The sequence below is a fragment of the Salmo salar genome, chromosome ssa03 (genome assembly GCF_905237065.1).
Source record: "Salmo salar chromosome ssa03, Ssal_v3.1, whole genome shotgun sequence".
Lineage (NCBI taxonomy): Eukaryota > Metazoa > Chordata > Actinopteri > Salmoniformes > Salmonidae > Salmo > Salmo salar.
The window spans coordinates 35,405,014-35,549,192 of NC_059444.1; the positions used below are offsets into that span (position 1 = coordinate 35,405,014).

At 44.6% G+C, this 144,179-nt stretch overlaps 1 protein-coding gene across 1 annotated transcript; it reads right to left on the bottom strand.

The window, feature by feature from the left end:
* Nucleotides 1–21,591: 21,591 nt before the first annotated feature.
* On the bottom strand, nucleotides 21,592–96,297 carry c8b (complement component 8, beta polypeptide). The gene is made up of 25 exons (XM_014191741.2): nucleotides 96,007–96,297; nucleotides 56,856–57,860; nucleotides 47,069–47,208; nucleotides 45,599–45,697; nucleotides 40,820–40,951; nucleotides 40,382–40,501; nucleotides 39,596–39,634; nucleotides 38,509–38,574; nucleotides 37,381–37,449; nucleotides 34,789–34,836; nucleotides 33,237–34,053; nucleotides 32,702–32,829; nucleotides 31,940–32,002; nucleotides 28,327–28,556; nucleotides 27,441–27,588; nucleotides 26,915–27,068; nucleotides 26,467–26,608; nucleotides 26,200–26,332; nucleotides 24,867–25,064; nucleotides 24,362–24,602; nucleotides 24,072–24,200; nucleotides 23,743–23,906; nucleotides 22,145–22,298; nucleotides 21,937–22,005; nucleotides 21,592–21,799 (listed from the first exon to the last, which is right to left on the bottom strand). The coding sequence occupies exons 2-25, from the start codon at nucleotides 56,944–56,946 to the stop codon at nucleotides 21,645–21,647; spliced, it is 3,729 nt and encodes a 1,242-aa protein (XP_014047216.2). The 5' UTR covers nucleotides 56,947–57,860; nucleotides 96,007–96,297; the 3' UTR covers nucleotides 21,592–21,644.
* Between the last annotated feature and the right edge of the window lie 47,882 nt (nucleotides 96,298–144,179).

Consider the following 144,179-nt stretch of genomic DNA (forward strand, 5'->3'; position numbering starts at 1 on the left):
TGACTAGAAGGGGTGGCCAAAACATTGGGACATGGCACTCCTTTTATTTTATTTTTCTACATAATCCAATATGGCCACCAAAACAGAATCAGGTTTTGGAAAGGTGATATTACTGTTGGATTTTTGTTGCCATATATAATAAAACAAATATTGTGTATTTGTAAGTAGTGGACCAGCCTTTTACAATATTCCATGATATTTCATAAGCAACCAGCCTAAAGTGGCAGAAATGTCCTGGAAACACCAGAAATCAATCTGTAAGCTAAACCACTCAAATTGTGTTGAACTACTACATGAATCACCCCAACAAATGTATTTAAAAAGGTTAAAAACACCATGTTATCAAGCTTACAAATTGTCAACACACCCTAGGAGTTACATTATGTAGCTCATTTATTGAGAACATGGGTAATTTACTCTGAATATGACCTACAATTTATGTAATATCATCTTGATATGAAACCATTATGCTGATTTGGAAAGGTGATATTACTGTTTATGTTTGTTGCCATATATAATACATATATAGTATATTTGTGAGTAGTGGACCAGTCTTCAACAATATGCCATGATATTTCATAAGCAACCTGCCTGAAGTGGCAAAAACGTCCTGCTTGAAGTGGCAGAATTGGCCAGGAAACACCAGAAATCTACCTGTAAACCACTCGAATGACCTTACAAACATGGTATCAAGCTTAAAAATTGCCAACACATACTAGGAGTTACATTATGTAGCTAATTTATTGAGATCATGGGCAACAATAGTCAACATATAATATTTATTGTAGCTAGCTACCCAGCTAACAAAAGGAAGTCCTGAGGGAAAATGGTAAGGGACCAACAGGGAAAGTTGCGCCAAGATGTCCCCTATTAGTTGGGAAGCTAGCTGGGAAATTCCAACCATTTTGTAAATACCAATACTAGCCTACATTACATAGCTAGCTATCTAGCTAGCAACTAACCAAAAATTCACCCAATGGAAAATGTTGCTAGTTCCAACCTGTGGGAAATAAGCTTTTAATACCCAAAGTAGATCAACCTGCTGGGCTAGCTGGCAATCTAAACAAAACATTTTCTCCACTCCTGGCCATAACCCTGTGATGGCTTTCAACAAACCACTGTTTGCTCTTGCAAAGTTTGGTGGACTGCACATAGAGATGGGTCTAAGGCACACAATAGGAGAGCTTGTGGATGCCTCAGATTGGACAGCTGCCTTGTGTGATGCTGGGGTGACAACGTCAGGGACAGCAGACTCATTCTTGAAGTTAGCACACTTGACTAAAACCAGGGAAAGTCATCAAGTTACTTTGCCTTCATTGTCAAAACTCCTTTAAGATGCTTGGCTGTTGGAGTCCACATGCACTTCTTTTGTTACATGGAAAGTTTCAAGTTTTAATGTCACATGCACAAGGACAGTGAAATGTTTCTTGTGAGCTCTAAACCCAACATTGCAAAGCTTACATTTCCTTCTCATTTAACTTCTCAAAGTATTGCCATACAGGACTTTGCTGCTGTTGCTTGACTTTCTCTGCAATTTTTTCAAAGTTAATGACGATGAGGTAGTGGGGGAGAGTCGACTCCAAAATAATTGATTCCTCGACTCCTTGCACGTCGACTTCCGGTGTCGACTTCCATTTCTGAGTGTCAAGATTTAATTCCGCAAGCAATCGACTCCTAAGATTCAGTATTTTTGTAACGGAGACTGATTATTTGCCTACTTCCGAGAACACAAACAATCATCTGTCATAGGGAGCTAGCGAGGGACGGAGAGAGAGGGGAGGGGCACAATATAGGCAGGTCATCCACCAGGCAGGCAGAGTCAGAATCGTGCACTGTATCTCATAATGGAATGCTCTATCTTGCAATTTCTTGGCTTGCAATGTCTCGCAACTTCAGTAAAGCAGGGCCTATCATAAATCAATAGGCTAAGATATTCTACACGCAACAGACTGAAGACTGAACACACACTCGCATTATTAGTGAAGAGAAAGAGCAGGAGAGATAGCGTGAGGAAGAGAGAGGAGTGGGCAGGCAGAAAGAATGTCTTTCTATCTGTTTCTCTCAATGTCTTGTCTTGTATGCTTTGCAAATTCACCAAAGCAGCCTAAAGTTCACCCCTTCCTCTCTAGTTTTATTAAAATTACTTAGGCCGAACTCTATGTGCAGTCCATCAATTACTATATACCGTCTATTACCGTCTTGTTAAGCAATAACAAGGAAAATAATGTTTTCTGGATAATTGTACTGTTTTTAAAATTTTGTGGGGGAAAAGGGATTTTTCGGTTCTGGATTTTTCTTAACGTTAAGGATCCCAACTTCGTTTAAACGTTTGAATGTTTAAACATTCACACCCCTAGTGGAAAGGAACACATCCATCCATCAGAACATTAACACCAGGCCCCCAGGGTCCGATCTGGAGCGTAAAGTCATGAGCTCTGCTGAGCTCTGCTGGTCGGCTACTGCGTAGCAACCTAGTGGTGCCAAAAGCCCTGGTCTGCCCTAGAAAGACTATGTAAATTACAATAACCAGAACGTCCCCCGCCCCCCCAAAAAAAATTGGACGGTCATTTTGGGCTCTAAAATGTGTTTATTATGATCAAGTTCAATCCCCACTGTGAATACTTTTAAAGTTCACTACAAATTGAGATACTTAATTAAATAGTGATCCATTCTGACTACAACAGTTGTCATCACACAGGACCACGTGCTGACACAGACCAATCACGGGCCGGCAGGCTAGGAGGAGGATCGCGCCCTCATGTACTCTCTTTGCACGTGCACCAAAGGGGGTGTAGTGTGTTATCCAGATGAGAGCACGAAGTCAACGAGCCTGTGGTTGACTCGCTCAGGCAGGATGCAAACGACTACATTGACCATCATTCTATGCTCCTGATTCCTGCATACAAGAAAAAACTAAAGTAGGAAGCACCAGTTACTCGGTCAATAAAAAAGGGGTCAGATGAAGCAGATGCTAAGCTACAGGACTGTTTTGCTAGCACAGACTGGAATATGTTCCGGGATTCTTCCGATATAATTGAGGAGTACACCACATCAGTCAATGGCTTCATCAATAAGTGCATCGATGACGTCATCCCCACAGTGACTGTACGTTCATACCTCAACCAGAAGCCATGGATTACAGGCAACATCCACACTGAGCTAAAGGGTAGAGCTGCCGTTTTCAAGGAGCGGAACTCTAACCTGGAAGCTTAAAGAAATCCCGCTATGCCCTCCAACGAACCATCAAACAGGCAAAGCATCAATACAGGACTAAGATTGAATCGTACTACCCCTGGCTCCGACGCTCGTCGGGTGTGGCAGGGCTTGCAAACTATTACAGACTACAATGGGAAGCACAGCCGCGAGCTGCCCAGTGACGAGTTTACCAGATGAGCTAAATTACTTCTATGCTCGCTTCGAGGCAAATAACACTGAAACATGCGTGAGAGCATCAGCTGTTCCGGACGACTGTGTGATCGCGCTCTCCTTAACCGATGTGAGTAAGACCTTTAAACAGGTCAACATTCACATTCACCGCAGGGCCAGACAGATTACCAGGACGTGTACTCCGAGCATTTGTTGACCAACTGGCAAGTGTCTTCATTGACAGTTTTCAACCTCTCCCTGTCTGAGTCTGTAATACCAACATGTTTCAAGCAGACCACCATAGTCCCTGTGCCCAAGAACACTAAGGTAACCTGCCTAAATGATTAACAACCCGTAGCACTCATGTCTGAAGCCATGAAGTTGCTTGAAAGGCTGGTCATGGCTCACATCAACACCATTATCCCAGAAACCCTAGACCCACTCCAATTTGCATACTGCACCATCAGATCCACAGATGATGCAATCTCTATTGCACTCCACACTGCTCTTTGACACCTGGAGAAAAGGAACACCTATGTGAAAATGCTATTCATTGACTACAGCTCAGCGTTCAACACCATAGTGCCCTCAAAGCTCATCACTAAGCACCTCCCTCTGCAACTGGATCCTGGACTTCCTGACGGGCCGCCCCCAGGTGGTAAGGGTAGGTAACAACACATCCGCCACGCTGATCCTCAACAAGGGGCCCCTCAGGGGTGAGTGTTCAGTCCACTCCTGTACTCCCTGTTCACCCAGGCACCATCATTAAGTTTGCTGATGGCACAATAGTAGTAGGCCTGATCACCGACAACGATGAGACTGCCTATAGGGAGGACGTCAGAGACCTGGCCATATGGTTCCAGGACAACACCCTCTCCCTCAACGTGATCAAGACAAAGGAGATGATTGTGGAATACAGGAAAAGGAGGACTGAGCACAAGGCAAGGCACTACAGAGGGTAGTGTGTACGGCCCAGTACATCACTGGGGCCAAGCTTCTTGCCATCCAGGACCTATAGGAATATGTGGATGACGTCAGGGATATCACTATCTACTAGTTTTAATGTCTAGTATTAACACTAAAACCGTTGGGCCTTGAGGAACCCCCCTTCAAGCTAATGAGCAGTCATTCTGACTGCAATATTCTAACAGTGTAATAAATACATTTCATATATGCTATCGCAAAAATAATAATTTGTTTGTGTTTATTAAGGTCTTATGTAACATTAGAATACGAATAAAAAAAATATATTTCAAATAACACAATAGCATTTTCATTAGTTTATGTTACTATAGGCTAAGTAAAAAGTAAACATAAAATAAATACAAATGTAATACATTTTATTCGTGGAGTGCCTTTGTTATAACTATGAAACAGAAAGCATATGTGTTGGAACGTGAAAACAGCTTCTTATACAGCGACAAAATAAAATACCCCAACCACGCAGACGCACCGTCAGCAAGACGCGTGTCGGATGTTGTTTTTTGCTTGATATGTAGGGCCTGCTCTCTCAGGGATACGTTATGTGATGATAATCGGCCCATAGCATTGTCACCGGCTTGATTATTCAAACAGTGCCATCCCTTCCACTCTCCTGTCTCACAGCGCACTGGCGCAGTGAGCACCGTAATTTTTGCTCTCAGGCCTCTGAAGTGTAGGCTCAGGCTGAGGCTCAGAATCAGAAGAATAGTCATCAGAGATGTCAAGATTCATTTGTACCCCACCATCTGAATCATTTTCATTCAGATTTTGTAGCAACGCTAATACAGCGCATCCATTTGTCTTGGTCTTCTTGCCATTGTAAATTATGCACACTCAATGTGCACTCCAAGTAGGCCAGAGTAGACTGATAAAACTGCTTGGATTCGGTGGACTGATATACAATATTGAGATTATAATTAAAATAGATCTATACAATAGAATGGCCCGCCCTGTTCTTCATTGACCATTAATGATTACATAATTATGCATCGTTCACTTCTCCTTGCTCATCAACTAACCCATTAGGGTTTGGGTTTTTCCACATTTTGTTACATTACAGCATTATTCAAAAATGTATTCAAATGTTTTCCCCCCCTCATCAATCTACACACAATACGCCATAATGACAAAGCAAAAATAGGATTTTATAAAAAAAATCCAAATCTATTTCAAATAAAAAACGGAAAAATAGACATTAACATAAGTATTCAGACCATTTACTCAGTACTTTGTTGAAGCATCTTTGGCAGTGATTACAGCCTCAAGTCTTCTTGGGTATGACGCTACAAGCTTGGCACACCTGTATTTGGGGAGTTTCTCCCATTCTTCTCTGCAGATCCTCTCAAGCTCTGTCAGGTTGGATGGGGAGCATAGTAGTACAGCTGTTTCAGGTCTCTCCAGAGATGTTCGATATGGTTCTAGTCCAGGCTCTGGCTGGGCCACTCAAGGACATTCAGAGACTTGTTCCGAAGCCACTCCTGCGTTGTCTTGGCTGTGTGCTTAAGGTCGTTGTCCTTTTGTAAGGTGAACCTTCGCCCCAGTCTGAGGTCCTGAGCGCCCTGGAGCAGGTTTTCGTCAAGGATCTCTCTGTACTTTGCTCCATTCATCTTTCTCTCGATCCTGACTTGTCTCCCAGTCCCTGCTGCTGAAAAACATCCCCACAGCATGATGCTGCCACCACCATGCTTCATCGTTGTGACAGTGCCAGGTTTCCTCCAGACGTGACGCTTGGCATTCAGGCCAATGAGTTCAATCTTGATTTCATCAGACCAGAGAATCTTGTTTCTCATGGTCTGGGAGTCATTTAGGTGCCTTTTAACAAACTTCAAGCGGGCTGTCATGTGCGTTTTACTGAGGAGTAGCTTCTGTCTGGCCACTGTACCACGAAGGCCTGATTGGTGGAGTGCTATGGTTGTCCTTCTGGAAGGTTCTCCTATCTCCACAGAGGAACTCTGGAGCTCTGTCAGAGTGACCAGTCACCTCCCTGACGAAGGCACTTCTCTTCCGATTGCTCAGTTTGGCCAGGCAGCCAGCTCTAGGAAGAGTGTTGGTGGTTCCAACCTTCTTCCATTTAAGAATGATGGAGGACACTGTGTTCTTGGATACCTTCAATTATGCAGACATTTTTTGGTAGCCTGCCCCAGATCTGTGCCTAGACACAATCCTGTCTCGGAGCTCTACGGACAATTCCAATTCCATGGTTTGGTTTTTGCTCTGACATATACTGTCAACTGTGGGACCTTGTATAGACAGGTGTGTGTGCCTTTCCAAATCATGTCCAATCAATTGAGTTTACCACAGGTGATACACCAATCAAGTTGAAGAAACATCTCAAGAATTATCAATGGAAACAATATGCAGCTGACTGTTGAGTTACATAGCAAAATGTCTGAATAGTTATCTAAATAAGGTATTTCTGTTTTTTTTTTTTTTTACATTTGCAAATATGTCTAGAAACCTATTTTCACTTTGTCATTATACGGGTGTTTTGTGTAGATTGATGAGGTAAACAATTATTTAATACATTTTAAAATAAGGCTGTAACGTAACTAAATGTGGAAAAAGTCAAGGGGTCTGAATACTTTCCGAATGCACTGTATATGGGAAATTAGTTTCAGTATTGTTTAGGTTTTGTTTTGAGCCAATTATTGAAGTGATTATCAACCATGCACCTTCAATTATCAGGAGAAGGAAGGGAGCATGGCCTACTGTCAGGAGAAGGAGGGGTACTGGGGAAAACCATACAAAAAATGACATGCCCCCTAAAACTGATTATAACCCCAGTTCTGTTTGTGATATTAAGATTCTAACAACGACAATGTGTTATATAGACTTATTTAGGAAAAGCATGACTTTAAAAATGGTAGAGGAATACATTTGTTAATTCATGAGCAGTCCAAATGAATACTTTAGTGGTTCTTGTGTTAAGATACATATTGTACCACTGCTTAAAAATGCTAAAGCATTAATTGTACACTTTTCTGCTACCTTTACATTGCCAGGAAGTTCCGAGATGGAACGTTTTTTTTTTCTCATTATAGAAACCCATGTCCTCCAGCTCCAGTCATTGACCATTCCTTGCCTACCCACCAAGTTTCCACATTTGGCAAATATTGGAAGTTCTCTGACTTTCTCGGAAATCCTAATAACTAACAGGAGCTTTTCAAATATTGACACGGAAGGTGAGTGCGCCAATGAATTTGAAGATGGAAAAGAGATCTATGCTACAATTGCTGAGTCTGTGATTTCAAAGGGCTCTCTGACATCAATGCCGGAATGTGACCATGAAGAGGCAGACACAAGAGTATGCCTTCACCTTAAAGATGCCCTTCAAAAGGGTGCACAAGCCATTATCATTCGACCAATGGATATAGACATCATTGTCCTCATTGCTGTTCTGTTCTTAAATCTAACTAAGGATTATCCAACCATAAAGCTGTGGGTTGCTTTTGGTATGGGTAACAATTACTAGATTTGCATCAACATCATCTACGAGAAGCTTCGAATGCTCAAGAGTTAGGCTTTGTCAGGGTTCCACACATTCACAGGTTGTGATACAACCTCACAGTTTCATAGAAAGGGCAAAAAGACAGCTTAGAGTGTATGGAAGTCATTTCCATAGGTGTCTAATGCCTTCGTTTCCATGACAGCTGAACCAATTCAATCCCTCGATCTGGATTCGTCTACTTACACATTGCTTGAGAGATACACCTACAGTTGAAGTCGGAAGTTTACATACACTTAGGTTGGAGTCATTAAAACTCGTTTTTTAACCACTCCACAGATTTCTTGTTAACAAACTATAGTTTTGGCAAGTCGGTTAGAACATCTACTTTGTGCATGACACAAGTGATTTTTCCAACAATTGTTCACAGACAGATTATTTCACTTATAATTCACTGTATCACAATTCCAGTGGGTCAGAAGTTTACATACACTAAGTCGACTGTGCCTTTAAACAGCTTGGAAAATTCCAGAAAATGATGTCATGGCTTTAGAAGCTTCTGATAGGCTAATTGACATCATTTGAGTCAATTGGAGGTGTACCTGTGGATTATTTCAAGGCCTACCTTCAAACTCAGTGCCTCTTTGTTTGACATCGTGGGAAAATCAAAAGAAATCAGCCAAAACCTCAGAAAATAAATTGTAGACCGTCACAAGTCTGGTTCATCCTTGGGAGCAATTTCCAAATGCCTGAAGGAACCACGTTCATCTGTACAAACAATAGTATGTACAAACACCATGGGACCACGCAGCCATCATACCGCTCAGGAAGGAGACGTGTTCTGTCTCCTAGAGATGAACGTACTTTGGTGCGAAAAGTGCAAATAAATCTCAGAACAACAGCAAAGGACCTTGTGAAGATGCTGGAGGAAACAGGTACAAAAGTATCTATATCCACAATAAAACAAGTCCTATATCGACATAACCTGAAAGGCCGCTCAGCAAGGAGGAAGCCACTGCTCCAAAACTGCCATAAAAAAGCCAGACTACGGTTTGCAACTGCACATGGGGACAAAGATCATACTTTTTGGCGAAATGTCCTCTGGTCTGATGAAACAAAAATAGAACTGTTTGGCCATAATAACCATCGTTATGTTTGGAGGAAAAGGGGGAGGCTTGCAAGCCAAAGAACACTATCCCAACCGTGAAGCACAGGGGTGGCAGCATCATGTTGTGGGGTGCTTTGCTGCAGGAGGGACTGGTGCACTTCACAAAATATATGGCATCATGAGGCAGGAAAAGTAGGTGGATATATTGAAGAAACATCTCAAGACATCAGTCCAGAAGTTAAAGCTTGGATGCAAATGGACAATGACCCCAAGCATACTTACAAAGTTGTGGCAAAATGGCTTAAGGACAACAACGTCAAGGTATTGGAGTGGCCATCACAAAGCCCTGACCTCAAGCCTATAGACAATTTGTGGGCAGAACTGAAAAAATGTGTGCGAGCAAGTAGGCCTACAAACCTGACTCAATTACACCAGCTCTGTCAGGAGAAATGGGCCAAAATTCACCCAACTTATTGTGGGAAGCTTGTGGAAGGCTACCCAAAACGTTTGACCCAAGTTAAACAATTTAAAGGCAATGCTACCAAGTACTAATTGAGCGTATGTAAACTTTTGACCCACTGGGAATATGATGAAAGAAACAAAAGCTGAAATAATTCATTCTCTCTACTATTATTCTGACATTTCACATTCTTATAATAAAGTGGTGATACTAACTGACCTAAGACAGGGCATTTTTACTTGGATTAAATGTCAGGAATTGTGGAAAACTGAGTTTAAATGTATTTGGCTAAGTTGTATGTAAACTTCCGACTTCAACTGTATGTTCTCTATGACAAGACAACCAGCCTAGATTGTGTTAATGGTCTGAAGGAGCTCTTCTCCAAGAGGTCATTCTCTGCAACATTCAAACCGAACAGTGTACCAAACAAGCATTTGGTCACCTTCACCAGAAAGATTTGGATGGGCTAAAACAGTTGATTCCTGGACACATTTGTGGACACTCTTCCCAGAGGCTGACAAAGTGAGGTGTGGCTGCAAAAGTAGCCACTTTGTTGTCGGAAGTGTTGATGCAAGGATGCTGGATTGTCATGCATTGCATTATGACATTGTGCTGGCACATGTGAACAAGGGTCCTAAGTCTTTCATTTTCTCCCCTATCACAACGTATGGAATACATTTGATGTATTTTTACTTGATTTCATGTTTTTTTATTTATGTAGAAAATTTACATTTATATGACGATGGATTCATTACATCTCCATTGGCGGCCATTTTGAATTCTGCTTCCTGGTTAATTTTGAAATGAGCACCCTTTCTAGGATGTTTCCATATCATCTGAGAAATGTTTGTACCAAATTGCATGCTTTTTTATCTGTTGCAATACAGTTTTCATGGTCAAAATACCGGCTATTATGGCAGCCATTTAAAATTTTGCAGTAACTCACTTCCTGTTCAATTTTGAAATGGGAACTTCTTCTGGGATGTTTTCATATCACCTGAGGAATGTTTATACCAAATGTCATGCTTGTAACTGCTTCGTAAAGGGTATGTTTTTTTCCTAAAACCCTTGACTACTACCTGCTATAGCCCATTACCCCTGCCAAGTCAGAAACAACCCTGTAGCCACTGTAGCTATCCAACAAAGTTTGGTTTCTTCAGCTGGCTGAGAGCAGCTGCCCTAATCTATCATCTTTACATTCAGTACAGCCATTGTTACTGTGACAGTTGCATCCTTTTAACCGCATTGACAGATGCAAAATTATTCCCATGGATACATTGGGAGAAGTCGGTCTTTAGGTTTCATATTTCATTTGGCATGTTTTGTGATAGAGTAATAATGTTATCACGTGAACAATGGTGCCCCCTACTGAAAAAGTACGCTAATGCACTGTAATAGACTAGAACTACTGTATGACTCAAAATGTTATGCTATACAGAAAGATATGTGTATTGAACATCAAAAACAGGAAATAACAGATATTTTCAACAACAAAGAAGAGCCAAAAAATTATTACCCGTACTTGACCAAGACATCATACACAAAACAATGAAAAGTGCAGACTTGAGTAAGCCTACCTACTTAACCATTTCCATTCAGTACAGTGCAAAGATGATCAATGAAAAGAAACATGCATCATTTACATTTTTCATAGTCATAAAGGAATCAAGAAAAACAAAAACAATTTCTCGAACAGCCTAGAATACATGGGCGGACAATGATTTGGAGGCCCCTGGCAGAGGCCAGGCAGAGGTCAGGCAGAGGCCGTTTTTTATTTTCACTTCAAAAAGTAGATTACCTTCAGATGTTCATCCCAAATAATTCCAGCAGTTGCACTGGAGAACGCATCCGAGAGGGCGGTAAGTTTCTCCCATTCTTCTCTACAGATCCTCTCAAGCCTCTGTCAGGTTGGATGGGGAGCGTTGCTGCACAGCTATTTTCAGGTCTGTCCAGAGATGTTTGATCGGGTTCAAGAGCAGGCTCTGGCTGGGTCAATCAAGGACATTCAGAGACTTGTCCCGAAGCCACTCCTGCATTGTCTTGGCTGTGTGCTTAGGGTTGTTGTCCTGTTGGAAGGTTAACCTTCACCCCAGTCTGAGGTCTTGAGTGCTCTGGAGCAGGTTACCATCAAGGATCTCTCCTTACTTTGCTCCGTTCATCTTTCCCACAATTTTGACTAGTCTTCCAGTCCCTGCCGCTGAAAAACATCCCCACAGCATGATGCTGCCACCTCCATGCTTCACTGTAGGGATGGTGCCAGGTTTCTTCCTGTCGTGACACTTGGCATTCAGGCCAAAGAGTTCAATCTTGGTTTCATCAGTCCAGAAAATCTTGGGTCAGTGTCCAACGGCCTGGGCTGGGCAGAGGGATTCTGACTAGTGGCCTGACACTGGGCTTGGTGAGGCAGATGGGGATCCAGGGGCAGCTCAGGTAAGTAGCATTCCCGTGTCTCACAGAGCCTTGAGGGCTTGAAGAGTAAGGCCATTAGGGTTGGAGGTCGAGGAGGTGCAGCAAAGTGTTCCACAGGCTCATTCCTTGCACAATGGGGCACAGTTGAGGTGTACGGCCTTAGGCAGTTGTAGTGGATTACTTGGGTCTCGGTAGTCTGGTCCAGCAGGTACTTGATCCTGTAGGTTACACCAGGATCCTCTTCTGTAGATCCAAGGCACTCAGTGTGGTGAAAGCATGTGACGTGCTGTCATAGGGTTGTTAAGCCACACAAGGTCTCCTGGTTTGTAGGGGATGTGCCTGACATTTCTGTCGTAGTTGTGTTTTTGTTGTGAGTGAACATGTTCTCTGTTCTGTGCAGCAGATCCAAGGGCAGACTGGAGCTTGTGGGTAAATTGACCTACATAATCTGCTGGTGTTCCAGGTGTGGAGGCTGTCATTCTCACTTCTCGACCATGTGTCAAAAAGAAGGGGCTGAAACCAATTGTAGAGTGAGTGCTGCTGTTGTAGGCCAGGGCAACTTGGTTGAGTGACTCGTCCACTCACCAGGCTGTTGGGGCAGTGTCTTGGCCAGCTGATTGATAAGTGTCCTATTAAATCTTTCCACCACCCCATCACATTGTGGCTATTAGGGGCTGGTCCTGGGGCCTCATTTATAAAACGGGCTTACGATCAATTTTGATCTTAAGTATGACTTACGCAGAAAAGTAGGTATTTATAAAACCTTACTTTGACGTGGAAATGATCTTCTCTCTACACTACACAAAATCTAGACTTGACGTAAGTGATTTTCCTGCTGGTTATGTAGGGGTATTGCAGTTTGGGATGCACATGCATCCAAGGCTGTGGTGAACTTTGCATTAGCTTTATGAACTATTTGTTAGGAATTATCAATTAAAGGTGTGAGGAATTAATTGCCAGACAAGGTGTTTTGAATTAAAAACAGGATACAATGTTCTATAAATAGTGTGTCAAATTAGAAAAAAAGTAACCATGGCTGTTCTTGCGTTATTGGAAGACATTGAAAACCATGCTTTTGGAAGGGAGAGAGTTTTCAGAGACCGGAAGGACTTTTTTTGTGCATGATGATCCATGGCTTATAAATCGCTATCGTCTCCCAATAAATGTTCTGTTAGATTAATGTGCGGATTTAGCCCCTAATCTGGAAAGGAAGACACGCTGTAATCATGCCGTACCCGTATCTGTCCAAGTACTTTCCACTCTGGGTTTCCTCGCTACTGGGACATTCCAGAGGGAAATGAGGGACAGGTCGGGTATATCAGAGCCATCATTCAGCTGCATCCTGCCACAAGTGATCGAGGCGATTCTACATGTATTGTCCACGAGATACATTAGTTTCCCATTTACAGCCGACGACCAGGCGCGCGTCAAAGCCGAGTTTGTCTGCTCATTTAATTTCCCAGGGGTCATGGGTGCAGCTGACTGCACGCATATTGCCATATGCGCACCGTCTGTAGATGAACATGTACATGTTAACAGGAAGAATTTCCATTCACTGCATGTTCAGATCATCTGCGATGACCGTATGCAACTACTCAATTACTCATTCATTCTGCACCACAGCAGAGTAGACCTGCATCTAAAAGCTGGTAAGGATGGAGGTGGGTGGCTTCTCTGTGAGTTATTTTTTTCAGTGTATAATACGTGCAAAATAATGTAACACAACGATTTTACCCTATTAGGTGACCGGGGCTATCCACTGAAAATGTGGCTTCTCACTCCCTTTGCCGATCCCCAAACAGCAGAGAAAATGCGCTTGGCAGAACAAGGTCGGTTGTGGTGAAGGGCAGGTGTCGTCAATTTTAAGGTAATTTGAGATTTATAGATCACAAATGGCCTTCTAAAAACCGCTTAAGAAAGGTTTTTTATGCTCAGTATGTTTTATGAATCGAACGAAAGCACACTGTCGGAAATGATCTTACAACTAAATGTAAGTATAAATCTAAGAACATTTTTATAAATGAGGCCCCATGTCTTTTTAACTCCCAGCAACTGGCAAAGACTCGGACAATGTCAGCCTTGAACTGACGTTCTTGGTCAGTGTGCAATGTCTCTAGTATGCCGTGTTCCTTGACAAAGTTCTCGAAAAGACCCTTGGCCACAGTTGTAGTGCGCTGGTCTTTCATGGCGTTGAGGTTGATGTACTTAGAAAAGTAATCCTGTACCACAAGCACATATCTGTTGCCTTGGCTGGTGATCGGCAGTTCCAGAATGACAGCCGCAACTTTCTGAAATGGCTTGGTTGCTACCACTGTCTTCATAGGTGCTTTCAGGTGTAGTGTAGGAGCCCTCCTGGTGTCACATGGGATGCACTGCTTACACCATTCCCGTATGTCATGCAACATGAAAGGCCAGTAGGGAGTTGGTGAGCATGTTGCAAGACCTTGTCAGCTGACAGATGGCCTGCCAAAGGGTTACAGTGAAGGAGTTGGAGTACATCTTCCAGTATGGACTGAGGCACAATGACCTGATAGATGACTGACTTTGAGGCAGGGTGGTAGATTTTTCAGCAGAGCTGACCATCGTTGAATATCAGTCTATGGAATTCGTGTCAGAGTGCTTTCTATGCTGGCCTGCGATGATTCATCTGCCAATGAGGCGGTTTCTGACCTTTTGTTCTCCAACTGATAACTTCAGCCAGGATGGTGTCCTGCTGCTGCTCTTCCCATAGGTCGTGTCCCGTATTGGAGATTTTGTGGACAAAGATAGAGGAAGCTTCCACCTGAGGTGTATCCGGTACTTGGCGGTACTCTGGAGAGGCAGGACGGTACTGGCGGTTGTTCAGGTGAGTAGTAGGCTTGTGATGGATGTTGAGCTTGACGGCTGGTGAGAAGCCACATACTCCTCTTGCAGAATTATTGGATGGGATGGAGGTCCTGTTGGCCTAGAAGCCCAAACGTGTGTAAGGTTCTGTTTTTCCCCCTGTAGCTGGCGTACCTCATTCATCAGGCCATTCACAGTGAGCGTCAGCAGTTCCAGAGCATGAAGAAACTTCTCATCCGTGTCATTAGAATGAACCATAGCAACCTGATCTGGGGCCGGTGCCACTGATGGGTTCTCAGCATGTAGTTGGAGAGCTGCACGTGCTCTTTCACAACGACTTGCAACGAGCAGGGCCTCTGATCCATTTTCATGAATTTTCACCTGCAAGGTAAGGTCCAATCCGGCCACAAAGCAGCAAAACTTCTCCCCTTCTTGTGCTTTGTGGTCATAGTCTGGGAAGGCCTCCAGAACCAGACAAGTGATGTCAGCACTGTACACATCCAAGCTCTCACCAGGCTTCCTAGGGCGAGCATTCACAAATGTCTGAAAGAATGGAAGAGTGCCTGGGGCCAAAGACTTCCTTCCATTTGGTCTTGACAACAGTGTAGGTCTTCTGAACAATTGGTGAAAGGCTGTCCCAGTAAAGGAATGCTGCATCAGCTAAGCGTGTGGGTAATACTGATGCTAGCACAGGGTCCAAATCCACATCTGGCAGATTGTACATAGTTTGTACAGCCACTTCAAGGCGACGAGACCAGCTAGCGACGAGACCATCTCCCTGAAAAGCTGGTGGTAGGTTAATTTTCAGGGGCCCTGAGAAGTGTTGTGGGGCTACAGAGTCATTAGCATTGTCCAAAGGTCCAGCTCTATTAGCATTGGCCCAAGATTCAGGATCATTGTTAGCATTGTTCAAAGATTCTGTTTCAGAGTCAGACATGCTGTTCCAAGAAATTAGCAAAAAGTTGCAAAAGTGATTTTGTTTGGGGGGGTGGTTTTGTGTTTTTGATGGTTATTTTTCCATGGACATTGTGGATACCTTCACCAGCTAGCACTAAGATAAAGTACTCTTCTGGACAGCTGGTAAGAGATAGCTATTTGCTTTTTCTGAGAGATTTTGAGGATGACTGGAGTTTTTGTCACTTTTGCCACATTCCAATAAATACCATCGGTGTAAAGTACTTAAGTAAAAATACTTGAAAGTACTACTTAAGTAGTTTTTTGGGATATCTGTACTTTACTTGACTATTTATATTTTTGACAACTTTTACTTTTACTTCACTACATTCCTGAAGAAAATGATGTACTTTTTACTCCATACATTTTCCCAGACACCCAAAAGTAAAGTACTTGTTGCATTTTGAATGCTTAGCAGGACAGGACAATTATCTAATTCACACACTTATCAAGAAAACATCCCTGGTCATCCCTACTGCCTCTGATCTGGTGGACTCACTAAACACAAGCTTCGTTTGTAAATTATGTCTGAGTGTTGGAGCGTGCCCCTGGCTATCTGTAAAAAAATAAATAATAATATCAGAACTCCTCAAATAAAAAAAAATAAAAAAATGGTCACATGCGCCGAATACAACAGTTGTCGACCTTACCTTGAAATGCTTACTTACAAGCCCTTAACCAAGAATGCAGTTCAAGAAATAGAGTTAATAAAATATTTACAAAATAAACTAAAGTAAAAAAAATCGAATCAATCTAAAAGTAATACAATACATAACAATAACGAGGCTATATACAGGGGGTACCGGTACCGAGTCAATGTGCGGGGCTACAGGTTGGTTGAGGTAATTTGTAAAGTGACTATGCATGGGGGGGCAATGTAAATAGTCCGGGTGGCCATTTGATTCAGCTGTCTTATGGCTTGGGGGTAGAAGCTGTTAAGGAGCCTTTTGGTCCTCGACTTGGCGCTCCGGCACGTAAGGAATTTGAAAGGATTTATACTTTTACTTTTGATACTTAAGTACATTTTAGCAATTATATTTACCTTGATACCTAAGTATATTTAAAAGCAAAAACTTTTTGACTTTTACTCAAGTAGGATTTTCTTGGATGACTTTCACTTTTACTTGAGTTTCTATCAAGGTATCTTTACTTTTACTCAAGTATGAAAATTGTGTACTTTTTTCACCACTGATAAATATTGAGGGTGTGATTCTGGTGACATGACGATCTATGCTTGACTGCCGTTTGACTGCCGCAGATACATAATAATCTCATCATGTAAACTAAACAACCCGCACAGTATACCCACACTGTATCTGCGAGCTATTGGCTAGAGGGCAGGTCTCAAGACCAGAGAAGGCACATTTGCTATTTATCGCAACAGTTTTTGTGCCAAAACTATCAGTAGAGTTGAAAATGCATTGGAAACACATTGAACTTTAGATTTTTATTCGGTATATCAAAATTTAAGCGAAAAAGTACATTTTGTGTGCAGTACCTCATCACACACTGATTTTTTATCCGCAACAAGTCCATTCGGTGGAAACATACAATTGATGGGAAAATGCACATATTTTCTTCATTCTAGAATATTTGCTTGAAATTTTGCTGCCAATTGGATGGAAACCTAGGGTGGGGGCTCATCTTTGTATCTGCGCCATTATAGCATCTGTGACAGCATGGGCAGCACCATTGACGATATCTCGATGGTGCTTCTTCACAGTTGGCTGATCCTCCCCCTGATGACCTGTTTGGACATGACTCCAACCGGGTCATCAGGAGGGATCAGCCAATGAAGTTGGAAGTCCCAGCCAGTTGACTACATAAAATGTGTTGTCACTAGTTACCACAGCTAAAGATTGAAATGTGTCTATTTCATAATAAAAAAAAAATATATATTTAAAACAGCGGTCGGACATCTTGGACGCAGTCACCAGTTCTTATTATACATGTGGTTTGCATACGCCGTTTCATGGTTGCCTCCATCTTGCTAGTTACGGTTTTACTTCGACTACTCCACCTGCGCACTATTAATGAGCAGGGGCGCAAGGAACAATGGCATTACAAGCATGAGCAGCAGGAGGCTTTTGGGCATTCTGCCAGTGTTGCAGGGGAAGTGGCTCTGCTTGGCTGCAACTAGTTGTGGGTGGGGGAAAAATCTGTTTTTGCACTACCACTACCATCTGTTTTTGAACTACCACCAGTGGGGAGGGGAAATCTGCAGGCACCACAGTGACCACAACCGCAAGAAACATGAAAAGTAATGTTATGCGTGCAGCTGTATGCAAGTAACTTGTTGAGGACCAGGGGTTGAATCCAGTTCAGTGAACAGAACCGAAAACATTAAATAACAGTTATGAAAGTGATCCATACTGTTCCTGAACAGAACCGTTATTTCAAAGGCATTGGGAACCTGTTAATAACGTTATTTTACATTCCAGGCATTTATTTCTAGTCCCACAAAAAAAAACGCAACCAAGAGCCTATGCAAAGCCCTCACTCTGTCACTCAGAAACGTATTCCAGTGTCTGTCTGTGTAACAGTGTAGGTTCCGTCCCTCTCTTCACCCCAACCTGGGCTCGAACCAGGGACCCTTGCACACATCAACAACTGACACCCACGAAGCATCGTTACCCATCGCGCCACAAAAGCCGCGGCCCTTGCAACGCAAGGGGAACAACCACTTCAGGTCGCAGAGCGAGTGACGTCACTGATTGAAATGCTATTAGCGCGCACCACCGCTAACTAACTAGCCATTTCACATCCGTTACATCTGCAAGCTGGAAATCTTTGCCTGTACGTGTTTAGGGTACCTGCCCCTCCCCCCTCCGAAGCATAGGCTACTGTACTGACATTACAAGGGTGATTCAGAAGATGGGGAGAGAGATTTTGAATTAGCTAGAGAAGAATGGATTAACATTTTTAATGCTAGATAAGGATTCTATAGGCCTAGTTATCACGTTTCACGTTGGATTTATTAACTACAAAAAGGTAAGACGTGTTTTTAATTTTAGTGCCGCTCTGCACACACAAGCTTGTTAGCTAGCTAGCTCAAGCTTGTTAGCTAAAAGGACATTCAAAGTTCTTCAATTGAAGCCGCTTCTCCTAGGTATAATTCTGTTGACCTAATTCAGAAAATGCATGTCATAACAAGATGCCCAGAGCTTCAAGCCTCCTCCTCAATCCTCTATTGCTATCTCCCCACTTAGGGCGAGCATTCGCAAAATTAAAGTCGCATCTTGCGCCATAGGCTACACTAATCTGTCCATCACGCATGTAAAAAACTAGCTTGCTTGCTCTTTCCGAACTGATTGGTGAAGGAATTTAATGAGATAAATGTAAAAAACTGTTGATTTCACAGGTAAACAACAGATGAAGACTAACAGTGAAATGCTAACTTACAGGCCCTTCCCAACAATGCAGAGATAAAGAAATAGAAAAGTAAAACACGTCATCAAAGTAATAATAAATACACAATGAGTAATGATAACTTTTAGTTTCTATGTAAGTCACCAACCTCAAGCCAAGCGTACAATCTGTTGAGTCGTATGTCTCCAAATGTTTCATGTGGTTTTCATGTGGGTTTGTGTGTGTGTGTGTCTGTGTGTGACGCTGCTTGTCCTTCTTGGCCTTCTCCAGCTCCTCATACTGCTTGATGTGGTAGATGAGTGTGAAGAAGTCATGCAAGTCAATGATCAGGGGCTCTGCCTGCTAGGGAGGGAGGGAGGGAGGGATGTGAAGGAAGGGGAGCACACACCTTCATCATCTTCCAGATGAGACACACGTAGTTCACAAACACTTGTGTCGCAATCCCAACTGTGGTGTTCCTCCTTCCCAGAGGCGTAGTCGAAGGCCCGGTGGTAGTCAAAGGCCTGGGTATCCTTGGTGATATAGGAGATCTCATCCACCGAGTGGTGATGCAGCAGAACCTGAACACACAGGGAGGAAGTGACATAAGTTAGCGTTAGGAAGTGATGTAGTAGATCTGAGAAACAGGGAAGAGGAAGTGACAGGTCAGGACGAGGAAATGGACCATACAAAATGGAGGGGGCTTGGAGACCCATGTTGGATACTGTAGGGTTAAGGTCCTGATTTTATAGTTTAGTTAGATCCGGGAGTTTTTTCAGCCATGTGACTTGTCTAGGAAAATTCCTGGCTCTACTCTATACATTTCTATGAATTTCATGAATTCCTGAAATACTGTTTTGTTTCAAAATGAGGGAGTGAACTGGGAGTTCTGGGAGGCAAGCAGATTTCGATGACCAGTCTGATGGGACAAGTGTTCAACGCTCCTACCCATCCCTGGAGTTGGCCGCGGCACTCAGGGGTAAGCAGAGGTCAGGGGTCATCAACAGTCATGATAAGTGGGAACAACAGGATGCATCTGACACACACAGACACACAGAATAAAAGTGGTTATTGTTTGTGCTGCACAGACATACACACACACACTGAAGAGAGCCTCAGGAAAGGTGGGTGTAACAGAGTGCTGTTATTTGTAGTTACTTATATCCGCCATCAGATGACAGTAAGTGCCACACCTTACTACAGTAACTATGCTTGGGTTAGTACACTACATGATCAAACGTATGTGGACACCTGCTTGTCGAACATCTCATTCCAAAATCATGGGCATTAATATGGAGTTGGTCCCCCCTTTGCTGCTTTAACAGCCTCCACTCTTCTGGGAAGGCTTTCCACTAGCTGTTGGAACATTGCTGCAGGGACTTGCTTCCGTTCAGCCACAAGAGCATTAGTAAGGTCGGGCACGGCTGTTGGGCGATTAAGCCTGGCTCGCAGTCGGCGTTCCAATTCATCCCAAAGGTGTTCGATGGGGTTGAGGTCAGAGCTCTGTGTAGGCCAGTCAAGTTCTTCCACACCAATCTCAACAAACCATTTATGTATGGACCTAGCTGAAACAGGAAAGGGCCTTCCCCAAGCTGCTGCTACTAAGTTGGAAGCACAGAATCGTCTAGAATGTTATTATATACTGTAGCTTTAAGATTTCCCTTCACTGGAACTAAGGGGCCTATCCTGAAACATGAAAATCAGCCCTAGACCATAATTCCTCGTCCACCAAACTGTACAGTTGGCACTACGCATTGGGGCAGATAGCGTTCTCCTGGCATAAGCCAGAACCAGTTTTGTCCGTCGGACTGCCAGATGGTGAAGCATGATTCATCACTCCAGAAAACGCATTTCCACTGCTCCAGAGTCCAATGGTTGCGAGCTTTACAGCACTTCAACAGACACTTGGGATTGTACATGGTGATCTTAGGCTTGTGTGTGTGCGGCTGTTCGGCCATGGAAACCCATTTCATGAAGCTCCCGACGAATAGTTATTGTGCTGACGTTTCTTACAGAGGCAGTTTGGAACTCGGTAGTGAGTGTTGCAACCAAGTTCAGACGATTTTTACGCACTTCAGCACTCGGCGGTCCCTTTCTGTGAGCTTGTGTGTCCTACCACTTCGCTGCTGAGCCGTTGTTGCTACTAGACGTTTCCACTTCACAATAACAGTACTTACAGTTGACCGGGGAAGCTCTAGCAGGCCAAAAATTTGAAGAACTGACTTGTTGGAATGGTGGCATCCTATGACAGTGCCACATTGAAAGTCACTGAGCTCTTCAGTAAGGACATTCTACTGGAGTTGCTGGTGCGCGTGGTCTTCCTGTCAGTCAGGAAATAAGACACGCAGACGGTGATGTAATAACCCCCGGCCAGACAGGGGCTCCGTCTGCCTTGGCTCCTCCTCTCAGAACCAACGCTGCTGATGTCATAAGAAAGACGGGACACAATAGGTTTCAACACTACAGCAGGAAGTGGGAGTCAATACCAATGATGTATGTTTAAGGGGTAAAGAATGATACCAAATCTGTCTTCTGATCTGATGAGAAAGACGAAAATGTTTGTGTTTAGAAAGAAAAACAAAATCATTCTCTGTTATGCTTGATCACCTCAGTTTTTCTCAATTGGCTTACACACATTTGTGTAATAGATCATTTTGGTCATAAGAGAGTCAAGAATGCAAACATATCACAGGCACATTTCCAAGGGTGACATGAATTATCTTTATTTCAATCAAGATTCCGGGACAATATCAGAAACAATCAGTAGTTTCCATCTGGAGTCCTCTGCAGGCTATGCCTCCGCTGCTAGGTGCAGGGTTGTTACACTGACGGCTCCGTGTCTTAGACCGCTCCGTGCAGGGTGACCACGAACCCCAGCAGCTCCAGCTGCCGTCTATGCCTATATCTATTTGGGACAAAGGCCAAAAGGTTAAACCTCCCCAAAAGCATGGAAATGGCAATATTGTGGAATTTAAATAGAGATGTCAAAGCTACAGGTGAAGGCTTTATCGTGTAGGTTTGTGTTTTTATTAAGAGAATGACCTGGTCGTTGGGTGATCTCACAACCCAGTCCACTGTAGCCAGATGGACACACACACTCACACCTGGTGCCTGAGGGGGGAGAGGAAGACATAATCCTCATCATCACTATCATCATCATTATCATCTTTCATAGTTTCATAAATCTACAAAGTATAGCTGGATCGGGGAGGAAGTCCTTTAAGCTGGGGGCTGGAGGGAGGGTGTTTACCTTTGAGAACAGCCAGTCCGTTGTTGTGGCAGGGGGCACAGCGGCAAGAGCTGCTCTCCTCCAGGTATTCAGCCAGGGCTCTCCTCAGGTTCTTTTTCAGGGAGTTAGCGCTGGAGAAGTCTCTGGCGGTCACCAGTTCATATAGTGGCCGCGTCTGTCACACAGACAACAACAACAATACTTTAACATCATCACAACCAGCTCAGGGCTGGAGTCTGACAGACTGGTAGAGGACACCTATAGAGGAACCTTTGGGAAATGTGAATGACAGAGAGTGAGAGAGAGTGAGAGAGAGTGAGAGAGTGAGAGAGAGAGAGAGAGAGAGAGAGAGAGAGAGAGAGAGAGAGAGAGAGAGATGAAGAGAGAGAGAGAGATGAAGAGAGATAGGGAAGGAGATGAAGAGTAAAATAGGGAGTGAGATAAATAGAAAGGACAAGTCCCAGCTTACTAAAGAGAAGTGAAAGAGAATAGAACAAAAATACTAAATTGTACTATAGAATACTACAGTACTTTCTATAGAATTCTGTAGAAAACTATACTACACACTGTAGTATACCTCAATCATGTGTAGTACTTAATATATCTTTTTGTAGTATATTGTACTATACTAAATACTACATTATACTACAGATTGCAAAAACAAAACAGTAAATACTACAGTATTGTCCGCAAAACACTATAGTACGCAAAAACACAACAGTAAATACTATAGTAATGTCTGCAAAAACACTACAGTAATTACTGTAGTATATACTACACTAGAGTATCACATTTGCATATACCCTGTCCATAACCCTCCCCATAACCCAACTTGTGCCACCCGTAAGTGAAAAACGAAGTATAGACAATATACTGTGTTCCCTACAGGTTATAAAAAAAGAGTAGAAGCTCTGAACTATCCATTTAGACCTCAGTTCTACCTACCTACTTACCTATCTATCTACTTACAAGTTATGGAACATTTTCTCTTTCAGTATTTTGTCCAGTACTTTTCTTTAAGTAAAAACCCCCCACAGTTTTGCCAAAGATTTACATTTTAGTCATCTATCAGATGCTCTTATCCAGAGCAACTTACAGTAGTGAATGCATACATTTCATAAAAATTTTTTTAATACTGGCCCCCCATGGGAATCGAACCCACAACCCTGGCGTTGCACACACCATTCTGGCGTTGCAAACACCATGCTCTAAACACTACAGTAGATACTACTGTACAGTATAAACCCTACAATAAATACTACTGTACAGTATAAACACTACAGTAAATACTATAGCACATACAAAAAAAAATTCTACAGTATTTACAGTATACTATAGTAAACTGTAAAAACTACAGTATACTACAGTCATGTCTGCAACACTGCAGTAAATACTACAGCATTAAATGTAGTGTTTTTGCAGACTTTAGACTAAAGTCTGAAAAAACGCTTCAGTGAATACTACAGTAAAGTCTTCAAAAACACTACAGTGAATACTATAGTATTTAACCATAGTAAACTATAGTATTTTTCATGTGGGTGTAGAATGAGAGGGAGTGTATACCAAAGAGACCGAGATAAATGGCGAGAACAGAGAACGGAGAGAGAGAGTATTCCCACCACGCTGCGGATGAAGTCAGGGTTGTAATGCACGGCTTCTCCCCACAGTCTCATCAGTTGTGGCGTGGGCAGCTTCTTGGCAGCCAGCCAGGTGATGGACTCACTGTCACCCCCTCGAACCACCGCGACAAAGTCCTCCACCATGCTGCCTTTCACTGTGTCCTCTAGAGGAGCGGGGGGGGAGGGGGGGGAGGCGGGGGAGAGAGGAGACGGCGCGGAGAGAGAGGAGGATAGAGACAGTTAAAGAGAAGTTGGAAATGGCTATTTGTTCTACAGTACGAGACAGAAAGAGAGACCCGTGTTGCCGGTGATCTAGATCCACTCCTCACCTCCCATTTCATTGAGCAGACCATCACAACCACCTCCCTCGACCCCCACAGTCACATACACTCCCTTGATGTTGGCCCCCACCTTCAGACCTATCTGCAAACAGTTCTTGTAGGCTTCCAGAGAATAATCTAAAATGGGAGTGGAGATAGAGGAGAGTATTACTACTGCCATTGTGATATGGTACTTTATTTCAATTGTCCATGGGTAGCTGCTGTGAAGTGAAATGTCACCCTAAGGCCCCGTAGTGCACTAGCCTCTTTGCATGGAATAGCAAAGCATCATCAGTCACCTGTCTTCTCCAGCTTTTCCTTGTCCAGGATGACCGTGTACTCGTAGTCTCCTCCCAGGGTAGCCTCTGTGATGTAATGGGTGCCATAGTCTCTGTAGATCTGTCTGTACTCCCCGTAGTTGTAGGACTGGGGCAAGGCACGAAGACGCAGGAAGAACTCCGGGTGCAGCATCAGATCCTCTGACTTCAGGATGTATCGGGCCAGTTGCAGCTCTGCCTTGGCCTGGACAAAGCTGCTTTCCTGTGGAGGGGTGGCGGGCAAAGGGGCGTGTCAGGAGGGCTTGGTTACTCTACTGAATGTGAATGACCCAAAACGTTGATTTTGGGGTGAATTGTGTCTTTGTGTTGTTCAGACAATTGCAGATAGAAATGTAATAAATAGAGCTGGCTCAGTTCCCTATTCTACATGGCAGACAATCATATCTGTTCTACACAATATATTTCTATCGGGAACATTCTGTAACGATGCTCTCTTCCGAACAGACCCCTGATGAACAACTCTCACCTTCCTAGAGGCGCGGCGTATTTTCTTCTCTGACTTGGAGTATTTGGAGTCAGCGTAGTTGAAGCCGAACTCGGCCACGCCCGGCACGGCAAAGCCAATGGACACCGTGGTCTTGGAACTGCGCTCCGTCATGGTGTAATGGACAAACTCAGAGTATGACTCGAAAGACTGCAGCTTGAAGTCGTACGTGCCTTTGGTCTGTGGCAGACAAACAAGAGAAAAGTAATGTTTACATTCACTACAGGTCACAGTCACATACGTACTGTAGCAGCAACCCAGTTATGAATAAATGTATCCTCTGTACTGCTCTTAAAAGACCTGAAATCAGGTTATAAGGCTTCCTACCTCCAGTGTGTACTGCTGCAGGTTATGAGGCTTCCTACCTCCAGTGTGTACTGCTGCAGGTTATAAGGCTTCCTACCTCCAGTGTGTACTGCTGCAGGTTATAAGTCTTCCTACCTCCAGTTTGTACTGCTGCAGGTTATAAGGCTTCCTACCTCCAGTGTGTACTGCTACAGGTTATAAGTCTTCCTACCTCCAGTGTGTACTGCTATAGGTTATACGTCTTCCTACCTCCAGTGTGTACTGCTGCAGGTTATAAGTCTTCCTACCTCCAGTGTGTACTGCTACAGGTTATAAGGCTTCCTACCTCCAGTGTGTACTGCTGCAGGTTATAAGGCTTCCTACCTCCAGTGTGTACTGCTACAGGTTATAAGGCTTCCTACCTCCACTGTGTACTGCTGCAGGTTATAAGGCTTCCTACCTCCAGTGTGTACTGCTATAGGTTATAAGGCTTCCTACCTCCAGTGTGTACTGCTGTAGGTTATAAGGCTTCCTACCTCCAGTGTGTACTGCTACAGGTTATAAGGCTTCCTACCTCCAGTGTGTAATGCTATAGGTTATAAGGCTTCCTACCTCCAGTGTGTACTGCTGTAGGTTATAAGGCTTCCTACCTCCAGTGTGTACTGCTTTAGGTTATAAGGCTTCCTACCTCCAGTGTGTACTGCTATAGGTTATAAGGCTTCCTACCTCCAGTGTGTACTGCTATAGGTTATAAGGCTTCCTACCTCCAGTGTGTACTGCTACAGGTTATAAGGCTTCCTACCTCCAGTGTGTACTGCTACAGGTTATAAGGCTTCCTACCTCCAGTGTGTACTGCTACAGGTTATAAGGCTTCCTACCTCCAGTGTGTACTGCTACAGGTTATAAGGCTTCCTACCTCCAGTGTGTACTGCTATAGGTTATAAGGCTTCCTACCTCCAGTGTGTACTGCTGTAGGTTATAAGGCTTCCTAACTCCAGTGTGTACTGCTACAGGTTATAAGGCTTCCTACCTCCAGTGTGTACTGCTGCAGGTTATAAGGCTTCCTGAACCTGACGTCCTGGATGTAGTGAGGCAAGCAACTGCCTGCGTAGTATCTGTTGTCAATGACCACTCCCTCTAAGTTACTGTTCAGTATGTTGATTCTACAGGAGAGAGAAAGGGATTTACTTTCACATATTTCATGCACTGATGTCAATGGAAGATTTGTGTAAAAAAAAAAAATTGCTTGTGTACGCAGAGCTCAAGTTTTTACTCGGCCACAGTGAATATGCCTCACCCTTTGGCCAGGTTCTCGATGCCATGGTACTCCTGTGCCTCCTGCTTGCAGGCCTTGTTCACCTTCTGACAGCCCTTCTCATCGGACCAGTCCCCACAGTCATCATCCCCGTTACAGCGCAGGTCTATAGGCACACATCGCCCTGGGAAGACACACAGGTCACATCTCAAACCACACCATATTCCCTATGTGGTCCACTAGTTTTGTTCAGAGCCATATACTGGCAGTGCACTATGTGGAGTAAAACTTTTCATTTGATATGCAGCACTTTTTTTATTCGATTTTTTTTATATCCACAGAGACATCTGGAAGACATGCATGGGACTAAGCAGTGTAGAAATAGCAGGCATATTAGTTTTGAGATCAGAGGAGAGAATACCAGTGGTTAGGATTACTCGAATCAGGCTTAACGTTAGAGTTAAGTTGGTGGATTGTGTGGAAAGAATACCTGTGTAAGTGCAGAGGAAGCCTTCACACAGAGGTGTTTCTTCATGTGTACAGTCGAAGCGAGATGGAGGGCTACAGGGCTCTATCTCTTTGCCCTGGACATGACAGGGCTCCCCGCCAAACTGAGATGGCTGGACAAGCTTAGCATAACGATACTGGGGGGAAGGGCGATGGAGAGGGGAGGGAGAGAGAGAGAATAAAAGACAATTGAAAACAATTTGAATGCTACAGTACAGCACATCTTTACCTAAGTGCCCACTTACTGTAAAGCTATTAGTCACAGAAAGGCTGCATTACCCAGTCTGTGCACAGAATGTGAAGTACATCCCATGTCCGTTATGATATCAGAACTATCTTTTCACTCTCTTGTCAAGGGTAGCTACTCCCCTTGTCTTTATCCGTGTCAAGTGGATTACAAACAGCAACCTGTGCCACTTACGCTATACTCTCCACTAACAGGTTTTATCTACCATCCTCCTCCTCCTCATCATCATCATCCATTTCTTCCTCCTCCTGCCAATATTCACCCTCTTCTTCCTGCAGACATCGCAGCGTGTCCAGGAGGACCACTCTGATTGTACACAGTCCACCGGCTGCACGGCGACCTGAGGCCCCGCAGACCGAGCCTCGCGGGCGCTACTGGGCTCCTCGCCACTGCCGGCTATGGCGACATCACTGAAACATAGGTCACCATAACTCACAGCTCACCGCACTGCATCAGCCTCTTATATTAGTCAGGCAGGGTTAGACGGGAGGAATCCTCTATGTGTTGATGTGATAGAAAATCATTATGGTTTCAAAAAGGTGGACTTCTTTGAAGAAATATGCACACACACGCACACGCACGCGCACACATGCGCACACACTCCTTGTGGGGACAGACAATTCAGTCACATTCAAAATCATATTTTCCCTAACCGTAAACCTAACACGAACCTTAACCCTAACCCTAACCTTAACTCGAAAACCTAACCTTAACCTTAAACCGAACCCTAGCTCCCAACCACAACCCTAAAACTAACCCTAGCTCCTAACTCTAATTCTAACTTTAACCCTAAACCCCCTAGAGATAGCATTTGACCTTGTGGGGACTAACAAAATGTCCCCAGTTGGTCACAATTTTGTTAGTTTACTATTCTGGTGTGGACTTCTGCACGCACACACACCATTTTCTATTCTCAATGGACTTTTGCATTGATTTAAACAGCCAACAATTTAAATCCAGAATAATGTTCCCTCCCGTTGTACAAGGCCTCCATCTAAAACCTTAACCATCAGGAGTAAGTGTACTGCAATGAACCTCACATTAAGTCATACAATGTCTGGCTACTGTATAGAGTATTGACGCTTGTAGAGGACAGCCATTGCCCTTGAATCTCTATCTTCCACACACAGACTGAATGAAGGTCTTACCGGAGTAGGAGCAAGCACAATGCAGCACAGAGGAGGCAGTAGCCTGGGCTGACTGTAGGCTTCAACATGGACACAGAGAGCATGGTAGTTGTGGTGGATCTGAAAAATCTCCAATAAGACGGACGCACAGACCTGACGAGACAACAATGTGTTCCGCTGTGTGTGTGTGTGTGTGTGTGTGTGTGTGTGTGTGTGTGTGTGTGTGTGTGTGTGTGTGTGTGTGTGTGTGTGTGTGTGTGTGTGTGTTCAGGTATCTCTGTTTGTGTGTAAATACACACTGATCAATACAAGTGGGGGCATGGACTCAATGTTAGGTTCAGACCGTGAGTCTGTTACGGGAATCTCCACTTTCATAAGTCAGGTATTAGGAAACACAAAGCACACAGACGGTGTTCGGTGTACAGTACGTTATGTTTTTTGGGAGATCTCCCAGACTGTTTGTTTACCTTCATTGACCTTAATCAAATTACCCTTGACAGAAACATCAGATCCACTCCACACAATATGGAACGATTGCTTGTAAATGTAAAAACAAAAAGCTATTTGAAATGTAGATTGAGATCAACTTCAGTTAAAATGCTTCATGTAGGTTTGTGTTGATGGATATATGCCCTAAACAACACAAAATGACAGAGTCATGTACGGTTGACAGAAACATGGTAGAAAACCTTTTAAAATGGAGGAGGTACTATCTCAACAGCACTAAGAATGACCTCGTTTCCATTCTCCATTTCAAAAAGCTTTCTTCTGCATGTGCTGACTGGACAGGGCCCAGGTAATAGCAAGAACACAGCCCCCTCCGCTGGATCCATTGAGGTGGAACAAAATACATGCAGGACTTATTTTCTTAGAAAGTACACAGTGAAATGGTAATTCGACCGCAATATCCTATGAATGACCTTTTTTTGTTGCAGTACCCATTATTACAAATGGCTGATGCAACATACAACATTCAGGAGAAAACTGTGAATCACATGATATTTTATTTGTGACTGAACAGTGGGCATGAGTAGTACAGTAAATGGGAAGAAATATACGTACAAAAGTCCTTTTTCTCTTTTCAAGACCGTTTGGAATTCATAAATAAAATGGACCATTTCGCTTAGCTTTTTCTTATACGAGCAGGGTTACAGGTATTATCATCATAGTCTAGAAGTAAATAGTAATAATATTTATATTATTTCATAGTCGTATAAAGTCTCCACGTTTTGGCCATTTGTAACTCTGTGAAGCAGACAGACCTACAATATGCCCCGAACCTTTAGTTGCATCAATCAATTGTGTTACTGTAATACAATGACAGGACGATGTAACAGTGACAGGGCAACAGAACCTGTACAACTGATAGTAATAAGGCATAGTAATGCACTCTGGAGTCTGCAGCTGGCTGGGCCATCTCAACTAGCTTATTGGTTTGGTTCCTAGAAACCACCTAGATATGTCTAGCAGAACTGGGTTCAAATACTATTTGAAATCATTTCAAATTGTTTAGCTGTGAGTGATTGAGCTTGCCTGTCGCAATGGGACCAATTGAAAATTCCCAAAATGCAAACCCCGCCCACCTGGCACTAGAGGCAGGCTAAAACAAATGCTCAAGTATTTAAATAGTATTTGAACCCAGGTCTGGAAGCAGTAGAGTAGATTCAACATTGAGTTTGAAAGAAAACATTGAAGTATGAGTAGTACACCTGTCTGGAAGTCTAAAACAGCTAAAAAAACAAGGTTATACAGGAGATCCTCCCTTCCTCCCTCCCCTCCCCCCCTCCCTTCTTCCCCTCCCTTCCTCCCCTCCCTTCCTCCCCTTCTTCCCCTCCCTTCTTCCCCTCCCCCTCCCTTCTTCCCCTCCCTTCCCTTCCTCCCTTCTTCCTCCCCTTCCCTCCCCCCAGGTAAAAGTGACAGTGACTTTATTAAGAAATGAGCCTGTGGATATTTTGTTGTTGTTGTGTGGACTTCATTTTCAAAAGAGTGAGTTACGTCACACGTAGGTAACAGGCATCGTCGCTTTGATTCAATGGCTATGTAACACAGAAGCACAGTTCATACGTCACAGACCGACCAAACCCAACAGAGAAACCGAAAGAACAAAAAAGAACAAAAAAGAAATTGCCAACAAAAGCAAAGCAAACATCCAGATGATACAGACAGAGGTGCTGGTAGGGCATTGCTTTAGAGTTGAGAGTCACAGGTAGGTAGTGTCAGAGAGGCAGATGACAGACCTATCTTATGGCACAGAGATTCAGGTGTACAGTAGGGGCCTTGAGGAAATCTTATTTACAAAATAGAAGTTTGGCAAACAGGATTTTTATTTCGGCCGATGCCTCAACCATTTTTTTGTCATCCTAAAAACTCTCATAAGCGTCAACTCAGTAGTCGCAGCTTACAAATGACAAATTATATTTTTTATCTTTTAGCGTGGAAAAGGAAGCTACGGAGCTACGGAGAACAGTTGTCTCGCAGTCGCTGCTGCGTTTCGCTGGATCCACAATACAAAGTCTGTTCATGCAAATGGAACAAGTCAGTTCTTTGAAAACATTTGGGAAATCCATCTGTTCTGCCCAATGAGTCCTTGCAGGGTACAACCCCAAAGGACACCATTCCTCATCAAAATACCTAAAAAATCATCAGAATCCATTGAACCCATTAGAATCCTCTTTCTGAACTTGCAGTTAGATTGGTGCTTCCAGGTCACATGATAGATTGGACTTCTCCACCCACTGACCTGTGGCAGAACATTGTCATGGCAACGACCTGCTGCTACAGTTTCAAAGGTCACTTCCTGGGAGAAAAACCTTCCAATTGGCAAAGGGGGAAAAAAAGACAAGGTTTGTCCATTATGAGGAGTGTGTTGTGTTGTCCATCTCAGGAGAGAAGCCAGTCCTATGGTACTGCTACTTTAGGTTGCCAATATTAACAGTGATCAGTGTAATCCAGCTATGTGGAGAGACACAGGAGTCTAGAGTCTCTCCTCCTCTCCCTGTCAGTCTGCTGTCCTCCTCCTCCTCTCCTCTCTTCTCATCTCCTCTTGTTGGTCATATCTCTGGGCATAGAGAGGGTTCTTCTCCTGGAGAGGGAGGGAGCAGCATTAGAACACATACACTTGTGTGAAATATGTGCAATTATGAGCCTATGGACAGCAGGTGGCAGTATTGTTCCTTACTTTGATCATACTGAATCAATGCAGCAATGTTCCATTTTACAACGTACTACAGAGCCATAATAAAATGAACCTTAAACGAAAACCACGGCTCTTCCATAATTGGCTGAGGACCATTTAGCTGCAAGGACACAGAGAGAGAGACGAAAAGACAAACAAGAGATCTGTGCCTCTGAAAAGACACCAGACAGACAGACAATAAGAGCTGAGCGGTCGAGAGCTGTTAGACCAATCAATAAAACAGAGATGTTTTAAGCAGCCTTAAGGGGATACAAAAGGTTAGAGAATAGAACAGGAGAGGATTGAAGAGAGGGAGAGGGGTGGGATGAGGAGATGAGAGGGAAGGGGAGGAGAGGAGAGGAGAGAACGGGGTGATAGAGGAGAGTGGTAGGAGAGTAGAGAAGAGACCCACCCAGAGCCCAGTGTTCTCTAGCTGTCTTCCTGTGGACAGGTCTGGGCCTGTGGACAGTCAGCTGGAGCATCGCTGGAAGGACGGGGAGACAGAGCCCTGGTGCATGAGCCCTAAGTGGAAAGAGGGAGAGACAGAGAAAGAAAGAGAAAGAGAGCGAGAGAGAGTGGGAGAATGGTTAATATCAGTATTCACCCATTAACACAAGTGCTGAGGCAGTAATTTTGACTGCATATGAATGTAACGTTTATATATCTCTGCCATGCCCCCTTCCGTCCTTGACTTTTCCTAAATACGTTTATTTAACACATGTATGTTGTGAGAATTTCGATATCACTAACAGAATATGTGTTATAAGAGGACATCATTTTTTATCTGGAGCACCAGAAAGTGACTTTTTCAAATCCTCCTACAGAGTCACATGCAGGTAAGATGTTTTGATTTCTATATTGTATCTGACGTTTCCAAAACACTTCCCTTTGACAAATAACTCTCAAAATTGAAGAGATTAGCTCTATTTCCAAATATCACTTTTTCCAAGAATAACCACATGTGTGCACGCGGTAGCAGATAGCCTACAGTAACATAAAGTCCTGAAAATGCTATTGGATTCTTTGAAATACATATTTTCTAATTATAACGTTACCCAAGACCTTTATAAATACAACCAAAGGACTTTTTCCCTCTTAGCATATATCAACTGTCTTTATTAGACTGTTGCAGTCAAAATGGCAGGTGAAGTGATAAAACAACCATCTACCAACCGTTTGATAGATCGTTATATCATGATGACCAGATTAGCTGAGACTCACCGAGTCATCCTCCCTGGTGCTGGGGTGTGTGGCCTCTGTTTCGATGGGGGAGTGGTCTGTGGGGGGATCACTAGTCTGGGACGGGGCGGAGTCTGAGGTCGAGCCAGGTTGGGGGGCTGGGGTGGACGCTGCAGAGACAGAGTTGGTTGTTGGGTGTACTGTACTCCTTTTTTTCATTTTAACCGTGTCTTAAAGCATTGTACATTATCCAGATGGGTAGAGTTAGGGTTTGCTTAAAGGGAAACTTGACAAAAAAACAATATTTTGGTATTTTTTTCATTTGTCCACTTTTGATACAGTCCCAAAATGTTTTGCATGTCAGCCGTCAAGTTTTCAAGATATTGGACATTCAAGAAGCAAAGTGCCACTGACCATATTATCATGACATGCAAAATGATGCATTTTGTATCATCATGAAGATGTGGCCGGTGGATTTTCCCTTTAAGGTTTGGGTTGGGTAACTTATTTGTTTTGTATGAGTATGTGCAACTATCTAGTGTGAATGTAGGAAAAACTGGCTATAGGTAGAGTTTACCTGAGTCAGTGGAGGGCGAGGTGGACGTGCCTGGACTCAAGGTCATCCGAGAGAGGTCAAGGTCACTACAGCTGCCTTCCTCTTCCTGGGCTGCGGCAGATGATGACCCCAGGCCCAGCTGGCTACAGACCAGGGTGTCAGGGGGCACGTTCACTAGACCGGGCGTCTCGCACCTCGCCATCATGACAAGGCCAACGGGCGTCTCACACCTGCTCACGGCACCAAGACCCATTGAAGTAGGGCTCATCGGCCTGGGTGTGCCACACCTGCTGCCCACCATGACAAGGCCCAACGAAGAGGGGCCTTCGCCTCCGTCAGAGTCCCCACCGATGCTATGCTGCTGCTGGAGCAGGACGGGGTCCATCGTCTGATGCTGGGGACTGGCGATGGCCGAGGAGGGGGTGGAGGAGAGGTCACTGTGGGGCCCCTGGGGGCTGGGGCATACGGTGGTGATGGGCACCATCATGGGGATGTGGTGGCCCCCCACGCCCACAGCCTGGGCAGGCATGTAGGCAGCCATGGCGGCCCACTGCTGCTGGGTGGCAGGGAAGATGTTGGCCTGGCTCCAGATGACGGGCTGGCCCCCCGGGAGGACCTGGGTCACCTGGAGGGGCCCTTGCACCCCGAAGGCCAGGGTCTGGGCCTGGCCAGCGAAGGGTCCCTGCTGGGCCCACTGAGCTGCCTGGACTGGCCCCATAGTCATGTACCCTGAGGGGACAGAGGTGGGGCTGAAGGGGCCGGTGAACATCTCTGGGGGGTGCTGAGGCTGGCGGTGGCTCCTGCTGGGGTCCAGAGTGTTGGCCGGGGACGGGGGAATCTGGGGGGAAATCATCCACATACACGTCTGAACCAGGCACCTATCCTTTCACTGGGGTCATTGTGATCATTTGTTTATTGGCTTTTTCTATTTGGGGGTCAATTGAACCATCTGTTCACATAGAAATCAGAATACAAAATGTCTTCCAATCTCTTACTGGTCTTTAACGGTTGTCTTGACTGTGAGTTTCTCTACTTTCCGCACAGTAGTTTGACTGCATAACAACGCATTAAAATGTTGACACATGGACCTCCCGAGTGGCGCAGCGGTTTAAGACACTGCATCGCAGTGCTAGAGACGTTACTACAGACCCGGGTTCATTTCCGGGCTGGGCAACAACCGGCCGTGGCCGGGAGTCCCATAGGACGGTGCACATTTGGTCCAGTGTCACCCCGCTTAGGGGAGGGTTTTGGCTGTGGGGCTTTACGTGGCTCACCGCACTCTTGGGACCTCTTTGTGGTGGACCGGGTGCCTGCACTCTTGGGCCCCCGGTTGCCAGTTTAACGGTGTTTCCTCCGACACATTGGTGCGGCTGGCTTCCGGGTTAAGCTGGCGGGTGTTAAGGAGCGCGGTTAGGCGGGTCATGTTTCGGAGGATGCATGACTCAACCTTCGCCTCTCCCAAGCCCGTTGGGGAGTTGCAGCGATGTTGACGCATAATATTTCAGCACCATCATTGCAGACATGGTTAAACGGTCAGAGTCTGTCTAAGCAATAGGGAATGACAGTTACTCACCGAGGGTGGAGTGGACATATCTCCGAACAGATCAAAGTGGTTGATGTTCTGTGGTGGGGCAGAGGAACAGGGACAGAGAGGGAGAACAGTGACATTTCACGACAAAACAAAGGCAGACTTTCTAAGTCATAACACATTCTATTACTCTAATAGGGTGTGTGCGTGTGTGTGGGTGTGTGTGTGCATGCGTGATTGCGTGTGAAGAGAATTGTACTGAAGATGCCAAGAAACAACTAGGTCTCCTCTCATTTCATTATCAGAAGATGGATCTAAAATGAATCTCTCACGGTGCTCTATAATTGGCTATTCAGTCCAATCAAAAGAACACTGATTAGATATTATTATGTCCGTCTCTGCCTATCAAATCAGCCCCAGTAGTCCCACAATGCATTACCATTGTGATTCCTCTCAAACACAAGATAATATTATATGATTAGGTAGGATTTGGACGGTATACAATATACAGGTAACTGCCAAAATAAAGGAAACACCAACATAAAATCTTTAGAGGGCATTGGGCAATACCACAAGCTGCCAGAACAGCTTCAATACGCCTTGGCATAGATTCTACAAGTGTCTGGAACTCTATTGGAGGGATGCAACACCATTCTTCCACATGAAATTCCATCATTTGGTGTTTTGTTGATGGTGGTGAAAAATGCTGTCTCAGGCACCACTCCAGAATCTCAGATAAGTATTCAATTGGGTTGAGATCTGGGGACTGACACAGACACACACACACACACACACTTTACACCCCTTATGCTCCTTTGAGACCCCTCTTTCAAAGTCACTGAGATCTCTTCTTCTAACCATGGTAGCCAAAATAATGGGCAACTGGGACATTTTAATACATGATCCCTTGCACGATGGAATGTTGGTTGATGGGATATGAATTGCTTAATTATCTTACCTGCTTTCAATATACTTTGTATCCCTCGTTTACTCAAGTGTTTCCTTTATTTTGGCAGTTACCTGTACATTCACCGCTGTGTTTCTTGAACCCAATGAATATATATACTTCTATATATTTACCCACCGAGACAATGTAACTACCTGACCCATATTGCAGACGTGACCGTTCCTACCGCTACTCTCATATCTCATCCCCCCCTGGCCATATAAGTTCAGCGCTCGAACAGTACAATTACAATTCAGAGGAAGTAGGAAGGAGGGACATAGGTTCTACAACTAGACTATGAAATGGGTAAGTCGCATGAAATGTATGTCCTAGACTGCAGGGGCCATGCACAAGCAGACGATGTATCATCACGGGAACACACAGGGGAATTGCATGCTATAAATAAAGACACACACACACACACACACACGAAAAGAAGAGCGAAAATGAGAGGAAAACAGCAATCAGAGTTGGTGAAGGGAGGGGGGGTAACATAATATTGTCTATGTCCTGTTTGAAGTGTGTGGGGGGGGGAATCTGATCATATACGGTACATATTGTTCTTATACATTATGGCTTGCTCTTACAGTCCTATGTATCCGTTAGGAGCAAGAGGGAGGTACAATAGTTTGTAAAAGGTGGGTAGACATAGGTTATAGTTATACTGGGCCTTCACCTCAGGCAGACAGGCAGGCAGAGTGACACACATCAAGCTATGGAAGATCTCTCAGTTGAGCTCCAACTGAATGCACAGACAAGCAGTAACTCTTAGAGATACGGAAGCAGCTATTGATACAACACCAGCTAGCATGATGTGTTTTGGGGAGAGATAGCAAGGGGGGCAGTGTAGCTATCATGTCGAGTTGATTCGCTGCTGAACTACCAGCACAGAGAGAGGAAGCGAGGCGAGAAAGAAAAGCCCACTTTCTCCGAGGGTTTGTTTCAGAAGCCAGGCGGACGTTTTCCTCTCGCTCCGTGTAAATGTATTGACTATTGCATCTGACACGGCGAAAGGACAGAAAGAGATATATTTCCAGTTTTGCGCAACCAAAAAGTGAATCCCATGATATGTCTATTGGTTGTGGTCAAAAGTGAACCTTGCTGTAGAAAGTAAATTGGTGAAAGTGGAAATGACAAAGCGTTCTGTCTTTATTGGAGAAAAGACGCCTCTTCGACGCCTGACAGTCCTCTATATTTAAAACCCTGTGGAGGATTTGAAGCGGAGACACATCTCCATCTCCACTGGATTTATCTTAACAACTGATGTCACATCTTAGCTAGATGGACCAATCGTGTATCTGTTGGGGCAGGCTATGCATAACAATACAATATACCACATGTACAGAACAATATATATTGCAATATACAATATCATTGCATCTTTATAACCTTAGATACTGTAAGAATATACTTAGGCCTGACGCTTGGTCATTTCTTGCCCGAGAAAACTGATATCAGACTGCACAGGCAGGCAACCACTACCTCAAGACACACTGCTGATAACCAGTCTGTGGGTGTATACGACCATGTCTACGTGTGTCGGCGAGGTGGTTAGGGGTCCAATAATTCCACAAGGTCACACAGACAGGGGTTCATAAATGGACACTAAAGAAGAGGGGAGGTTTCCTTAGTGAGGGAATGAGAGGTTTGCCAGTGGAGGGAGTGGACGAACAAAAAACAAAAGCACCTACAGTCATGAAATGGCGTTTTGGGACGTCATAGATCCCTTCTCCCTTCTGCTGACTGGTAGCGGTAGGGACCTGTGTTGGAGGTCGAGTCAAAATGAAAGAATAAAGTGAGCTTTGAGCAACACCATTTTACCAAGGTTGAGTAAGAAGAAAAAAAAACGTATTGATTATTAAATGAATCCTTTCTACTGCTGCAGCTGAAACACTCATCATTTCAGAAGGTGTCTCTGGTCTACAAATGGTTTAAAGGAAAATGTTATGCAAATTCTACCGTTGCACAGCTCTTGAATCAACTCTATTTAAATCCATATTGATTGTAAGCAATGCTGTAGGATTGTGTGTGCTACTTCTTTGTTTTGACATTAAGAAGGCACAATTGTTTTTCTCCATTTGGATCACGTTCAGCTAGAGATTTAAATCTATGGAAACTGACAACGCTGGAGCGCTTGCCCTCTCCTCCCTTTTGTATATTTTCCTCACATTAATCTATTAACCGTAGTGAACAATATGGCCTCTCTCTCTCGCTTTCGGCTGGCTGACTTGGAGTTGGGCGGAATTTTCTTCTCGCCTATTGATCTTGTTTCATTTGGAGTTCAAATGGCATGGCAAATGATTCATTTCAACTCATCTTTCATCTTCAGAAAGGAAGAGGAGGAGGAGGGATGAGGAGGAGGGAGGGCAGGGAGGAGGAGGGGGACGAGGGTGGAGGGAGGGAAGGAGGGGGAGGTGGACGGAGAAGGGAAGATGGGTAAAGGAGGAGGGGCAAGGGAGGTGGGGTGAGGGAGTAGAGAGGTGGTGGAGGGAGGAGGGGGACCAGATTAAATCACACTCTAGTTCCCTAGAGGCTCCTGTTGGTCCCTTGAACTGAGCTGGAAGGTCATACCTCTGGATGTCTGCAGGGAGCCCACATAGACTCTAGAGAAGCCTGGATGAATTGGTCTGCCAAAATAACTGGCCATGACTGCACTTGAGATGTTATTCTAATTTACATTTGGAACATTGTGAGTATACTTTTTTTACCCAGAGTGTACTGCCCTGCTCTCTAACAAACAGAAATATCCTAATGTAACACAACGCTCTGGGTTGACTACTCTACAAAAGGTATGGAAGGGGCGGGGCTTGGTATTGTACCTGGTAAACGCTCTCCTCTGATTGGTGGCCACGGAGGGGCTCATGTCCAGCCTCAAACACAATGTACTACAACAGAGGTAGCGGGCGGGGCCAAGAGGGATGGAGCATGACGAGATTAACGGAAAGAGAGAGAGAGAGAGCGATCGAAAGAAAGAGATAGAGAGAGCGAGAGAGAGAGAAAGAAAGAGACAAAATACAGAGAAAGAGAAAGAGAGAAAAAAAGAGTGTGAGAGAGACAAACAAGGAAAGAAAGAGAGAGAGAGACGATAGAGTGAAGAAGGAAGAGGAGAGAGCACAGTAATTGGTCAGGCAGTAGTTCCAGGTACTGAAGAGGTCCCTTCACCAACTTCAGCAAAATACTGCTCCACCTCTCCACTACCACCTAGACACAGAAGGGCCAATCCTGACTTGAGATCCGCATTTGTAACTTAGATGATTTACACGAAAGTCTGAGTTAGTTACACGCACGGATCCCAAGTTTGGATTCTGCCCACAGTCATTGGACTCTTGTATTCGAAACAAAACAAAACGAAAACAGTCACTACTACTACAGAATTGTAAATTAAAACTTTTTTGGGGGTGGGCATACAGTAGAAAAAGCTAAAGGCGCAAACAACAGAAATTTGGAAGGGGTTGGGGCATAACCACTGAACATAAGCGTTCAGAGTAAGGGTTAGTGTTGTCTGTATTCAGTGTGAGCAACAGAGTAGAGTATCAGGTTCAGCCAAAAGCAAAAGGGGAGAACAACCAGTCAGGGTCAGATAGGTCTTTAGAAGAAAATCAGAACATATACACAGATCAACTGAAAAGATATGGTTTAACAACACTGGCAATGGGAGAGTCGAATGGTTGAACAAAACCGGCTACTATGATGGTTGGTCTACTGCGTATTACTGAGATGGTTTGGATATCATGAATCATTAATTCAAGCAGATCAGTGGCAGATATTTACATTAAGGATTAATTGTTTCATATTCCATAGAATGAATCACATGAAAACACTGTCGTCAGTAGAAGCTAGAGCGTAAAAGATCCCATGGGGTTTCATCGCTAGTTCTGATTGGCCGCGTGTTGTGTGGCGACGTACCTGGTAAACTGGATCGTCCACCTCGTCCTCCAGAATGGTCTGCGTGATGGTTGAAGAGAAGGAACGTTTTACATAACAAGAAGAAGACGGATAGAGAGGAGAATAGAGCAAGACCATGGATAGACGAATAGAAGTACAGAGAGAACAAAAGAGAGAGAACAAAAGAGCATGCAAGGGCGTCAGCTGTGAGCAATCAGCCATTGGCTTAGGGGAAAACAGGCGTTTTCTATTAGGAACTCAGGAGAGAGTGCCTAGTCTTAACCTATTGTGCCTAGTCTTGACCTATTGTGCCTAGTCTTAACCTATTGTGCATAGTCTTAACCTGATGTCTGAGTTACTGTATTCATTTTCCAACATAATAATATATACCATTGTGGACACAGTTATACATTACATTAAGCCTTTTACATTGACAGGAGTCTTTCGATGCACGAAAGTCATGTTTCAGGATAAAAAAAATAGCGGCATTATATCATCCCTCAAAACACCTTAAATAAATTGCATTGCAGTCAAAGCCCAAACAGAGATCAGGACTAGCTCTCAAAGCGCGTGAAGCAGTCGTCTCCGCCTGCTGGTCGCTAGGCTACGCGAGAAAGCATGCTTACGCAAGAGGGGGGAACGCTCACTTTGACGGACATGAACCCATTTTTATCAATGGGAAAATGTGGATACGCGTCATCACCCTTCCTCTAATATCTCTCACTATACTCATGAGTACACTCAATATGGCCATTGTGCATAACGGTCATGGTAACAGTTCTGTTGTTGTTTGTTGTTGTTATTTACCTGGTAGACGGCCTGCTCACAATGCTTGTCCTTCTGGGCCTTCTTCTCCATCTCCTCGCGCTGCTTGATGTCGTAGATGAGTGTGAAGAGGTCACGCAAGTCAATGATCAGGGGCTCTGCCTGCCAGGGAGGGAGGGAGGGAGGGAGGGAGGGAGGGAGGTGAAGGAAGAGGAGCACACACTTTCATCATCTTCCAGACGACACACACGTTGTTCACACACACTTACCTCGCCATCCCAACTACACAGTGCTGCAAATATCTAAAAGGATAAAAGCAGAGTTCTTCCTATTGGACAATCTTTCGACCTTGTTACAAATGGTTGCTCCCTTGTTGCAACACTATGTATTGTATTTGAAATGTGTTGATTGATTGTAACTTTGGCTGTAACGCTCTTTCTGACTACTACACCTCATTAGGATCTCAGGTCCTGTACTCACCGACTGGCCGGACTTGATGGCCACGAACCGGTGGTGTCCCTCCTTCCCGCAGACGTAGCCGAAGGCCCGGTGGTCCCGGGTATCCTTGGCGATATAGGAGATCTCATGCACCGAGTGGTGATGCAGCAGAACCTGAACACACAGGGAGGAAGTGACATAAGTTAGAGTTAGGAAGTGATGTAGTAGATCTGAGAAACAGGGAAGAAGAAGTGACAGATCAGGACGAGGAAATGGACCATACAAAATGGAGGGGGCTTGGAGACCCATGTTGGATACTGTAGGGTTAAGCTCCTGATTTTATAGTTTAGTTAGATCCGGGAGTTTTTTCAGACATGTGACCTGTCTAGGAAAACTCCTAGCTCTATACATTTCTATGAATTTCATGAATTCTTGAAAGAATGTTTTGTTTCAAAATGAGGGAGTGAATTGGGAGTTCACGGTAAATAGGCTACAGCTTCTTACTAATTCAAATACTACGGCAATATTGTGCTCCAGATTCACCGCAGCAGTGAACGAGGGAAAGCAAATGTAAATGCATTAGTCTTCCTTTGTCTAACTGTTGACAGGGAATAGTCTTGACAAGAATAACTACCACTTATGCCATTCTTCCCTTTTTCTCCTCATTTCCAGCTCTCACATGTCTCAGTGGGATAGGAGACGCAACACATTTACTGCTTGAACAACGGCAGATCAGGGTGTGTGTGTCCGTGTGTGTATGTGCGTGCTTGTGCGTGTGCGTGTGCGTGTGTATGTGCGCAGATCAGACAACCCCTTTTCACTTATTTGGAAGATTTCTCTAACCTGGGGGGAATGATGTTGTTGTGTATTGTGCAATATGCAAAAAGATGCGTCGTCAACAGAGCGTGGGCAGCCCTGAACACCTGGTTCAAAACTACAACTGACACACACACACACGTGCTCAAAGTAGTTGGGCTGTCACTCATCTACTCCCACCTGCTGCTCCACTAACAGCGTTGATAAGCTTTGAGCAACGGGGATGAGCTACTAAGAAATTAAACCAGGGCTTATTCAGTGGGGTGCACTGATAAGAACATGGCAGAGAGAAATAGAACATACTAGAGCTGACAATATTCTATAGTCTAGTTGACAGTAAACGGTGTCTTTTCTACATGACACATTTCTATCCGAATGTTCTGCAACGCCTCGTCCTGCTGAAAGAGCCCCGTATTTGACCATTACGATTGTTGGGTAAATTAAGTGCTGCTGGGGGAATCAGTTTATAAAATGAAAGGGCATTAGGGGGGGATGATGATTCTCAAACAAAATTACAGAAGCCGCATGTGGTGATGAGCGTCAGAGGGCAGGGCTTACACACACGCACACAGACAGACAGACAGACAGACAGACAGACAGACAGACAGACAGACACTATGGGGCTCTATGAGGAGTATTATCTAGTTGTTGTTGATAAATGACAGGGCTGGTGGTGAATAACGGGTGGTGCCAGTATCCACCGAAAATACAAATGGAAGTCATCAAATATCAAACCATGAGTTGTCTAGTGGGTCTATATACAGTATTGCGTAATGATCTTTTTCCCCTTTAATGACAGTTGAAGTGGAGCTATGGGACAATTAGGCTAGTAGTTAGCAATGATGATGATTAAGGGTGGAACTGTGGGCTAATTAGCCTAGCGGATAGTGGATAGCGGTGATGAATGGGGGGGGCAGCAGGTCTCTGGGCCCCCAGGGGAGGTGAGGAGGGGGAAGGGGATAACATCATATCACTCATATACACACTGTCATTATAACAGACAGGTCTTTATCATCAGACAGTAGCCATCATACAGCAGGCCAGGCCCAGGTTAAGTGAAAGCAGTTTACTCATTCTACATTCCAAATCAACCCTTAGCCCCTACTCCCTAGACACTGATGTTGCTATATCTACTATCATGAAGTGCCCTTGGGGGGGAATCATAGTCCCCGCCCCCTCTCTCTCCACAGTTTAATGATGGTCATAAATACCTGCAGGAAAACTCATTCTCTCACTCTCAGAAATTAACTTTAAATCCCTTTGTTACCGCAGAGAGAGACGTTGCAGTACAGTAACATCAAACGGTTGAATAATTAAACGTATTTCTGTATTCCATACATTTGGAATGGTCCGTGGGTATTTAAAGAACAATCCTGTGGAATTTGTTAATAATTTGTGATGTAACTAAAGACGGTAGGACAACATAACTGTATCTCTGAATGTATATATCTCCCAGTTGTCAGGGTCACATGCAAATGTGGGGGAACGTATATGATTAAATATGAAACTATTTGTGAGAAGATGTAATGTGATGTTAGCCTTCTAAATGAGAGAATTGTTTTTCATATGAAGTCTAAACCAAGTCAATGGCCACGCCCACGGGAGCACAGACATTACATCGGCGTCATGGAATGCCCCCTTTTCCCAGAAGTATATAAAACCCACTTCCGACAAAATGTACGTTAGACCAGTTACGTGCAGCGCCAGCTGAATACGTTACAAATGGTTGAGAAATCTACCACTCTATAGACCAAGCAGACTAAGGTGTGAACCGGACGTCTCAAAAGGTTAAGAAATCTACAAAACTAAAGACTACACATTCAGTCTGCAGCTGTTTAAGTACTTTAGTCTGGTAAATGCGACCGATCGAACGACTGAATGGTGCTCCATTCGGGAGAACATTTCCCTATTGAACGACCATTGGTACGCCTGACGTATCCATTATAACAAGCTACAACTACGAAAGACTTTGATCTCTGGTGGACAAACCAGAGACTCTCTGTCAACTGACTCTCCAGCAGACGGACCGGCGATTACAGAGAGAGACAACAAAGGCCTACACTCGTAAATATGTAAATTGCAATTCCTTTCGAATGAGTGGCTGTTCATGTGCAATGTATTAGCATTTCCATGAGCATAGTTATTGTGTGTACGATATTAGAGTTCTTTGTCTTTTCTCCCGCTCTTTCTTACTTGCCCCTCCCTTTTAATTTGGTGTAACAAGCCATCATGTCGGTTTAGTCCACTAGGGTCTTTTCATTGTATCATGTTAGTAACCAATGTATAACCTATCCTGTGTGTGTTTGTGTACTTCTGTGTGATTATTTAATTAGTTAGTAAATAAATAATTTAGCCAATTTGTATATCGCTAGGGTTCGTGCAGATATCCAAGAGTTTGTGATATTCAGAATATGACTGATGAGGTAATACATCAATAAGTGACTGTAATCGATAAGATATGTAAATATCTGAAGAGAGTTAAATTCCGGGAAATAGTAATTCTTTAAACAACATTTTCCTGTGGTGCCCCGACTTCCTAGTTAATTCATGTTTACGTGAATAGTTTAATCACATAATAATTACACCTAGAGAATTGATTTGATAATATAACAGTCTTCACATTAATGATAGTCCAAAAGACATGACCCTACACAGGATAATAGATCTAAGGATTGCATGGGTGGAAGCAATGTTGTGACATTTCCACCTAGCCAATTAGAAGGCTTGATGACATTTTTACCATAATGTAGAGTATCCTTCCACTCTGAGTGGGTGATAAAGCGCCTTGGTGATGAAATGTCACATCATTATGTTCTAAAATACATTTTACCAAGACAAATATGATTCTTCATGTTCTGAATTGTTCAGTGAGGTCTTTCTCTAACATGTCATTAACATTATATCCAAGAAGTCAGATTTTGTAGCATAAAACATCCGATAATAAGTACTGGGCTCTGTTGACAGAGCAGTGCCTCTTTCTCGTAGCAACTTGAGGATTGTACATGTTGTGGTGGTCAGTGCAAAGTTGTTTCCACGGGTCGCAAAAATCTAAATTAGCATGATACGAGCCGAATTAAATGTAAGAGGGTTTCAAAATAAAAAGCTTGCTATATGCTCAGTGCTCCGTTTGTCACAACTTCCGCCGAGGTCGGGTCCACTCCTTGTTCGGGCGGCGCCGGTCTTCTAGGCATCATCGATCCACTTTTCAGTTTCCATGTGTTTTGTCTTGTTTTTCCTCACACCTGGTTTCAATTCCCTCAATCACTTGTTGTGTATTTAACCCTCTGTTCCCCCCATGTCTTTGTGTGGGATTGTTTATTGTAAGTGCTTGTGCACGTGTTGATTGGTGCGCGACGGGTTTTTGTACCCATATCTTGTTATTTTTATGCCGTTGGTTCTGCGATTAAACTGCTCCGGCTATTACCAAGCTCTGCTCTCCTGCTGTCTGACTTCCCTGCCACCGGTTACGCACCCCTTACACCGTTGACATTTCACAGACATAGGCTGCACTTGTTTTTGTGAGAAATCTTTAAAAAAATAACAACAATTTCGCATTTATATGAAAAGCGTATACTAAAGTATGAAAACATTACATGTCATGTCTCAAACTCGATATTAATCTTACCTCTATATTGTTTTATGTAATATTCCACGGTGGTAGCCTATTTTCCAGATTTTTTACTACATTTTTCCTCTGGCCTCCATTTGGATGATTGGTTTTCTTAGAGGAGTATCTATTTCACCCATTGGTCAAAAGAAGCATTTTTGATTGGACACCCTACATAATGTTTATATCTGCTTTTGTTGTATTGTTGGCATGTCAACTGCACCATATGGCAGGTAGGCGCACAAGATGGCTGCCCTTTTTCTACATGACTGTGATTGAACTTCAATGTCCTATAAATGTTCAGAGCAGCTGGGGCTGGGCCTGGCTGCGTAACTCAGCTCAGCCGACGGGCAGGCCCGGCGGCGGAGCTACGCAGTGGAGCCTCATCACTCACTCACCCCTGATCTCTCGTCGTAAATCTTGATCCCCCCGAAGGAGATGGTGAGGAAGATTCTCTGCTTGTGCTCTCCTTTGGAGCGCGCCGACGTAGCCATTCCCTGCAGGAGAGGAAGATACACAGGGAGATGAAGGGAAATACGCTCAGCATGAAAGATAGCAGCGTACCGCCGACCCACGACTCAGGTAAGTATGACAGGGGGGAGAAGGAGAGGAGGAGGGGGGAAGAGGGAAGGGAAGAGGGTGGCAGCTGTTACATAAGGTGCAATAGGACAGAACGTTCTTTCACGTTGCTCCTTTTGAACCTTCATTCTCTCAACACTTCAGTGTTTTTCTTTTTCATCACAGAGTCTTTTATTGTTTAGTATTTGAGAGGCTGGTTTCTTAAGTAGGCTGCTGTTGCCTGCACGAGTTTGAGTTGTGCTGACTGAACGTATTCTGCTGACCGACCATGGCCTACACCTCGCTGGAACACTTCCGTCACGTCTTGCTGACTGAACAACCACAGAGCCTTTGAAGTCGATGTTCCCATGCATCTTAGCTGCTTTTCCCCCTTACAAAAACAATTAACATTTCCTGCATGTTCCTCAGACTTATACCGAGGCACGACCCTCCCTCGCTAGCGCACGCCTGACATGTCTTTCATGTAAAGAAGCTGTGTGAGAAGAGAAAGAAGAAGACAGAACCTCATTGTGAACGCTGAACACGTCTGACAACCCTGGAACCCAAGTCACGTTGAGGAGGGTTGAGCGAGCGACCCTCTACGCTACCAGTACACTATATCCCCCCCCCCTCTTTTCAACCTCAGCATAAGCTCGGAGCCTCAGCCCTTAACACAGAGACGCTTTGAAAACATCAACCATCAAACTCTCTCCCTCCCCATTCTCCAGAGTGGGAAACAAAGAGCGATCCGATGAATAGTGGAGAGAGGGGAGTCTATGGCCGTCGTCGATCGACAATCGGCTTCCCCATTTGGTGGATTAAGTCCTCAAGCTTAGAGAAGGCAGCTCGATAGAGACCCCTTCCCCTCCTCTATTCCATCCCTCCATCCCCCTCCTCTGCCTGTCTAGATAACAGCGTGCCTGTATTGACATAAGAGCATTGACTGTAACTAGCAGTGACTGCTGGATATGGGAGTCATAGGCAGGTCACTGTTCAAATGTCACAGCGCGGATCTACAAGACTCCTGCTTGTTGTGTTATTGGACATGTGGAGCAACTCACACTACATCTGATATGAGAGGATCAGAGCAGGAGATGGATTTGCCTGTTGGCTGTGCGGGAATGCTACTATGTCTCCAGCATGGTTTAAATCGTCCAGAAGAGATGTATTATAACTGGGCACAAACTGGTTGAATCAACGCTGTTTCAATGTATTTTGTCAAACGTATTGTGACGTGAACGCCACCACCCTCTCCTAAGTTCAAGGCACTGTCCTCGTTATCAGACGCTCACGCGTGTGCACGCGCACACCTTGAGCTTCATCATGGAGTCCTGGCACAGCTTGTCCCCGCGCGCCGCTGTCACCTCATCAATCCCAATCAGCTTGGCCTTGTAGCGCACGCCATCACCACGGAAACGCTTAATCAGCCCCGCCTCACTGCGGTCCTGACCTGCAGAGGGATCGAGAGAGAAGGACAGGGAGCGAGGGGGGGGGTACAGAGAGAGAGAGGGAGAGAGAGAAGGATAGGGAGAGAGAGGGGGGGTACAGAGAGAGGGAGAGGGGGCGTACAGAGAGAGGGAGAGGGGGGTACAGAGGGAGAGAGAGGGGGGTACAGAGAGAGGGAGAGGGGGGGTACAGAGAGAGGGAGAGGGGGGTACAGAGGGAGAGAGAGAGAAGGACAGAGAGCGAGAGAGAGGGAGGGGGTACAGCGAGAGGGAGAGGGGGGTACAGAGAGAGGGAGAGGGAGAGGGGGGGTACAGAGGGAGAGAGAGAAGGACAGAGAGAGAGAGGGAGAGGGGGTACAGAGAGAGGGAGGGGGGTACAGAGAGAGGGAGAGCGAGTGAGAGAGGAGGAAGGAGAGAAATGATAAATCACAGGTACTGTAGCAGGGACATGTCAGTTCAACTGATTTTAGTAGCTCAGAGGTGTGTGTGTCTGTGTCTATGTCTGTACATGCGAAGGTAGAGGGGTGCTGTAGGTGGGAAAATACATATTTATGGAATATTAATATGAAACGTCTCAGGAGAAAACGAGAGCATCATCCTTCATCATCCTGTCTCCCTGACGAAGGCTATGACGCCGAAACACATAAGGGGCTTCTTAGAATCTGGTCTCCTGAACAACATGCCACAGCAACAAAGGACGTTTTATATCATGAAGAGGGTCTTGATCCTCCTTGTTTTCTGACTGAGTGAAAAAAAAGACATTTGAAATAGAAAAATGCAATCTAAGGACTAATATGCCAAAATCTAAATAGCCCACTGTAGGGCTAAACCAAATCAGATAACAACTTGACAACTGAACAATCCAGCACCACCTATCCCGGCAGGACATTCCGGAAGCTCGGGAGTGGGCTGACGGGGAGGCAGCGGGTCAGAAGGTGGTCACTGCACCCCCCCCCCCCCTCTGTTCCCATGGGAGCTGTTGGCTGGTGATAAACAGCATGAAAGGCTGCTATTGAGAAGAATCATCTCGGTCCAACGCACGCCCACAATCCCATAAGCCCCCCATGGGTGATGGATGGATGGGAAAAGAGGAGGGAGAGAGGGAAGAGAGAGGCAGAGGGGGAGAGAGAGAGTGAGGTGTGGGAGATGGAGGAAGTATATTTGTCTGGCTAGCTACAGGCTCTTTTGGTACACACACAAATGTATATGTGGACACCCCTTGAAATGAGTGGATTCGGTTATAATCGAGCACACAGCCATGCAATCTCCATAGACAAACATTGGCAGTAGAATGGCCTTACTGAAGAGCTCAGTGACTTTCAATGCGGAACCGTCGTAGGATGCCACCTTTCCAACAAGTCATTTCCTCAAATTTCTGCCCTGCTAGAGCTGTCCCAGTCAACTGTAAGTGCTGTTATTGTGAAGTGGAAACCTCTTGGAGCAACAACGGCTCAGCCATAAAGTGGTAGGCCACACAAGCTCATAGAACGGGACAGCCGAATGCTGAACCACGTTGCGCATAAAAATCATCTGTCCTCGGTTGAAACACTCACTACCGAGTTCCAAACTCCTTCTGTAAGAAACGTCAGAACAAGAACTATTCGTCGGGAGCTTCATGAAATGGGTTTTCATGGCTGAGCAGCCACACACAAGCCTAAGATCACCATGTGCAATGCCAAGCGTCGGCTGGAGTGATGTAAAGCTCGCTGCCATTGGACTCTGGAGCAGTGGAAATGCATTCTCTGGAGTGATGAATCACGTTTCATCATCTGGCAGTCCGACGGAGGAATCTGGGTTTGGTGGATGCCAGGAGAACGCTACCTGGCCCAATGCACAGTACCAACTGCAAAGTTTGGTGGAGGAGGAATAATGGTCTGGGGCTGTTTTCCATGATTCGGGCTAGGCTCCTTAGTTCCAGTGAAGGGAAATCTAGACAATTCTGTGCTTCCAACTTTGTGTCAACAGTTTTAGGAAGGCCCTTTCCTGTTTCAGCATGACAATGCCCCCATGAACATAGTGAGGTCCATACAGAAATGGTTTGTTGAGATCGGTGTGGAAGAACTTGACTGGCATGCACAGAGCCCTGACCTCAACCCCATCGAACACCTTTGGGATGAACTGGCACGCAGACTGGGAGCCAGGCCTAATCACCCAACATCAGTGCTCGACCTCACTAATACTCTTGTGGCTGAATGGAAACAAGTCCCTGCAGCAATGTTCCAACATCTGGTGTAAAGTCTTCCCAGAAGAGTGAAGGCTGTTATAGCAGCAAAGGGGGGACCAACTCCATATTAATGCCCTTGATTTTGGAATGAGATGTTCGACGAGCAGGTGTCCACTTACTTTTGGTCATGTAGTGTTCGTCCGGTCTCTCTGTCGGTCTCTCCTGTCATCGTCCTCCCCCACCTAACCATCGCCTCGACACCGAAATGTTTCTCATTTTGTCTTCCCCTCCGCATTTTGATTATGTTGGCCCAAACCATCCACTTGTCTGTGTCTGTGAGTAACCTGTCTCTACATAACCTGTAGGTGGTTTGTCAGTGTTAACCATCTGTCACTGCTGAGACACACACACGCACACACACGCGCACACACACCGCTGACACACAGGGATAGTGGTATTTCAAATCAAGGTCGACGGCACCTTGGAGAGTTTAGACTATTTCAGGCCCCGCTTTGCCTCACTATTATAGGTCAAGGGACTACACAGTACATCACGTCAGTTAGCAGGGCATTTTAAACAGGTTGCGTGGCTAAGGTCTGTGCAACAGAAGCAGGGCAGCCTTTACTATCCCTAGCAAAAAAACGTCAAGCTGCACACTAAGACCATACTAACACCAAATGAACTCATTCCACCGCTGAAAACATATGCCGTCCACATGCCATATCTTACAGGAATGTCATTTGAGTTTCCCCTCCTCGCGCTGAATATTTCAATGAAATAGTATGTCAGTGTTTATATTCCCCCGGGAAGTAGAAATAAAAATAGGATGAGAAAAAAGGTCAAATGAAGTGGCCCTGCGAATGAAGGTGGAGAGCCTTTCGTCATCTCGGAGACGGCCGCCTCATAGTAATACCTGGGACGGAATTCATGGAATGGTATCGACCACGTCAATCACATGGTTTCCATGTGATTGATAGAATTCCATTCACTCCATTCCAGCCATTGATATGAGCCGTCCCCTCAGCAGCCTCCTGTGATGCACAGTCGCTCACTAATTCATGAGGCCTCAACTCTCTAAAGGGGGAGAGGGCTTGAAGATGCTTAAGTCATTAAACTCTCCAAGTAGGTGAATGTCACATCTAATTATTGTTTCTCTGCTAGAGGATAGGCCTAGAAAATGAGGCTCATATAGTCACTGAGCGTTGGAGGCCAGTCTAGTGCGTTATCAGCTGGCACGCACGATCTATAACTACAAGGGAGAAACCACATAAAACACACGTTTTTTGTTGTTGTTGTTGTGCTGTTCATTTGAAAGCTCATCCCTTCCCTATATTCGTTCGTCACAAAATGTGTTTTGACTGTACCGCATCGTCACCTCAAATCTAGTCACATTTCCCACACTGCGCGTCACGTTGAATTGGTATTCTAGCGTGCATCTTGATGTATTCCATCATAGACTTTAACATACTGAACGCTGCATCATAAAACAGCATCATAAAGTGCATCATATCATATATCATCAAGTCTTACCAAAATATATTGTACTACTACAGTACTGTATCATCTGACCCCCCCATCTGTGTCCCCTAAACAGATTGCTGCTTTACACTGTACTCTATGCCAACTGTGTAATCACACTTGATGAGAAATTTAGTAGATTTATGTAAAGATCCACAAAAACCCCAAGCAGCCCTCCCTGCATAGGAAACGCTAGCACCAGAATCTCTAGATACAGCATGGTAACCCCTGCAGTATATGCTCAGGGTTCACATCACGGTGAGCGCACCACAATAGACTTGAGAACCAACCGCTGCAGGGAATGAGGATGTTGATTGTATGATGCTTCCAGCTTTGGGAAGAAGCACGATATGACTCACACCCTCTTGGCTCCTGGAAGAGTTTACAAAAAGGTTGAGCAAGTCCCTACTCCCTATTCTGTGTTTTTTTTTTTTTTAAGTCTCAGAGTCAAAATGTACAGAGTAGCTTGCTAGGCTAGACACATGAAAGTATAGCAGGCACTGCCAGAACCCTGTTTTTGTAATAGTGGAACTGTAAACAGGTTTCTAGAGCAATTCAGACTAAAGCACTCCAGTTACCCACCTGAGACGAAAATGCCTCAACCTACTGAGAGGACGATTACCGCTAGCCCTGCTCTATTCCAGTTCGGAAGTAGAGTCAGTGGACTAGCTAGCTGTGAGAAGATAGTGACTGTGCCCCCCCCCCCCAACCCCCCCCGCCTCAGTAAAATGGGGACGAGGAAAGGACAGATGGCACGATGGCACCAGATGGAGAGTCATAAGTGGCCCTCCAGATACGAGACGTTGGCAACAAGAACTTTGGTTTCGGGAGCCCAGCACCTAAGGAAGCTTAACCTTTGAACTTTACAGAGGCTATTACCCAACTACAGTATCTATGCATCAGTGTCTATTTATAATATGAATGTATGCATTGCTACAACATGTTTTTATGTATGCATGTATGCATCCATACATGCAGCCATCCATCCATCCGTCTGTCTTTTCGTCTGTCTGTTCATTCATAACTCAGCTTTAGACAGTCTTACAGAATGTTCTCCTGTCAAGTCTCTGCTTCTAGTCTGCTGAGGCTGGGTGTGAAGGCCTGTCTAGAGTAGATTAGGGCAAATCTGCCTGCACCATCTGCCACCCCTTCCCTTTACCTTCCCATTCCTTTCCATCCCCCGCGTGTGTGGATGAAGTAACATTCACAAGCCTCATCACACACGCACACACGCACACGCACGCACACGCACGCACGCACGCACGCACGCACACACACACGCACACACACACACACACACGTTTACTAAACTATATACACACATTCCCTGACCCAATGCACACAGACTTGGAATTAGAATACAACATTAGGGCAGAGTCCCGATTCTCCACCCTTCTCCCACTTACACACTTTCTCGCATAGATTTAACAATGGCGGAAACTCCCCCCAGCCAATGCTTCCACGTATGCTTTTAAATCCATGAGGGTGGAGTGCGCAGGTGCACACCTCTGGAGAAGGGTGGAGAATGGAGACGTAGCCTGGGTCTACACCGTGTAGAAGTGAACACAGTGCAGACGAGACGGCGGGGTGCCTCTTGAATGAATCGCTAAACCAATTAGTGAGCTAACGAAGGGTATTTTGCACATCGTCAATGCAGTGGATAGTACACTGATCACATCAGTTACACAAACATATTGATGTGCTTTAGCTGGGTAGTCATGGTCAAATGACTCTTTAGCAGGGGGCAAATGACAGAATCATTACGGCGATGATTGCAACAGTATGATCATGTGCCCCCCAATTTGATACTCTTCAAAGATAAGTATATAGAATATAGATGATATTCTTGACAGGACGAATCTGGGTTTGGCGGATACCAGGAGAATGCTACCTGCCCCAATGCACAGTGCCAACTGTAACGTTTGGTGGAGGAATAATGGTCTGGGGTTGTTTTTCATGATTTGGACTACGCCCCTTAGTTCCAGTGAAGGGAAATCTTAACGCTACAGCATACAATGACATTCTAAACGATTCTGTGCTTCCAACTTTGCTGCAACAGTTTAGGGAAGGCCCTTTCCTGTTTCAGCATTACAATGCACCCATGCGCAAAGCGAGATCCATACAGAAATGGTTTGTTGAGATCGGTGTGGAAGAACTTGACTGGCCTGCACAGAGCCCTGACCTCAACCCCATGGAACACCTTTGGGATGAAATGGAACGCCGACTGCGAGCCAGGCCTGATCGCCCAACATCATTGCCCGACCTCACTAATGCTCTTGTGGCTGAATGGAAGCAAGTCCCCGCAGCAATGCTCCAACATCTTCCCAGAAGAATGGAGGCTGTTATAGCAGCAAAGGGGGGGACCAACTCCATATTAATGCCCATGATTTTGGAAGGAGGTGTTTGACGAGCAGGTGTCCACACACTTTTGTACATGTAGTGTATATGGAATTTGTGTGCCTCTCAAAATCAAATGTCAGTGCATGACACCTCTGAGTAGCCGACGATGGTATAGTCAGACTTCTGATGATAAATTGGTTAACTAGAGGGAGTTTGAGGTGGCACCATTACCTAACTGTGATTGGAATAGAAGATACATCGGAGCTGAAATGCATGCGACCATAATGTTATTTGATTTCCAGGGCATCTCAACCCTGCCAGGTCAATACACATGAAAGAGGTTACTGACTGTAGATTTCCGCTTTTTCTTTTTCTTTTTTAAGTGAGTCATTTTATTTGCACAGATTACAGTTGGCGAGCAACTGTTGCTATGGAGATTGAGTGAAGTGATTCCATCGAAGGGCAGAGGGGAGGCTTGCTTTTACCATCACAGGCAAACACATACACACACTGCAGTGAGGGTGAGATTTGTTTAATGTCTGGTCTGGCTATAGAGAACACCAGGGATCAAAATCCCTCAAACAAAAAAGGCTCAAATCTAAAAGGCTAAAAGGATTTGTCCTCTTGTGTGCGTGGTTTGTACCTCTTTTCATTCTTAAATATTATGACTGATTTATTTTTTAACAACGAAAATCATTGGGAGAAATTACAGGAAAGGACAATGAGAGAAATAACCAAATTGCCACTGAAAACACGCTTACATTAACCTACTCTATAACCACCTAGACAAACAAACGCAGGCTTTGTCTTAAACTCTGCCATCCATCCATCCATCCATCCATCCATCCATCCATCCATCCATCCATCCATGCATCTAGGCCCTGCAAATACACCTTGAGAGGGTCCCTCACCCAACCCCAGTGAGTCACCTCTCTGAGCCCAGCGCTGTCTGGCAGTGTGTATCAATCTCCATGCTAACCCCATTTGCATTTCTATGAATCTAAATGGCATATCCAGTGATAGCTACAACTGCCCTGCAGCAGCAGCAGCAGCACAGCTGATTTAACATGCTAAAGCCTGCGCTGATAGCCTCTCCAGTCTCTCTCCGCCAATGGCCCTCTGCATCGCATGACCACGTGCGTAATAGAACTTCTCGCTCCCCTCATCCACTTAACTCAAATCCTCCAGCCCGGCCATTTATCTGGTGTGATCCGACGGACGGACCCAGTGAAACGGCCACAGAGGACCTGGCCCCGGAACCCTGCTGCTGACGCCTCTGTTCTAGGAGAAGCCAGATTTACTGTACGGCTGGAGTGGCTTTATTTATGGCCGCAGAGATGGGAGGGAGGGATGAAAGGAGAGAAGGAGAGGGACAGAGAGAGACAAGCATGAGCCATTTCTCTTACTTTCTTTCTCTCCTTCTGTGCCTCATTGGCTCTCGCTCTCACTCCTTCTCTCCCACTGCTCTCTCTTTACTCTCCCTCTCAGGCAATTCAATCCCATTTCAATCTCACTGTGATTTTTCCGAGGCTGCCTTGTCCTATTACATCACTTATGCTGTTGATCAAAGCGACAGGGTGTGAGTTCCCCCGTCCATGACACCTAAATCATGACACTACCAGCCCCCAGGCTCCAGCCAATAGCTGCTCTAGATCTGCTGCATCTGGATGAATCCCTGGGTGGAGCAGCACAGCTCTGGAGTCGTGCGCTCGTCTCTCTCTCTCTCTCTCTCTCTCTCTCTCTCTCTCTCTTTCTGGCTGTCTCTCTCTCTCTGTGTCTCTTTCTCTGGCTGTCTCTCTCTCTCTCTCTCCCCCCTCTCTCTGTGTCTGTCGCTCTGTCTCTATCTCTCTTTGTCTGTTTCTCTCCCTTCCTCTATGTATCTCTCTGTCTCACTTTCTCTCTCACATTCTCTCTCTGTCTATTTTTCTGTCTCTCTCTCTCTCTCTCTCCCTCTCTCTGTGTCTGTCGCTCTGTCTCTATCTCTCTTTCTCTGTCTCTCCCTTCCTCTATGTATCTCTATGTCTCACTTTCTCTCTCACATTCTCTTTCTGTCTCTCTCTCTCTCTCTCTCCCTCTCTCTGTGTCTGTAGCTCTGTCTCTATCTCTCTTTCTTTGTCTCTCTCCCTTCCTCTATGTATCTCTCTGTTTCTCTTTCTCACATTCTCTCTCTGTCTATTTCTCTCTCTCTCTCTCTCCTCCTCTCTCTCTTTATCTGTCTCTATCCCTTCTTCTATGTATTTCTCTCTCTCGCTTCCTCTCTCTCCCTCTGTCTGTGTCTGTCACTCTGTCTCTATCTCTCTTTCTCTGTCTCTCTCCCTTCCTCTATGTATCTCTATGTCTCTCTTTCTCTCTCATATTCTCTCTCTGTCTATTTCTGTCTCTCTCTCTCTTCTCGCTCTCTCCCAATCTCTCTCTGGCTGTCTCTCTCCAACCTGTCTCTCGTTGTCTCTTGTCTTCTCTGTGACTGAAGGCTGACTGAAGGTTTCTCTGATAGGGGAAATGATATTTATCCACATCCACAATGATGTTGCTTTCACACACAATGCAAATGCTAAGCACACTTTTGCAAAACAGTAAACAGAACTCTCTACAAAAGACGCAAAACTCATTTTGAGTAAATCATGACAAACAAAATTAAAACATTTGGTCACAGCTGACACAAATTACTCCAGTGAATGTGAACCTCTTTTGCCCGCGTGCAAACTTCTTTGCACAATTGTTCAATCAGCAATCAGTCCAAGTTCATGCATAAAAGAGGTCAACTCTGAGCTGCTGTTTGCAAGAATGGACCAAGTAAGAGGCCGAGGGCAAGGACAAAGGAGACGTAGAGGGGCCCATAGAGGAAAATAGTTCAACTCTCAGTTAAAATGGAAAAGGTCAAATAAAGCCTTTTGTTTCGGGATATTCATGCTCTTCAGTGACATCCTTTCTGCATCGGTCATCTTTGGTAAAAAAACATTTTAGGAAAAAAGAATACAGCCTATGCTGTGATAATATGTTTTGTTGCCTTTTATGGTGCATATTATAATTATATTATCAACAAATGGCCCAGACATATAAAAGAGGGTTCACCATGTTAGGGTTTATTGATTGTTGTAGTTAGTATTTATTGGGCCATTATGTAACAATTGACTGAAATAACTTTTCATTAGATAACAAGTTCTATGTTTTGATGGAGGTAGTTGATTTGTGTCATGTATTTAATGTTTTGAGAGTCTTAATGCGTTTTGACCAACGTGTTTCAGTTTGGGGCAAGGTGTTCTTTGTTTTGAAAAGGTGAATTCCGTTTGGACAAATGTGCACAAGCAATGATAAAAACTGCAATACAGACAGAAGCTTGTCTCTGGTTACTGCCAAACATACAAGCGTCTATCTTTTCATTTCGTCTAGAAATGTGTGTGTGGGTGATCGGGATGTGGTGTGTATTCCGTGAGAATACAGTGTACATTTTGTGGGTTGGTGAAACGTGTAACACACGTACAGTACACTGTGTATGTTCCCGTTTGATGTGATGATGGGTTAGAATTCTATCAAATAGAATAACTGTATTTGTGTGTTCACATGAGTGGGGGCGTTTGCATAGCATACACTACATCCAAGTAGTTCTGTGTTTGTATCTAGAATGTTTACCTTTAGTCCTCCTGGACTCCCGTCTCAGAGTGCTGGTTTTGACACCTGCTTGGAGCTCCGAGCTGGCTGACTCTCCTCCGGCTGATGACATCCTCCCGGGTCCTTCCTGTCCTCAGTCCTCCTCACAGCAGATCCACCATGGGGTTATCACTCCTCTGCTACCTCCTATGGACTAGTCCCCTATCCCCTAATCCAGGATGGTTATCACACCCCCCCTACCTCCTATGGACTGGCCCACTACCTCACAGCCCCCTACCCACTGTCCCCTACTCTAATTCTAAGATGGAGCCCACTATTCCCTATACTCCAGGTCTAGGACGGAGCCCACTATTCCCTATACTCCAGGTCTAGGACGGAGCCCACTATTCCCTATACTCCAGGTCTAGGACGGAGCCCACTATTCCCTATACTCCAGGTCTAGGACGGAGTCCACTATTCCCTATACTCCAGGTCTAGGATGGAGTCCACTATTCCCTATACTCCAGGTCTAGGACGGAGCCCACTATTCCCTATACTCCAGGTCTAGGACAGAGCCCACTATTCCCTATACTCCAGGTCTAGGACGGAGCCCAGTATTTCCTATACTCCAGGTCTAGGACGGAGCTCTCCTCCATGTCCATTGTGGGAAGTGTGATGGTATTTAGTGAAGAAAGCCATGGGTTCTGATCTCCTTCAGTGTAGGCTCATCCTGGGAGTGTCTGAGTGATCTCTCAGAGCTGATGAAGAGGCAGATCTTGGAGTGGCCCTCTCGAATGCTTTAGACTAGTTCTAACATGGCGGCTAAAATGTCCCTCAAAGAAGGTCAAGTATTACATGGTCCCTCTATTGCTCTTTAGTGCAGTTCCCGCCTAGTGATTGGTGAATACTTCCTCCCAAAGGGAACGCATGGGTTGTGGTGGTACTGTTATATTCCTTAGGCCAGGTTGAGTAGGGGCATGCCTCTTTGGTAGGATACTTCAGAGATTGTCCTCATGTTGTATATCTCTGTCCCTCCTTCGAGTAGCACTGGAAGTCAAAGAGACAGGGAAGACATTTAGCATTAGCTAACATGTGTGTATTAGCCACTGGTAAGTAACATGACAAACACATTCCCGCATTAGTCTTTATTATAATGAATTAAAACATGAAAATGGCTGATACCAATTCATCACTAAACTAGGTAGTCATTATCTTGTCTAGCTATCACGTTTTGGTTTATGTTTACATCGCCAAGGTTATTTCCATTCTTAAAGGTACAATCTGTGATTTTCCTGAAAAACTAATCCCAGATTGAAGCTGAAAGTAAACAATACTGTATTACAAACGTATACACCCTACATAGGGTCAGTGCCAGTGGAGGCTGTTGGGAGGAGGTATAGGAAGACATACTCATTGTAATGGTTGGAATGGACTAAACGGAACGGTATCATACACATCAAGGATACGGAAAACACATGTTTGACTCCCTTCCATTTATTCCATTCCAGCCATTACAATGAGTCCGTCTTCCTCCCACCAGCCTCCACTGGTCAGTGCTTTTTATAATTTGCTATTTACTGTAGAAGAAAGGGAAGGAAGCTGCTAGCAGAGCAGATTAATTTCTAGGGCAGAACTGTGGAGAGAGAGGATCTTGGCATTGGGAGCATTGGAATTGGAACACAAAAACACACACAAACACACGCAAACACATACACGCACACACTCACACAAACACTTTGAATTGGAAGCCCCGGCGCGCTTAATGCCCTTGAATTATCCACTTCTAACATAGGGGCAGTGCCAAGGCAAAAGCTGGCACAGAGAACAGCAATGTGGTTGGCATGGTGATGGTTCATTGTTGGAAGAGTAGACCTCTACTCCACTGTGTCTGTCCTCAAAAAGAGCAGCTCTGCTCAGTTGTTCATGTGGCATTGTGCACATGTGTGTGCTGTGACATTGTGTGACATTGTACTTTTGTATGTGTGGGTGTGTGCGAAAGAGAGCGTGGGTGTGATATAGATATAGAGCGAAAGAGAGCCAGACAGATACACCGAGAGAGACAGAGAGAGACAAACCAAAAGAGACAGAGAGAGACAGAGAGAGAGACAGCGAGAGATAAACTGAGAGAGAGAGAGATAGACAGAGAGAGATAAACCGAGACAGGAGAGAGAGACAGAGAGAGAGAGACAGAGAGAGGGAGAGAGAAAGAGAGACAGAGAGAGACAAACCGAGAGAGACAGAGAGAGACAGCGAGAGATAAACTGAGAGAGAGAGAGAGACAGAGACAGAGAGAGAGAGAGAGACAGAGAGAAATAAACTGAGAGAGAGAGACAGCGAGAGGGACAGAGAGAGATAAATCGAGAGAGACAGAGAGAGAGAAAGAGAGAGACAGCAACCTTGGGACAATCCTATGCATTATCATTCACAGCAGACTCGTACATTTCCTCAGTGAAAACAATGTACTGAGAAAATGTCAAATTGGCTTTTTACCAAATTATCCTACGACAGACCACGTATTCACCCTGCACACCCTAATTGACAAACAAACAAACCAAAACAACGGCAAAGTCTTCTCATGTTTGTTGATTTCAAAAAAGCCTTCGACTCAATTTGGCATGAGAGTCTGTTATACAAATTGATGGAAAGTGGTGTTGGGGGAAAAACATACAACATTATAAAATCCATGTACACAAACAAATAGTGTGCGGTTAAAATAGGCACGACTCCAACACCATCATTAAGTTTGCAGACGACACAACAGTGGTAGGCCTCCTGATCACCGACAACAACGAGACAGCCTATGGGGAGGAGGTCAGAGACCTGGCCGGGTGGTGCCAGAATAACAACCTATGCCTCAACATAACCAAGACTAAGGAGATGATTGTGGACTACAGGAAAAGGAGGACCGAGCACACCCCCATTCTCATCGACGGGGCTGTAGTGGAGCAGGTTGAGAGCTTCAAGTTCCTTGGTGTCCACATCAACAACAAACTAGAATGATCCAAACACACCAACAGTCGTAAAGAGGGCACGACAAAGCCTATTCCTACAGAGGGTAGTGCGTACGGCCCAGTACATCACTGGGGCTAAGAAGCCCCAAAGACCCCAGCCACCCCAGTCATAGACTGTTCTCTCTACAACCGCATGGCAAGTGGTACCGGAGTGCCAAGTCTAGGACAAAAAGGCTTCTCAACAGTTTTTACCCCCAAGCCATAAGACTCCTGAACAGGTAATTAAATGGCTACCCAGACTATTTGCATTGTGTGCCACCCCAACCTGTCTTTTAAGCTGCAGCTACTCTCTGTTTATCATATATGCACAGTCACTTTAACTATACATTCATGTACATACTACCTCAATTGGGCCGGCCAACCAGTGCCCCCGCACATTGGCTAACCGGGCTATCTGCATTGTGTCCCGCCACCCACCACACGCCAACCCCTCTTTTACGCTACTGCTACTCTCTGTTCATCATATATGCATAGTCACTTTAACCATATCTACATGTGCCCGACTAACCGGTGCCTGTATGTAGCCTCGCTACTTTTATAGCCTCGCTACTGTATATAGCCTGTCTTTTTACTGTTGTTTCATTTCTTTACTTACCTATTGTTCACCTAATACCTTTTTTGAACTATTGGTTAGAGCCTGTAAGTAAGCATTTCACTGTAAGGTGAAATACCTGTTGTATTCGGCGCACGTGACAAATACACTTTGATTTGATTTGAAATAGGCAAAAAAACACAAATTTCTTCCCACAGGGCCGTGGGGTGAGACAGGGATGCAGATTAAGCCCCACCCTCTTCACCATATATATCAACGAATTGGCGAGGGCACTAGAACAGTCTGCAGCACCTGGCCTCACCCTACTAGAATCTGAAGTCAAATGTCTACTGTTTGCTGATGATCTGGTGCTTCTGTCACCAAACAAGGAGGGCCTACAGCAGCACCTAGATCTTCTGCACAGATTCTGCCAGACCAGGGCCCTGACAGTAAATCTCAGAAAGACCAAAATAATGGTGTTCCAAAAAAGGTCCAGTCGCCAGGACCACAAATGCAAATTCCATCTAGACACCGTTGCCCTAGAACACACAAAAAACTATACATACCTTGGCCTAAACATCAGCACCACAGGTAACTTCCACAAAGCTGTGAACGGTCTGAGAAACAAGACAAGAAGGGCATTCTATGGGATCAAAAGGAACATAAAATTTGACATACCAATTAGGATCTGGCTAAAAATACTTCAATCAGTTATAGAACCCATTGCCCTTTATGGTTGTGAGATCTGGGGTTCGCTCACCAACCAATCATTCACAAAATGGGACAAACACCAAATTGAGACTCTGCATGCAGAATTCTGCAAAAATATCCTCAGTGTACAACATAAAACACCAATTAAAACGCAAATTGTCAAAATCCAGAAAAGAGACGTTAAATTCTACAACCACCTAAAAGGAAACGATTCCCAAACCTTCCATAACAAAGCCATCACCTACAGAGAGATGAACCTGGAGAAGAGTCCCGTAGGCAAGCTGGTCCTGGGGCTCTGTTCACAAACACAAACAGACCCCACAGAGTCCCAGCAACACAATTAGACCCAACCAAATCATGAGAAAACAAAAAGATAATTACACATTGAAAAGAATTAACAAAAAAACTGAGCAAACTAGAATGCTATTTGGCCCTAAACAGAGAGTATACAGTGGTTGAATACCTGACTACTGTGACTGACCCAAACTTAAGGAAATCTTTGACTATGTACAGACTCAGTGAGCATAGCCTTGATATTGAGAAAGGTCGCCGTAGGCAGGCCTGGCTTTCAAGAGAAGACAGGCTATGTGCACACTGCACTGCCCACAAAATAAGGTGGAAACTGAGCTGCACTTCCTAACCTGCCAAATGTATGACCATATTAGAGACACATATTTCACTCAAATTACACAGATCCACAAAGAATTCGAAAACAAACCCGATTTTGATAAACTCCCATATCTACTGGGGTGAAATACCACAGTGTGCCATAACAGCAGCAGGATTTCTACAAGAAAAGGGCAACCAGTGAAGAACAAACACTAGTGTAAATACAACCTATATTTATGTTTATTTATTTTCCCTTTTGTACCTTAGCCATTTGCACATCGTTACAACACTGTATATATACATAATATGACATTTGTAATGTCTTTATTCTTGGGAAACTTCAATGAGTGTATTGATTTCTGTTCATTTTTATTGTTTATTTCACTTTTGTATATTATCTACTTCACTTGTTTTGGCAATGTTAACATGTGTTTCCCATGCCAATAAAGCCTCTTTGAAGTGAAATTGAATTGAGAGAGAGAGACATTGCCTTTAAATTTCTTAACTTCGGTCAAACATTTAAGGGAGCCTTCCACAAGAATCCCACAATAAGTTGGGTGAATTTTTGCCCATTCCTCATGACAGAGCTGGTGTAACTGAGTCAGGTTTGCAGGCCTCCTTTTTCGCACACGCTTTTTCCGTTCTGCCCACAAATTTTCTATAGGATTGAGGTCAGGGCTTTGGGATGGCCACTCCAATACCTTGACTTTGTTGTCCTTAAGCCATTTTGCCACAACTTTGGAAGTATGCTTGGGGTCATTGTCAATTTGGAAGACCCATTTGCGACCAAGCTTTAACTTCCTGACTGGTGTCTTGAGATGTTGCTTCAATATATCCACATCATTTTCCATCCTCATGATGCCATCTATTTTGTGAAGTGCACCAATCCCTCCTGCAGCAAAGCACCCCCACAACATGATGCTACCACCCCTGTGCTTCATGGTTGGGATGGTGTTCTTCGGCTTGCAAGCCTCCCCCTTTTTCCTCCAAACATAACGATGGTCATTATGGCCAAACAGTTCTATTTTTGTTTCATCAGACCAGAGGACATTTCTCCAAAAAGTATAATCTTTGTCCCCATGTGCAGTTGCAAACCGTAGTCTGGCTTTTTTATGGCGGTTTTGGAGCAGTGGCTTCTTCCTTGCTGAGCGGCCTTTCAGGTTATGTTGATATAGGAATTGTTTTACTGTGGATATAGATACTTTTGTACCTGTTTCCTCCAGTATCTTCACAGGGTACTTTGCTGTTGTTCTGGGATTGATTTGCACTTTTCGCACCAAAGTACGTTAATCTCTAGGAGACAGAACGCGTCTCCTTCCTGAGCGGTATGACGGCTGCGTGGTCTCATGGTGTTTATACTTGCATACTATTGTTTGTACAGATGAACGTGGTTCCTTCAGGCATTTGGAAATTGCTCCCAAAGATGAACCAGACTTGTGGAGGTTTCCAATTGTTTTCAGAGGTCTTGGCTGATTACTTTTGATTTTCCCATGATGTCAAGCAGAGACACTGAGTTTGAAGGTAGGCCTTCAAATACATCCACAAGTACACAAATGATGTCAATTAGCCTATCAGAAGCTTCTAAAGCCATGACATAATTTTCTGGAGTTTTCCAAGCTGTTTAAAGGCACAGCCAATTTAGCGTATGTAAACTTCTGACCCACTGGAATTGTGATACAGTGAATTATAAGTTAAATAATCTGTCTGTAAACAATTGTTGAAAAAATTACTTGTGTCATGCACAAAGTAGATGTCCTAACCGACTTGCCAAAACTATAGTTTGTTAACAAGAAATTTGTGGAGTGGTTGAAAAACGAGTTTTAATGACTCCAACCTAAGTGTATGTAAACTTCCGACTTCAACGTATCTATCCTGTTGCCTAGTCACTTTACCCCTACTATATGTACAGTACATAGCAACCTCAATTACTTCATACCCCTGCACATCGACTCGTTACTAGTTATTTTTACTCGTTATTGTTATTCGTTATTCACTGTGTGTTTATTCCTTGTGTCAGTATTTCTATCTCTTGTTTTATTTGTATTTTTTAAATCTATGTTTAGCTCTGCATTGTTGGAAAAGGACCCGTAATTAAGCATTCCACTGTTAGTCTACACCTGTTGCTTACAAAGCAGGTGACAAATGACATTTGATTCGATTAGCTCCTCTCCTCCATCTCTACAGGTGAGTCTTCAGCCCTACTATTACTCAAACACAGGAGACACATCACATTACATTTCCCAGAACAACAGGTTATTGCAACCTGTCTAGTCATTACTGTTTCTCTGCGTGTGAGTACGTAAATGTCTGGCCCTGTGTGTCGCCCTGCCTGCAAGCATTTCACCAGGGGAATGATTCAAGTGCGCTTATAATGTCACGGCAGATAATGTCACGTCGCCTGATCCGAGTGGGAGGCCAATATACATATAAGTACTTCTCTGACAAAACCCTCCGAGTGTCAGAGAAGACAAGGGAAGGCAATTTCCTTCCCTGTCACAAAGACCCTTATTGTGATGTAATTTTCAATGTATTAGTAAGTTAGAGGATGGAAGAGCAATTTAATGTGATATATGACTGCTTTTCTAAACCAGTGGTATGTAGGTCACACACACACACAAAGGCACACATGCACGCACCCACCCACCCACCCACACACGCGCACATACACCCCCCCCCACACACACACAATCTGCTCTGTGTTTTAACAGCTTCCAGTCTTATGATTTGGGTCAGAGTTAACGAGCGATGGAGCGTCATGCGTTGGTGTGTGTTCATCACAGCTTCTCCTCTCACACTGAGCTGTTAAGAGTCAGTCTGTCAAAGCCTGGAGACAAAAGTCCTGACTTTATTTTATTTATCTGGCTCATTTATATTTCTTGTGTCTCTCATGTGAGGGGTTGAGGGAACACTTCCTTATGGAAGTAAGTCTATTTAATGTCCATGTCTATTCCACACCTCCTGCTCCTGTCTTTACTCAGTTTAGGAGACGAGAGAGAGAGAGAGAGAGAGAGAGAGAGAGAGAGAGAGAGAGAGAGAGAGAGAGAGAGAGAGAGAGAGAGAGAGAGAGAGAGAGAGAGAGAGAGAGAGAGAGAGAGAGAGAGAGAGAGAGCGAGCTAATTTAAGCAAAATATATTTTCAGCCCCCACCGACCCCTCCATTGCTCCCGTCCAAAAATCTGCCGCTGCCGTCAAAAATGGGATTAGCTAACAAATACAGCCTCTTGCCGTGTGGGGAAGGAAGCCTGATGAAATATGACAACTCTCTCCTCTTAACACTGAGAACATCAATCACCGAGTAAGCCATTGATTTTTGGGGAGGGAGTCAGAGCACACACCTTCGCATGGCAAAGTCAGACCCTTTGGGTATCAGGTATATATAACCTGTCACTCAGCAGAAATGTGCTCAGAATATTTTTTTTTATCAAAGAGAGGAAATCAATTTGCTTTTTTTGTTTTGCAGACGTTCAATATGACACACAGTATTACAATTTTTCCAGTTAACATTGGAACTGATTTAACGTTCTTTCGATTGCGTTTTTAGATGATATTGCCAATATGTTGTCAATATGGTGAAATATGAATGTATCTTTAACCGGCTCCCTGGACATACTGAGGGTTGATTCCACTTCAGACGTTGCTGTTTATTTGTAACTGACTGTATCCCCTGATACTGAATACTGAGACATGTCAAACAAAACTGATGTTCTGAATTTCACCAAAGGAAACATTCAAATCCCATTAAAAAAAAACTCAATTAGAAATAAATATTTTCAATATTAAATATTAAATTCAACTTTAAGTCTCCATCATTACATTAAAGCTTAATTTATGTGTAGTCATTCATGTTAACCAGCATCACTAGTCACACTAAGCACAAAACGAATTAGAGGTCTGAGTGAAGGCAAACATCACATCATTCTATTTCCTGTTTATCTGTAATTGTATCTCCTAATAGAGGCAGCATTTAAAACACAATCTTAATGTACCATTAGGCTCAGATGGTAAGATTAGTCCCTAGCTACCATACAGATGGGTAACAAAGGTTGAAAGGTCATCCATAACCAGCCACGGCCTATTACATCTGTATTCATACCAGCCTCAGCAGACACTCCAGCATGTGTGTGTGTGTCCGTGTGAGCGTGTGTGTGTGTGTGTGTGTGTGTGTGTGTGTGGCTGACATGTCTGTCGACTAGCAGGCCAGGCCTGTCCCTAGATTATCTGTGTGGGTTGCTGTGGTGCCAATGCTGGCGTGGCCTGTGGGTGGTGGGGCCATTTGTTTGACAGACTGGCTTTGGCACCTAGTGCTGTTCATCTTTGTTACAAAATGCCCGCCAGCTTATGGATGGGGACAGGACTGTCACAACCTGCCTGAGCTAGCTTCAGTTCCAGCCCCGTGCCTGCGAGGCTCACGCTACTGTTTCTACCTCGTGTCACCTAGGATAGTCCCAGGCAACATGTCCTCTCTACAGTACTTCAAGGCCTAACATACTTTTTTATGTACCAAATAATATCAGCCCGAAGGGTTTGTTCTTCGGGCTTGAAAGAGAATTCTACTCATTTAGGGAGCTGTCTCCATGGATTCAGCAATTGTTATCAAGCCCTCACAATAAATGATCATCTCTCATCTCTGGTGGCCTAACAAGCACCCGATAGCCCTCCAATATGAGATTACACATATTTGCTGCTAGTGGATATCTAATTAGCTACTTTTAATTGGTTAACAGCTCTATACTGCAATTTATTACTGTTTGCAGGCTACCAATTAATTGCGTTATTACATCTGTGTGCCCAAACAACAAGGTTTTACAGTGCCAGGTCTGGGTGGAAATAGTATTTGGTATTTTGTGGTGGCCTAATTAGACTTACTTGAAATAATTCATGAATAAAATTGGTAATTAAATTGGCTTATAATTACTTATTCTGTTACCATGTAGTTTCCATATAATTACCAGATCATTATGGGCACCATAAATTAAATTGTTACTTTTGTTTTCTCTCAAATACTAGGTGTGCACACTGCTTTAATTAGCTTGCATGGCATTATAAAACCATTGGAATAGTCCCAAAATTGCAAATCCACTTCACATATTCTACCGATAAGCTATATCAAGCGCACCCCACTTCCTAATATAAGGAAAGCAATTACTATTTAAACCCAGGCGTTAACAGTGAAACTGATAAGAGACAGCCACATTAATAGTGCTGGACAGAGCCAAAGAAAGACAGTCCAACAAAAGATTGATTTCCCCCTGTTCTACTTAACAGCACCACTGACTGGAAAGAGCCACATTGCTGGATGGAACCCAAAAGGAAAGAGTTTTTTTCTCATTTTTTTTTTCTCCTATTCTCTGAGATCCACAGCGAGCGTCTGGTCTGGACTTCCAAAAGGACTGATGGCCTCTGATATCAGACTGGTCCTTCACGCTCCATTAGTTAACCTCATTTCTAGCAAGATGGAAGAGCTCTCAGCCTGCCCCCCCCCGAAACGACACAACGGTCAAAGTGAGGGGAGTAGGGAAAGAAAGCCGCATAATAACACTGTTCTGTTCTGTTCATGCGTTGATTTGGAGCAGCAGCAGCATACTCATTTGCCTCCTGATAGATACTAGAGGCTTCAGGTTCACTGGATATAGCTGGTAAACGAAATTAGTATTTGCAGCGCAATTGGCTTCTTTGCCGCATGGAGTTTATGTCAAAATAAACCTTGGAGCAGTGCACTCACTTAGCCACAGCTCCAACAGGGCCAGGCATGGGTGGGCACAGGGTTAGAGAGGGTCTGTCCTCTAAAACGCTCCTACATCAGCCTACCAGTTCAGCTTCCAGCACAAAGGATTACAATTTAATTGGGAGAGGAGGACGGGAACTTCAAGTCTGGGACGTGACATAAATAAGAAAACACACGCAGCATCCACGCACTATTCCCAGAATGTTAGTCTTACTAAGCTTTCTGTGAACTATATTACAGTAGTTGTATATCGCTGAGGTTGATGATACAATGGCGTAGCATCGATTACATATTTATGCTTAGGATTGAGTGCAGCAACTACCTTGCAATGTGACAGTAATAAATCAAGCAAATCCTGTAAATCCACATGTTATGTTCTATACGTCTTGTCTCATTCTATAGGTCTGGTCTCCTAACGTGGCTTCTAAGTATCTAGAAATACAGGCAGCACGCATGCTGCTGTGCGTGAGGCTGTGTGAGGAGGGGCTGGACCCGGTCAGCCTGGGATGAGTAATTGGGCAGTAGGAATCTCCAACCGCCTCCGATGTCTCTCTATGGCTTCCCTGAGGAGTCTTTAATTTACTGTTGATTTGCTCTGTTGTTGTGCTCTGTCTCAGTGTCTAAACATTGTGTTCAAACAGCCTATTTAGCACATTCAGTGGGAGAGAACTGGGACGGCTCCAGGAGAGGAGGCCTGGAGGAACACTCAACGACCTCGAATGCAGCCAAGACACATCTCTCTGGCTCATTTCCTCTCTCTCTCTATCTTTGTCTCACACTCTCTCTTTCTCAGTTTTTCCTCAGTTTCTTTCTTGTTTCTCTGTATCTTTGTCCCAGCCTCTCTTCATTTAAATCTCTCTCTCTCTCTCTCTCTCTCTCTCTCTCTCCCCCCACCTCTGTCCTTTTCTGTCCTCCTTTTTTCTCCTTCCTACTGCCTCCCTCCATCTTCCTAGTTGTGAAAAGAGAGTTGAGGCGAGTTTTTTGTGAAGACTTTCCTTTGAACATTACAAAAGACCACAGAGGAGCTCAGTGTGGTCATTATTTCATGCAGCCAGTAATTAATGAGACCACTTTCACTTTGAACTAAATAAATAGCTGAGAGGTGACTCCCATAATTGCAAAAGGGTCATGGATACAATTAAAAATGTGTGAGCTGAGCCAACACTATCTCATCTCAACTGTGACCTGAATATTTTTTCATTACAGCATTGTTTATTATAGCTTTAATGGGCTTTAATACACAAATGTCTTATTTGTAAAGTAATGTAGTCGTGTGGTTTGACCGTCAAACACCCTAACAAACCTATTCTGTGAGATGAAAAATAATATAATTTCTTGATGCACAAAGTGGCTGGAGAAACCATTGGCCTTGCCACGTAGCCTGCTCTGTTGACTAGAGGTCGACCGATTAATCGGCATGGCCGATTAATTAGGGCCGATTTCAAGTTTTCATAACAATCGGTAATCAGCATTTTTTGCCGATTACATTGCACTCCACGAGGAGACTGCGTGGCAGGCTGACCACCTTTTATGCGAGTGCAGCAAGGAGCCAAGGTAAGTTGCTAGCTAGCATTAAACTTATCTTATAAAAAACAATCAATCTTAACATAATCACTAGTTAACAACACATGGTTGATGATATTTCTAGTTTAACTAGCTTGTCCTGCGTTGCACATAATCAAGCCTGTTAATTTATCATCGGATCACAGCCTACTTCGCCAAACGGATGATTATTTAACAAAAGCACATTCGCAAAAAAAGCACAATCGTAACACCAATGTACCTAACCATAAACATCAATGCCTTTCTTAAAATCAATACACAAGTATATATTTTTAAATCTGCATATTCAGTTAAAATAAATTAATGTTAGCAGACAATATTAACTAGGGAAATTGTGTCACTTCTCTTGCGTTCTGTGCAAACAGAGTCAGGGTATATGCAACAGTTTGGGTCGCCTGGCTCGTTGCGAACTGTGTGAAGACCATTTCTTCCTAACAAAGACAGTAATTAATTTGCCAGAATGTTACATAATTATGACATAACATTGAAGGTTGTGCAATGTAACAGCAATATTTAGACTTAGGGTTGCCACCCGTTCAATAAAATACGGAACGGTTCCGTATTTCACTGAAAGAATAAAAGTTTTGTTTCGAAATGATAGTTTCCGGATTTGACCATATTAATGACCTAAGGCTCGTATTTCTGTGTGTTTATTATATTATAATTAAGTCTATGATTTTATATTTTATACAGCAGTCTGACTGAGCGGTGGTAGGCAGTAGCAGGATTGTAAGCATTCATTCAAACATTACTTTCCTGCGTTTGCCAGCAGCTCTTCCCAATGCTTGAAGCACAGCGCTGTTTATGACTTCAAGCCTATCAACTCCTGAGATTGGCAATACTATAGTGCCTATAAGAACATCCAATATTCAAAGGAATATGAAATACAAATGGTATAGAGAGAAATAGTCCTATAAATTCCTATAATAACTACAACCTAAAACGTCTTAACTTAAATATTGAAGACTCATGTTAAAAGGAACCACCAGCTTTCATATGTTCTCATGTTCTGAGCAAGGAACTTAAACGTTAGCTTTTTTACAAGTCACATATTGCACTTTTACTTTCTTCTCCAACACTGTGTTTTTGCATTATTTAAACCAAATTGAACATTTCATTTATGTATTATATTAAGTTAAAATAAAAGTGTTCATTCAGTATTGTTGTAATTGTCATTATTACAAATATATATATAAAAATCGTCCGATTAATCGGTATCGGCTTTTTATGGTCCTCCAATAATCGGTATCGGCGTTGAACATCATAATCGGTCGACCTCTACTGTTGACTAACTGAAAGGTCATCTGAAGCATTAGAAACATGCTTTGCATACCCACCAGGGAGACATTGGTTGAGTGTCAAAATTATTTTACTATGCCTTATTATTAATGGAATCACATTGAATTAACATGGCTTTTTGATTGAATTAGCCAAAAACCATCAACATATACTGTTACATTTTTCCATCGCTTCTTTTCTTGTCTTCTTTTCTCTAAGAAAGCAGCTCCAGCAAACACAGAAAATCATGCAGTCAAGAAACATACAATTGTTCTCGTCTTAAATTAACCCAGGTTTCAATTCAAAATCTTTTCAAGGTTTGGTTGGCTTCGCATTGAATTTACACTCACAAACTCAATGAAATATTAATCAAGTATGGAAGATGAGCTGACGTTGTTGCCCAAAGGGTAGGCTGGTATCTCTTTAACATGTTCACTAACTACATGCCAGATATTGATGTAGTGGTGATGACGGCGTACTTCACACACACACACACACACACACACACACACACACACACACACACACACACACACACACACACACACACACACACACACACACACACACACACACACACACACACACACTCTCTCTCTCTCAATCTTCACCCTTCCCGCTTATTGCAGTGCTGTCTGTCAGCTATAGTAATTAGTCGTGCTGCCACCACACCTCAACGTCTCCTCAATGTCGCTTATTAATCTCACATGAGTGATTAGGCCGCGCCACACCACGACGTATGGAGCTGCCACAGTGGGAGCCTGGGAGGGAGGTGTGAAACTGAGTGTGAAACTGTTGCCACCTCATATGTTATCACACTCAGGAGATTAGTTAGGGATTTAACCACAGCACAGCCCATTGGCAGCTAATCATGCGGCTAATGATAAGTGAAATATTTTTGCCGTCGTTACAATGGCAACCGCCAAGGTCACGAACTCACATAACGCCGATTCGACTACTGCTTTTATAAATATGACATTTAGTTAGCTATCAACACAATATGCAATGTGCAGTTCAAGGTTTTAAGTAGAAGGGTCTCCAAGTCCTATTCTAAGAATAAAGCAACTCAGGGAAGAAGTGCTGATCTAGGATCAGTTTGACCTTTAAGATCATAATGAATATGATTATATGGACTACATGGACAGGGGGTCTGATCATAGATCAACCCTCCTACTCCGAGACGCTTCATGAATGAGAGCCCTGGAGAATATTGTCTTAAGTGCTGGGCTGGAACAAATGCCTGCACACCCAGGCAAGTAGCCAAAGCGCTTCTTTAAAATAGAATAGCCTAACAATTGGCTAAAGCAAAAACTTGACCAGGACTTCAGAAGGAGCGATTTTAAGATCTCTATAACAGCTGGAGTCAGACGTGTGACAGAGATTTGACTGGCTATGCACCATTGTGCGACTGTGCTCTATGCACCATATTGCGAGAGAGAGCAAGTCCTATCCCTCTGGATCTGACCTCGGCAGCTGTCTGGAAAACTGGATGACTTCTGCTCCACCGATAACGCCACCCAACAATGAAATCTGACCAAATGAAATCAACACAGTTGAGAAAACAGAGTTGTGTAAACGAGGCATTCCATTGAGCTTTAATTACAACACAACACTAAGTCAATATGTCATTTTCAGCCTTTTTTCCCAATCCACTCCATATCATATAGCTACAAAATTGACTTTTGTGCATGTTCAACAAAAAAAATCTGATTAAAGCATTTTTCAATTTAATGCAGGAGCAATGGTTGTTGCTGGTAAAGGATGAGTTAAGCTGTATGTTTGGCAACATTTGATAGCTTTTTGCCTATAATTTGACTCCTGCATAGATTTTAAAAACACACACACACACACATCACATTATGTAGCGACGACTACTCCTGCCACATGATTCAAACCATCAACCATGTGGTACTACTCTAGCCTGAGGGGGGTTAGTATCAAGGGGCGAAATGATGAAACTGAAGAGAACTTACAACTATAATGTGATGAATGCTCTGCCACTGACTGAGCCTCCTCTAGACGTCTAGCTCTAGTGCATCTGTGAGAGCAGATGAATGGGGAGGAGTGTTTGATAAATTGGGTCACATGAACATGGGGATTCTGGGTAATGTGGTGAAAGCGCTTGAGGAGTTGCAGTAGGAACGGTACGAACCCTGTCTTCCTTTATATTCTTTATTTATTTTAGGAGGTAGATCAGCTTTAATACTGTGGAAAGATTGTAGCTTCCATCAATGTAATTTTCTCCATCATTTCCAATCCCCGGAAGTTTACATACACTTAGGTTGGAGTCATTAAAACTCGTTTTTCAAACACTCCACAAATTTCTTGTCAACAAACTATAGTTTTGGCAAGTCGGTTATGACATCTACTTTGTGCATGACACAAGTCATTTTTCCAAAAATTGTTTACAGACAGATTATTTCACTTATAATTCACTGTATCACAATTCCAGTGGGTCAGAAGTTTACATACGCTAAGTTGACTGTGCCTTTAAACAGCTTGGAAAATTCCAGAAAAGTATGTCATAGCTTCAGAAGCTTCTGATAGGCTAATTGACATCATTTGAGTCAACAGGATGTGTACCTGTGGATGTACACTGCTCAAAAAAATAAAGGGAACACTTAAACAACACAATGTAACTCCAAGTCAATCACACTTCTGTGAAATCAAACTGTCCACTTAGGAAGCAACACCGATTGACAATAAATTTCACATGCTGTTATGCAAATGGGATAGACAACAGGTGGAAATTATAGGCAATTAGTAAGACACCCCCAATAAAGGAGTGGTTCTGCAGGTGGGGACCACAGACCACTTCTCAGTTCCTATGCTTCCTGGCTGATGTTTTGGTCACTTTTGAATGAGCATGAGACGGAGTCTACAACCCACACAAGTGGCTCAGGTAGTGCAGCTCATCCAGGATGGCACATCAATGCGAGCTGTGGCAAGAAGGTTTGCTGTGTCTGTCAGCATAGTTTCCAGAGCATGGAGGCGCTACCAGGAGACAGGCCAGTACATCAGGAGACGTGGAGGAGGCCGTAGGAGGGCAACAACCCAGCAGCAGGACCGCTACCTCCTCCTTTGTGCAAGGAGGAGCAGGAGAAACACTGCCAGAGCCCTGCAAAATGACCTCCAGCAGGCCACAAATGTGCATGTGTCTGCTCAAACATTTGGCATTTGCCAGAGAACACCATGATTGGCAAACTCGCCTCTGGCGCCCTGTGCTCTTCACAGATGAAAGCAGGTTCACACTGAGCACGTGACAGACGTGACAGAGTCTGGAGATGCCGTGGAGAACGTTCTGCTGCCTGCAACATCCTCCAGCATGACCGGTTTGGCGGTGGGTCAGTCATGGTGTGTTGTGGCATTTCTTTGGGGGGCCGCACAGCCCTACATGTGCTCGCCAGAGGTAGCCTGACTGCCATTAGGTACCGAGATGAGAATCTCAGACCCCTTGTGAGACCATATGCTGGTGCGGTTGGCCCTGGGTTCCTCCTAATGCAAGACAATGCTAGACCTCATGTGGCTGGAGTGTGTCAGCAGTTCCTGCAAGAGGAAGGCATTGATACTATGGACTGGCCCGTCAGTTCCCTAGACCTGAATCCAATTGAGCACATCTGGGACATAATTTCTCGCTCCATCCACCAACGCCACGTTGCACCACAGACTGTCCAGGGGTTGGCGGATGCTTTAGTCCAGGTCTGGGAGGAGATCCCTCAGGAGACCATCCGCCACCTCATCAGGAGCATGCCCAGGCGTTGTAGGGAGGTCATACAGGCACGTGGAGGCCACACACACTACTGAGCCTCATTTTGACTTGTTTTAAGGACATTACATCAAAGTTGGATCAGCCTGTAGTGTGGTTTTCCACTTTAATTTTGAGTGTGACTCCAAATCCAGACCTCCATGGGTTGATACATTGGATTTCCATTGATTATTTTTGTGTGATTTTGTTGTCAGCACATTCAACTATGTAAAGAAAAAAGTATTTAATAAGATTATTTCTTTCATTCAGATCTAGGATGTGTTGTTTAAGTGTTCCCTTTATTTTTTTTGCAGTATATTTCAAGGCCTACCTTCAAACTCAGTGCCTCTTGCTTGACATCATGGGAAAATCAAAAGAAATCAGCCAAAACATCAGAAAATAAATTGTAGACTTCCACAAGTCAGGTTCATCCTTGGGAGCAATTTCCAAACGCCTGAAGGTACCATGTTCATTTGTACAAACAATAGTACTGTCACGTCCTGACCAGTAATAGGGGTTATTTGTTATTGTAGTTTGGTCAGGACGTGGCAGAGGGTATTTGTTTTATGTGGTTCGGGGTGGTTGTGTGTTTAGTGGTGTGTTTGATTTATTATTCCGGGTTTTGGGCACTGGTCTATGTTTATGTATTTCTATGTTTAGTCTAGTTCTTTTTATTTCTATGTTTAGTTAATTGGGGATTGGACTCTCAATTGGAGGCAGGTGTTTTCTAGTTGCCTCTGATTGAGGGTCCTATATATAGGTATGTGTTTGTTTTTGTGTTTTTGTGGGAGATTGTGCTGTGTATAGCTCTGTGCCTTAACGGCCTGTTATTTGTCGTTGTGTTTTTTGTGTACGTATTTACTTTGGTTTACCTTCTTTGTCCGTTTAAAATAAAAGAAGATGAGTGCACATTTCCCCGCTGCGTCTTGGTCCGCTTTACCCTACGACAACCGTGACAGACTCTCCCACCAACCAAGGACCAAGCAGCGGAGGAGGAAGCAACGGGTGGACTGTCGGGAGCAGCACCTGGAGTGGAGAAAACAGCGCGCTCGGGAGGTAATGGCATCCTGGTCGCTGGAGGTATTAGAGGCAAGGATTGAGTGGACGTGGGAACAACTACTGGACCATTGTGACAGCCTGCCTGGGAAGCAGGTAAAGGTGGAGAGGCCACCCCAAGATTTTTTTGGGGGGCACACGGGTAGTTTGGCTGGGCAAGGAGTAAGCCCCAAGCCAAATCCCCATGCTTTTGTTGAGCAACCTTTGACTAGACAGGTCCGTGCTTCGGGTTATTGCGTACTGTGGAGAGGCCAAGTGTTTTTAGGCCGGTGTGTGCAGTGCCAGCACCCCGCATTTGCCAGGGGGAATTGGGCATCCAGCCAGGACGGGTTGTGCAGGAGGTGCGATCGAGACCGCCAGTGTGTCTCCACGGCCCGGTATATCCAGTACCAGCACCACGCACCAGGCCTCCAGTGCGTCAGCCCAGTCCAATTCAGCCTGTTCCCGCTCCTCGCACTAGCCTTGAAGTGCGTGCCTCCAGTCCGATACCTCCAGTACCAGCACCACGCACTAAGCTTCCAGTGTGTCAGCCCAGTCCAGTACGTCCTGTTCCCGCTCCTCGCACTAGCCTTAGTGTGTGTGTCCCTAGTCTGATACCTCCAGTACCAGCCCCACGCACTAAGCTTCCAGTGCGTCAGCCCAGTCCAGTATGTCTTGTTCCCGCTCCTCGCACTGGCCTTAGTGTGTGTGTCCCTAGTCTGATACCTCCAGTACCAGCCCCACGCACCAGGCTTCCAGTGCGTCAGCCCAGTCCAGTACGTCCTGTTCCCGCTCCTCACACTAGCCTTGGGGTGCGTGTCCCTAGTCTGATACCTCCAGTACCAGTCACACGCACTAGGCTTCCAGTGCATCAGCCCAGTCCAGTACGTCCTGTTCCTGCTTCCCGCACTAGCCCTGAGGTGCGTGTCCCCAGTCTGGTACCTCCACTACCAGCCCCACGCATCAGGCTTCCAGTGCGTCAGCCCAGTCCCGAGCTTCCGACGACAGTGCCTTGTCCAGAACTTCCGGCAACAGTGCTTCGTCCAGAACTTCCGGCAACAGTGCCTCGTCCAGAACTTCCGGCAACAGTGCCTCGTCCAGAACTTCCGGCAACAGTGCCTCGTCCAGAGTATCCGGCAACAGTGCCTCGTCCAGAGTGTCCGGAACCAAGAGAGACGGCCCACTGTCCGGAACCAAGAGAGATGGCCCACTGTCCGGAACCAGGAGAGTCGCCCTACAGTCCGGAGCTCCCAGAGTCGCCCTACAGTCCGGAACCGAGTGAGTCTACCTGCAGTCCGGAACCGAGTGAGTCTACCTGCAGTCCGGAGCTGAGTGAGTCTGCCTGCAGTCCGGAGCCGAGTGAGTCTGCCTGCAGTCCGGAGCAATCCGGAGCCGAGTGAGTCTGCCTGCAGTCCGGAGCCGAGTGAGTCTGCCTGCAGTCCGGAGCCGAGTGAGTCTGCCTGCAGTCCGGAGCCGAGTGAGTCTGCCTGCAGTCCGGAGCCGAGTGAGTCTGCCTGCAGTCGGGAGCCGAGTGAGTCTGCCTGCAGTCGGGAGCCGAGTGAGTCTGCATGCAGTCCGGAGCCGAGTGAGTCTGCCTACAGTCCGGAGCCGAGTGAGTCTGCCTACAGTCTGGAGCTTCCAGAGTCGGCTTACAGTCCGGAGCTCCCAGAGACGCTCTACAGCCCTGAGCATTCAGCAGGGGTGGACAGGTTGGGTGGGGGAAGTAGACCTGAGCCTGAGCCACCTCCAGTATAGGTGGGTTGGGGGGGGGTGTAGCACAGGAGCCGTCATTGATAGCAGCCACCCTTCCCTCCCTTTAGTTAGGGGTTTATTTTTTTGTATTTTTTTGTTGAGGTGCATACAGGGTCTGCACCTTTGGGAGAGGGGGGAATGTCACGTCCTGACCAGTAATAGGGGTTATTTGTTATTGTAGTTTGGTCAGGACGTGGCAGAGGGTATTTGTTTTATGTGGTTCGGGGTGGTTGTGCGTTTAGTGGTGTGTTTGATTTATTATTCCAGGTTTTGGGCACTGGTCTATGTTTATGTATTTCTATGTTTAGTCTAGTTCTTTTTATTTCTATGTTTAGTTAATTGGGGATTGGACTCTCAATTGGAGGCAGGTGTTTTCTAGTTGCCTCTGATTGAGGGTCCTATATATAGGTATGTGTTTGTTTTTGTGTTTTTGTGGGAGATTGTGCTGTGTATAGCTCTGTGCCTGTTATTTGTCGTTGTGTTTTTTGTGTACGTATTTATTTTGGTTTACCTTCTTTGTCCATTTAAAATAAAAGAAGATGAGTGCACATTTCCCCGCTGCGTCTTGGTCCGCTTTACCCTATGACAACCGTGACATGTACGCAAGTATAAACACCATGAGACCACGCAGCCGTCATACTGCTCAGGAAGGAGACGTGTTCTGTCTCCTAAAGATGAACGTACTTTGGTGCGAAAAGGGCAAATCAATATCAGAACAACAGCAAAGGACCTTGTGAAGATGCTGGAGGAAACAGGTACAAAAGTATCTATGTCCACAGTAAAACGAGTCCTATATCGACATAACCTGAAAGGCCGCTCAGCAAGGAAGAAGCCACTGCACCAAAACCACCATAAAAAAGCCCGACTACGGTTTGCAACTGCACATGGGGACAAAGATCATACTTTTTGGAGAAATGTCCTCTTGTCTGATGAAACAAACATAGAACTGTTTGGCCATAATGACCACCGTTATGTTTGGAGGAAAAAAAGGGAAGCTTGCAAGCCGAAGAACACAATCCCAAACGTGAAGCACGGGGGTGGCAGCATCATGTTGCGGGTATGCTTTGCTGCAGGAGGGATTGGTGCACTTCACAAAATAGATGGCATCATGAGGATGGAAGATTATGTGGATATATTGAAGCAACATCTCAAGACATGTTGACTTCAGTTGTCTCCCTGTAGCACTGTCTTAGGCGTCTCACAGTACGGATATTGAAATGTATTGCCCGGGCCACATCTGCAGGCCTCATGCCTCCTTGCAGCATGCCTAATGTACGTTCACGCAGATGAGCAGGGACCCTGGGCATCTTTCTTTTGGTGTTTTTCAGAGGTAGTAGAAAGGCCTCTTTAATGTCCTAAGTTTTCATAACTGTGACCTTAATTGCCTACCATCTGTAAGCTGTTAGTGTCTTAACGACCGTTCCACAGGTGCATGTTCCTTAAAGGGGAGTGGGACATCATTCAACATTCCACAATCAACAGCCTGATCAACTCTATGTAAAGGAGATGTGTCGCGCTGCATTAGGCAAATGGTGCTCACACCAGATACTGACTGGTTTTCTGATCCACGCCCCTACTTTTTTTTTTTAAAGCTGTGACCAACAGATGCATATCTGTGTTCCTAGTCATGTAAAATTCATAAATTAGGTCCTAATGAATTTATTCAATTGACTGATTTCCTTATGAACTGTAACTCATTAAAATCTTAGAAATTGTTGCATGTGGCATTCATATTTTTGTTCAGTGTACCTTTAACCCTTAATTTTTTGAAGGGAGCATGATTACACACAATAATATTGAAGACATCTGCAAAAATGCTGAAAGCTAAATCAGGTTCAGGGATAGCTGAAATACAATCAAGGTCACTGAATTAAAGATCATGTAAAAAAAAAAAAGCCTGTTCGCTGAAGTTTTTAAAGTTCTCTTTGTGATGACACGAGGCTTAGATTTTTGTATTCTCACATCTCTAACACAAACAATTGGGCAATGGTCACCAATTTCTTGGGTGAAAACACCAGTATTGTGTATTTTTGAAGATCAATCATAGTTACAGATCTATGGACTGCACAAAACAACTGACATGGAAGCTTTATGAGCCGAAGTTTACATGTGCTAGGACAAAATGTGAAGCCATAGTGAGTAACATGTTAGCACCATGGGCAACTACTTTGGTAACACAGGACCTAGACCAGGTTGAATTTGTGTCCCTGTCCATTGATGCGTCTAATCATGGACATGTAAAGCTGCTGCCAATAGTAGTCAGATATTGTAAGATATATGATGGCAACACATCTGTGGAAACAAAACTGCTTGATTTTGTTGAATTGAAAGGAGAAACAGCAGAGGAACTTGCAGCTGAGGTCCTGGTGGTCATCCAAAATATGTAACCTGGAAAACAAAGTCGTGGCATTCTCTGCCGACAACACAAATACCAACTTTGGAGGACTGAATAGGCTGGGGAGGGTCAATGTCCATACCAAAGTTAAAAATGCTCTGCAGCCGGAGGTGATTGGCTTAGGTTGTCCTGCCCACATCATTCATAACACGGCCAGAACAGCTTTGGATATGATTCCCCTTGATGTTGAGTACCTGCTCACAAAGATATTTGGATATTTTCATATTTTCACCATCAGAGTAGAAAGACTGAAGAGCTTTTGTGAGTTTCTTGGCCAGGAGTACCATAACATTTTAGGACACAGCAATGTTCGCTGGCTGTCCATGCTCCCTGCTCTAGAAAGAGTGCTGAAAATGTATGTGTCATTGAAATCCTTTTTTATTTCTGAAGACAAAAGCCCTGTTGTCCTGCAAACAATGTTCGAAGATCCACTGACTGAACTTTGGCTGGCCTTTGTCCATGGAAACTTGAGCGTATTCAGTGACACGATCAAGATGCTTGAAGACCAGGACCGCTATGCTGTGGAGTCAGCTGCAATTCTGAGAAACATTGAGGCAAAATTGTCTGCAAGACGTGATGACAACTTCATTCCAGTTTTGGTCAGAGGACTTCTGAGAGAGCATGAGGAAAATGGAGCAATGTCTAAAGAGAGCTTTCTCAAAACATTCAACACAAAGGACGAGAGCTTTGGTCCTACGTTCTGCAATTTAAAAAAATGTATTCTGCCACTTTTCAACCTCATATTCCAAAAAATTATAATAATTTAACTAGGCAAGTCAGTTAAGAACAAATTCTTATTTACAATGAAGGCCTACCCCAGCCAAACCGTAACCACGCTGGGCCAATTGTGCGCCGCCCTATGGGACTCTCAATCACGGCCGGTTGTGATACAGCCTGGAATCGAACCAGGGTCTGTAGTGACGCCTACAGCACTGAGTTGCAGTGCCTTAGACCGCTGTGCCACTCGGGAGCATAATATTCATTATCTTCAAATCAAATCAAATTTTATTAGTCACATGCGCTGAATACAACAGGTGTAGACCTTACAGTGAAATGCTTACTTACGAGCCCTTAACCAACAGTGCAGTTTAAAAAAAATACGGATAAGAATAAGAGATAAAATTTAACAAGAAGTTAAAGAGCAGCAGAGAGTTAATTAAAGTGGCTATGCATAGATGACAACAGAGAGTGGCAGTGGTGTGGAGAGGGGGGGGGGGGCAATGCGAATAGTCTGGGTAGCCATTTGATTAGATGTTCAGGAGACTTATGTACTGGGTCGTTCGCACTACCATCTGTAGTGCCTTGTGGTCGGAGGCTGAACAGTTGCCATACCAGGCAGTGATGGAACCAGTCAGGATGCTCTTCATGGTGCAGCTGTAGAACCTTTTGAGGGTCTGAGGACCCATTCAGTCTCCTGAGGGGGAATAGGTTTTGTCGTGTCCGCTTCACGACTGTCATGGTGTGCTTGGACCATGATAGTTTGTTGGTGATGTGGACACCAAGGAGCTCTCAATCTGCTCCACTGCAGCCCCGTCGATGAGAATTGGGGCATTCTCTGTCCTCTTTTTCCTGTAGTCCACAATCATCTCCTTTGTCTTAATCACGTTGATGGAGAGGTTGTTGTCCTGGCACCGCACGGTCAGGTCTTTGACCTCCTCCCTATAGGCTGTCTTGTTGTTGTCGGTGATCAGGCCTACCGCTGTTGTGTCATCAGCAAATTGAATGATGGTGTTGGAGTCGTGCCTGGCCGTGCAGTCATGAGTGAACAGGGAGTACAGGAGGGGGCTGAGCAAGCAAGCAACCAAACCAGTGTTTACAAATGTTAAAACAGCACGTTTCTATGATCTGTGGTTAAAAAGATAAGATCCTAGAAAATGCATCTCTGTGACATCACAGGGTAGGATGAAAAGAAAAAAAGAAAAAGCGGGGATTTTCAAAACCTGCGATGAGTTTCTAGCCAAAGGGGGGGGGGGTTTTCTTGTCCCAAGAATCTCAAGAGTGTTTGAAAAACAGCGTTTTGATGATGTCATCGAGTAGCATTTTTTTTTACTTAATATGTTTTTCTACAAAACGTTTAAATGCGCCGTTTTCACATATGTAGACATTGGTGTTTTGCTGGAGATAATGAAAATGAGGTTGAAAAGTGGTGGAGTTTCCCTTTAACCGAGTGGGGGTCACATGAGAACAGTTAAGCAGGAAGACAGTGATATAGCAAATAGAAATCAAACTGGATGGCCATCAGAAATAGAAGGGAGAGATGGACTTTAGAGGAAGGCCAGGACGTAAAACAAACAAAATATAACTATTGTAAAATAGATTGTGTCCGTAAAATGTATGTAGTATGTATAAGCTGGAAGTAGAAGCCTAAGTGCTATTGTTTATTAGATTACTCCAATTAGGGGAGAGGTGGTAGGGTTTTGCAGGAAATAATAAAGGAAAATATGTGTAAAAATATATATATTTACACATATTTTCCTTTATTATTTCCTGCAAAAAAAGTGTATTGTTTTGCTGAGTTTACATTACATATATATTTTGCAGGAAATAATAAAGGAAAATATGTGTAAAAATAAATATATATATATATATATTTACACATATTTTCCTTTATTATTTCCTGCAAAATATATATGTAATGTAAACTCAGCAAAACAATAAACTTTTTTTCAGGACGGTGTCTTTCAAAGATTATTCGTAAAAATCCAAATAACTTCACAGATCTTCATTGTAAATGGTTTAAACACTGTTTCCCATGCTTGTTCAATGAACCATAAACAATTAATGGCTGTGCGAAGTTTCTGGATATTGGCAGGAACTGGAACATGCATCTCAAACGTGCTCAATGGGTGACATGTCTGGTGAGTATGCAGAACATGGAAGAACTGGGACATTTTCAGCTTCCAGGAATTGTGTACAGATCCTTGCGACATGGGGCCATGCATTATCATGCTGAAACATGAGGTGATGGCGGCGGATGAATGGCATGACAATGGGCCTCAGGATCTTGTCACAGTATGTCTGTGCATTCAAATTGCCTTTGATAAAATTCAATTGTGTGAGCCTTCCGAGTGGCGCAGCGGTCTAAGGCACTGCATCACAGTGCAAGAGGTGTCACTGCAGACCTGGGTTTGATCCCAGGCTGTGTCGCAGCCAGCCGCCACCTGGAGACCCATGAGGCGGCACACAAATTGGCGCACAATTGGCCCAGCGTCGTTCAGGTTAGGGGAGGATTTGGTTGGCTGGGATGTCCTTGTCCCATCACGCTCTAGCAACTCCTGTGGCGGGCCGGGTGCATGCACGCTGACTTCGGTTGTACGGTGTTTCCTCCAACACGTTGGTGTGGGTGGCTTCCGGGTTAAGTAAACAGTGTGTCAAGCAGCAGTGCGACTTGGCAGGGCTGTGTTTTGGAGGACGCATGGCTCTCGACCTTCGCCTCTCCTAAGTCTGTACGGGAGTTGCAGCGATGGGACTACACTGTAACATCCATTTAAAAAAAAAAGTGCAATTGTGTTCGTTGTCCGTAGCTTATGCCTGCCCATACCATAACCCCATCGCCACCATGGGGCACTCTGTTCACAACTTTGGCATCAGCAAATCGCTCGCCCACACAACGCAATACACATTGTCTGTCTGGTACAGTTGAAACCAGGATTCATCCATGAAGAGCACCCTTGTTCAGTGTGCCAGTGGCCACCCAAGGTGAGCATTTGCCCACTGAAGTCAGTTATGACGTCAAACTGCAGTCAGGTCAAGACCCTGGTGAGGATGACAAGCACAGAGATGAGCTTCCCTGAGACGGTTTCTGACGGTTTGTACAGAAATTATTTGATTGTGCAAACCCACAGTTTTATCAGCTGTCCAGGTGGCTGGTCTCAGACGATCCTGCAGGTGAAGAAGCCGGATGTGGACATCCTGGGCTGGCATGGTTACACGTGGTCTGCGGTTGTGAGGCAGGTTGGACGTACTGCCAAATTCTCTAAAACAACATTGGAGGCAGCTTATGGTAGAAAGATGAGCATTCGATTTTCTGGCAACACCTCTGGTGGACATTCTTGCAGTCAGCATGCCAATTGCACACACCCTCAAAACTTGAGACACCTATGGCATTGTGTTGTGTGACAAAACATTTTAGAGTGGACTTTTATTGTCCCCAGCAACAAGGTGCACCTGTGTAATGATTATGCTGTTTAATAAGCTTCTTGATATGCCACACCTGTCACGTGGATGGATTATCTTGGCAAAGGATAAATGCTCATTAACCAGGATGTAAACAAATATATGCACAAAATTTGAGAGAAATATGTTTTTTGTGCATATGGAACATTTCTGGGATCTTTTATTTCAGCTCATAAAACATGGGACCAACTCTTTACATGTTGCGTTTATATTTTTGTTCAGTGTAGATCGAATGCCTGGTACACTCTGGAATTATCATAAGTCATTCATAAAAGAGATGATGCTTGGATCAAGGCCAGGAACACAGGCCCCAGATTGGCACGCTTTTAAGGAATCATTGTGTAAGACACATCAGAGGCTAAATCTGATTATTATATAACCACACTCTCTTCCACAACAAATTCATTCAGACACTGGCCTTATTACAGAAGAAATGCCATCATTGATGCATTTCATCAACATTTTATTTCAGCGGGCTATCTCTTTGAAATAACTTCTAAGCCTATTCACAAGGATATTGGGCTGGATGCTGATAGGGGAAACTTGGTGAATGATCAGAGAAATTATAGTCAAAGCTTTTCTTTTAAGCCATTTTCTGAAAAATAAGTCCTGTATGCTTTGCTAGCAATAGACAACAAGAAGTCAACAGGGGTCAACCAAATGGACCCCAGTCTCCTTAAGTGTGCAGTGCCTATCATTGTTTGCTCATTAACCCACATGTTTTATTTAACATTGTTATCAGGACATATTCCAAAAGTATGGAAATAAGCTCTTGTGCAGCCACTCCATAAGGGTGGGGATAGTAGACATTTGTAAAAGAGACCTAGGTCTCAATATGTCTTTCCTGTTAAAATAAATAAATAATAATTTGGTGACCCAGTCCACGAGACAGCCTAAAACAGGCTAGCTAACGCAGCAAGGCTGGCTGTACCACTGCCAACCTAGGCTAGGCGAAACGCTCATGCGGCCTACCTCAGCTAGCACCACTAGCTTAGCTCTCTTGCATAGTTCACTTGCTTAACCGACCCCACCTACTATGTTCTCCTGTCCAAGAGACTACAAAACAGGTCAGCTACAACACCACCTGCCCCACAAACCCAGGTACCGTGGCAACCCGGTCTCCCCCTTTACAAGCCAAGGCTCCGCAGCAAGGAGAGGGCAGTTCTTTAGCGGCAGTGCTAACTGAGCGACCTGCAACGCAGCAGGCTGCAAACCCACAGTCCAAATCCCAGGACAGAGGCAGACAGACAGGGAAGTGGTCCTTCACTGTGGTCGCATCGAGGTCCCGCCCAGTGATTCCCCTGGAGGGAAGAAGGGGCGGTCCATCCCCAGCAGCAGAGAGGGGCAGCCATTCACACCGTGACATGGCCAGTCCCCTCTCAGGTGGAGCACAGACTTTCTGCCACCATCACAATGGGGCAGAGGCACATCTGTGCTCCTAAAACCCTACATACAATGCAGCGGCTTATTCCTATGTGTCCCTTTACAGGGAAGACGGAGGGGGCTCACTCGACCCCCAAGTTACAAATTGCCACCATCACCACCAAGCACTGTCCCAAAATCCCAGTGGTTTTTACACTACTTTCTTTAATAAAACGGGTGACTCTCCATAAATGCTGCTAGAGGGCACTTCAGTGTCACTGGTGAGCGAAAGTCTTCTATCTTGTGTGCGACTCACCGCAAGGGCAGGGAACTGGCACGCCTGCGCCGTCCAGCCCTGGGCCTTGTCGGCAATTACAAAGGGGTACAGACTGCAGTTTCCTATGAAGCCACCCATTTTCAATGGGATTCTGCCATCAGTAGCAAGTGGCGACTCAGCTTGCATAGTAGAGCAGGAAATCTCCTTCATTAAGCAAAAGGGGGGTGTGCCCCATTCTGGGCGTACGGGTCCTCAACAGCCATCTGAGAAGGTTCCCGTTCCGTATGGTTACGCTCATTGTGCTGTCTCGCTCTATTCGTTGAGGGGAATGGTTCACTTCAGTAGACCTACAGGATCCGTATCCTGCTTATACACAGGATGTTTCTAAGGTTTGCCTTTTTTAGGGAGAAGCCTCCGTATACCTCGCTGTCCCCTCCGGGCTAGTACTAACTCCCCGGACATTCAGCAAGTGTGTGAAGGCGGCTCTAGCACCCCTGAGAATCAGGGGACTAAGAGTCTACGCCTACATAGACGATTACCTGCTTTGCTCCTCGACACAAGAGCAAGCAGTGCGAGACACGGCTTCTCCACCGTTTATATCCAGTACACCCTTTGCGCATTTACTTGGATTGAATGAGAGCTTTACGGAAGAGTGACCAACTCTTCATTTCTTGGGCGCCTCCCTGCAAGGGTAGGCCCTCGCTCGTCAAAAGCTATCCCATTGGATAGTGGAGGCTATTACATTGGCTTATAATAGCAAGGGTTTACAGCCCCCAGGGGGCCTGAGGGTTTATTCCACCAGAGGTATGGCTACCTCATGGGCAATGTTCAAAGGCATCTCTTTACAAGAGATTTGCAATGCGGCATGTTGTGCCTCCCCTCATACATTTATGAGGTTTCATCTTTGGCGCATACTGTTCACAGTGTCGGCGCCTCTGAGGGACAAAATTCTACTGTTGGGACTACCCTGGCTTCAGAGAGCATGTCTGTAGCTCTGGGAGAGCATGTCTGTGATATGGGAGTTGGCCATATCCCAATGTGATGAATGGAAACAAGTATTTCAAAGAGAACTTCTCATAATATGAGTGAGACGTATCACAGCATGTCCCTGCTCGCAAGAGCGCAAGGAAGAGAGGCATGCTTGAGAATGACCAGAGGGCAGGCAAGAAGCACCTTATAAGGAGGGAGGGAGGGGCTCACCTCATTCGCCACTCAGCCTGTCTGTCGCCGACAGACGCTGTGTGATTGGTTCTTCCTAGTAGTGATTCCCAGAGCGAATCCCAATGTGATACATCGCACTCATATTATCAGAGAACTGGGCTACGACAGTAACCCTAAGTTTCACCTCAGTTCTCTCTCACATACACACACACACAAACACCCATACTTTTTCACACACACACGCAAACACACACAGACACACACACACACACACACACACAGACAGATATATAGCTATTGCAACCCATGGACTGTGTTGTATTATTCTTACTTGATGTATACAGTACAGAATTTCATTTGTGCTTCAATGGCACTTCTCTATCTCCGTCTCCTTCATTTTACTTGGTGAGTGAGTCTGTTACCTTGGCACTGATAAGGCAAACTAGATTTGTGGATGAATAGATCTCTGCAACCACATGGTGCTTCTCCTTGGCAGTGAGGAGTGAAGTCCCTTTTGAAGCGGATACAGAGGGGGAAAAATGCTCTCTCTCTCCCTCCGCCCTGGTGAAAAAAAAACATAGACCAGCATAGGCTGGTGACCAGCCTTCGTTGTGTTTTCGCTGATGACCGGCCTTTGTGAACAGCTAGCTAAACCTAGGGTATGGCAAAGTGGGGTGTGTAGAAATACGCCCACCAGTTGAAGCTCATTTCCTGTACTTCTACACAAAGTCTAAAATGCTATTTGGAGAAACAGCAAAAACAAAGCAAAATTTCCCCCAGGCATTATCTCCGCAATATTAGGTTTATATTAGGTTTAAAGGTCTGTGGAATGGCGTGTACAATGTACAATATTCAGATACCTTAACTTTTTCCACATTTTGTTACGTTACAGCCTTATTCTAAAATTGATTAAAAATGAAATCCTCATCAATCTACACACAATAGCCCATAATGACAAAGCGAAAACAGATTTAATTTTTTACAATTTTAGCAAATTTTTTACAAATAAAAAACAGAAATATCTTATTTACTTAAGTATTCAGACCCTTTGCTATTAGACTCAAAATTGAGTAAAGGATTGATCATCCTTGAGATGTTTCTACAACTTAATTGGAGTCCACCTGTGGTAAATTCAATTGATTAGACATGATTTGGAAAGGCACACACCTGTCTATATAAGGTCCCACAGTTGACAGTGCATGTCAGAGCAAAAACCAAGCCATGAGGTCAAAGGAATTGTCCGTAGAGCTCCGAGACAGGATTGTGTCGAGGCACAGATCTGGGAAAGGGTACCAAAAAATGTCTGCAGAATTGAAGGTCCCAAAGAACACAGAGGCCTTGATCATTCTTAAATGGAAAAAGTTTGGAACCACCAAGACTCTTCCTAGAGCTGGCTGGCCACTCGGCCAAACTAAGCCATCGGGGGAGGCCTTGGTCAGGGAGGTGACCAAGAACCTGATGGTCACTATGACAGAGCTCCAGAGTTCCTCTGTGGAGATGGGAGATCTTTCCAGAAGGACAACCATCTCTGCAGCACTTCACCAATCAGGCCTTTATGGTAGAAGGAAGCCACTCCTCAGTAAAAGGCACATGACAGCCCGCTTGGAGTTTGCCGAAAGGCACCTAAAAGACTCTCAGACCATGAGAAACAAGATTCTCTGGTCTGATGAAACCAAGATTGAACTCTTTGGCCTGAATTCCAAGCGTCACGTCTGGAGGAAACCCGGCACCATCCCTACGGTGAAGCATGATGGTGGCAACATTATGCTGTGGGGATGTTTGTCTGTGGCAGGGACTGGGAGACTAGTCAGGATAGAGGGAAAAATGAACAGAGCAAAGTACAGAGAGATCCTTGATGAAAACCTGCTCCAGAGAGCTCAGGACCTCAGACCCTAAGCACAGAGCCAAGACAACGCAGGAGTGGCTTCGGGACAAGTCTCTGAATGTCCTTGAAGCCAATCGAACATCTCTGGAGAGACCTGAAAATATCTATGCAGTGACGCTCCCCATCCAACCTGACAGAGCTTGAGAGGATCTGCAGAGAAGAATGGGAGAAATTCCCCAAATACAGGTGTGCCAAGCTTGTAGTATCATACCCAAGAAGACTCGAGGCTGTAATCGCTTCCAAAGGTGCTTCCAAAAAGTACTGAGTAAAGGGTCTGAATACTTATGTAAATGTGATATTGAATTTTTTTAATGTTATTACATTTGCTAAAATTTCTAAAAACCTGTTATTGCTTTGTCATTATGGGGTACTGTGTGTAGATTGATGAGGGGGAAAACACAATTGAATCCATTTTAGAATAAGGCTGTAACTAAATAAAATATTGAAGTCAAGGGTCTGAATACTTTCCGACTGCACTACTCAACCTCATCATACATAGGTTACATTGACTAATTTAGCCTACTTGTGGAACAGTGCAACATGAAATAGATGTATAATACACGCTATCAAGGCCGACTTAAAATACCCGACATCAATGTGAAAGCATAAAACAGCTGACTGTGAATGTGAACTATGCCAGATAAATTCTACATATGCATTGAAATAAAAAGGCATACACCAATGGAATTACTTAGGCCTACAATCGACAAGGACGCATAAAGACAAAAACTCAACCAAGGAATGAAGAAAAATCTACTCATTAAGGCTGCGACCGTTATTCAGCACCGCTGAATGGACAGCGCCTTGGTACAGGTAGACATAGGGGAGATCTGTGGGGTGTGGCTGAATGGACAGTGTCTGTCTAGTAGCCAGCTAGAATTAGGCTATTCAGTTTATGGGCAGTTAGACATTTTCTGGGCACAGTTGAGCAGCTTACAATGCTTATATGAAAATCAGAATTGGCACGCAGATCTTTAGAAATTGTAGGATCAATTGTAAATTCTCACTCATATGAAAAGTGTCCTTGTCTCGTGCTCTTCCCTCCAAAATTGTTGCTCCGCATTCAGATATGTTCCTTATATTGTGTGCTCAGCTCATTTTTGTACTTGCCTGTCTGCATTATTCACCAGGGAATAGAAACATTCAACAAATATTGAAGCATTGCATCAACAAGGTGTTTCTGAGAATATTTCAACATCTTGTATCAACAGGACTGCTCCGAGGATTTTCATATTGCAACATTGTAGCCGACGACGAGGTGGCCAGCGAACATTTTTCTCTGTCTGATATTACTGTGTTGCCTACGCAGCATCTGGGTGCTCATTATATCCCCAAAAAACAGCCCTACATCCACACTGTAGGTAAATAACATAGCAATATTTAATGACGTTTTGCCAGCCAGATTGATCTGTTGGAATATGAAATTATATTCAGGAAGATGGATAAGCAAGATTGATAGAGTGAGAGGTGGAAAAATGCATTATACCAGAGTCAGGTAGGCTACAGATAGGGATGCAGGTAGGCTACAGATAGGGATGCAGGTAGGCTACAGATAGGGATGCAGGCAGAGGATGATGATGAAGTAGGCCTACGGCAATAAGTTAAAAAAGTTAGCCCAACTAGGTAATCATTAATCATTTGCATTATCTCAATTATCATTCTGTCACTTCATGACAATGCACATTTGTTATAACCTCCAATTCTTATTGTCTTTGAAGCCAAAAACAAGAGACATGGTATTTAGGGGAAATGCTCTAAATAGCATGTTGTTCTGTAGTTCATTTTCATTCCAATAGGCCTACACGAAACCAAAAGTTGCAGTGGCCTACTCAGCGAATAAATGAAAATAACAATTACTGGTAGGCTTAGTTATCGCAACCTATATTTTAATAGCAATAAAACAGCTTTTGGTTTTGAATGGTCACCGAAAAGGAGGGCTACCCACCACCCTATTCCCAGTTAAATTAACACCTGGCTATCAGATTACATCTAGGCTTACAAATCCAAGTTCAAATGCCAATATCAAATGCAAAGCAATCGGCTCACTGCTTAAACAGCTGACAGGCAAAGCAAATGGCACTGTTTCTACCCTCTGCTTTCTAAAAGTGACAGCAATGCAATTACGGTAAACAGCCATTGCATTTTAATCAGGATTTGACTTGATGCTGGTTTTGCTTTAGCTTATGCTGGTGTCCAAAATACAGCAAAGGCTGGTCACCAGCAAAAACACAACGAAGGCTGGTCACCAGCGAAAAACAAAACAAAGGCTGGTCTGCCAGCATAACCAGCGAGACCATGTTGGTCAGACCAGCTTCCGACCCGCATTGACCAGCCTAGACCAGCATTGACCAGCATAGACCAGTATAGACCAGTATAGACCAGTATAGACCAGCTTAACATGTATGCTGATCTATGCTGTTTTTTTCAGCAGGGCCTCCCTCTACCTCTTCAGATTTATATGCGGCTCCACGGCCAGATACTTCAATAGATGGATGACTATTGCATATGGTGCCAACTGGCCCTACATGAGTTGAGCTGAAGGTCACAGTGACTCATTTCAGTATAGACTGGGCTGGGCGGCTCATTACAATAGTACAGAGACTGGGCAGATTTTTACTTCTATTGACTTCTTTTAATTTACATAATACAGAAAATGGATTGAAAAACATCAAAACACACTAGTGAGGTGGATTATGGTTTATATCAGCCTTAAATTCACAGATGTAGGCTATAGCACAGATGGACAGTGATACTACACCAACTATAGTTGATTGTACAGCGCAGTATAAAAACTCTGGTACAGATTGTGTTGGAACCTGGAGGCATATGGCAGGTCGCCCCACACCTCCCAGGCAATTGAGTCTTAATGATTCATTGGTTTGGCATGCTACATCTCCCCAGTGATGGTGGGTGTCAGTGATGCACTGAAGATGCCATGCAGTCCCTTGGAAGTGGAGCAGGTCGACTGATGGCTGTTCTGGCTGTTTTGGCTCAGTGTCCAGGCCAGACGCTGTGGTCTGACTCTGTGGTTCACACACCCACCGACAAACTCCACTCTCTCACTTACTCATCACCAGATGTTTCAGGTCGGGTCAGTCACCAGGATCATGTGATGATGCTTATCACCAGATGTTTCAGGTCGGGTCAGTCACCAGGATCATGTGATGATGCTTATCACCAGATGTTTCAGGTCGGGTCAGTCACCAGGATCATGTGATGATGCTTATCACCAGATGTTTCAGGTCGGGTCAGTCACCAGGATCATGTGATGATGCTTATCACCAGATGTTTCAGGTCGGGTCAGTCACCAAGATCATGTGATGATGCTTATCACCAGATGTTTCAGGTCAAGTCAGTCACCAGGATCATGTGATGTTGCTTATTAATCACCGGATGTTTCAGGTCAAGTCAGTCACCAGGATCATGTGATGATGCTTATTAATCATCGGATGTTGCAGGTCAAGTCAGTCACCAGGATCATGTGATGATGCTTATTAATCACCGGATGTTTCAGGTCAAGTCAGTCACCAGGATCATGTGATGACGTCTATTATTCTGTCTACACAATAAAAAATATCCTTAAAATAATTGCAAATCTCAGGATGTTTTCACCACACAATTTTTTATATATCCCATTATGCCACTATGTTACTTCTTCTGTCCAGTGAGTCCCATCAAACTTTTATTAGAGGACGGATGCACCTGTGATGATATAATGCCAACCAACCACCTGTGTGCAACAAAATCCCACAATACACTTCATCTGAACAAACTCCTGCATTGTCCCTAATCTAAGATGGCAGCCTCCAATTCCCCCATAACCTGCACCTGTCCTCTTGACTAACATCTTCTTTCATGGTGACAAGCAAAATCGGGAGAGGGATACAAGCACAATGAAAGTTCAGTCTTAATTGGGCTAGCTCACTTATAAAAGATTTAGGCCACTGCAGCGACAACGTTCTTCTATACAGCCCTACATTTTCGAATCTATGTTTGCATTGCTCTTGAAGATGCAGCACCTCAGGGCCTTACGGGAGGAGTCCTGTGGGAGTTCAGTTTGAGGTAATGCTTGGTAGAGAAAACAACAGATTTAAGAAAGCTTTTGGTGGGACAAAGGTAGAATAACATCACTTGGGGAAAGTGGAATGTTATAAAAACAAGCAAGCATTGGGAGAATGCATAGCAGAGGAAGAACCAGCAGTATAGGCTATGTTGTTTTTTCTTGTATCATCAGATTTCAGGGAAACAACATGAAACGTGAAAAGAGAACATCCTATTTCAGCCTTCATTTTACAGTATTTGCAGAATGGGGAAAAGGCATTCTAATCTTAATCCGTTAACAGGCCTCCAATACTCCCTCCATGGTTCTGCTGCCTGGCCATCAGGAGTTGAATTAAGAATTTATATTCCACCGGGAGAAGAATAAAGAGATGCTTGCTGCAGAAGTTAATGCTCTTCAATGTTTTTGTGCCGTATACCATCTAAGCCTCACAACCCACCAGAAGACTGCAAGGAACTGTCATGGGACTGCTGCATTCAATTGAAGAGAACAGAAAGTGTGTGTGTGTGTGTGTGTTCACACAATACTTCAGTTTTTTAAGGAGATTACCTAGTTTGGCAGATTAGAGAGGAAAAGGAAGGCACCCCTCAACTCTGCCACTCGGCCCCATGCAGTGTTGCACCACTGACACTGGTCTTTGTGGAGCCACACCACAAACAGGGCCTTCAGGCCTCAAAACCAATCAATCACTATGTTGTTCACATCATTAGCTGCTATTATCTTCTGGGTTCAGTCTGTGCCACTACTACCAATAGTCTGGAGCAGTCTGATACCAGCCAGCCGCCCATTCTGATCCCGAGTGGAGCAGCGGTCTAAGGCACTGCATCTCAGTACTAGAGGCGTCACTACATACACCCTGCTTTGAATCCAGACTGAATCACAACCTGCCGTGATTGGGAGTCCCATAGGGCGGCACACAATTGGCCCAGCGTCGTTCGGGTTTGGCCGGTGTAGGCCGTCATTGTAAATAAGAATTTGTTCTTATGACTTGCTAAATAAAAGTTAAATAAAGGTTAAATAATGTATTTTTAAAAATTAAAAGTCATCCCTTGTTCTTATCTTGAAGTCATTGCTGGTTGAACCGTTGGTTAAGCCACTCCTTCATTTGACCCGGTTCCTCCAGACACCACAGAGCATCATACTGTACATATGGTTAAATTCTACAGTCTCATCCATGTGGGAACTGATTATAGATACTCCAATGATCAATTACAGTGCCTTCAGAAAGTATTGATACCCCTTGACTTATTCCATATTTTTATCCTGAATTTAGGCTGTAATGTTTGCTAATTTATTGAAAATGAAATACAGAAATATCTGATTTACTTAAGTATTCACACCCCTAAATCAATACTTTGTAAAATCACCTTTGGCAGCAATTACAGCAGTGAGTCTTTCTGGGTAGGTCTCTAAGAGCTTTCCACACCTGGATTGTGCAACATTTGCCCCATTATTCTTTTCAAAATTCTTCAAGCTGTGTCAAATTGGTTGTTGATCATTGCTAGACAAAATGTTCAGGTCTTGACATAGATTATCAAGTAGATTTAAGTCAAAACTGTAACTCGGCCACTCAGGAACATTCACTGATTTCTTGGTAAGAAACTCCAGTGTATATTTAAGGTTATTGTCCCGCTGAAGGTGAAATCTCCCAGTGTCTGGTGGAAAATAGATTTTCCTCTAGGATTCTGTCTGTGCTTAGCTCCATTCCACTTATTTTATATCCTGAAAAACTCCCCAGTTCATAACAATAACAAGCATACCCATAATATGAGGCAGCCACCACTATGCTTGAAAATATGGAGAGTGGCACTCAGTGATTTGCCCCAAACACAACAAAAAGTTACTTGCTTTGTGACATTTTTTGCATTATTACTTTAGTGCCTTGTTGCAAACAAGATGCATGTTTTGTAATATTTTTTATTCTGTACAGGCTTCCTTCTTTTCATGCTGTCATTTAGGTTAGTATTGTGGAGTAACTGTAATGTTGTTGATCATCCTCAGTTTTCTCCTATCACAGCCAATAAACTCTGTAACTGTTTTAAAGTCACCATTGGCCTCATTGTGAAATCCCTGAGTGGTTTCCTTCCTCTCCAGCAACTGAGTTAGGAAGCACACCTGTATCTTTGTAGTGTATAAACTGTCCAAAGTGTAATCAACAACTTCACCATGCTCAAAGGGATATTCAATGTCTGCTTTTTTTTTTTGTTACCCATCTACCAATAGCTGCCTTTCTTTGCGATGCATTGGAAAACCTCCCTGGTCTTTGTGGTTGAATCTGTGTTTGAAATTCACTGCTCGACTGAGGGACCTTACAGAGATGACGTAGTCAATCAAAAAACATGTTAAACACTATTATTGCACACAGAGTGAGTTCATGCAACTTATTATGCGAATTGTTAAGCACTTTTTTACTCCTGAACTTATTTAGGTTTGTCAAAACAAAGGGGTTGAATACTTATTGAGTCAAGACATTGCAGTTTTTCTTTTTTTTTAAAATTAATTTGCAAAAATGTCTACACACATAATTACACTTTGACATTATCGGGTATTGTGTGTAGGCCAATGATAGAAACAACTAAATGTAATCCATTTTAAATTCAGGCTGTAACACAACAAAATGTGAAAAAAGTCAAGGGGTGTGAATACTTTCTGAAGCTCACTGTTCATTTACTGCCCAGTGCCAGCCAGAAGGATGGGTGGGTGGGTTGGTTCGTTGTTCTTTTTTCCTCAAGAAAATGTCTGGTTGAGTCTGGTTCCACTCAATGTCTCCTCCATTGCATATAAATGGGATATTAATAAATATGAAATCATTAAAATGTCTGGTCAAAGGCATGAGGAAATTCAGGTTAATTATATTTGAACAGAATCTAAATAGAACATCTCGACTCCACACAGTATACACAGTACACACAGTACACACAGTAGCCTATACAACTCCACACAGTACACACAGTACACACAGTAGACTATACAACTTCACACAGCCCACCCCCACCCCCTCTCTAGGACAAGACATAAGCTGTGCTAGACCAGAAATTGAGGGGTGCGATTTGACACAGTGACGCAGTCGACACCCCCACGCGCACATCAAAGCCCCTCCAGCTCCAGCCACCAATATTCTTCACCCTAATGAACCATAAACCATTAACTTGAACCACATTTATATTCTCTGATTTCGACATGTCACATAGCCTACCGCCACTGAGCGCCTTGGTACCATCCACAAGTAGCCTACCGCACGCAGACTCCCAATTCAAGCTGATGCATTCAAAGACCGGTATGGGCTGGTGTGCATATTGTCCGAGACCCAAAGCTTGAACTGCAACAAGGGTAACGTATCTATCATTACGTTCAACACAAGCCTTCTGTCAAATGCCTTTTCATTTCGATTTTCTATACCCTATTCACATATCCAACGGGAAAACGTTCCCGGTGAGGCGTTTGGAGAGCTTGATGACCTGTCCATGACGGGGGCTTTTAATTCCGACAGGGGACCTTGGACGGGGCTGGTGTGTGTGGTCCCCCTGAAACTGAAGCCTACCCTTAAAATAACCCTCGGTCATACTGCAACATACTATGAGTCAGACAACTTTTAAACGAAATATGATGATAGACTAATTAGGAAATGTGTCTGTGCGCAATTTTAGTCCTGCCAACTGGCACCAGTTTAGAGAGAATCTAGGCCTATGCTACAGTAATAAAACATTCGATTCCACAAAAAACATTACGATAAAGCTTCATCTCTGAAATTGAATTAGGCTGTCATTCGATTACCAAAATAGGCAGTTCTACAAACCACAATGATAAATCAAGGATAAAAAAAACGTGTTGGCGAGCTTTTTTGCATCAAATAACATATCCCTTACTTGATTGTAAAATACAATTCAAAACATCTTCACTACAGATCTGACACTTACCCTTTCATATGTCGGCTATTCTGGAATGCCAAATTCAACCGTTTTAATCCAAATCAGGTTCCCGTTCATTTTCGCGCTCTGTTTTACCTTCTAAGAAAAGAAATCCACTCGTTAATTCCATTTGCCAGCCACGCACTGTTAACAAATCACATTGGGTCACCTCTCAATTTTCGACAATGTTACAATTTCGGCGCTTCATGGACCATATCTTCTTTTCTTCTTTTTTTTTTTTACTGCCGTTGAAGTTGCCTAGTTACCCCTGTTTCTCATTCAAGGTGGCTCAAACGCTGTGTATAGCAGCCAATCATATAGAAGCAGCTCCGGATTAACTATTTCTTGGCTACACTATTCTGGTTTCAAGAGAAAATGAGGGGAGTGGGCGCGGAAAGTGGGCCCCCGTGACAGAAAAAAATGTAAATGCAAAGAGAATAATGTAGAAAGGGGGATCCGTTAGAGTCGAATGTGTGGAGTGGAGGGGGGAGGGGGAGGGGAGGGGAAGAGGATTAAATATTTCACAAAAATAAAAAAGGGGAGGTGGCAGAGGGAAACCAGTTGCCCATGGACTTCAACTTCTCACAAGAGAGGGACCTAGCAGGCAGATCAGCTAGAACATCTGAAGTAAAAGATTCCAGCCTGATATTATTATGTAGACTGCAGCCAGCCAGGGCAGATACATTTCTCACCTTACCTTCTAAATACGAGGAGGAGGTAAATGCTCTTATGCTCTTTTGAGAGTCAAAGATCTGGCTCATATCTGGAAATCCCAAAGACCAATCCATTTGCGCAATTGATCAGAATCTTTAACCAGACATCCATGAAGACCACCCCCCTCCTCAATCACTCCTCCTGCCCTATCGAGTCTCCTCATCATAGGCCATGTTGATTTCAATTTCTCCCTTCAGTGGTGGGGTGAAAGGTGTAGGGTAGCCAGTCGGCTTCAATCACTGTTACACGGCACGTGGGGCCACAATGACCTCCCACCTCTACTGCCTGTTGGTGTGTGGAGTGGGGGGTAGGGGGATCAGAGGAAAGGATGCGTCCAGGTCAAGACAGGTTAAGCCCCACACACACACACTTATACAGGTCAACACATACACACACATACACTTATACACACATACACACCGTACTCCCTCATCACTGACTTGAGTTGGCAAGCCCCAAAGGGGAACAGGTCAGCTGCATTATAGATGAGCAGTTGAGGATCAAAATCAAATAACATTTTATTGGTCACATACACGTTTTTAGCAGATGTTCATGCGGGTGTAGCGCAATGCTTGTGCTCCTAGCTCCAACAGTGCAGTAGTATCTAACAATTCACAACAATATACCCAAATCTAAAAGTAAAATAATGGAATTAAGAAATATATAATATTAGGACGAGCAATGTCGGAGTGGCATTGACTAAATAAAATACAGTATATACTGTCCATATGAGATGAGTAAAGCAGTATGACTATTGTTCCATTATTAAAGTGGCCAGTGATTCCATGTCTATGTATATAGGGCAGCAGCCTCTAAGGTGCAGGGATAAGTAACCGTGGGGTAGCCGGCTAGTGATGGCTATTTAATAGTCTGATGTCCTTGAGATAGAAACTGCTTTTCAGTCCCTCGGTCCCAGCTTTGATGCACCTGAACTGACCTCGCCTTCTGGGTGATAGTGGGGTGAACAGGCCGTGGCTCGGGTGGTTGATGTCCTTGATGATCTTTTTGGTCTTCCTGTGACATCCCGGTGCTGTAGGTGTCCTGGAGGGCAGGCAGTGTACCCCCGGTGATGCGTTGGGAAGACCGCACCACCCTCTGGAGAGCACTGTGGTTGCAGGCGGTGCAGTTGCAGTACCAGGCGGTGATACAGCCCAACAGGATGTTCTCAAATGTGCATCTGTAAAAGTTTGTGAGGGTCTTAGGGGCCAAGCCAAATGTCTTCAGCCTCCTTCAGCCTCATCACCAGACTGTTTGTGTCGGTGGACCATTTCAAACTGTCAGTGATGTGTACGCCGAGGAACTTGAAGCTTTCCACCTTCTCCACTGCAGTACCGTCGATGTGGATAGGGGGGTGCTCCATCTGCTGTTTTCTGAAGTCTACGATCAGCTCCTTTTGTTTTGTTGACGTTGAGGGAGAGGTTATTTTCCTGGCACCACTCCGCCTGGGCCCTCACATCCTCCCTATAGAATGACTTGTCATTGTTGGTAATCAGGCCTACTACTGTTGTGTTGTCTACAAACTTAATGATTGAGTTGGAGGTGTGCATGGCCATGCAGTCATGGGTGAACAGGGAGTACAGGAGGGGCCTGAGCACGCACCCTTGTGGGGCCCCTGTATTGAGGATCAGCAAAGTTGAGGTGTTGTTTCCTACCTTCACCACCTGGGGGCAGCCCGTCAGGAAGTCCAGGACCCAGTTGCACAGGGCGGGGTTCAGACCCAGGGCCCCAAGCTTAATAATGAGCTTGGAGGCTATTATGGTGTTGAGAACTATAGTCAATGAACAGCATTCTTAAATAGGTATTCCTCTTGTCAAGATGGGATAGGGCAGTGTGCAATGCAATGGCAATTGTGTTGTCTATGGATCTATTGGGGTGGTAAGCAAATAGAAGTGGGTCTTGGGTGTCAGGTAAGGTATAGGGGATAAGATTCTTAACTAGCCTCTCAAAGCACTTCATGATGACAAAAGTGAGAGCTATGGGGCGATAGCTCTCATTTAGTTCAGTTACCTTTGCTTTCTTTGGTACAGGAACAATGGTGGACATCTTGAAGCAAGTGGGGACAGTAGACTGGGATAGGGAGAGATTGAATATGTCCGTAAACACACCATCCAGCTGGTCTGCGCATGCTCTGAGGACGCGGCTAGGAATGCCGTCTGGGCCGGCAGCCTTGCAAAGGTTACCACTCCACAGAGAACGAGAGCCCACAGTTCTTGGGAGTGGGCTGCGTCAGTGGCACTGTGTTACCCTCAATGCGGGCGAAGTAGGTGTTTAGCTTGTCTGGAAGCAAGACGTCGGTAGCTGCGACGTGGCTGGTTTTCCCTTTGTAGTCCGTGATTGTCTGTAGCCCCTGCCACATACGTCTCGTGTCTGAGCCGTTGAATTGCGACTCCTCTTTGTCTCTGTACTGACGTTTTGCCTTACGAAGGGAATAACTACACTGTTTGTATTCTAACATATTCACAGTCACCTTGCCATGGTTAAATAAGGTGGTTCGTGCTTTCAGTTTTGCACGAATGCGGCCATCTATTCACGGTTTCAGGTTCGGGTAGGTTTTAATAGACACAGTGGGAACAACATCCCCTATACACTTCCTTATAAACTCAGTCACCGTGTCTGTGTATACGTCAATGTCATTCTCAGAGGTTACCTGGAACATATCCCAGTCCGCGTGATAGGAAGGGAGAAGCAAAATGGAATCGTGATCTGAATTGCCGAAGGGAGGGCGGGGGAGGGCCTTGTATGCATTTCGAAAGGGGGAGTAGCAGTAATCGAGTGTTTTACCAGAGCGAGTACAACAGTCAATGTGGTCATAGAACTTCGGTAGCCTTTTTCTCAAATTTGCTTTGTTAAAATCCCCAGCTACAATAGATGCGGACTCAGAATATGTGGTTTCCAATTTGCACAAAGTCCAGTGTAATTCAGTGTAATTCCTTCAGGGCTGTCGTGGTATCGGCTTGAGGGGGAATATACACGCCTGAGGAGAACCGAGGAGAATTCTCTTGCGAGGTAATACAGTCTGCATTTGATTGTGAGGTATTCTAGGTCGGGTGAACAAAAGCACTTTAGTTTCTGTATGTTATCACAATCACACCATGATAGTTATCATGAAACATATACCACCGCCCTTCTTCTTCCCGGAGAGTTCTTTATTCCTGTCTGCGCGATGTACTGAGAACCCAGCTGACTGTATGAACGGGGACAGATTATCCCGAGAGAGCCATGATTCTGTGAAACAGAGTATGTTATAGTCCATGATGTCTCTCTGGAAGGAGATCCTCACCTTGAGCTTGTCTACTTTATTGTCCAGAGACTGAACATTAGCGAGTAAAATACTTGGAATCGGTGGATGGTGTATACGCCTCCTGAGTCGGACTAGAAGTCCACTCCGAATACCTCGTCTTGGAGCAGCATCTGGAATAAGTTCAATTGCCCTGGGGGGTATGAACAAATGATCCAATTTGGGAAAGTTGTATTCCTGGTTGTAATGCTGGTGAGTTACCGCCACTCTGATTTCCAAAAGTTCTTTCCAGCTGTATGTAATAACACAAAAAACATTCTAGGCTAATAATGTAAGAAATAATACACAAAAAAATGAAATCCTACAAAGTTGCTTAGGAGCTAGAAGCAGAGCTGCCATGTCTGTCGGCACCATCTTGCCATCTCTGTGCGTGTCCGTGTGTGTCAGGGGCGTAGGCACAGATGGTTCTGGGTGACCCACTGGGGAGCCAGGCCCACCCAATCAGATAATGTTCTTTACTTGTCAGTGATCCAAAACAGGCTATTTTTTGTCTTTTTACCTAGAAATGCAAACACCATTAGATATAATTCATAGCAAGCAGTGCACTGGGTTCGTCAGATTTGATTAAATATAACAGAAGAGATGAACTGGAATGACATTCAGTCTCACGGGATGGGTTGCCAGAAAGAACTAACTGAAAGCCACACCGCCATTAAGCCACAAATATGACTGCATTGAGGTATATGTGTGACTGTGCTTCTATGGCTAATGTACATTCACCATGCCACTGCCCACTTCTTTTGTTCATTTAGCCAACAAGACAGCTCATAATCCAGTGCCTTCATCACCGTCAACACACATATATTTTAGCTTTAATTATCTTAAAAAATGCAACATTGTCCTCTCAGCCCAATGGCAAAATGTGTACAGTTATTGCCGGAAGTTAGCTGCTGTGTGTGTGTGTGTGTGTGTGTGTGTGTGTGTGTGTGTGTGTGTGTGTGTGTGTGTGTGTGTGTGTGTGTGTGTGTGTGTGTGTGTGTGTGTGTGTGTGTGTGTGTGTGCAATATTAATTAGATATCAATGTCTAATCTATGTCTAAATTACATTAATTTAAACCATCAGCAGAATCGATTTTGTAAGAGGGAAAAGTTTTCAATTGGTCTTCACGCCTTTGTGTATACAATGCCTTCGGAAAGTATTCAGACCACTTGACTTTATTCTAAAATGGATTTCAAAAAAATCCTCAGCAATCTACACACAATACCCCATAATGACAAAGCAAAAACAGGTTTTTAGAGATTTTTGCAAATGTATAACAAATCAATTATTACCTTATTTACATAGGGCGGCGCACAATTGACCCAGCATCGTCCGGGTTTGGCCGGGATAGGCCGCAATTGTAAATAAGAATTTGTTCTTAACTGACTTGCCTAGTTAAATAAAGGTCAAATAAAAAACATTTTTAAAACATACAGTATTCAGAGTCTTCGCTTTGAGACTCGAAATTCAGCTCAGGTGCATCCTGCATCAATTGATCATCCTTAAGATGTTTCTACAACTTGATTGGAGTCCACCTGTGGTAAATTCAATTGATTGGACATGATTTGAAAAGGCACACAACTGTCTATATAAGGTCCAACAGTTGACAATGCATGTCAGAGCAAAAACCAAGCCATGTTCGAAGGAAGGAAATGTCCATAGAGCTCCGAGACAGGATTGTGTCGAGGCACAGATCTGGGGAAGGGTACCAAAAAATGTCTGCAGTATTGAAGATCTCCAAGAACACAGTGGCCTCCATCATTCTTAAATGGAAGAAGTTTGGAACCACCAAGACTCATCCTAGGGCTGGCCGCCCGGCCAAACTGAGCAATCGTGGGAGAAGGACCTCGGTCAGGGAGATGACCGTGAACCCGTTGGTCACTCTGACAGAGCTCCAGAGTTCCTCTGTGGAGATAGGAGAACCTTCCAGAAGGACAACCATCTCTACAGCACTTCACAAATCAGACCTTTATAGTAGGGTGACCAGACGGAAGCCACTCCTCAATAAAAGGGACAATAGCCCGCTTGGAGTTTGCCAAAAGGCACCTAAAGACTCTCAGACCAGAAACAAGATTCTCTGGTCTGATGAAACCAAAAGCAAAGTAAAGAGAGATCCTTGATGAAACCTGCTCCAGAGTGCTCAGGACCTTAGACTGGGGTGAAGGTTCACCTTCCAACAGGACAACGATCCTAAGCAAACATCCAAGACAATGCAGGGGTGGCTTTGGCACAAGTCTCTGAATGTCCTTGAGTGGCCCAGCCAGAGCCCGGACTTGAACCCGATCGAACATCTCTGGAGAGACCTGAAAATGGCTGTGCAGCGACACTCTCCATCTAACCTGACAGAGCTTGAGAGGATCTGCAGAGAAGAATGGGAGAAACTCAGCGAAGTAGAGGTGTGCCAAGCTTGTAGTGTCATACCCAAGAAGACTCGAGGTTGTAATTGCTGCCAAAGGTGCTTCAACAAAGTACTGAGTAAAGGTTCTAAATACTTTTCATTTTTTTATTTTTAATACATTTTTAATAAAATGTAATGATCTGTTTTTTCTTTGTTGTTATGGGGTATTGTGTGTAGATAGATGTTCATCCATGTTTCTCAAATTTCAAAGTGGTTCCAAACGTTAAGTTTAGGGTTAACTCCAAATTTGTAAGGTTAGGCATTCATTTGGAACGCTTAACGTAAGGGTTAAGGTTTGGGATAGGCTTAAAACAAAAATATAAATGACTTTACATTGCTGGATTTGAACGTTGCTTACAAAAATCAGAGGCAGACGCTTATGCCCGTCCGCCATCCCCGTCCACAACGCCCCAAGTTTCCCGTTTCCACTTCATCTCCCGACGTCCTTCGACATGGATGGACGTCGAATACTGGCTTGTATCACAGTTGACCTGCCTGATATGTCTCTCACTCGTAACACACACACACACATATATTGATTGGCATGTCGCTCTTTGCTTGCCCACACAGTAATCCCAGGGCTTTTCACAGATGGACTCTGTCTTTCCCTTTTTGTCTGGTGTTGCCAGCAGCAATCTCCATGTTTCATACACACATGCACGTTGTTTATCAAGAGCTAAACATACACACACACACACACACACACACAAACCCCCTCTTGCGCACACCACTTTGTTTATCATTCAGAACCCGCTGTGTGGCTTCCTAATCCCCTCTAACCCCTTCTCCCACCTCCCTCTCTCTTCCTTCTCTCCCCACATTCTCCCCGCTCTCTCCTCCCTCTCTCCCCCCTCTGTCCTCCCTCTCTCCTCCCTCTCTCCCCCTCTCCTCCCTCTCTCTTCCCTCTCTCTTCCCTCTCTCCTCCCTCTCTCCTCCCTTCGCCAGTAAACTCCAGCATCGCCCATCCTACTGTATGTCCCTGAGATACTACTGTTCCATTCTGCCATTAACAACAAAACAGGTCAGTGTCATCACTGGGATCAGGCAGCTGGGTCCTGTGAGGCAACAACTAATCCTTAGTGTCCAACACACAGACAAAGGAACCACCACCTGGTAAATCAAATGTTTAGAGAGGCGGAAGGCCACATAATTTACACGTGGCCCACATTGTTATCGTTCCACCCTAACATGTTCACGCTATCCCATCCATGTAGGCTATGTCTACCTTCACAGGGTACTGAGTTATGTTTGTTCTCAGTAATGGGTCGTGCCTGTGCCTTTATTATGAGCGAAACGTTTAGAGGATAAATGAAGGAGTTTCTTTCTTCTAATCTTGTTCCCACATCTGCACATCCATCGGCTTTGATTTCAATGTCGATGGGACTCCATTGATAGTGGGGGGAATCACCCTGGAGAGACGAGGCAGAGCAATGAGATAGCAATACCCCACAGATTAGATGGAGATGTGAACAAAGAAAGAGATAGAGGCCGAGAGAGTCATCATCTAGCTGCTGTTGTTAATCTCCATACAATCCAAGATTAGCGAGAACCCAAATCCCCGTCATCACCCTCATACTACTGCTTGTGGCCATATTCTCAGGAAAGAGATCGCTAATCAATGGCCACAGGCAGTAGTATGACGGTGATGACCGGGATTTGGGTTATCGCTTATCTTGGACTGTATGGAGATTAAGAACAGGCAGCTAGACGATGACTCTCTCTCTCTCTCTCTCTTTGTCTTTGTTCACGTCTCCGTCTGATCTGTGGGGTATCGCTACCTCATTCGCTCTGCCTCATTCTGTTGCAAAGCCCCATAGGAAACCCCATAGGGGATGAGATCAATAAATATTTCCTGGTGACACAATCACATGGTTAGCAGCGTCTTTGGGAACATTACACAAGACGTGCTCCGACGCGTATAGAAATGTTATTAGACATGAATATACGTTGCTGATATGCTCTTATGATCTCTCACACAAATTTGAAAGACGCTCTGTTTTTTTTCACAGCGTCCTTCTGTGGGGCAGAGGACGCTAGGGCCTCATCATTGTTCGATGATTCCAATGTGCTCATGACACCCAGACAGTCCAAGTGACTGACGGAGGGTCGTCTCTCTTAGAGGGGTCTCTGTGGATCAGGAGATGAGGGGGTGTTTTTAAAGTTGTATGTTCTACACATTGAACTCTATGATAATGGACTAGATTAATCAAGTCAAAAAGAGAATTTCATTGTAACCACTAGTTGTTGAGGGAGAATCGTGAGCATCATTAGCATTCAGATTAGCTTCGATGAGGAAGCTGACGTTGATAAATGACTTATGACCTTTGACCCTTTGGCTCTCAGTGCCAAAGTTGCTCCCACACTGCCTGCCTAACCCTCACTCCCATCCATTCACATTTAGAAGTTAGCATGACTGGCTAATACATAATGAAAACTCCCACAGGCATCGCTTAACTAAGACTTGAGGCTATATTGAGGAGAAGACCACACACTGAGCTACCAGTGAGTGTAACATGGTCTTTCAGGTTACAGAGAGTGAGGTTATATAGAGTGAAGTACAGGGGTCATGCCAGCCTCGCCCACTTAGCAACTCACATAGAACACATAGAGATTAACTGGCTACCATGGCAACATGCTGCCCCTCATTAATGCTCAATTTGTCAAAGAGGCATTTTATTTTAGTAGGTGTAGTGGGTGTTTGAAACCTCTGGCACACACACATAAACACAGTTGCACAAACACACGCAATTTGGACAAACACACACTTTTACATACACATATGCATGCATACACATGCAATCACACACACACACACACACACACACACACACACACACACACACACACACACACACACACACACACACACACACACACACACACACACACACACACACACACACACGCGCGCACACGCACACGCACACGCACACGCACACACACAGAGCCTCTCTCTCCCCAAAGAGAGCATCTTTGTTATGTAGGACACTTCTGTCAGAAAGGTCACTATGGGATTTAGTATGCAGATAAAAGTTTAAAGGTGTCATACCAACTTTGTAACCAATCAGAGAAAGTAACAGTGAAAAATGTATGCATGTGATGCGGCAGGCAGAGAGACAGTTGACGATGACAAGTCAAGGACAAACATCACTTAATTACTAATTTGGGAAGTGATTAATTTGAAATTCAAGTCATTTAATTAAAATATGCAAATTGACAGCCATCATTATAACCATAGAATAAACTTGCCAGGGGAAAGAAGCATAACTTCTGTTGGGAGTTCACTCACAATACACACATTAAACATTATAATGGCCCCATAGGGGTGATTGGGACAAGTTCGGCCAAAACATGCACACTCTCGCCTTCAATTTTCTATTGAATAGAATTGATTTAGAGAACACACTGAGGCCAAGCAATGAAGATTCAAGCTGGCTCTTTTAAAGAAGTGGAAGAGTTGAAAGCCATTACAGACATAATTGGATTTCATTTCAACCATGTGAAGCAAAAATGCTTGTCACAACCTCAGAAAAGTGTTGTCAAAATGCAATCAGAGTGTTTTTCTGCACGATACACTGAGAGTACAAAACATTAGGAACATTAGCTCTTTCCATGACATAGACTGACCAGGTGAATCCAGGTGAAAGCTATGATCCTCTATATATGTCACTTGTTAAATCCACTTCAATCATTGTAGCTGAAGGAGAGGAGACAGGTTAAAGAATAATTATCAAGCCTTGAGACAACTAAGACATGGACTGTGTATGTGTGCCATTCACAGGGTGAATGGGCAAAACAAAATATTTTTGTGCCTTTGAATGGGGTACGGTAGTAGGTGCCAGGCGCACTGGTTTGTGTCAAGACCTGCAATGCTGGTGGGTTTTTCACGCTCAATAGTTTCCTGTGTGTATTGACGCAACTGTGTGAAGCCAGCATCCCTGTGGGCCAGCATCCCTGTGGAACGCTTTTTCGACACCTTGTGTCCACACCCAAGGAATTGAGGCTGTTCTGAGGGTGCAGGGGGGGGGTTGCAACTCAATATCAGGAAGGTGTTCTTAATGTTTTGTACCCTCAGTGTATCGCCCTTCTCTCTCTTTCTCTCTCTCCCCTTCACTCCCTCCCTTTCTCAATTTCTCTCTCTCTCAATCCATCTCTATTTCTTTCTGTCTCTCTCTCTTTCTATTTCTCTCTCTCACTCCCTCCCTCTATACCTGGAATTTATTTTCTCTCCATTCCTCATCGGTCATAAAAAAGGGGGAACAACACAGCTTTAATATTGCAAATAGGTTGTGGCTTCTGTCAATGTAATTGTCTGCATCATTTCCAATCCCGCATATATTTTTGGGGTAAATATATATATACAGTACCAGTCAAAATTTGGACACACCCACTCATTCAAGGGTTTCTCTTTATTTTTACTATTTTCTACATTGTAACACATATGGAATCATGTAGTAACCAAAAAAGTGTTAAACAAATCAAAATATATTTTATATTTTACATTCTTCAAAGTAGCCACCCTTTGCCTTGATGACAAATGTGCACAATCTTTGCATTCTCTCAAACAGCTTCATGAGGTAGTTACCTGAAATGCATTTCAATTAACAGGTGTGCCTTGTTAAAAGTTAATTTGTGGAATTTCTTTCCTTCTTAATGTGTTTGAGCCAATCAGTTGTGTTGTAACAAGGTATACATAAGATAGCCCTATTTGGTAAAAGACCAAGTCCATATTATGGCAAGAACAGCTCAAATAAGCAAAGAGAAAAGACAGTCCATCATTACTTTAAGACATGAAGGTCAGTCAATCTGGAAAATTTCAAGAACTTTGAAAGTTTCTTCAAATGCAGTCGCAAAAACCATCAAACACTATGATGAAACTGCCTCTCATGAGGACCGCCACAGGAAAGGAAGACCCAAAGTTACCTCTGCTGCAGAAGATAAGTTAATTACAGTTAACTGCACCTCAGATTGCAGCCCAAATAAATGCTTCACAGAGTCAAGTAACAGACACATCTCAAAATCAACTGTTCAAAGCATACTGCGTGAATGAGGCCTTCATGGTCGAATTGCTGCAAAGAAACCACTACTAAAGGACACCAATAATAAGAAGACTTGCTTAGGCCAAGAAACAGAAGCAATGGACATGAGTCCTTTGGTCTGATGAGGAAAAATGAGAGATTTTTGGTTTCAACCGCGTGTCTTTGTGAGATGCAGAGTAGGTGAACGGATGATCTACGCATGTGTGGTTCCCACCATGAAGAGAGCGAGAGTTGCACCCCTTCTGAAAAAACCTACACTTGATCCCTCCGATGTCAACAACTACAGACCAGTATCCCTTCTTTCTTTTCTCTCCAAAACTCTTGAACGTGCCGTCCTTGGCCAGCTCTCTTGCTATCTCTCTCAGAATGACCTTCTTGATCCAAATCAGTCAGGTTTCAAGACTGGTCATTCAACTGAGACTGCTCTTCTCTGTGTCACGGAGGCTCTCCGCACTGCTAAAGCTAACTCTCTCTCCTCTGCTCTCATCCTTCTAGACCTATCTGCTGCCTTTGATACTGTTAACCACCAGATCCTCCTCTCCACCCTCTCCGAGTTGGGCATCTCCGGCGTGGCCCACGCTTGGATTGCGTCCTACCTGACAGGTCGCTCCTACCAGGTGGCGTGGCGAGAATCTGTCTCCGCACCACGTGCTCTCACCACTGGTGTCCCCCAGGGCTCTGTTCTAGGCCCTCTCCTATTCTCGCTATACACCAAGTCACTTGGCTCTGTCATATCCTCACATGGTCTCTCCTATCATTGCTATGCAGACGACACACAATTCATCTTCTCCTTTCCCCCTTCTGATAACCAGGTGGCGAATCGCATCTCTGCATATCTGGCAGACATATCAGTGTGGATGACGGATCACCACCTCAAGCTGAACCTCGGCAAGACGGAGCTGCTTTTCCTCCCGGGGAAGGACTGCCCGTTCCATGATCTCGCCATCACGGTTGACAACTCCATTGTGTCCTCCTCCCAGAGTGCTAAGAACCTTGGCGTGATCCTGGACAACACTCTGTCGTTCTCCACTAACATCAAGGCGGTGACCCGATCCTGTAGGTTCATGCTCTACAACATTCGCAGAGTACGACCCTGCCTCACACAGGAAGCGGCGCAGGTCCAAATCCAGGCACTTGTCATCTCCCGTCTGGATTACTGCAACTCGCTGTTGGCTGGGCTCCCTGCCTGTGCCATTAAACCCCTACAACTCATCCAGAACACCTGTTAATAGAAGGATTACTTTATCCTATCCTAGGTATTCCTTAAAGAGGTGGGGTTTCTCCGGAAGGTGGTGATTGACTCCGCTGTCCTGGCGTCGTGAGGGAGCTTGTTCCACCATTGGGGTGTCAGAGCAGCGAACAGTTTTGACTGGACTGAGCGGGAACTGTGCTTCCTCAGAGGTAGGGGGGCCAGCAGGCCAGAGGTGGATGAACGCAGTGCCCTTGTTTGGGTGTAGGGCCTGATCAGAGCCTGAAGGTATGGAGGTGCCGTTCCCTTCACAGCTCCGTAGGCAATCACCATGGTCTTGTAGCGGATGCGAGCTTCAACTGGAAGCCAGTGGAGAGAGCGGAGGAGCGGGGTGACGTGAGAGAACTTGGGAGGGTTGAACACCAGACGGGCTGCGGCGTTCTGGATGAGTTGTAGGGGTTTAATGGCACAGGCAGGGAGCCCAGCCAACAGCGAGTTGCAGTAATCCAGACGGGAGATGACAAGTGCCTGGATTAGGACCTGCGCCGCTTCCTGTGTGAGGCAGGGTCGTACTCTGCGAATGTTGTAGAGCATGAACCTACAGGATCGGGTCACCGCCTTGATGTTAGTGGAGAACGACAGGGTGTTGTCCAGGATCACGCCAATACAATTTCTGAGTGCATGATATTCAGTTTCACTGGAATATAGTACGTTCTATGGATGGTCTTAAACTGCAGTCATTTATGTCTGAGATTATATGAACCTGACTGGGCATGTTAACATATCTGTATCCATTCATCATCATCAATAGCGTCTCGCAGGTCTTCCTCACATTTTTGTTTGACATGTTTTGTGTCATCGGGAAAAGCCTCTATCAACCCTTGATACGGTTTGGAAATCAACTTTGGAGGTTTGTCAGACTGCCTTAAAATAGCGTCTGGCTTGTCCAGTGTTTGCTGGACAGGGAGAATAAAGTGTTGTATCTGGAAAAATTCACTTCACCTCTGTCACAGATGGGTCTTCCCAGACCCTGCTGAAACCCCTGTCACCATCTGATCCTCCTAAAATGAGGCATGACAAAGAATTACCTTGGTGTACATTTATACATGATATCATCCAAGAATAGAATCAATGGTTCAATAATCAAAATGACCATTATTCCCAGATCCCAGACTGTAGCTTTAAGCTTAAGCTGGTGTCCTGTAGCTTTAAACCTAAGCTGGTGTCCTGTAGCTACTGCAAGTCTACCCATCAACTCAAGATGGAACTTTGTATCATTCACTGATATGGTTAATAAACTGCAAAATTCACCTGAGCTCCGTAGACTGGTCTTCCCTGGCTGTCTGACCCTGCTGGGACACCTGTCACTATCTGATCCTGCTAAAACATGATGAGCATAGTGTTGTGTACTGACTGCCCTAGAGGGCTGCATTCCCACGGGAAGCCTGCAGGCGGGAGTTGGCAGTCAGACAGACGACTTTGGAATGAAAATATTTTTGTTGTCCCACAGATTATTTTGAAATGGTCCTCTTTCTGCTATGTATGTTTGTATTAAAAAGGAAAAGGCGAGCGTTGTGCCCTTTCATTTTCAATAAGTATGGATTACCTATTGTATTAAAAGCACATATTTTTCCAATTATTCACAGACTCAGAATTCGCTGCTTCAACTTCAGTAGACTACCTCTCCTAGTTGGGCGTGAGAGTTCAAGTGCGCCTAGTATCTGTGGTCTCATTGAAATAGAGTATGCTGCCTACATGGGCGGAGAATCACGTGGCAGTTAACCTGAATATGACTAGACTGTAGTTTACTACAGTGTCTGTAAATAAATATTGATCATGAAAAAAAGTGGAGGGCGCTCAACCAACGTGAGTCGAAGTGCAATAATTTTTTTAATCATCATTAAAAAGGAAAAGGTGAGCGTTGAGCCTTTTCATTTTCAAGAAGTACGGTATACCCATTTATTTGTCTCAGCCTGCAAATCGTCCTCCTAAAAGGTAGGCTATATACTATAGGACTATACAAAATGTTGCAAGTGTCGCTGTCATCATTCTTGCTGCTTCCAGTTCAGTAGCCATACCTGTGAGATCAGGTGCACATGTGTTCTCAATTAAATACAGTAGACTATAGCCTATGTATACATGGGCAGAGAAGCACAGGGGCAGTTATTTTTCCAAGGAAATGTACTTCCTAAATAGGTCTATGATTAAGCTATAGTTTACTGCATTGCCAAGAAATAGGCCTGAATATTTGTAGTAGAGTTAAAATGGTTATTCCAGCAAACTTCAAATTATTAGAATAGTACACAACACAGAACAGAACAATCAGGTTGAGGGTCAATGGCCAAAGCCCGCGAACAGGAATATTCCAAGTTCAGACAGAAGGGGGGAGTCAGATCGCTATGATCGCCAGGAACTTTACTTTTGGTTTCTAATTTTAATTGTTGCGCTACTGGTGATGCCTGTTGATGTTAGGTAGGCAGCTACAGTAGCTGAATGATGTTAATATCTTCAGGTTTTGTTTCATTAAATTTATTTTATTTTATCTGGGTGCTTACGTCACCTACTAACACCCTGGTACTACCCATAGCTCCCGCTCTCCTCAGTCTGAGAAAACACTGAGAGAGAAAGGTACGGGTTGCAGATTACTCCTTTGTAGAAGTCCGTAACGTGAAATAAATAAAACGTCCCAAGGTTAATGCTGTAGATATTGTTATAAGGGGATGTGAGACTATCGAAACACGTAACTTTCAGAGTTTTATTGTTGTTATTAATATAGTTACAGAGTGCTAAAAGTGTTGCTAGCTAGCATGCCTTTCTTTCTGTGATGCAGACGGCTAGCTGAGCTGCCAGCTAGTGATGGTGTTGCATTATGGGGGATGTAGTTTTGCCCTCTAAGGCGATTTTACGTTGTAACTTGTTTGTGTTGCAGTGGTTTTGTACATGAGTTGTTGTATTTTGCTACTATCAACACTGAAAGCACCTAGCAATGTATTGGGGATGTGAGACAGGATATGTGTTTTACCTTTCTTCATGCTCCTGTGTAGAACAACTTGTCAGGTGGTGCATTGGAGACTGATGTGTTCCTGTCCTGTCTTTTCACAATACTATTAGAGGTATGGTTCTATTGTCTAAGAATTAAGATTATACATTCTTTGTATTAAGGACTGGTTATTATTTTATACTATACATTATGGCTTTATGTATGAGTGTGATTGTGAGAGTCTGAGAAAACACTGAGAGAGAAAGAACAACTTGTCAGGTGGTGCATTGGAGACTGATGTGTTCCTGTCCTGTCTTTTCACAATACTATTGCAGATCAACATAAAAGCCTAAAAGACAGCCGTGGTGTCGCTCTTCATTTCTTGGTTCTCATGTGGTACATAAGAAACCCGCTACATATTGATCACCCATATTTCTGCATCTGAAAATCTCCCCACTCCTAAAAGGTAGGCTATAAAATAGCTCAAGAGAAAGTGCAAGTCTCTCCAACTCTGCTCTCTTCAAACTACATCTAGCATATTGGCTGATATAGCCCAGTAATACAACGTAAGGGCCAAGTGAGAATCTCTGATAATTTAACCTATTTCTTAAATAATTTTTGCGCATTTGATATTGCCTATAGGGCACAAAATAGTTTCAGTGTTTCATTTAGGTCTAGTTTGATTGAGGCAAAAATAATTGCTAATGTAACCCAACCTTTGGCCAGCTCTCTCTCGCTTGCCAAATTAATTTACTTATGAAACGGGACAAAACAAAGGCTACAAACATTTCCATACAAACAACTGCAGTTAGATAGTAATAACAGACACTTTATATTGCTGTCTGACAGATAACTAGAGGCTAGACCTGACCTGGCTATTGTAGCCACTCATTCATTCACCTCAGTCGAGAAGGGATGAAACACCCTAACTAACGTTGCATGTCAGTTACAATACTAGCTCAGCACCGCGAATAAACAGTCTTTTTAAAAAAAAAGTTAAACAGCAGTTACCTTGCCAGCTACATCAGTCAACTAAAGAGTAGCCAGTTTCTGTTTTGCTTCCTTTTACAACTCGGTGAAGAGAGCGACACGTACACACTGACTGGACTATGCTCAACTGTCCTGTGCTGGTCCAGGCAGCCTCCCAGAAGCTTTGCCTTCACACAGCCTGTCAGCCCGCTCTGTGGTGTCTGCCCGGCCCTAAATCCAGTCGGGTAAACACTCCAAACTGCTTACCCGACTACTCGTAAAACTGGCGGGGGAGAAAAATTCAACTTCATGTCCCCACCGTCCCCAGTGAAAGTTGCGTCCCTGAATCTGTAGCTATTTTGGCTGGCCAGCACAAATGAAACTGGCCTGATTTCTATTACAGCATATTGGATGACTGTCATTCATATTCCATTCACCCAGCTCAATGTAACATAGGTTTAGGCTACTACATGACACTCAAATTTTCCCTAAAGTTTACAATGTAGGTGTAAACAGACAGTGACATTTAGGGTGTAATCACTAGTCCAACAGTTGCAAACGAGAGTTTGTATTGGACAAATTCGGGTATCTTTATTCCCGTTTTGTTCCGTTTTTTTCCATTTAAGAACGTTTTTAAACTGAATCGGCAGAATGAACACACCCCTGATCACAAGCAAATGTTACAGCCTTATTCTAAAATGGATTAAATTGTTTTTTCCCCTCATTAATCTACACACAATACCCCACAATGTCAAAGCAAAAACAGGTTTTTAGATTTTTTTACGAATTTAAAAAGAAACAACGGAAATATCACAATTACGTAAGTATTCAGAGCCTTTACTCTGTACTTTTTGAAGCACCTTTGGGTATGATTCTACAAGCTTGGCACACCTGTATTTGTGAAGTTTCTCCCATTCATCTCTGCAGATCCTCTCAAGCTCTGTCAGGTTGGATGGGGAAAGTCGCTGCACAGCTATTTTCAGGTCTCTTCAGAGATGTTAAATCAGATTAATGTCCAGGCTCTGGCTGGGCCACTCAAGGATATTCAGAGACTTGTCCCGAAGCCACTCCTACATTGTCTTGGCTGTGTGCTTAGGGTCATTGTCCTGTTGGAAGGTGAACCTTCACCCCAGTCTGAGGTCCTGAGCGCTCTGGAGTAGGTTTTCATCAAGGATCTCTCTGTACTTCGCTCCCTTCATCTTTCCCTTAATCCTGACTAGTCTTCCAGTCCCTGCCACTGAAAAACATCCCCACAGCATGATGCTGCCACCACCATGTTTCACCGTAGGGATAGTGCCAGGTTTCCTCGAGATGTGATGTCTGGCATTCAGGCCAAGGAGTTCGATCTTGGTTTCATCAGACCAGATAATCTTGTTTCTCATGGTCTGAGAGTCCTTTAGGTGCCTTTCGGCAAACTCCAAGCGGGCTGTCATGTGCCTTTATGAGGAGTGGCTTCCATCTGGCCACTGTACCATAAAGGCCTGATTGGTGGAGTGCTGCAGAGATGGTTGTCCTTCTGGAAGGTTCTCCCATCTCCACAGAGGAACTCTGGAGTTCTGTCAGAGTGACCAACGGGTTCTTGGTCACCTCCCTGACCAAGGCCCTTCTCCCCGATTGCTCAGTTTGGTCAGGAAGAGTCTTGGTGGCTCCAAATTTCTTTCATTTAAGAATGATGGAGGCCACTGTGTCTCGGAGCTCTACAGACAATTCTTTCTACCTCATGGCTTGGTTTTTTCTCTGACATGCAGTCAACTGTTGGACCTTATATAGACAGTTGTGTGCCTTTTCAAATCATGTCCAATCGATTGAATTTACCACAGGTGGGCTCCAATCAAGTTGTAGAACCATCTCAAGGATGATCAATTGATGCAGGATGCACCTAAGCTGAATTTCGAGTCTCAAAGTGAAGAGTCTGAATACTGTATGTTTTAAAAATGTTTTTTTATTTGACCTTTATTTAACTAGGCAAGTCAGTTAAGAACAAATTCTTATTTACAATTGCGGCCTACCCCGGCCAAACCCGGACGACGCTGGGTCAATTGTGCGCCGCCCTAGGTAATCATTTATTTGTTATACGTTTGCAAATTTCGAGTCTCATAGCAAAGGGTCTGAATACTTATGTAAATAAATAATTTCAGCTTTTATTTTCAATATAATTGCACAAAAAAAAACTATCCGCTTTGTAATTATGGGGTATTGTGTGCAGAGTGATGATGATTTAAAAATGTTTTCATCCATTTTAGAATAAGGCTGTAACGTAACAAAATGTGGAAAAAGGGAAGGGTGTGAATACTTTCCAAATGCACTGTACAAACAGCATGATCACTTTGCTCATTGTATAATTTTTTCTCACATCTACACGCTCTCCTCCTTTCACCTTTTCCCTTCGCTTGTGAACTTCAGTGCACAACCCATCAGCTCTCTGTGACTAGGCGACAACACCTTTCCAAGCCAAACATTCATATCATAACCGCTAGGCATGGACGGGATACCATATATACTGTATACTGGGGTATTTGGAAAAAGCCGCAGAATGGTTTTTTAATACCATCGATACCGTTGAAACAATTTTGTTGATGTTTTTAAATGCATTTTTATATTTTTTGCTACTTTTTAAGTAAATACATGTAATGAACTTGTGCAATATGTTAGGACATAAAGAACATTCCTTTCTTCACTTCAACTGTCACATTATGAAGCTTATGGTAGTCCCCAGTCACGTGTCACGTGGTGTTTGTTTACAAGCACACAACAACGATAGATCGGAGCCTTGTGAGTCACTCACTGTTGTGCAGCATGCGCCAGGTGAAAAAATTACAGTATGGAAATCACAACTAAATGTTTGCCAACTAGATATCTTATAACTAAACTCAGCAAAAAAAGAAACATCCCTTTTTCAGGACACCCCTCTTAGGACACTAAAGAGAACTTTCTACTGACTCTGAAAAACACCAAAAGAAAGACGCCCAGGGTCCCTGCTCATCTGCATGAACGTGCCTTAGGCATCCTTTAAGGAGGCATGAGGACTGCAGATGTGGCCAGGGCAATAAACTGCAATGTCCATACTGTGAGACGCCTAAGACAGTGCTACAGGGAGACAAGACGGAAAGCTGATCGTCCTCGCAGTGGCAGACCATGTGTAACAACACCTGCACAGGATCAGTACATACGAACATCACACCTGCGGGACAGGTACAGGATGGCAACAACAACTGCCCGAGTTACACCAGGAACGCACAATCCCTCCATCAGTGCCCAGACTGTCCGAAATAGGCTGAGAGAGGCTGGACTGAGGGCGTGTAGGCCTGTTTTAAGGCAAGTCCTCATGAGACATCACCGGCAACTATGTCGCCTATGGGCACAAACCCACCATCGCTGGACCAGACAGGACTGGCAAAAAGTGCTCTGCACTGACACGTTGCGGTTTTGTCTCACCAGGGGTGATGGTCGGATTAGTGTTTATCGTTGAAGGAATGAGCGTTAAACTGAGGCCTGTACTCTGGAGCGGGATCGATTTGGAGGTGGAGGGTCTGTCATGGTCTGGGGCGGTGTGTTAAAGCATCATCAGACTGAGCTTGTTGTCATTGCAGGCAATCTCAACGCTGTGCGTTACAGGGAAGACATCCTCCTCCCTCATGTGGTACCGTTCCTGCAGGCTCATCATGACATGACCATCCAGCATGACAATGCCACCAGCCATACTGCTCGTTCTGTGCTTGATTTCCTGCAAGACAGGAATGTCAGTGTTCTGCCATGGCCAGCGAAGAGCCCAGATCTCAATCCCATTGAGCACGTCTGGGACCTGTTGGACCTGAGGGTGAGGGCTGGGCCCATTCCCCCCAGAAATGTTCGGGAACTTGCAGGTGCCTTGGTGGAAGAGTGGGGTAACATCCCACAGCAAGAACTGGCAAATCTGGTGCAGTCTATGAGGAGGAGATGCACTGCAATACTTAATGCAGTGGGTGGCCACACCAGATACTGACTGTTACCTTTGATTTTGCCCTCCCCCCTACAACTCATCCAGAACGCCGCAGCCCGTCTGGTGTTCAACCTTCCCAAGTTCTCTCACGTCACCCCGCTCCTCCGCTCTCTCCACTGGCTTCCAGTCGAAGCTCGCATCCGCTACAAGACCATGGTGCTTGCCTACGGAGCTGTGAGGGGAACGGCACCTCCGTACCTTCAGGCTCTGATCAGGCCCTACACCCAAACAATGGCACTGCGTTCATCCACCTCTGGCCTGCTCGCCTCCCTACCTCTGAGGAAGCATAGTTCCCGCTCAGCCCAGTCAAAACTGTTCGCTGCTCTGGCACCCCAATGGTGGAACAAGCTCCCTCACGACGCCAGGACAGCGGAGTCAATCACCACCTTCCGGAGACACCTGAAACCCCACCTCTTTAAGGAATACCTAGGATAGGATAAAGTAATCCTTCTAACCCCCCCTTAAAAGATTTAGGTGCACTATTGTAAAGTGGTTGTTCCACTGGATATTATAAGGTGAATGCACCAATTTGTAAGTCGCTCTGGATAAGAGCGTCTGCTAAATGACTTAAATGTAAATGTGTAAATGTTCAGGGACATATTATTCCATTTCTGTTACAAGTCTGTGGAACTTGTTCAGTTTATGTCTCAGTTGTTGAATCTTGCTATGTTCATACAAATATTTCCACATGTTAAGTTTGCTGAAAGTAAATGCAGCTGACAGTGAGAGGACGTTTCTTTTCTTCCTGAGTTTATTAAGTTAACTGTCCAAAATGTGTTAAATGCTCTGTGGTGGTGAATTTGGTTTGCTAATTTAGTAGCTAGTTAGATATCTAACTAAGTGGTTAGCTTCTTCCAAAACCAAGCATTCGCTTGGTAACAGCATAAAATACCCTCCTGGATTGTGCAGCAAGCTGTTGGTAGCATTTTTGAGTTACTTGTATACTTGTGTAGTTTAGGTCAGAAACTGTACAAAATGTTCACAATGCGCTCGTTAGCGTTTAGTTAGAATTCTTTATGGGATTTTACATTTACTTGTTAGCATTGCTAACCCCTCGAATTACAGAGTATCAGTGGGGTTTGTAAACAGCACCCCTTGTGTTCAGTGCCGGTATTACCAAATATCTTGTTATGGCACAAGGTCGGTATGACAATCTAGATACCGCCCAAACCTAATAACCGCTAGTCTCTACACACAGCCTTCATCGTTGTCACCATATTAGCTAACGTCATAGTCAGCATAGCTAATGGAACTAAAGCGTTTGTAAACCCGCTACAATCATGCGGTGCAGTGTACAGTCAGCAACACAGAAGGTTGGTGGCACCTTAATTGGGGAGGTTGGGCTCATAGGCTGGAATGGAGTAAATAGAATGGTATTGAACTCATTAAAAACATGGTTTCCATGTGTTTGATACCATTCCGTTTACTCCATTCCAGCCATTATTATGAGCTGTCCTCCACTCATAGCCATAGCCAGCTAGCTAACTTAGCATTCCTCTGTTTGAGCCGGGTGTTTGAGTAGGCTAAACTAGCTAGCTGCCTTTGCTAGCTAAGTAAGTGAAAGTGAAAAAAAATAGAAGGAAATATTTAGAATTCTCTCTCACTTCACCTTCATTTTTGAAGAAACTGTCAACTACTCACCATATTTTATGCACTGCAGTGCTAGCTAGCTGTAGCTTATGCTTTCAGTACTAGATACATTCTCTGATCCTAAGATTGGGTGGACAACATGTCAGTTCATGCTGCAAGAGCTCTGATAGGTTGGAGGACATTGTCCGGAAGTTGTCATAATTACTGTGTAAGTCTATGGAAGGGGGTGAGAACCATGAGCCTCCTAGGTTTTGTATTGCAGTCAACGTACCCAGAGGAGGACAGAAGCTAGCTGTCCTCCCTCTACACCATGGTGCTACCCTACAGAGTGCTGTTGAGGCTAGTGTAGACCATTGCAAAACAGTGTGTTTTACTCAGTTATTTGGTGACGTGATTATATTTAGTATCGTTTTATCTAAAAAGGATCACTTTTTTAATGTTTCATTATTTCATTTTTTCTGGAGTTCACTGAGGAGGATTGTTCCTCCCCTTCCTCCTCTGAGGAGCATCCACTGGTGTGCATGCATGCATGCGTGTGTGTGTATGCACGGATGTGTACCACATATAGCACAAAAATAAATTGCATATTTCCCAAGAGACACTCACACCACACTGAAAGAGAAGCCCTCCTTAACAAGCCTCAAAGTGGCAGGTGAAGGGAGAGAGGCTTGCTGGTCTGTGTGACAGTTCTGAGAATGAGGCTGCAGAAAGCGACAAATGGCAGATAGGCGAACCCAAGAGAAAGAAACATACCATCTTCTATGCCTCAATGCCCCTTGCTCTGGGAAATCAGCCTGCCATATTATTGTCATGTCTGTCAGCGTTCGAAACTAAATGGAGGTCATCTTTGAAGAGTGTGTCAGGATTGAGCCGGGTTTATAGGAATGGTTAAAATACTGAAAGAGGAACGAGGGTATTGCAGCTTCCACACACTTGGTCCTCTGTCATGGGGATACAGCTACTTGCAAGGTTTGCCTGACAGACTGACAGACTGACTGACACGCAAACATGCACATGTTCGCATGATCACACACACATGCAGACAGATGGACTAAGCTGTTGTGGACCTCGGTCGATGTCTCACTGACACATATAAACACTCCCACACACACACACACACACACACACACACACACACACACACACACACACACACACACACACACACACACACACACACACACACACACACACACACACACACAGCTATCCTGACATATGGACCCTCATTGGTCTTCACTTTCCATCTTCTCCCTCCTACATTGCATTGTCTAGAGAAGGAGTCTGCAAGTAAGCATTTTGTTGGATGGTGCATACCATGTGTATCTCGTACAGGTACAACTAATACAACTTGAAACTTCATGATAATACTGCCAGTCTATTGTTTTTGGGGGAGTTCTTTTCCAATAGAGTAGAGGCTTACAATACAGATAAACGCTAATGAAGCTTTTCTGACCTTGTATTTTTGAGGCACTGACCCAGTTTTAGTTTGTTCTACAGGGGGCATTACTGCATTACATCTATTTCAAAAACCACTCCAAAGTCTAATTCATGAACAATGAAACTAGGCAGTAAATATTGCAATATATTTTTCCACCCAATGCAAACTGAATGAGGGTAGCACTGAGAGCTGCTTTGATGATGGATAGCGGAGTTTCATTTGTGCTGGCCAGACCAAAGTAGCTACAGATTTATGACCGATGACGAATGGAGAGAATAGGAATTGCAGGTAGGAGGGAGGGAGAGAGGGAAGGGGATAGAGAGAAAGAGAGAGAGAGGAGAGTGATATGTTGTATGAGAGGGAGCACATGAGAGAGAGAAAATAAATAGAGAGGGAGCAAGAGAGAGAGAGCACATGAGAGAGATAGAGAAGGAGTGCAAGGAAGCAAGAGAGAAAGCACGACAGAGAGACTTCCATTCTATTTGAGTATTCCGTTCAAATACTCCATTCCCATGTTGTGGCGGTATAAGGACTGTCACAATCATCAACAAGAGAAAAATGATCCGGTTGTATAGTGATGTAGAAGAAGAACTCAAATGTCACTTGGTAATGGCAGCCTGTTATGTTACTTTTCCACAGTCAGGAGCCTCCTTAAGGCCTAGACATCCTCAGGGTGGAGTGTCATAAAAAATAACGCAGTAAAAAGAAGTGTGTAGAAATGCAGCATGAAAAATGGCCCCCATCTGCTGTGACTCAGCCCCAGAGTCCTAGGTAGCCTACAGAGGAATACATTCACCCTCTCTCTCTCTCTTTCACTCGCTTTCTCTCGTTCTCTCGCTGGCTTGCTGTCTCTCTCTCGCTCTCTCCCTCTCTCTCTGTCCATGTCTCTCAAAGACACAGACGGACACATGCCGGTTCGCGAAAACACACACACTGACACACGCACGTATACACACAAGCAAGGTATAAATACATTAATCAAGTCCACGTGCATACAGGTTTTCTCTCATTATGCGCAAAAATAGACATGTAAATGCAGGCACACTTCCTGAAACAATTGCCCTCTCACTTGCCTTTGTCAAATCAACCAGTACATTCCAGCTCTCCCCCTCTTGTTGACTAATCTGTTCATTCTATAGAGTCTCGGGATGAGGGAGACAATGAAGCCGATTGGCCTGAACTGTCAAATCCTCTGCTGGAGGATAGTAACATTACCTATTGTCATGGAGTGTAAATAGGGATATGTAAACATGGGCTACATGCTACTGTACAGATACCGTATGTGAGGGCGTCCGGCGATGTGAGGTGCATCCCATTTGCATAGAACCACAAAGAAAGTGTGTATTGTCTGCGCACATGGATGCACACACTCACTTACTGTACGTATGCGTACTTACTGTGTAGATATAGTAATGTGAGGCTGGCATTCATAATATAGGCCTATAGAGAAATTACATTCACTCATAACATTCTGAATAATTAATTTCCTTCCTTCCACACACACCACACACATAGACTGCATTTACACGGGCAACCCAATTATGGCCAAAAGAGTTGATCTGATTGGTCAAAAGACGCAATTGGTGAAAAAAGATCAGAATTGGGTTGACTGTGTAAACACACATGCACACACACACACACTGACACACACTGACACACAAACACACACACACTTTCCCCCTCTCTCTCTCCCACAGTTCAGGGTAGGTGCTGTGTCTTCACTCATCCATGGCCTGCTCCGATGCAGAGGTGCTCCCCACCTCGTTAACCCCCACCAATGAGAGCTGCCCTTACGCAGCTGCGCAGCCGATAGGCCTGCTCTCTTGCTTACGCTCTCTCTCACCAGGCTGCAGGCTGGCACGAGAAAAACCACTGTCAGCGAGTCAACACACACCTCTACTCTCACACAACCCATACACTTCCTCACAAATACTACACACAGACAGGCATACTGTACACCAGACACATGTGTATTAGAATTGATAACCAAACATAACCTTGTTCAAGGTCAGAAATAAGTACTTTCAAATAGGCATTGGGAGGGGGTTCATGTCAATTTCATATCTCGGCTTACTCCTACAATCTTCACACCAGCACGAATTCCAACAACAGGCCATCTACCAACAAGATCTCCAAATTCAACGTATTAGGATGAACATCTATTTTGACACATTAATTCAGAGTGGTTACGGGTTTCATTCAGCGGGGTTATCAGGTTAAAACAGAAACAACTCAAAAGGTTAACAGTTTAAGCATTCATTCCAAGTGGTTAAGGTTAGGGCTACGGTTCGGGGAAGAACCTGAATAGTTAAGACGCGCTAGGTATCATCAGTATTCATAGTATTCTCAAGGTTTGATATAGCACTGTGAACCATTGCAGCGCAGTGGTCTAAGCACTGTGCTCTGGTTCTGAGCCTCGTGAGTTTGTGCCCAGTGCTGGGGGATCTTTTGATGTGTTATTTTTTTTTTGTGTGTGTGTGTGTGAGTGCCGAGGAAGGCATATATCAACCTACTCAGGACCTTTTCAAATGTCCGAATCCGGCCTGATGTGACTATTACCGGTGGTGGTGGTAACCATAGCAACTGCCGCTGACTAGGGAGTGGAGGGTAGGTCAGGGGTTGAGTATTGTTCAGTGGAAAATGAAATTCCCTTGCCTATCTCTCACACACACACACACACACACACACACACACACACACACACACACACACACACACACACACACACACACACACACACACACACACACACACACACACACACACACAGTATCCTCTCCTCACCCAGCTGAGACGGCAACTCTGAAGATTGGCGTCCAGCAGAAGCAGGAGAGACTTGTTCTTCCTTCCCCCGGCTCGCTGAGTGATTCTTTGCTTCTCTGACCCAGGCCTGAATCACTGCCTCAGCCCCTCTAAGTGGGAGTGCATGGGCCTTTCTAATCTGGACTGGCCAGAATCTCCCTGAGGCTGGGGGTCGTTGCTGTCACCAATGCCTCCTGGGACTACCTGGGAACTGTACTAAGTGGACTCTCCTGGCTAAAAAATTATAGTAATGAAAATGCCTGATTCACACTACTATGCTGACCTGAACCACACTGTGCTGGCTCTGATATTTTCTTTCCACATTGTCCTTTCCAGATCAGTTTCAGCAGTGTGGTGGTGGTGTAACCAGGCCAGTAGGGCTTGGTTTAGCTCAGACCAGTAGTATGAAAAGGGCAGCCCTATAAGACTTCAATCAGGACTGAGCCTGCCAAAGTAAATGATAGCTATGTTTTCTGAAATGTTTTCATTCAGTCAATATGTCAATGTCTGAAGTGGGTGCTTCCTGTAATCTTTACCACAACGGAAAACCCAACCGAACACCCACAGGTGGTCGCTTAACTTACCATCACCATGGCAACCGATCGGTGGAAATTGGAGGAGTTGAGTAGCGTTGGTCGGTGTGGAGAAGAAAAGGCCCTTTCACTTAGGTAGTGTTTTGCCTGCCTTCCTGCCTAGCCAGTGTTGTGTGTAGCCAGTTGGTTTCCTACTTAGCTAAGTGTTTTAGGGCCCTCTTTGACTCATCATTGAGGCACACAATATCAGTGGTGTGTCTCTGTATGTATGGGAGGAAGCCACCACTGCCCAGGTGGTCATGTAGTCCTCTGGGCTGGTCCACACACAGATCAGGGTTTGGGGTGGGATGTGGGGGTGAACTGGGTACTGAGGCCAGCCATCTGCCTGTCAGGGCTGTTTCATTACAGACCCCTAACAAACACACACACACGAACACACATACAAACACACACACACACACACAGATGAGAACACACACGAACACACACACGAGAACACGCATGAACACACACACTCTCTGGCTCCAGTGTTCCCTTCCCCACCACAGATGGACAGTGACAGCCATTAGAGGGATCTACAGTATGTTAGTCACTCATGCCTGGGTCACAGTGATACATTAGTGTGAGACCAAATTAAATACACTTTTATTCATCACATTCTTCGTAAACAACAGGTGTAGACTAACAGTGAAACGCTTACTTATAGGTCTTTGCGAACAACGTATAGACAAAGAAAATAGAGAAATAATAGAAAAGTAATAACACGTAATAATAAAAGTAATAATAAATACAAAATAAGTAACGATAACTTGGCTAAACACGGGGTACCAGTACCGAGTCAATGTGCAGGGGTACGAGGTCATTGAGTAGAGTGACTAGGCAACGGGATAGATAATAAATAGTAACAGCAGTGTATGTGATGAGTCAAAAAAGGGTCAATGCAGATAATCCGGGAAGTCTATGATAGCCTATGACTTGGGTGGCTGGAGTCTTTGACAATTTTTAGGGCTTTCCTCTAACACCATCTGGTAAAGAGGTCCTGGATGACAGGGAGCTCGGCCCCAGTGATGTATTAGATAGTACGCACTACCCTCTGTAGTTCCTTGCGGTCGGGTGCCAAGCAGTTTCTGTATCTTGCGGTGATGCAGCCTGTCAAGATGCTCTCAATGGTGGAGCTGTAGAACATTTTGAGGATCTGAATGCCCATGCCAAATCTTTTCAGCCTCCTGAGGGGGAAGAGGCATTGTCGTGCAATCTTCACGACTGTGTTGGTGTGTGTGGACCATAATAGATCCTCAGTGATGTGGGCACCAAGGAACTTGAAGCTCTCGACCTGCTCCACTACAGCCCCGACGATGGCCCTCCTTTTCCTGTAGTCCATGACCAGCTGTTTTGTCTTGCTGACATTGAGGGAGAGGTTATTGTCCTGGCACCACACTGCCAGGTCTCTGACATCCTCCATATAGGCTGTCTCATCGTTGTCGGGGATCAGGCCTACCACCGTTATGTCGTCTACGGAGAGCGTGATCAAACAGTCATCCAGAACAGCTGGTGCTCTCATGGTCCAGTGTTGCTTGCCTCGAAGCAAGCATAGAAGGCATTTAGCTCATCTGGTAGGCTCGCGTCACTGGGCAGGTCGAGGCTGGCTTTCCCTTTGTAATTCGTCTAAGTTTGCAAACTCCCACATCCGAACAGCGTCAGAGCCGGCGTAGTAGGATTCAATCTTCGTCCTGTATTAACGCTTTGCCTGTATGATGGCTCATCGGAGGTCGTAGTGGGATTTCTTATAAGGATCTGGATTAGTGTCCCGCTCCGTGAAAGCGGCAGCTCTTGCCTTTTGCTCAGTGCGGATGTTACCTGTAATCCATGGCTTCCGGTTGGGATATGTACATACGGTCACTGACGTCGTTGTAGAGGCACTTATTAATGAAGTCGGTGGCTGATGTGATAAACTCCTCAAAGCCATCGGATGAATCCCAGAACATATTCCAGTCTGTGGTAGCGAAACAGTCCTGTAACTTAGCATCCGCTTCATCAGACCACTTCCGTATTGAGCGTGTCACTGGTACTTCCTGTTTGAGTTTTTGCTTGTAACCAGGAATCAGGAGGATAGAGATATGGTCAGATTTGTCAAATGGAGGCTGAGCTTTGTATGCGTTTCTGTGTGTGGAGTAAAGGTTATCTAGAGTTTTTTCTCTCTAGTTGTACAGGTGACATGGTAGACATGGTAGCTGGTAGAAATTAGGTAAGATGTTAAGTTTCCCTGCACACTCCAGGGCCCACAGTATATCACGACAGTGTATCACTGTCTCACAGGCTACTACACTGCTACTGACAGTAGAGGACAGTCAGCTCCTGTTTGATTGACAGGGTCTGTTTGAATAAAGCCTAAGGGGTTAAGAGGCAAAGTGAAAATGTCAATAAGTGATATTTACACAGAGCACAAAGAGGAAGGCCCTCTGGAAATAAGATACTGAATGTGTGTTACATGTCTTGCCCACTCACTATTTTCCCTTGCACTTTGTCCTCCCTCTGTCTTGCTCTCTTTCCATCTCCCTTTTTTCCTTCAAATGATCAGTCATTCTCTTGCCTCGCATTGTATTGTATTTCTGTCAGTCTGTCTTTCCCTCTCCCCATCAGGTCTTTCCACCGGTGGTGATGGTAGCCCAGCCCTACCACATTAATCCTGTGGGAAGTAGAGTCTAGGCTCTTGTGGGGTGGCTGGGAGTGGATTTGTAACAGAAACACCAGTAAGCCTCTCTTCTCCCTGTCTTAATGGCAGATTAGAGTGTTGATCAGAGTTAAATGACAAACACAGGGGGGCAGGCATCATAACAGGCAGGTACAGGGTGGAACAGCACAGAGACCATAGTAGACAATGTCCAGTTTTTTATTTAACCAGGCAAGTCAGTTAAGAACAAATTCTTATTTACAATGATGGCCTACCCCGGCCAAACCTGGACAACAATGGGCCAATTTTGCACCGCCCTATGGGACAGCCGGTTGTGATACAGCCTGGATTCAAACCAGGGACTGTAGTGACGCCTCTTGCACTGAGATGCGGTGCCTTAGACCTCTGCGCCACTCGGGAGCCCTTAGATGAGAGAGGAGGGGATACAGGAGAAGTACTGTAAAAGCCATAACGTAATCAGTGTTAAATGTAGCATTTTACTGTATAATTTTACTGTATTTTACTGTATACTGAATAAGCTGTTCAAAAATGAACCATGTTGTTGAACATTTTTAACTGGTAGAAGTTAAAGTAGTACTGTAGCCTTCAAGCAATTAAATCTAATGAGAGTAATACATGTAAGAGCTGTAGTCTCTGTAGTATCAACAGCACAGGGTCCTTCTTCCTCTCCCTCTCTCTTTCCTTCTCTCTCTCTCAGGTTTTTATGTGACCACGTTTTCCAAAACTCTGTTAAATATCTGTTCCGAATTAAAATTCATAGATGTCTGCAGAAACAATAGGGTGTCCGCTATGACATAAAACCTTGAGTTTTAAAAAAAATGTTGGTTATTGAACCACAGTAAGTGAAGTAGATTTACACCCGGTAACAGAATTGCGGTAACGGAATTTCATCATGGGTCCCTGATCTGTACTACACAGAAATAAATTATTATAGATATGAATGTAATTCTCTTCATGGTGATGCATCCTAAATAGGTACACAAAGGTAGAAATATGCTATATCCTCCTTTTCATAAATGGGTATTATTCTACACACTGGCTACTATTTTAATGAGCTTCGCCACCGAACGAGACCCAATTTGTCTGGTCCTGACCAGACCAAATCTGAACCAATCATAGGCATCTACGTTTCACAAGTTTGGACATCACAGCACAGCACAGTAGAGCTCGGTAGGTTACAGTAGAGTACAGGATCTACATGGTAGAGCTCAGTCGGTTACAGTAGAGTACAGTAGAGCTCAGTACGGTACATTACGTCTATGTTTGGTTCAAATGAAGGCCGGTCCATCTGTGGACGTTGAAGTTAAGGCCAGGGTGGACTGACCAAATTTCAACTGCTTTTCAACTTCCATGGATATCCGGTGTCGATCAGATCTCAGTGGGTGTGGATTCTGGTTACAGTAAATGGAAAGAGAGGTAGCTCATGGGTAGGTGTCAGTAAGAGCTGGGAGAGGTGACATTAACTGAAGAGAAGAGAGAGAGCAAGAGAGAGAGAGAGAGGTTGTTCAGACTGTTTTAACACTCTCGCTTTGACCTCCAGACAATAGAAAGAGAAAGAAAACAGTTATGAGCTGAACATAACAGTATGCCAGAAGAGGGTAGGACAGTAGCAGGTGACCCAACTGTGGTTTGTGAATACTATGAATTCCCATTGTAGCCAATTCAATTGCAGAAATTTCATTACCAATTTTCTGAAATTCTGTTACCGATTTGGTTCCTCTTGTCCTCTCTCTCCCTCTCTCTCTCTCTGTCTCACTCTCTATGTTACCGATTTGATTCCTCTTGTCCTCTCTCTCCCTCTCCCTCTCACTCTTACCAATTTGGTTACTCTTGTACCCTCTCTCCCTCTCCCTCTCCCTCTCTCTGTCTCTCTTTTTCTCTCTCTGTTACTGATTTGGTTCATCTTGTCCTCTCTCCCTCTCCCTCTCACTCTTACCAATTTGGTTCCTCTTTTCCTCTCTCTCCCTCTCCCTCTCTCTTTCTCTCTCTGTTACAGATTTGGTTCCTCTTGTCCTCTCTCTCCCTCTCTCTCTCTTACCAATTTGGTTACTCTTGTCCGCCCCTCTCTCTGTGTGTCTCTGTCACACACACTCCCACATTTGCATCCTTTTTCAGACTATGGACAAGGGGACTTTTTCTGGTAGATGTTTTCTAAGAACCCTTTTCCATCTGTTTGACAAGAAAGCAAAGCCTTTGCTTATTCCAAATGTATATATTCCTTCATTTCACAAAAATATAGACTCCTTGCTTTCATTTGACACTCAACTTGACGTGCTCATGGAAATGGAAATGAACTCATTCCTTGTCACGCCAAACACATGTTGCCATGATGAATGATAGAAAATAGAGTTGGCTGCAGCACATACCAAATGGAACCAGGCTAGTGTGAAGAGAACCTGTGCTCACATCTCATCCAATGACCTACATCGAACACATTCCTTGTAGCTCGCGACATAACGTGTCCCAATGGGATTCAGTGGGCCCTGAGTGAGACTACATGTTCTGTCTGTGTCCAAAATGGCAGCCTATTCCCAAACACACTGCTTTTGTTCAGCGCTCTGTTGCGTCACCAGCACCTGACGGGGCTCTGGCCAGAATAAGCGCATAGGGTGCAATTTAGGACACAGCCATGGAGTAAGAGGCAACCACCGTATGTATCACATGATGTGAGAAGTGTCATATGTAGGGCACTGGGCATCTCTCCACCCATAATTTGTAGACTGACTTGTCTGTAAAGGTGTACAGTATGCCGTTTGACTGCTGATGCTCTTCCCCAGTGAACCTGTCTCCTGATACGTGGGCCAGTCACATCTTCCTACATAGAGAGACTAGAGGTAGACCTGGACATGGCTGGACTGAACACACACAGATGCATGTACACACACACACACCACACATACAGAGAGACACACGCAAGCATGCACAGTGCACAGATACGCAACAAATACTCACGTGCACAAACACAAGACACGCATGCATGCACACATCAACAGATACACAGAGACGCACAAACGGGCACACACTCAATCACAATGCAGACCTTTTCACGCTATCTGGACAGCCTATTAGTGGGGACAAAAGCATGTTTCCCTATTCAGTTAAAAAAGACAGGTGGATTTGCACAAATCCTGCCCAATTTAGACATTTCAAACAAAGCTTTCCTCTCTTTTCTCTCTTCCTCTTGTCCTTTCTCTCTCTCCCTCTCTCTCTCTCTGTCTCTCTGTCTCTCTGTCTCTCGGTCACACACACATTCAGACATTTGCATCTTCTTTCAGGCTATGGGGGTTCTCATCCAAAAACCAGAGCTTTGAGAAAAGGGGATTTGAGAGAGGGAGGCAGAGAAACAGAACCAGAGGGATGGGGGAGGCGGGGGAGAGGGGGAAGCAGAGGGGCGCGTTGCGCTGGTGGGGGGGGGGGGTTCTTCCCTAGAAGCTTAAGGCTGTTCTGTTTGAAAAAGCTTTGATCCCACTCTGCAGCCACACACCCAAGGGTTAACACAGCCACACAGTCTCTGCTGCTTTATTAAGGACCTCTCTCTCTCTCTCTCAACTTAAATTAGCAATTCAGATGGAGGCTATTTGGCGATGCTCGCCCGGCTTCCTCCCCTCTGCTTTCCAGGCAGTTTGACAATATTTTTGTTAAGCCCCATTTCCCCCTTACACAACTGTGGCGGAGGGGATGGAGAGGGAAGGAGGGGCGGGGGGGGGGGGTGATGCAGTGGTGTGCAAGGGGGTGTGGGAAGGTCAAACAGGAGATAGAGTGGCCTCTCAGCAGCTAGCTAATACTTGGACGAAGCTCATCGGAATGAATAAGGACCTGATCTGTTTATTTATTTGTGTATAGTGAAGCAGCGTGGCTTTCTCTCATCTATTTGGTTTCTGCCACCTGGAATGAGATGGGGAAAAAATGCTATATGGACAGTTTTGTTGATTGAGAAAATAATTGGGCCAAATAGGGCCAGCTACGTAGGTAAGTAAGGGGAAATACAGCTATAATATATTATACCGTAAAGTGTAAACAGTGACACAGTCCTGTTATTTCCAGGAGAGTAGAGCATCTTTATTATCCCCCAGGGACAATTAGCTTTAAAATTCAGCACTTACAAACAGCATTTTGACATAAATAGTCAAATCCAATATTGCACAGTACCTCTTGAAACAAAATGGTACTACTACTGATGCATTTCATAGGACTCGTACGTATTGTGGCCAACGCCTCATATAAGGTAGGCATCATTATCCCATATAGTGGGGATGCCACCAAGACTGTGTGAAATATGTCACCACCATAAACTTTGCAATGACTTTCCTCCTGCAGCATGGTGGCGTGAGATTCATTTGCCTGATATAGGCTTTGGTCAGTTCCCATTTACTAACCAATTACACTTCATATTTCCTCAGGTGATTGGGTCAGGAAGAGAGGATGATGGTGATGGTAGTCAGCTAGGATTTTTGATGGATTCATCTGCAGTGCCAGATCAGGCTTAATTAACGTTGAGATTAAAGGTACTTCCAGGAGAAGAGCAAACTTAAACCTACACACACACACACACACACACACACTTCAATCTAGAGGACTGGATCAGCCCAGATTAAATATCCATTATTTCCTCTCTTCCTTCTATCTGCCTTACTCCCTCTCTCGCTCTGCCTTGTGAGATCTGTGAATATGACAACAACGGCTAATGAGCCTGGTGCTGTAATATCTCCCTCCATGTGTGGCCTCAGCCTGGCCCTCATATCAAACCCAGCGAGAGAGAAGATCTGTGCTCCGGTCACTGAGAACAGCCCATCTCATTTAAGTATAATTGGATTCTCTGTTTACACAATGGTATCCTAAACACATAAAGGAGGAACTGACATACCACACACACACACACACACACACACACACACACACACACACACACACACACACACACACACACACACACACACACACACACACACACACACACACACACACACACACACACGCGCGCACACACACGCACACTCCATCCCTCTCTCTCTCTGTCAATCATGTCCAACTGATTAGTAGCATTTGTTCGTCTAAATGTATTGTATCAACTCCTTGCCAAAATATAATGGTGCTCCTTTCATGCATGGTGGTGGGGACAGTCTGTAGCACATCGCTAAGTCAGCTCCCTGGCTATTAAATAAGTCCTTTTCATTAAACAAGCTTTTCATTAAACATTAATTCATTCGCTCATCCTCATTTGCATTTTTTCATCATAAAAGCATTGATTAAACATTCATTTGTTCACTTGTTCTCATTTGCATCTGTTCAAATGTATTCTTAGAAGAGTTTAGATTTGAAATTCGAAATGGAGAGAGGGTGAGAGGGGAGAGAGAGGGGAGAGGACAGAGGGGGAGAGGCAGAGAAGCAGGAGGGAGAGAGAGGGGGAGGGAGAGAGAGAGATGAGGGAGAGGTGAGAGAGAGACAGAGACAGAGAGAAGAAGAATAAATAAATAATAGGATAGTTAATATAATAGACTATAGAGGATATGTCACGTCCTGACCAGTAATAGGGGTTATTTGTTATTATAGTTTGGTCAGGACGTGGCAGGGGGTATTTGTTTTATATGGTTTGGGGGTTATGTGTATGTAGAGGGGTATTGTATTTATGTGTTCCGGGGGTTTTGGTATATGTTCTGGTGTTGGTGTTCTAGGTTTTTCTAGTTTGTGTATTTCTTTGTTGGCCTGGTGTGGCTCTCAATCAGGAACAGCTGTACATCGTTGTTCCTGATTGAGAGTCATATTTAGGGAGCTTGTTTTCACCTGTCTGATTGTGGGTAGTTGTTTTTGCATTGCTTATAGTCTAGCCTGCAAAACTGTTTACTGTCGTGTTTCTCTGTTTTCTTGTTTTTACGTGTTCACGTTTATAATAAATATAATGATGAGCACGCAACCCGCTGCGCCTTGGTCTAATCACTACGACAGCCGTGACAGAACTACCCACCAAACACGGACCAAGCAGCGGAGGAAGGAGCAACGGGTAGACTGTCGTGAGTCATGGACTTGGGAGGAGATTCTGGCCGGAGAGGGCCCATGGAGGAAGTCTGGTGAGGACCGGGAACGCTACTGGGGAACACGGCTGGCGAGGAAGCCGGAGAGGCACCCCCAATATTTGTTTTGGGGGGGGCACAAGGGTAGTTTGACTGGGCCAAGGGTGAGCCCTAAGCCAGCTCCCTGTGGTTATTATGGGGAACGTATGGAGTGGAGAGCGCCGAGGTATGCTGAAGTGCGCACGATCTCGCCCATACGCACGCACAGTCCGGTGCGAGTGATCCCAGCCCCTCGCAAGTGCCGTGCTAGAGTGGGCATCCAGCCTGGTAGGAGGATGCCTGCGCAGCGCATCTGTTCACCGGTGCAGCTCCTAGGTCCAGGTTACCCTACGCCTGCTCTACGCACGGCAACCATCAAATCAAATCAAATTTATTTATATAGCCCTTCGTACATCAGCTGATATCTCAAAGTGCTGTACAGAAACCCAGCCTAAAACCCCAAACAGCAAGCAATGCATGTGAAAGAAGCACGGTGGCTAGGAAAAACTCCCTAGGAAAAACTCCCTAGAAAGGCCAAAAACCTAGGAAGAAACCTAGAGAGGAACCAGGCTATGAGGGGTGGCCAGTCCTCTTCTGGCTGTGCCGGGTGGATATTATAACAGAACATGGTCAAGATGGTAAAATGTTCATAAATGACCCGCATGGTCAAATAATAATAATCATAGTAGTTGTCGAGGGTGCAACAAGCACGTCCGGTGAACAGGTCAGGGTTCCATAGCCGCAGGCAGAACAGTTGAAACTGGAGCAGCAGCACGGCCAGGTGGACTGGGGACAGCAAGGAGTCATCATGCCAGGTAGTCCTGAGGCATGGTCCTAGGGCTCAGGTCCTCCGAGAGAAAGAAAGAAAGAGAGAAAGAGAGAATTAGAGAGAGCATATTTAAATTCACACAGGACACCGGATAAGACAAGAGAAATACTCCAGATGTAACAGACTGACCCTAGCCCCCCGACACATAAACTACTGCAGCATAAATACTGGAGGCTGAGACAGGAGGGATCAGAAGATACTGTGGCCCCATCCGATGATACCCCCGGACAGGGCCAAACAGGCAGGATATAACCCCACCCACTTTGCCAAAGCACAGCCCCCACACCACTAGAGGGATGTCTCCAACCACCAACTTACCGTCCTAAGACAAGGCCGAGTATAGCCCACAAAGATCTCCGCCACGGCACAACCTAAGGGGGGGGCACCAACCCAGACAGGAAGACCACATCAGTGACTCAACCCACTCAAGTGACGCACCCCTCCCATGGACGGCATGGAAGAACACCAGTAAGCCAGTGACTCAGCCCCTGTAATAGGGTTAGAGGCATAGAATCCCAGTGGAGAGAGGGGAACCGGCAAGGCAGAGACAGCAAGGGCGGTTCGTTGCTCCAGCCTTTCCGTTCACCCTAACACTCCTGGGCCAGACTATACTTAATCATAGGACCTACTGAAGAGATAAGTCTTCAGTAAAGACTTAAAGGTTGAGACTGAGTCTGCGTCTCTCACATGGGTAGGCAGACCATTCCATAAAAATGGAGCTCTATAGGAGAAAGCCCTACCTCCAGCCGTTTTTGCTTAGAAATTCTAGGGACAATTAGGAGGCCTGCGTCTTGTGACCGTAGCGTACGTGTAGGTATGTACGGCAGGACCAAATCGGAAAGATAGGTAGGAGCAAGCCCATGTAATGCTTTGTAGGTAAGCAGTAAAACCTTGAAATCAGCCCTTGCCTTAACAGGAAGCCAGTGTAGGGAGGCTAGCACTGGAGTAATATGATAAAAAATGTTGGTTCTAGTCAGGATTCTAGCAGCCGTATTTAGCACTAACTGAAGTTTGTTTAGTGCTTTATCCGGGTAGCCGGAAAGTAGAGCATTGCAGTAGTCCAGCCTAGAAGTAACAAAAGCATGGATACATTTTTCTGCATCATTTTTGGACAGAAAGTTTCTGATTTTTGCAATGATACATAGATGGAAAAAAGCTGTCCTTGAAACAGTCTTGATATGTTCTTCAAAAGAGAGATCAGGGTCCAGAGTAACGCCGAGGTCCTTCACAGTTTTATTTGAGACGACTGTATAACCATCCAGATTAATTATCAGATTCAACAGAAGATCTCTTTGTTTCTTGGGACCTAGAACAAGCATCTCTGTTTTGTCCGAGTTTAAAAGTAGAACGTTTGCAGCCATCCACTTCTTTATGTCTGAAACACAGGCTTCTAGCGAGGGCAATTTTGGGGCTTCACCATGTTTCATTGAAATGTACAGCTATCAGGCCCCTGCACAGCCCATTTCGCCCTGTACCAGCACTCCGCTCGTACAAGGCTACTAGTTCCATCCAGCCAGGACGGGTTGTGCAGGAGGGGCGATCAAGACCGCCTGTGCGCCTCCACGGCCCGGTATATCCACAGCCAGCATCACGCACCAGGCCTCCAGTGCGTCAGCCCAGTCCAACTCAGCCTGTTCCCGCTCCCCGCACTAGCCCTGAGGTGCGTGTCCCCAAACTGGCACATCCAGTACCAGCACCACGCATCAGGCTTCCAGTGCGTCAGCCCAGTCCAACTCGGCCGGTTCCTGCTCCCCGCACTAGCCCTGAGGTGTGTGTCCGCAAACTGGCACATCCAGTACCAGCACCACGCATCAGGCTTCCAGTGCGTCAGCCCAGTCCCGAGCTTCCGACGACAGTGCCCCGTCCAGAGTGTTCGGCAACAGTGCCCCGTCCAGAGTGTCCGGAGACAGTTCCCCGTCCAGAGTATCCGACGACAGTGCCCCATCCAGAGTGTTCGGCAACAGTGCCCTGTCCAGAGTATCCTGCAACAGTACCCCGTCCAGAGTATCCGGTAATAGTGTATAGCCCGGAACCGAGTGAGACGGCCTACAGTTCGGAACCAAGAGAGACGGCCCACTGTTCAGAGCCGAGTGAGACGGCCCACAGTTCGGAACGGAGTGAGACGGCCTACAGTCCGGAACCAAGTGAGACAGCCTACAGTCCGGAACCAAGTGAGAGTGCCTACAGTCCGGAACCGAATGAGTCTGCCTACAGCTCAGAACCGAGTGAGTCTGCCTACAGCTCAGAACCGAGTGAGTCTGCCTACGGTCCGGAACCGAATGAGTCTGCCTACGGTCCGGAACCGAATGAGTCTGCCTACGGTCCGGAACCGAATGAGTCTGCCTACAGTCCAGAACCGAATGAGTCTGCCTACAGTCCGGAACCGAATGAGTCTGCCTACAGTCCGGAACCGATTGAGTCGCCCTACAGTCCGGAACTCCTAGAATCGCCCTACAGTCCGGAGCTCCTAGAATCGCCCTATAGTCCGGAGCTCCGAGAGTACAGTCCAGGGTCTACAGGGACACGAGTCAGGCCAAGGTATGTGGGAGGAATGGACTGGTCAGGGGGTTGTCTTAGGCCCGAGCCTAAGCCACCTCCACTGTAGGAGGTTTGGGGAGGGGGGGTGTAGCACAGGACCCGTCGTTGACGGCAGCCACCCTCCCTTCCCTCCCTTTAGTTAGGAGTTTATTTTGGGGTTTTGTTGTGAGGTGCATCCGGGGTCTGCATCTTTGGGGGGGGGGGGGGTACTGTCACGTCCTGACCAGTAATAGGGGTTATTTGTTATTATAGTTTGGTCAGGACGTGGCAGGGGTATTTGTTTTATATGGTTTGGGGGTTATGTGTATGTAGAGGGGTATTGTATTTATGTGTTCCGGGGGTTTTGGTATATGTTCTGGTGTTGGTGTTCTAGGTTTTTCTAGTTTGTGTATTTCTTTGTTGGCCTGGTGTGGCTCTCAATCAGGAACAGCTGTACATCGTTGTTCCTGATTGAGAGTCATATTTAGGGAGCTTGTTTTCACCTGTCTGATTGTGGGTAGTTGTTTTTGCATTGCTTATAGTCTAGCCTGCAAAACTGTTTACTGTCGTGTTTCTCTGTTTTCTTGTTTTTACGTGTTCACGTTTATAATAAATATAATGATGAGCATGCAACCCGCTGCGCCTTGGTCTAATCACTACGACAGCCGTGACAGGATAGTTATTATGATAGACTATGAAGGATAGTTATTATGATAGACTATAGAGAATAGTTATTATGATAGACTATAGAGTATAGTTATTATGATAGACTATAGAGTATAGTTATTATGATAGACTATAGAGGATAGTTATTATGATAGACTATAGAGGATAGTTATTATGATAGACTATAGAGGATAGTTATTATGATAGACTATAGAGGATAGCTATTATGATAGACTATAGCGGATGGTTATTATGATAGACTACAGAAAATAGTTATTATTATAGACTACAGAGGATAGTAATTATTCCATTTCAGCAGAATGACCAGAAAATGAAAGTAGAAATGAGATTGCATGTTTCTCCACATCATTATGTAGACCCACTCACCATGAAAAGAATAGCATGTTGCACAATACTGTACCACAGTATTTCACTTTGGATACCAGAGCATTTAACTGTATATCTTTTGATACTTGATGAACTAAAGAAATATACAGGGGGAACAAAATAAACAAGGAACCTCGTGATATTTAAGTTAAATAAAGCAATATGATGACAGTAACGATTATATTGTTCCTTATAACAACGTTAACTCACCTTAACTTTAAATTTGTTCCATTGGCCCTCTGCATGACTGTGCTATTTTATATACACTCATATAGAACTCAATGAAGAAAATAACAGGTTTGGTCTACAGCAGAGCTCAGGGGTATGTCTCCCTGTATGTGTGTGTATGAGTAAGTGTGTGTGCGCATCTGGGTGTGATGAATTAAATACTGATGGAGCGGCCGTCTCTAACCGTGGGAGTGTTACTCTTTTCTTCCTCCCCTCTCCCTGGGAGTGTAACGTTCTTTTCCCTCCCCTCTTCAGACACCGTCAGGGGACACAGCAATTTCTTTGACCGGAGAGAGAGGGATGACAGAGAGGGAGGGAAGAAGAGCGAGAGGTAGAGGAAAAGAGGGAAAGAGGGAGCAATGACAGCATAAATATCCCTCTGAAACCACAGTGGACATGGAGCAGGTATGACCACGGTTCTTCACACATGACTGCAGCTTGAACGCACAAAGAGCCATCAGTAAGGCTTAGTCGCAGAAGCCTGAGCCATCATAGCCACTGTCAATACAGTCGGTGTGGCATCCTCACACTCACATTCGGGCATGCAGGCAGACACGGAAATGTATATTCAGCGAGTATGGTGCATTTGGTTTGGCTGAAGGTGTGTATGTTCAAGTGCATGTGTATACATGTCAGTCATACATACAGTCATGACCTCCAACTGCAATGATGCCCCCCATCGATCATGGAGAAATACTTATTTTTATAGCCACTGGTCAGTTCCCATTCAAATAGGCCAGAACAGTCATTTTTGTTATTTTTTTTTATTTCACCTTGATTTAACCAGGTAGGCTAGTTGAGAACAAGTTCTCATTTGCAACTGCAACCTGGCCAAGATAAAGCGTAGCAATTCGACACATACAACAACACAGAGTTACACATGGAATAAACAAAACATACAGTCAATAATACAGTAGAACAAAAGAAAACAAAAAGTGTATATACAGTGAGTGCAAATGAGGTAAGATAAGGCAATAAATAGGCCATGGTGGCGAAGTAATTACAATATAGCAATTAAACACTGGAATGGTAGATGTGCAGAAGATGAATGTGCAAGTAGAGATACTGGGATGCAAAGGAGCAAGATAAATAAATAAATACAGTATGGGGATGAGGTAGGTAGATAGATGGGCTGTTTACAGATGGGCTATGTACAGGTGCAGTGATCTGTGAGCTGCTCTGACAGCTGGTGCTTAAAGCTAGTGAGGGAGATATGAGTCTCCAGCTTCAGAGATTTTTGCAGTTCGTTCCAGTCATTGGCAGCAGAGAACTGGAAGGAAAGGTGGCCAAAGGAGGAATTGGCTTTGGGGGTGACCAGAGAGATATACCTGCTGGAGCGTATGCTACGAGTGGGTGCTGCTATGGTGACCAGTGAGCTGAGATAAGGCGGGGCTTTACATAACAGAGACTTGTAGATAACCTGTAGCCAGTGGGTTTGGCGACGAGTATGAAGCGAGGGCCAACCAACGAGAGCGTACAGGTCGCAATGGTGGGTAGTGTATGGGGCTTTGGTGACAAAACGGATGGCACTGTGATAGACTGCATCCAGTTTGTTGAGTAGAGTGTTGGAGGCTATTTTATAGATGACATCACCGAAGTCGAGGATCGGTAGGATGGTCAGTTTTACGAGGTTGTGTTTGGCAGCATGCGTGAAGGATGCTTTGTTGCGATATAGGAAGCCGATTCTAGATTTAACTTTGGATTGGAGATGCTTAATGTGAGTCTGGAAGGAGAGTTTACAGTCTAACCAGACACCCAGGTATTTGTAGTTGTTCACGTATTCTAAGTCAGAGCCGTCCAGAGTAGTGATGCTGGACGGGCGAGCAGGTGCGTGCAGTGATCGATTGAATAGCATGCATTTAGTTTTACCTGCGTTTAAGAGCAGTTGGAGGCCACGGAAGGAGAGTTGTATGGCATTGAAGCTCGTCTGGAGGGTTGTTAACACAGTGTCCAAAGAGGGGCCAGAGGTTTACAGAATGGTGTCGTCTGCGTAGAGGTGGATCAAAGAATCACCAGCAGCAAGAGCAACATCATTGATGTATACAGAGAAGAGAGTCGGCCCGGGAATTGAACCCTGTGGCACACCCATAGAGACTGCCAGATGTCCGGACAACAGGCCCTCCGATTTGACACACTGAACTCTATCAGAGAAGTAGTTGGTAAACCAGGCGAGGCAATCATTTGAGAAACCAAGGCTGTCGAGTCTGCCAATAAGAATGTGGTGATTGACAGAGTCGAAAGCCTTGGCCAGGTCGATGAATACGGCTGCACAGTAATGTCTCTTATTGATGGCGGTTATGATGTCATTTAGGACCTTGAGCGTGGCTGAGGTGCACCCATGACCAGCTCTGAAACCAGATTGCATAGCGGAGAAGGTACGGTGGTATTCGAAATGGTCGGTAATCTGTTTGTTAACTTGGCTTTCGAAGACCTTAGAAAGACAAGGTAGGATAGATATAGGTCTGTAGCAGTTTGGGTCTAGCGTGTCACCCCCTTTGAAGAGGGGGATGACCGCGGCAGCTTTCCAATCTTTGGGTACCTCAGACGATACAAAAGAGAGGTTGAACAGGCTAGTAATAGGGGTTGCAACAATTTCGGCAGATAATTTTAAAAAGAGAGGGTCCAGATTGTCTAGCCCGGCTGATTTGTATGGGTCCAGATTTTACAGCTCTTTCAGAACATCAGCTATCTGGATTTGGGTGAAGGAGAAATGGTGGGGGCTTTGGCAGGTTGCTGTGGAGGGTGCCGGGCAGTTGACCGGGGTAGGGGTAGCCAGGTGGAAATCATAGCCAGCCGTAGAGAAATGCTTATTGAAATTCTCAATTATAGTGGATTTATCGGTGGCAACAGTGTTTCCTAGCCTCAGAGCAGTGGGCAGCTGGGAGGAGGTGCTCTTATTCTCCATGGACTTTACAGTGTCCCAGAACTTTTTTGAGTTAGTACTACAGGATGCAAATTTCTGTTTGAAAAAGCTAGCCTTAGCTTTTCTAACTGCCTGTGTATATTTGTTCCTAACTTCCCTGAAAAGTTGCATATCACGGGGGCTATTCGATGCTAATGCAGAACGCCACAAGATGTTTTTGTGCTGGTCAAGGGCAGACAGGTCTGGAACCAAGGACTATATCTATTCCTAGTTCTACATTTTTTGAGTGGGGCATGCTTATTTTAGATGGTGAGGAAGGCACTTTTAAAGAATAGCCAGGCATCATCTACTGATGGGATGAGGTCAATGTCATTCCAGGATACCCCGGCCAGGTCGATTAGAAAGGCCTGCTCACAGAAGTGGTTTAGGGAGCGTTTGACAGTGATGAGTGGAGGTTGTTTGACCGCTGACCCATTACAGATGCAGGCAATGAGGCAGTGATCGCTGAGATCTTGATTGAAAACAGCAGAAGTGTATTTGGAGGGCGAGTTAGTTAGGATGACTAACTCGCCCTATGAGGGTGCCTGTGTTTACGGATTTGGGGTTGTACCTGGTAGGTTCATTGATAATTTGTGTGAGAATGAGGGCATCAAGCTTAGATTGTAGGATGGCCGGGGTGTTAAGCATGTCCCGGTTTAGGTCACCTAGCATCACGAGCTCAGAAGATAGATGGGGGGCAATCAATTCACATATGGTATTGAGGGCACAGTTGGGGGCAGAGGGAGGTCTATAGCAAGCGGCAACAGTGAGAGACTTGTTTCTGGAAAGGTGCATTTTTAGAAGTAGAAGCTCGAATTGTTTGGGTACAGACTTGGATAGTAATACAGAACTCTGCAGGCTATCTTTGCAGTAGATTGCAACACCGCCCCCTTTGGCAGTTCTATCTTGGCGGAAAATGTTATAGTTAGCGATGGAGATTTCAGGGTTTTTGGTTGTTTTCCTAAGCCAGGATTCAGACACGGCTAAGACATCCGGGTTGGCAGAGTGTGCTAAAGCAGTGAGTAAAACAAACTTAGGGAGTAGGCTTCTAATGTTAACATGCATGAAACCAAGGCTTTTACGGTTACAGAAGTCAACAAATGAGAGCACCTGGGGAGTGGGAGTGGAGCTAGGCACTGCAGGACCTGGATTAACCTCCACATCACCAGAGGAACAGAGGAGAAGTAGGATAAGGGTACGGCTAAAGGCTATACGAACTGGCCGTCTAGCACGTTTGGAACAGAGAGTAAAAGAGCAGGTTTCTGGGCACGATAGCATAGATTCAAGGCATAGTGTACAGACAAAGGTAAGGTAGGATGTGAGTACATTGGAGGTAAACCTAGGCATTGAGTAATGATGAGAGAGATATAGTCTCTAGAGACGTTTAATATGTAGGAGGTGGAACAACATGGTTGGTTAAGGCATATTGAGCAGGGCTAGAGGCTCTACAGTGAAATAAGACAGTAATCACTAACCAGGACAGTAATGGACGAGGCATATTGATATTAGAGAGAGGCAGGGTTGTTCCACCTCCAAAAGCACAAGAAAGAGGATTTCAACACTTACCATCTCAGATTGTTCTGAAATTGTTTCTGTTGTTAGAAACAGATAAGATTCCTGCAACATTACTTCGTTGAAATATAATTTAAGCTAATTGATTGCACCCAAATTGACAATTTTGATTTATAAGATTCATATAATATTCTATAAATATAGCACTTAACATCTGATTTGGACCAAACTTTCTAACAGTGAGTTAGACATGAGGAATCCAAAGAAATTGTCAAAAGCCACCCACGAATCATCCACACCTACGCCAATCCCACCCCAGATACAAATATATAGTATAGAAAAAGTTAGCATTTGAAACAGTGGCCAGGTAAACAAACCAAAAGCATGGGTTGCTGTCATACCTGGTCCAAAGACTGCTTACAGGGTAAGGAAACCAATGTCCTTTTGTAATTTGGGTAAACTATCCCTTTAACAATGGGGGGGAGGGAATTCTTTAAAAAAATTCACCTAATAGCAGGAACAGCACCTTTTTAGTGGTCAGAAACAGGTAATATTAGGATGCAGGATGGGACATAAACTAAACAATTTCAATGACTAAATGCTCTGAATGGGGGGAGGGGACTTCACCAAATTCTATGAGAATACATTACACAGGATAAATAAACAATACTCCGAGCCGCAGCTCAATTCTACTTGTCAAACATAGAGAGCTGATACTATAAACTCATAGTTTTTTTACCAAGATTCCTCATGTCTTACTCATAGAGAAAGGTTTGCTCCATATCCGATGTTAGGTACTTTAAATACTGAATAGTATATGAATCCTATTTAAAATGGCCAATTTGGGTGCAATCAATTAGCTTAATTTCTCAGAGATCAAATTATACTGTCTTATTTTATTTCTTTCTAACTACAGAAATGATTTCAGAACAATCTTCTGAAATGACATGAACCAACCCTGCACATAATAACCACTGAACACACAAGTTCAGCCACATAAACACACACCTCACACACACAGACTCCATACACTCTCCCAGCCATGCAAACACACAACCCACAAAAGCTATGCTTTCTTTTAGACCTGCAGGTTCCAGAGCGCTAGAGAGGGCTGGAGGGGTCAGGGATCTATAGAAGATGGCGCAGACAGATATGGCAACTCTACTTCCAGCTCCTAAGCAACTTTGTAGTATTTAGTTTTTTCTGTGTGTTATTTCTTACATTATTAGCCCAGAATTGTTTGTGTGTTATTACATACAGCTGGAAATAACTTTTGGATATCAGAGCGGCAGTAACTCACCAGCATTACGACCAGGAATACTACTTTCCGGAATTGGATAGTTTGTTCGTACCCCCCAGGGCAATTTAACTTATTCCAGATGCTGCTCCAAAACACGGCAGGCGGAAAAGAGGTATTCAGAGTGGACTTCTAGTCTGACTTAGAAGGTGTGCACACCATCCACCACTTCCGAGTATATTACTCGCTATTGTTCAGTCTCCGGATAATAAAGTAGATGAGCTCAGGGCGAGGATCTCCTTCCAGAGAGACATCATGGATTGTAACATACTCTGTTTCAAGGAAACATGACTCTCTCGGGATATACTGTCCCTGTCCATACAGCCAGCTGTGTTCTCAGGACATTGCGCAGACAGGAATAAAGAACTCTCCGGGGAGAAGAAAGGCGGGGGTGTATGCTTTACAATTAACTACTCATGGTGTAATTGTGATAACATACAGAAACTCAAGTCCTTTTGTTCACCCGACCTAGAATACCTAAACATCAAATGTCGACCGTATTACCTCCCAAGAAAATTCTCTTCGGTTATAGTCACAGCTGTGTATATTCCCCCCCAAGCCGATACCACGACGGCCCTCAAAGAACTACACTGGACTTTATTCAAACTGGAAACCACATATCCTGAGGCCACATTTATTGTAGCTGGGGATTTTAACAAAGCAAATTTGAGGTAAAACTTCTTAGTGTTTTCCAACACATTGACTGTAGTACTCGTGCTGGAAGAATTGTAATCCAATCGGAATCCATGCTTCAAGATTGTTTTGATCACGCGGAATTGGATATGTTCCGGGTAGCCTCTGAGAATAACATAGACGAATACACAGATACGGTGACTGAGTTCATCAGGAAGTGTATAGGAGATATTGTACCCACTTTGACTAACAAAACCTACCCAAACCAGAAACTGTGGATAGATGGCAGCATTGGCGCAAACTGAAAGCACAAGCCACCACATTTAACCATGGCAAGGTGACTGGGAGTATGGCCAAATACAAACAGTGTAGTTATTCCCTCCGTAAGGCAATCAAACAGGGAAAACGACAGTACAGAGACAAAGTCACAATTCAACGGCTCAGCCATGACACATATGTGGCAGAGTCTACAGACTATCACGGACTACAAAAGGAAAACCAGCCACGTCGTGGACATGACGTCTTTATTCCAAAGAAGCTAAACACCTTCTTCGCCCACTTTGAGAATAACACAGTGCCACCAACACGGCTCCCTACCAAGGACTGTAGGCTCTCCTTCTCCGTGGCCGACGTGAGTAAGACATTTAAGTGTGTTAAGTTAACCCTCACAAGGCTGCCAGCCCAGACGGCATCCCTTGCCGCGTCCTCAGAGCATGCGCAGACCAGCTGGCTGGTGTGTTTACGGATATATTCAATCTCTCCCTATCCCAGTCTACTGTCCCCACTTGCTTGAGGATGTCCACCATTGTTCCTGTACCCAAGAAAGCAAAGGTAACTGAACAAAATGTCTATCGCCCCATAGCACTCACTTCTGTCATCATGAAGTGCTTTGAGAGGCTAGTTAAGGATCATATCACCTCTACCTTACCTGACACCCTAGACCCACTTCAATTTGCTTACCGCCCCAATAGATCCACAGACAAGTCAATCGCCATCGCACTGCACACTGCCCTATCCCATCTGGACAAGAGGAATACCTATGAAAGAATGCTGTTTATTAACTATAGCTCAGCATTCAACACCACAGTACCCTCCAAGCTCATCATTAAGCTCTGAGTCTGAACCCCGCCCTGTGCAACTGGGTCCTGGACTTCCTGACAGGCTGCCCCCAGGTGGTGAAGGTAGGAAACAACACCTACACTTTGCTGGTCCTCAACACAGGGGCCCCACAAGGGTGCGTGCTCAGCTCCCTCCTGTACTACCTGTTCACCTATGACTGCATAGCCACGCACGCCTCCAACTCAATCATCAAGTTTGCAGACAACACAACAGTAGTAGGCCTGATTACCAATAATGATGAGACAGTATACAGGGAGGAGGTGAGGGCCCTGGGAGAGTGGTGCCAGGAAAATAACCTCTCACTCAACATCAATAAAACAAAGGAGCTGATTGTGGACTTCAGGAAACAGCAGACGGAGCACGCCCCTATCCACATCAATGGGACCACAGTGGAGAAGGTGGAAAGCTTCAAGTTCCTCTGTGTACACATCACTGTGCCTCT

Excerpts from the sequence above, each read along its gene's own strand:
- c8b (XM_014191741.2), bottom strand. The coding sequence starts at position 56,946 with ATGTCATCAGCCGGAGGAGAGTCAGCCAGCTCGGAGCTCCAAGCAGGT. Across the intron at positions 24,603-24,866 it reads TACGCCGCGCCTCTAGGAAG|GAAAGCAGCTTTGTCCAGGC; the intron begins GTGAGAGTTGTT and ends ACCCCTCCACAG. Across the intron at positions 22,006-22,144 it reads CGGACTGGCTGTTCTCAAAG|GCACCAGGTGTGAGTGTGTG; the intron begins GTAAACACCCTC and ends CTCCCCCCTCAG.